This window comes from Lygodium microphyllum, chromosome 26 (assembly GCF_053477565.2).
Source record: "Lygodium microphyllum isolate KBCC chromosome 26, Lygodium_microphyllum_v1.1.10, whole genome shotgun sequence".
NCBI classification, from domain to species: domain Eukaryota; kingdom Viridiplantae; phylum Streptophyta; class Polypodiopsida; order Schizaeales; family Lygodiaceae; genus Lygodium; species Lygodium microphyllum.
The window spans coordinates 97,375,726-97,519,904 of NC_141160.1; the positions used below are offsets into that span (position 1 = coordinate 97,375,726).

Genomic DNA, 144,179 nt, shown 5'->3' on the forward strand with positions numbered 1-144,179 from the left:
TCCCACTATAACATCATTGATATTACTTGCAAGTGGTTGATTTTTACCAATTTGCATACTTTGACATCTCTCTGTGTGTCTCCAACAACTTTGTCCTTTGTGTAGAGCAACAATAACCTTACCACATAAATTCACACTCTATTTTTCAACATCACCAAACCCCCCCTGTAAGGGCTTTGTAGCTATACCATGCCGTTGCTACCGATTGCACCTATATAGGGAGTAGTAGTGACTCAAAGCCCTGCCTTGTTTCCACTCTACATGTGATTCCCTATGCCCAGTGGTGAATCCTCTTATGTGCGGCGTCACGAGGATGTAGTCCTGGGATGTGTCTATGTTGTCCCGCTTTTTGGATTGAATAATACAAGAGTATACCTTGAGCTCATATCGTGTTACCTTTCTGTGCCGTGTTGAGTGCGTAACGAGTGTAGGTTTACCACACTTGGTATCAGAGCAACTCTTGCTCGGAGTGAAGGAGTGCTCACGGAAGCAAGAGGAAAGATCCAGTGCCCCGAAGAGATCGAAGTCGTAATGACCCACAGCGCGACGCCCCACGTCGTGTCGCCCCACATCGCGATGCCCCCCATCGCGTCGCCCCACGTCGCATCACCCCGGCGTGATGCCCCAACCTCGACATCCCACCGTCTGAAGACGTGACGCGGCTTTCCCGCGGCATGACCCATACCACCACAGGCGAAACGCGGCTTCCCCGCGTCGACACCACCACCAACCACATGGAGGACGAAAGGGAGAACATCACCCTCCCAACACTAGAGGAGAGGAAGAAGAGTAGGGGACAAGAATGGAGAGTGGCCCAAGAGGAGAAGGTGGCTGGACTAGAAAGACAATTAGATGGTATGTCAGGCATGCTAGAATCAATATGGAGGAACATGCAGATGAAAGAAGAAGAGGAAGAAATGAGGAAAAAACTAGAAGTAGAGCAGGGCTATAGAGAATGGGTAAGTCAACAATAAGAAGAGGAGAAGAGACACCGAATGCAAGAGGAGATGGATAGAACAGGTAGAGAGAAGTCATCTAGGAGGGTGCAAGATACAAGGAAGGAGAAGGAGAAAGTAGTAGAATTAGGAAGCAAAAAGAAAGACAAGAAGAAGGAGAAGAAGCACCATCGCAAAGAAGAGGAAGATAGCAGTAGTTCAGAAGATGATTATGGGAAATTCAAGATGCCCCAACCCGCCAAGTACAAGGGAGAGAGAGATGGGTTGGTTCTGAAGAAATGGATTGCAGAGGTGGATAGGTACTTAAAGTATTCAAGAATTACCGAAGACAGGAAGGTGGAGGTGGCAACCATTTACTTGGAGGAGGACGCTGCCAGTTGGTACCTGTTAGAACAAGAGCAGGGCCACACAATCTGTTCGTGGGAAGAACTCCAGGAAGAACTGAAGGACTACTTTATTCCAAAGCTGGAGAAATTCAAAGTGAGAGATGAATGGAGGAACCTCAAGCAAGCACAGGGAAAGATGAAAGAGTATGTCAGCAAATATAGGCAAATCATGTTGCAGCTACCAAACATGGATACAGACACTAAGCTACATGGATTTTTGTTTGGGATGCAAGAATGGGCTAGAAGAGATGTGGAGAGGCAGGAGCCAACAAGCTTAGCAGAAGCCATGAGAATGGCCGAACGACTGGTGGACCTGGAAGGCAGAAGAACATCACAAGGGAATCAAAGCAGGTTCAACAACAACTTCAACAACAACAACTCCTGGAACCAGAGGTCCAATGCTCCTAGAGGGGCATTCACAGATACAAGGAGTCAAAACACCACTAACACCACGGCCGTATCCCAAACCGCATTAGTACCAAGAGGAGCAGCAGGGAGATGGGGAAACAATCACTACAGGCCAACCCCTAGCACATCATATGGGCCCGCAGGAACAAATACATCGTGGTGGAGACCCCCAGGCCCTTCCACCAGCATCAGATGCTTCAAATGCGGGGGTCCAGACTACCAAAACAGATGCCCAATAGAAGACACAACTTCATCAAGTGGATCAAGGGTGAATGCAACTTGTGCATATGGAGGAGAAGAACCACAACCACCACGTATCCAGGAAATTCCAAATGGGAGTGAAGAGAGCATGGACCACCCAAGGGTAGGGTCAATTAGTGCCTGACCCCAATGCATGGTAGCCAGGGTAGCGGTAGTCCACCATCTATACATCAAAGGCCGAATGGGCGAAGGAAACCAACCTATCATGGTGGACACAGGAGCAACACACAACTTCATGACACCACAGTGTGCAGCAAAACATGGATTGAAGCTATCAAAAGCCCCAGAAGGATTAACAGTAACATTCGCACAAGGAGAAGCCAAGGAAGTAAAACAAGTCTTTGCAGTCCAAGTGGAAGTCGACAAGTGGAAAGCGAAACTCAACTTCTTAGTAATCCCCATGGATGATTTTGAAGTGATATTAGGCTTAGAATTCTATGACAAGTATGTCATTGCAATGTTTGGTAAGGGTGTGAATGAAATGATGCTAGATATGCAAGGAGAAGGCGTCAGAGTGCCATGCGAAAGAATGCAGCTACCTGGTAGGATCCCAATCAAGGTGGAAATGAAGGAGAATAAGCCAGGAGTATCATGCCAAACAGTAAAACCAACTGCAAACCAACCAAAGGGCCAGACCCAAAAAGCACTGGTCCAAGGGACCGTTATCAGGCCACGTATCATGACATGCAGTGCAAAGCAAGTCGAGAAATCAGTCAAGGAAGGAGATATGGTCTATCTGTGTATGATCCGACCAATTGAAGAAGAGGAAAATGGCAAGGAACCCAAACAATAGAAGAGGAACACAGAAGTGGCAGAAATACTTGAAGAATTTAAAGATGTAATGCCAGCCGAACTATCCAAGGGTCTACCACCCAGACGAGATGTGGATCACAAGATTGAGCTGATTCCAGGGTCTGCCCCACCGGCCCGAGCTCCCTATCGCATGAACCACACTGAGCTCATGGAATTGAAGAAGCAACTACATGAACTAGAAGAATAAGGATTCATCCGCCCTAGCAAATCCCCCTTTGGTGCTCCAGTGTTGTTTGTAAAGAAGAAGGATGGGGGACTTAGACTCTGTGTAGATTATAGGGCTCTTAACAAAATCACCATAAAGAACAAATACCCTATGCCCCTAGTGGAAGACCTCTTAGATAGACTGCATGGGGCCAAGCACTTCAGTCGAATCGATCTTAGATCAGGATACCACCAAATCCGCATAGCCGAAGAAGATATCCCAAAAACAGCCTTCCGTACCCGATATGGTAGTTTTGAGTGGTTAGTATTAGGGTTCGGCCTAAGCAATGGGCCAGGCACATTTTGTGGCCTCATGGATGGAATTTTTAGACCGGAGATAGATATCTTTGTCATTATCTACATAGATGACCTCCTAGTCTACAGCAAGACCTTAGAAGAGCACAAGCAACATTTATGCCAAGTTTTTGAGGAATTGCGGCAGCATCAGTTATACGCCAAGCCGGAAAATGTGAGTTCGCAGTGAGAGAGTTGGAGTTCTTAGGCTTTATTATAGGAGCAGATGGAATCAAAGTGGACCCTAAGAAAGTGGAAGCTGTCCAAAGATGGCCTATACTGAAAACTGTAAGAGAAGTGCGGGAGTTCCTAGGCTTCACAGTATTTTGTCGAAGATTCATCAAAGATTACAGCCTTATCATTGCCCCCCTCTCCCACCTCACCAAAGAAGATCACTCTTTTACATGGGGAAACGCGCAACAGGAAGCCTTTGAGCAGATGAAGAAGTGCATGAGCCAAACTCCCGTCCTAAGGGTGTCGAACTTCACCAAACCCTTTGAAATCTCTACAGATGCATCTGACTATGGCATAGGGGGTGTACTGGTCCAAGAGGGTCACCCCATTGCGTATGAGTCAAAGAAATTTACCGATGCTGAAACAAGGTGGAGCACACATGAGAAGGAAATGTTGGCAGTCATACACTGCCTTAGAAAATGGAAGCACTATGTTCAAGACAAGCGTACAATAGTCTTCACCGACAATATCTCCCTCAAATACTTCCAATCCCAACCCAAGTTATCAGCAAAGCAAGCCCACTGGCTAGACTTCCTAGCCGAATTTAACCTGGAGATTAAGCACAAACCTGGCTCTACTAACAAAATAGCAAATGCCTTGAGCTGGAAAGCTGACCTGAAAGCTGTTAGTGTGGTCAGCACAGCTTCATAGAACTTGTCAAAGAGGCCCTAGAACAAGATCAAGGAATGTACAAGATAATCAAAGATGTGGAAGCAGAGAAGACACCACATGGAATGTACACCTTAGAAGAGGGTATTCTATTTTTAGGCAAGAGATTGTATATCCCCAACAATGTGGAATTAAAGAAACTCATCCTGCATGAGATACACGACGGCAAGATTGGAGGCCACAAAGGGCAAAGCAAAACCTTGGAGGCCCTTAGGAAGCAGTTCTTTTGGCCGAACATGAAGGAAGAAGTGATAGACTACATCAAAACTTGCCCCACTTGCCAAATGGTCAAAGCACCAAGATCAAGAAAAGCCGGACTACTACAACCATTACCAGTACCTAACCGCCCATGGGATGTCATCAGCATGGGCTTCATTGTGGAACTATCGGAGTCCCATGGGTACACAATCATCTTTGTAGTGGTGGACTATTTCTCCAAACAGGCCCACTTCATCCCGGCCAAACCAGCACTAAATGCCAAGGAGGTAGCACACCTCTTCTTCACACATGTATTCAAACTGCATGGCTTACCACTGGCCATTGTATCAGATAGAGATGGAAGATTCATGAGCGACATGTGGAAGGAACTCTTCAAGACTCTGGAAACCCAACTGAGATTCTCATCATCCTTCCACCCCGAGACAGATGGACATACAGAACGAGTCAACCAAGGCATCGAAGATTACCTCCGCAGCTATGCTAGAGTGGATCAGAAAGATTGGGCCTTGTACCTTGATGTCTTGGAATTCCACTATAATAGCTCCATCCACTCAGCTACGAGGTACACTCCCTTTGAGTTAGCCATAGGAAAAGAAGTCATTACACCACTGGCCTTAGCATCCGGAGCGGCCAAAGCGGAGGATCAAGATGTAGAAGAATTCTTGAAGAAATGGAGAGATCGCAATGCAGCAGCTAAGCAAAGTCTCGAGCAGAGCAAGATAACAATGACAGAGCAAGCAAATAAGAAGAGAAAGGCTGTACTATTCGCCAAAGGAGACATGGTCCTAGTGAGCTCTAAGAATATGTCACTTCCCAAAAACATGACCCCCAAGTTCAATCACCGCTACTATGGACCCTACCGAATCACTCAAGTGCTGAACGAAGTCACCTACAAGCTGGACCTGCCAGACAGTGTTTGTGTTCATAATGCATTTTATGCTCGTCTTCTGCGTAGGTTCTATCTCGACGACCAATGGGGACGGCGTGTACCAATACTCTAATCCAACGGTCCCTTCGAAGTAGAAGCATTCCTCCGACGCCGAGAACAAAGAGGCTTCCCCGAATATCTCACCAAGTGGCGCGGGCGTCCACTCAAGGAGGCCACTTGGATCTCAGAAGCGGAGGCCCGTGAACACGGAAAGGATGCCTTCGCCCTTTGGCTTGAGGAGAACCCCCTGCTCCTTCTACCAACCCTTGAGCCGCCCCAACACTCCAACAAATAATGTGGTTCTCAATCATAGACCCCAAATGTGCCTCCACTCCTCAAATGTAATCGAGTCGAGGGTGGACTCGCATGGTAGCAAGCATCACAAATAACTCCATCAAACGAAAAAAGCCCCAACGTCTTAGTGCGGCAGACACTGGCCAGTCTGATAGTATAGACTGTGTTAAGACCCCGCGGTCCCCTTAGACCGGCAGACACTGACCAGCTTGCTAGGAAAAGCTGCGTTAAGACCTCGGATGAGTCAAATAACAAACGCTACCCTTAGATTGCTGAGGTCAGCAATCCAGTAAGCGGGGATGAGTGTAAGGGCTTTGTAGCTATACCATGCCGTTGCTACCGATTGCACCTATATAGGGAGTAGTAGTGACTCAAAGACCTGCCTTGTTTCCACTCTACGTGTGATTCCCTATGCCTAGTGTGGTGAACCCTCTTATGTGCGGCATCACGAGGGTGTAGTCCTGGGATGTGTCTATGTTGTCCCGCTTTTTGGATTGAATAATATAAGAGTATACCTTGAGCTCATATCGTGTTACCTTTCTGTGCCGTGTTGAGTGTGTAACGAGTGCAAGTTTACCACCCCCCCCCCCCCCCCACACACACACTCTCTCTCTCTCTCTCTCTCTCTCTCTCTGTCTCTGTCACTCTCTCTCCACTTGCTACCTTCGGCTTTTCCTAACTATTAGTAATTCTAGAACAACAACCAACCATCTACTTCATATGAGGTAAAAGCCTATGGATGAGGTGAAAACGATCTCCAAAGTTCTTGGATAATCTCTCTCTTCATGCATCCTAATTGTTAGTAACATTGATGTGAAGCACTGGTGTGGTGTTGCACTTTGATGGTCTAGGCGCAAAGCACAGCTTTTAAGCTCTTTTGACACACATTATGCTAGTGATCTTATGATCAACTATATATAACTTTAAAACTCTTTTAACACACATTATGTAAGTGATCTTATGATGAGAGTACCTATACATAGGGCGTCTAAGTTTTTTAATTACAAATAATTGGAGCAAAGCTTTGGGGTCCCTCAAGGTTGGTTTCTTTGTGCCTCTGCCACCCATTGATCTCATGAACTCTCATTTAGTAATATTGAATGGTTTTGTGGTGACCAAGAGGCATATGGTATGATTTTGTATGTGAGCCATAGAACTAAAATACAATACCCTTGTGTGAACCCTCTTGCCACATGAAGTAGGCCTTAGAACGTGAAGTACCATAACAGTTACTAACATCAATGCGAAGCATTGGGAGAATGTAGACATGGAGCGCTTAGTAGTTTTGCTATTAAAAACTTTTTTGTAACTCACTTGGAAAAAAATTAGACAGAGGGCCAATAGTAGATGACACTTTATTGAACCCTTTATCCTCATTAAAAAGAGAAATATCCAAGGGTATGAATGTGTTGAGAATAAGATTTTTAGTTTGTTGTTTGCAAAGAGGCCTAACAAGATTCCGTGATAGACTAGTCGCACACCGCGTGTCAAGAATGATTCCTAGCTTATATTGACTTGCCCCAAAGCAAGGGCCGAGTACCGAAGGCACCAGGTTTGGTAAGTTGTCATAAGGTCTTGTTGATAAAAATATCAAAATAACCTTTAAAAAATTTTAATTGCATTTCGTGTGATGTATTTAGTTCAACCATTAATTTTTTCTGATATATTTGTATCAAAAGATACTATTTACATTGCATCTCTAGGATGAAAATATCAATAATATTTCTATCAAAGGGCAATGTATTTTCTAATGCAATATCAATGACTTTAACTCACTCCCCCCCCCCCCCTCAGCACTATCTCCCACAGGGTCTTTATGACCTCGGGGAGTTGGGATCAACGGCTCCTCTTGACCCCGAAAAAAGGCTCGCATCAGAGCCGCTACTTTATGCAGAAGTAAACCCAACCAGCTTAACAAAACCCAACCAGCCGGAAACTTGGATCTGACGGAGCAAGGGCGTCTCGAAATTCGGGGATGTTCACTGCCACATGCAAAAGTAAACCCATCCAGGACTATAAATGCACCACCAGTCGTTGAAATTGATTGCATGGGCTGGCAGTAAGAGATAGTAGATTCTGCGGGGCCCACTATCTCTAATACGTATTTTTGAATCGTGGACTACAAGTAAACCCAGCCATTAAAGTAAACCCAGCCATTGAAGTAAACTGTGTTGACCTGGTACCGAAAGCCGAAAAGCTCTCGGTATTACCCATAGGAAAATCCTGCATGCAGGGCGCATTCGTGTGCTGTTGTGAACGGAGGTTGGATGCCCATATTCCAAGCGCATACAAGCTCACGAGATCATTGGAACAAAGGTTTGAGGTTCATATTATGATTTCTTGGTCATGACTTCCACTACAAGGTGCATATCTCTCTCTCTTTCTTCCTCTCATATTTGCATTGGATGCATTGTGACATTGGAATGATGTTTTGGTGATATATACGTATCTAGTCAACATGCATGGATTATGGAAAGTGACATTGAGATCGATGATCTCGACACGGATGAAGAGACATTAGATGAATCATCAAGCGACGAGGTTGAGATGCTTGATTTCTTAAGTGGAGACAATGATTCGGCACCACAAGAAATCACTATCAATGCACCAAGCCCAACTACCTATACCTCATCGAAGTACTTCTCTTTTAATAGAGAGACTTACAGCTTGATGGTCAGTGATTTGAGCGGGCAGAAGGCCATCACATTGGAGGTGCTCGAGCAACTCCACAGGAGGGAGTTGCTCGACTTGAAGAAGTGGAGAAGAATCAGAGAAGGTCTTTGCATTGGTAGAAATGGCGATGGACACATTACATTGGCCTTGAAATCGGAGCCATCATTGCGCATTGCATGTATAGAGGAGTGGGAGAGCATATTCCTTGAAAATCACATAAACAAGGTTACAGGTGCTCACGAGGGTATCAATGTCACAATTGATTCCATCAAATCCACGTGGTGTACTGACTTGAGAAGGCATGGCATTCCTCTTGTGTATGTGAGAGATCTCATCAGTGGGTGTACTTGCAAGGTGTTCACAAGGCCCCATGGTTATAAAGGCCCATTAATCGTTCATGGGAAGGTTCAAGAAAGAAGAGCACCCATCTTGGAGTTTACTGTAGATAGATCTCTTGTTGAGCAGAGGCTTCAAGAAATCATGCTTGAACACAATGTTAGGTTGGGCAAGGTCCGCTCAACCAAAAAGCATGGTTTAGGGAAGACAATAGTGGAATATGCATGTCATAGCAGTGGTAGAGCAACTCGAAAGGGCTCCCAAATCCGCAGGTTGCGAACATCGAAGAAATGTGGTTGCCCTTTCAAGGTGCAAATCGAGTACAAAGACGATCTCCATGATGTCACTATACGAGTCCATGGACCACACGAGGGACATGTACCTGGATCTCGTGCCGACTTGTATCACTTGCCGGTGCATCCAACTGTGATTGATTGTTGCAAGGATGACCTGTTTGACGTTGGGACATGTCAGCACGTCGCGAAAATGAGCCTTAGCAAGGAGCGATTTCATTTGAAAAATGCCTCTCCATTGGATCGTGTCATTTATAGGTTCTTCATGATACCAAGGGAGGTACAGACACTATCATATCAAATTCGAACTGAAGGTATGCTACCTTCTAAGCCTTTGTCTATGGTATTAGGTTGCTTTGAGCGTCAATGTTCTACGTGTCGTCCTGCTGCAGGCAAACTTTCGAAGGATGATTGGATGGCAATGTATTTGGAGGCTCTCCGTCTACGAGATCAAAACAAGGTATTTGACATATTCTCATAAATGTTTATAAGGTGAGAAAATTAGTACATCTATTTGATACTATCATCTACATGGTCTTTTAGGTACTCTATTGCCAACCATACAATCCTCATGCCATAGAGAACAAGGACAAACCATTCGTACTGATAGTCCAGGACGAATGGATGTTGCAAATGAGTAAGAGGTTCTCAAAGAACAATGCTTGGGCAATCGACAGCACATTCAAGACCAATGTGTTTGGTCTTCCGCTTTATGCGGCGGTTTTACCAAACCAACATGGGGTGGGTATCCCTATTTGGTTTATGCTATGCACTAGTGACAATGGGTCAAACCAAGAGATTATGGCTTTGCAAATCACCATGAGACTAGTCCTCTCTAGGATGGGAGATATTCCCCCTGCTGCCCTAGTGATTGATAAGTCCCAGCCAGAGCTGGAGGCGCTCTCGAAGGTTGTTCTGGAAGACCCTCATTGTTGGACCACTGACTACCTTGGTGGCAACAAACGTCAACGAGCATGCCATATTATTCTATGCTGGTTCCACACAAAGAAAGCATGGGTTGAAAATCTCTTGCCACAGGTACACCTTTTCAATACCATTTTACTTTTAAGCATTGCCTTTTTGTGAGTTCCATGAGCTTGACAGTGAGTACTTTACATGTTCTTGCGTGAATCAAGGTCCCTACAGATGAGCGCGATCATGTGTATGTCTCTTTGTCCAATCTTATGCATTGCCCTACAGAGTCGCAGTTTGATGATATGTTTGAGCAATTGCTTCATCATTATTCCGCTCATCCAAACGTGCAAGATGGCCCAAGTTTGGTCGCATGTTTCCACATGGCAATGTCGACACAACAAACCTCATCGAGAGACTTTGGCAATATATCAAGTACACTCTACTTGATGCTAGGATCAACAGGTCCATTTTGGATCTGCTGCACGCTCTTGTTGGTGACTCATCGTTGGGTTCTAGAATGGGTGGATCGGCTTTGGAGTTTTTCAAGCAAAAGCAAGAGATAGGTAATGTGGTCAATTTCCTTTCTATTTGCACATTTGACCTTTCCTTGAAACGCATTGTTGTCTTATACCTGCTTTTTATGCCAGCTGATTCTGAGCGCTTCAAAGTGTATGGGTCAAGCAAGAGTCATACGGCTAGATTGGCAGCAGGGGAGAAGATTCTTCAGCGGTATGAGCAAGATCCCCCCTCTCTTCAAGTCATTAACGAGGGGACCATGTTGTATAAAATAGCGAGCACCACCCAACATGCAAAATGGTATCATGTAAGTGTACAATCAAACTACTGTGATTGCCCTGATTGGTCGACTGACTGTAAACATCTTCATGGTTTGAGGCTCATCTTGAAGAGCTATTTTCCTCACCTTCATGAGGTTCTCCCCATCATCGATAGTGCGCATGTCTTTGATGACATAAAGGAAAGACCAAGTGGCGATGAAATAACAGGATTGGAGAGATCAGCTTCCGATGGTGGCGTGCAGGAAGGGGAACTCGTGTCCTCCATCACAGACTTTAGAGGCCTCCTTCAAAGGATCGAGGATGGGATTCCATCCTACACAACGGCACAGATGGATGCTTGTATGCGCCAACTAGAAAGTGCTAAAGAGTCTCTTGTTCACATGTTCACACCACAGGAGATTGACATGCCTAAAAAGGGCGGGATCTATCAGATCCAAGAAAATGTCACACAGACGCGCCTAGGGCATGGCAAGGATCATCGTCATCGTCCAAATGAGAGGGGGGAGTCCTCGTCACAACCCAAGCGTCCATCTATTACAGGCGTGTTAAGGCACAAGCATCAACGAGGGAGGGGTCGTGTAAGGTTTAGCCCAAAACCGCGGATATATTGTCCTCATTGCTGCACCAAAACATTTTTGGTGGACCCTCTCGCAGTGTATTCATGCAATACTTGCCATGCACTGCTCCCTCTATCCCTGCGGTATGCTCCTCGTCTAGCGAATTCTATCGTGATCGGCAAGGCGGTGCGATTGTATGGTGAGTCTTACATTGGCACTTGTCGTATCTTGTATTACACCTACAACAGTGAGAATGAGGAGCGGCAATTTTCTCTCTCGTTCCTTGATGGGTCCACGATCACAGAAGTCTTGGCATCTAGGTTCAGAATGTTTCTAGTGTACACATGATTGTCCATCTAATGGATAATGTTCTCCTGGATTTTATCTTGCTCTATTTGCAGGAATTAGCTAGTTTTTATGGTGGTGTCTTGGATTTTATGGTAGTGTCATATTGGATAATTATCTGATTGTATTATTTAGAAATTAGTGTGAATATTTGGCAACACATCCAACAGGTTATTTCTTATCACTACATGTTCATGTAATCCAAATGTGACATGCTTTCATATTTAAAGAGTTGTGCAAATATTGATAGCTTAAGTTAGTAATTGATGGGTGCATTGTTGGGAAGCATAGTTGACACATGTGATAAAGCAAGTTGAAGCTATGTTATATTTTGCTATTCATGTGTGTAGCACCAACTAAGAGAGAGGTGTGTGTGTGTGTGTGTGTAGTAACTCTATTGAAAGGGCTACTATGAATTAATGAGATGAAACACTTACTGGATATATGCCAAAAAGATGCACTCCAAAATGAAAAGTATCTAGATGGAATAATGATTTCTAAACCACACATCCTATGGAATAATGTAACCGCAATACTATGGTGCAATGAAATCGTGAGATTAGTAACATTAAATCGTGAGATTAGTAACATTGAATCATTGGTGACTACACAACCAAATAAGCAAATGTTTATGAGTTCAATTCATGTTTCAAAGGTCAATTTGAGAGAGAGAGAGATAAGATCAATTAATGATTTCTAAACCACACAAGGAATCAGAATAATGTAACGACCATAAGTTCAAAAAGATGCATGAGTTCAAAAAGATGCATGAGTTCAATTCTTAGTACATGTCTGCCGCAAACCAAGTACATGACCATAAGTGAGACCATAAGTCCATGACTGCCACAATCTAGCTAAATGTCACAAATCAAGTAAAACCACACAAGATCACCTCTCCAACACTCCAAGTGCCCACTGATAAAGGTCCTCCTTCAAAGTGGTAACGTAGGTGGCATTGAACCATTTTCTAGTTAACTGCAATACAAAAAGTTGATTATGGATTGACGTATGCACACAAGACCATTCAAAGTCGCATAGCAAAAGCACTTATACCAGTATAGGCTTACCTAGTTTTTGGTTGGTTTCCCAACCACACCACCCTCGATGAGTAGTCTTATGAAAGCCATCACATAAAATCCATAATCCACTGCATTTGTCTGTTGAGGGGCCTACGAAAAGGGATTATAGTCATCTTTATGTTAACTTCTCTATGTTACATCTCTAAGTGACAGTATTATTGTCACATTCTTAGTACATACCTTAATGTGGATGAGCTTCATTTTCTCCACGTCCGATAAAAACCTTGCGCATATTGGGTCAGTACAAAGCCTCGATAGTGCAAACACGGCCCTGAAACATAGACACAAAAGAGATGAACATAATACATATGTGACACAATGTAAAGCATGGATGCATATAGAATGTTAGGATACCTGTGCACATAAGGTAGACATGCCATGAAATCAGTGCATTCCAAGGAGTCAAGGCATAGGATGGCTCCATGATCACTAGGTAATTTTTCAACCCTTCTTAGCAAAGGGTTGAAGACCACAAAAAGACACCAATGTGACCTGCACATCAAAGAATGCTATTAAAACTAGCGCATCAAAGGGCTATGATAAAGCATTTACAATAAGTATGCATAAAGGGACTACAAACCTCACAAGCATAGGCAAAAAGATAAATGTGGACATCGTGGGATCACAACTATCAAAGTAATTCCTCAACGAAACACTATCGTCTTGTGGCTCAACCATATTGATGTATGGAAACCACAGACTATCCACAAAGCATACATCATGGACGTGCTCTCTCGGCATCAAATACTCCATCCAACTATGAATAAAAGCACAAATTAGTTCAGTAGAATAACAAAACCCCTAGTCCTAATCATCAGGCAACAACCAATAGAGCTATAACTAGTTTAACAAACTTACATGGCGAACAAATTCATGGTACGGGTGGATGCCTCCTCCACGCACCGCAATGCATCCAACAAAGCCCGGTCGACATCCACACGGAGCTTTGAGCATAGAGACACGAACTCGATATTTGCAGAAGTCTCTAACCTAAAATAATACCAAAAAACAACCACACACAATGCAACCAATCACAAGTATAAGAAATACAACACAATGAAAGCATTGCATTTAAAAAAAATGCACCTTGAGGTGGCACTTTTTTGCCCCTTCATCTTGGCAGGAGAGCCATTCACCTTGGTGTCAACCGAATTGCATCCAATGGTGAATATGCAATGGGGAGCGTCACTTGGATACTCAAGAGGGGAGGAGATGGTGATAGGGGTGGGTCGAGGTGATAGGAGGAGCGACGTGAAGCGCTTACTCCCCTCGCCCTACAATGCCATAACAATAACCATAAACAATGCCATAAACATAATATACATAACAATAACCATAACCATAATACACATAAACAATAACCATAACCATAAAATACACATAACAATAACCATAATATACATAACAATAACCATAAAACACATAACAATAACCATAAACAATGCCCATAACAATAACCATAAAATACATAACCCTAAAGCATAAACAATGCCCATAACAATAAACATAAAATACATAACAATAACCATAACCATAAAATACATAACAATAACCATAACCATAAAATACATAACCATAACCATAAAATACATAACAATAACAATAACCATAATATACATAACAATAACCATAAACTACACAATGCCCATAGCCATAAACATAACCATAATCATAAACAATGCAATAACCTTGCCCATAAACAATAACAATAACCATAATATACATAACAATAACCATAACCATAAAATACATAACAATAACCATAATATACATAATAATAACCATAAACAATGCCCATAGCCATAAACATAACCATAACCATAAACAATACAACAACATAGCCCATAAACAATAACCATAACCACAATATACATAACAATAACCATAACCATAAAATACATAACAATAACCATAAACAATGCCCATAAACTACACAATGCCCATAGCCATAAACATAACCATAACCATAAAGAATGCAATGACCTTGCCCATAAACAATAACCATAAACATAGCCATAAACACAACAAACATGCCCATAAACATAACCATAACCATAAACATAGCCATAAACACAACAAACATGCCCATAAACATAACCATAACCATAAACAATGCCATAACCATAAGCATAAACATAACCATAACCATAAACAATGCCTATAGCCACAAACATAACCATAACCATAAACAATGTCAAAGTCGGTAAGCATAAACAATAACCATAACCATAATCCTAACTACACAATGCCCATAGCCATAAACATAAACAATGCCATAACCATAATCTTAAACAATAACCATAATAAACTACACAACAAACAATGCCATGACCAGAACCATAAGCATAAACAATAACCATAACCATAACCTAACTACACAATGCCCATGAACTATACAATGCCCATAAACAATAACCATAAACATAATCCTAACTACACAATGCCCATAAACTAACCTGAACCATAACCATAACCAAAAGCCATAAAATTGTGATAAACTAACCTGGGAGTCCATAACATCGCCAGTGGATGGAGGACCAGCCTGCAATAAGCTATCCAGGTCCATCTGGAAGTTACGCTCCACTGTTTGCAACTCTGCATGGTGGTCTAGGACTTGACCCTCATCATCAATCTGAGGCACATCCTCCTCATCTCGTGTGCGAGGTCGTTTCTAAACAAGGCAACGTGTGAGTGTATTTACATATAAAAAAAATGATAAACTTAAGGCCAAGGTAATAAAATTGCATTTGCATATGACACTACAGAAGAATAAACAATATCAGGTAAGAGACTTACATGTTTTTGGTAGCCATCCGCTATTCGACTCTGCGTTCTCCGCACACGCTCATCTCTTTTGGAGTCATATTTGCCCATTTGTCTATTCACAAATGCCTCCACATACTCCTGCCTGTCCATGGTACGCTCAGCATCTTCGAGTAAGTCCCATAATGAGCTCGCTCTCGCATGCTGAGTCTTCTCGTACTTACTTCGGGCCAAACTCAATTTTCGCTCAAGGTTAGAGAACCGAGACTCTGCCTGGCGGTGCCAAGCACCAACAGGATGACAAGCATGTTGTGCGCCTATGGGACGGCCGGTCTTTCGACATGGAATATCATAATGGATACCATGCTCATCCTTCAAATGCTGTATCATCCTTGCCCGTCTCTTAATGTTGACATGTCTTTTCGGACAAAGAATGTCAACACGGCATTGACGGGCAAGAGACCCATCAGCTAGTGTGATCTCAATGTATGGTGGGTTTTCCTATGTAAAGTGACATTCTATTTATAAGTATCACATCTTAGGAGTATGCTTACTAACAACGGAAAGTAGGATAAACACTTACCTGAGAGTAGCTCGGCACTTCTCTTTCAATGGATATCTGAGATGCGCCTGCCGCCCGAGCCCCTCTACGAGTACGTCGAGGAGATGATGCAACCTAAAAAAAAAGAAACGGAACTACACAATATGTGAGAAATCAATAATGAATGTCAAGAAAACCCTAAACAAATATTAAAAAGGGCATCTTACTCTGGTATTTTTTCGCGAATGGACATCCGACGAAGAATGGCTGCGAGTGCGTGGAGCCATTTGCCAGAGGTGAAAGCGTGCGCACCTACTCATAACCATTGGATAATCCATGTCACAAAACAACAAAAAGTGAGAAGTTGATAACCATTGGATAATCCATAAAAAAATATAGAATATGCTCGATGAAAAAATATAGAAGTTGATAACCTACTAAACTTTTATGGACATGCTTGATGAAAGACCAAATATAGAATATGTCATGATTTATGACCAATGGTGGATGCCACATCCAATCTAACGATTAGATGTGTTCAATTTAGTAACAATAAAAAAGCTTTATTCAAAAAATTGGTAGGCTATCAATAGTAGGTCAGAAACCTCTAATGTTACAATTCTTCACCAAGCTATCACCTCACTACAACACTTCCAAGTACTAGTGCCTTGCCTTATTATTCCTAGTGCAAATATATATTTTGACATTGTAACATGGTTATTGGGCTTCTTATAGGATTCCAATCAATAATTTTTGCAAGGATTGAGACTCAACACATTCATATAATTCCCAATACTCGCCAAATTTGACCTATATAGATGATCTATAGGTAGATCTGTGCTTTGCACATGTATTAATTGCCAAATTTGACCATTAAGTAGATTTTGGGGCATGGAAAAAGCTAAAAGTGATGATTGGTGGGCTTGCAACTACATCAAGGATAGTCTCATTAATGTGGCTGGAACCAAGATTGAGGTTCTACAACCACATGTAATTGGCAAGGGTATTCTCTCTTGCCCAAACTTTAGAGAAGTAGAGCTAATTTATTGTGGTGTACCAATAGCTACTTAAATCTAAGACCATTAATTTTCTTAGAAAAACAAAAAGGAAAGTAGTGCTTGAATAATTAAAATATGAAAACATGTAGTTGTGACCTCCTCAAAGCTTGAGCCCAAAACCACTTTCACAATTTGCACATGCATCATAGTTTATCTTAGAAACTTGAATTTGATTTAGCTTTCCTTTTTGGTTATCTTAAATTTTTTACGCAACCCATTCTCCACAAAGTGGCATGGTTCAAAAGAGGTTGAATGCTAAGTGATGATTGTAAGCTTAGTGACATAAATAGAGTTGTAACTCCTTTTGTTATTCTCACATTCATTTATTGGGTTCATGTATATGTTAGCCACAGTATAACATTATATATCAATCGAATATAAAAGCTTAAAGGAAATGCATGCATGATTATCACACTTAGGCGCGGACACGTATCAGACAAAGCACATATGGTTATTGCAAATTGATTGTGACGTAAGCAACATAGATAATAATTAACAAACTCTTCCAACAGGAGTTATGCTTGCATCCAAAGAGAGCATTATTTTGAGATTGTTGTGAAAGTTTACAAAAGGACACGTGTCACGCTGATGAAGACGATTGGGCCTCCCGAGATGTTGCAACCTCTTGAGTCACGGTCACACTGCAGCCTCCTGAGTCACGGTCCCACCGACTGTGGGAGGGATGAAGACGGAGGCGCATACAAAACTGGAGACGCTGAACTGTCTCACCGAGCAAAAAACGCGGACTTGGGAGATGCTATTGTGGATAAAGACCAGCACGCATTCGAATGGGCATGGGATGCGCACTCTGGGAGACACAATCGTGGACTTGGGAGATGCTGACGTGGATGAAGACCAGCTCGCGTCCGAATGGGTCCGTGGGTGGGTCTCGAAACTCTGGAACCAACCGCCGAGTTGGTATGAAGCCACCGAGTTGGGAGGGATGAAGCCGTAGAGAGCTGAGGGATGAAGTCGTCGGCGAGTGCTGGTTGGGAGCTCACAAGGCCGCAGAGTGCTGATGGATGTGAGCTCGCTGGGAGGGATGAGCCGCAGGGTGCTGGGAGGGATGTGCGCTCGCTGGGAGGGATGAGCAAGCGACGAGGTTGAGCCGTAGGGTACGTGAGCTCGTTGGGAGGGATGAGCCGCAGGGTGCTGGGAGGGATGTGCGCTCGCTGGGAGGGATGAGCCGCAGGGTACGAGAGAGAGAGAGAGAGCTCACGAATCGTTTAAGACGGTGTAAATGGGAGGGATGAAGTTGAAATCTGGGACTTCGCATGTTCCCAGGGGTTGATAACGCCCTGTTCAACGGCGACGGCACATTCTGCGGGGCCCTTCCAATAATGAGGAGTTAAGGTGCTCCAGTTCGCATGCCGGACACGTAGGAGATTGCAAATCAACGGCGCACTTTTCCGGGGGGCCTGGTTTATGATCTCGGGCGGGATGACCAAAGGAGGATGGGTTTAATCATTCGTGAGATCGACGATGGCGCCGTGGTCGTGAGGAGGGGGATCAACGTGAGCCGTTGATCCCAACTCCCCGAGATCATAATGACCCCGTGGGAGTTAGTGCGAAGGGCCCCCCCCTCCCAGTCGATAGATGACAGTTTATTGATGCCGTTAGCCTCCATAAATAAGAGAAGAATATCCGTGGGTAGACTGGCGGACAACAGGATTGTCCGTCCCTGGTTTTTGAATACGCCTAATAAGGTTTCATGTCAAACCGCACACCGCGGTCCGCGCGTCAAGAGCGACTGCTAGCTTATCCAGACCTGCTCCGAAGCAAGTTCCGAACCGAAAGTACCAAGCCAGTTTCCGAACCGAAGGCACGAGGTTTGGTTAGCCGTCTTCCCGAGAGGGACTGACATGCTAATACTGTATGTGGTGTGCAGCGGGCAAAGACTAGAACTTAGAAGCGCCATTTCGGCGGATCGGCGACATAAAATCAGGCTTTCTTTCTGATATCGTTCCTTTTCATGGACTTTCCGTGCCTCCCTGCTGTTGATCACCAGCGTTTCCTGCTGTAGCCGTTCGTTCAGTAAGACATGGTGGGGGTGGCCTTCCCCAGACCTTTCTCCATTGTTTCGGACTTGGAGCAAATCAAGTTGCGGCAGGCGTCGTCCTCTTGCAGCACAAGTTCTTCCTCTGCATTTACCAGCGTCGGTGCGGTCCGGCCTGGTTCCAGGAGAGGAACTGGCAGAAGAAGGGAAGGGCTTTCATCGGGCCTCAGCTTTTTGGAACAGCAGGATTTGTCTGGATTCTTCAGGGAGCATTCTTCTGAAGGCAACATGGATGGACTAGTCTGCTTAATGCGTGATGTCGGTGGCGGCTTTTGGCAAGCAGCTGACGGAGAGGGCCAAGCGAATAGCCAATACGTCTCAAAGAAGAAGAAGAAGAAGGTTTGGCATTTACGGTTGCGTCTCTCTCCATGTTGTTTCTTGCTTGTTAGTCTCTTTTAATCTACAGCCTGCTTTCTTGTTTTAGGAACCTTCGCTCCTCTTGAGCTTGGTCCGTGAGATTCAGCCTCTTGACGTAAGTCACATAAGCAGGGAGGTCTCTCCTGACAGCACAGATGCCATGAAGCGAACCATCTCAGGCATGCTAGGTTTGCTCCCGTCTGATCAATTTAAAGTGTCTGTCGAGACATCCAGAGAGCCCCTGGCTAAGCTGCTGGTATCCTCCATGATGACTGGGTACGCTGAAGATAGAAGATTTTTACTAAAGTCTTTTTTATTTCCATGAGTGAGTATCCGAAACTAAGGAGATGTTTTCCTCTTCTTCAACAGCTACACTTTAAGGAATGCAGAGTATAGATTGTGTCTACAGAGGAGCCTTGATTGTTCTGAGGCCAATGATGAAGAAAAAGGTCACCATAGAGAAACAATCTGTGGGAAAGAGCATCAAAAGGGAGAGCAAAGCATACTGGAGTTTTCAGCAGACCAGAAGATGGGGGTTCCTAGCATTGATGAGGATATGGGAGCAGGTGGACAGCAGCTTATTGTAGATGATATTGATGGAATTGAATTCTCTGGGCATCTGAGTGAAGAATTAAAAGGGTACATTCAGTACTTAAAGCAAAAGCTTGAAGCTGTGTCCAAGGTATGATTTCTTGAGTAATTGGAAACTGTCTGGTGCTGGACAATATAAGTTTCACAAGTACCTTTACCTTGACATGTTATAATATGGAAGGGGGGTTGAATTGTTTTTCTGCCCTTAATGTGTCTGTGCACAGCAGCTAGTCTGTGATTTCAAGAAAATGTAATCTCGAAGTGCCTCCCATTTAACACATGTTGTAGTACATAGATCATATTATTTGTTTGTTTCACATGCATGTGTGTAAACATTTAATAGGATGGCAGTGCTTCAGTCTTGTCCCATTGGTACATACTCCCTTTGTGCAACTTTGTATTCTAAACTAGCCCAAGCTGTCCCTAATGTGGACAAGAGAACAATGGCCTAGGATTGATAGGATCCCAGCTTGATTTTCATGTAAGCAGGAAAATGAATGGCATTGTTTAGGGCTTCCATCAAGCATGGAAGAGATCTTACATGTCATTAGTAAGGCAGCTTTAGTCTGCAAGAATGTTATGAATTCCCAAGCAGTGTATGCGATGTTGTCTAAGACTTCACAAAAAGTTAAGATTGCTCACTATAGCTTGACTTCTTTGTGGTGAGTGGGGATTTTAAGTGCCAATTATCATTGATAATTGGGGCAACAACTAATGATATGGTAATAGGCATGATTTGTAAGTGTGCTTTTATAGTTCAATGCATAAATAAGGATCAACAAGCAAGATGCCTAGATGTAGAGAGATATTGATAAGTATAATGATATGTATACTTGTTAAGAAGGAAAAAAAAAGGTTAGACCAAACCAAATCTTAATCGTTAAAACAAGAGCAATTACAACTCCAAAACATCTTGATTGTCTTTGCTCGTTAGTCCTCTCCTTGAGATTGTGAGGGCTTGGCTGCCTAGCAAAACTTGTTGAACATAGGATCGCCCACTACAAGACTATGGATGTTATTGTGCCCTATCAAACGGACCCATGACTTTGAGAACACAAAGTACTTGGACTTGATCAACAAGGTTGGCTAAGTAAATTATGATTTTTTAGGGAGTTGTCATTACAATCTCCATTATCATGGAGTTTGTTGTTCTTGTCCAAGTTGAAGTAGATTGCAAAGTAGATGAATGGAGTAGCAACAAATTATTGTAGGCTAGGCCATGAGCCATTTGTGATTGTTAGGACTCGATTTTGAAAGCATTTTAGCACCTAATGCATATAATTCCCCCAACCAACATTTCATCATCCCTTTGCTAAGAAAGTGCTAGGGTAATGTGGGATTTACCATCACACTAAAGCACGATTTCATGAATGTTAAAGGGGCGAAGGATATATGAAGGTACTAGTCTCCATGTCTTTGTTGAGAAACCCATTCATTAAGCTCATTTCTTTTCCTTAATCCCTTTTGGATTCACACTTACAAACCCAAAAAGGACTGGTGCCCCATAGAAACAAAGAATGCCTGTTCCAGGCCTTAGGAACGGATTAACGTGTTCCAGCATGTGTCTACCAGCGAAACGTCCATGGAATGTTCTTGCCTGTTCCCAGCCCCGTTCCTGCCCGTTCCAACCCTGTTCCGAGCCGTTCCAGCAGCCGTTCCCTGTTTGGAACGGCCGTTCCTTGGAATCAGACTGCACTGTCCCCAAATTTGGGGCATTTCAGATCAGGGATTGCCCCAAATTTGGGGCTTTTTCAGCAAGGATTTTGGGGCATTGGTCTTGGTTGCAATGCCCCCAATTTTAGGGCATTTGAGATCGAACTTTGCCCCAAATTTGGGGCTTTTTGAGCAAGGATTTGGGGCATGGAATTGGCTGCAATGTCCCCAAATTTGGGGTATTTCAGATCAAGCATCGCCCCAAATTTGGGGCTTTTTCAGCAAGGATTTGGGGCATGGCATTGGCTGCAATGTCCCCAAATTTGGGGCATTTCCAATGTGTTGATATATAATATGCCATTCCCGTTCCCCAATCCTAAGCGTTCCCCCCCTTCCAAGGGGTCCCGTTCCTGTCCCCGTTCCCGTTCCTGTTCCCTATTCTTGGTAACTATGGGGTGCCCACATTTTGGGGCACCACTCGAGACACTGCAGTGCCTATAAATAGGGCTCACACTATCTCCATCAAACACATTCACTGACACATTCATTCTCTTATCATCTATCATTCCTCTCCGCTCCTTAGCCACTCCATTGCTGTTGACACCCCTACCAAGGAGGACATTGCAGTTCATGGATTGTCCTTCCCTGTTGCTAGGGGCGTTGTCTCCACTCCATCAGGCTGTGGTTTGGGGCAGATCAGGTCACCCAGCTGTCTACTCTCCCCAGGCTGGCTGGTAACTGTTCTATCTTGTTGGTGACTGCTTCCCTCTGCCAGGTGACCAGTTTGTGGGCTGTTTCTACCTGCATCTTACTGCACAACTCATCTCCGATGATGTTCGCGGCTCTCTGATATTTTTGACCTGCATTTTACTGCAGGTCATCATCTTGTAGCCGTGTTTCGGTTTGCTGCAGGCCGCCCTACTATCCTATTTGATCCAGAGCCGATGTTACTGATTTTCTTTTTCTTGGACTTTGGTGGCACCTTAGAACTGTGTTTTACTCCCTCTATAGCTGTTCTTCACCATTCAGCATTTACTTTGATACTCTACTACTTGGATGAGTGCATTTTCGTCCCTTCATTGTGTAGATTTCCTACTAGTGTTGGCGCTTAATCAACCAAAATAGTGTAGTCATCTTAGAGCTTTGCTCCATTGTATCATCATGATTTATTTAGCATAATTTAGTATTCATTATTCTTTACTCTTCTTTTGTGTTTTTGAGTTTCTTAGTACACTCTGTGTTTCTCCCTCCAAACCCTATCGGTTCTTTACATGGTATCAAAGTAGAGGTGCTTAGAGAGCTAACAATTCTCTTCATTAGTGAAGATGAAGGAAGGTTGCAGGGTCAGCAATACTTAGATTCCCTCCTATATCCATTGCGTCATTGGGAGGATGACATTATTTTCTTCATCCTGTCCTCCCTTTATAGGTTTGAGACATTGGTGCTATGGCTTCTCTTGTAAGTGTGAAACCATAAGGAATCAAGGAAAAGAAATGAGCTTAATGAAAGGGTTTCTCATATACTTCGGTGGAGTAGGAAGCAAAGGTCGATGATGACAATCTTTAGCGGTATGACTGTTCTTGCCAAAAGAGAAGCACGTAGTGGTTTGTCCTATATGTGCCTTAAAAAGGGTGGGGTGCCCACATTCTGGGGCACCACCCGAGACAATCCGGTGCTTATAAATAGTGTATAGGTTCTCTTCATCAAATATATTCATTGATACACATTCATTCTCTCATCATTTGTCATTCCTCTCATTCTCTTCTTAGCCTCTCTGCTATTGCTCAAGCCCCACACCCCTATTGAGGAGGACATTACAACTCATGGATCATTCTTCCTTGTTGCTAGGCTCTTTGTTTAGGTTTTGTTTTGGGGTAGATTAGGTCGTCTAGTTGTCTATTCTTCTCAGGCTAGTTGGCGATTGTCATCTCCCACTAGCGATTGCTTCCCTTTGCCAAGTGACTAGTTGGTGGGTAGTTTCTACTTGCGGTTTATTGCATAATCCATTGTTGGCAACGACGTGGATTTGGGACATTGTGTCAACCTGCGTTTTATTGCAAGCCATCATTTTGTACTTGCTTTTCAGTTTTTTGCAAGCTGCCCTATTGTCCTACTTCATTTGGAGCTGGTAGATGCTGGTTTTCTTCTTCCTCCACTCACATGGCTCTTGAGGATTGCATTCTACTCCCTTTGTAGTCGTCCTTCACTATTTAGCATTTACCTCGATATCTTACTATTTGAAGGATTGTGTTTTGCTCTCTTCATTGTGGAGAGATTTTATATAAGTTGTGCAACTTGATCAGCCAGGATAGTGTAGTCATCGAAGAGCTTTGCTTCATTGTATCAATGTGAATTATTTAGCATGATTCTTTGTTCATTATTCTTCACTCATCTTTGTGTGTTTCCTAGTTTCTTTTGTCATATTTTGCCGTGCACTTTGTGTTTCTGCCGAGCAAAACCTAATGTTTCTTCAAAGTCTTGAGGATGGAGGCTGGTAGTGAGCTAGAAGAGTCAGAGACACTAAAACAGTGCGAAGAGTGGTTGCATACAACTAGGTGGATGACCATCCATCAAAATAGATGATTGTTTGCCTTATGGTTACACACATATACCATTTATCCTTGGCATAATTACTGATTAATTTTTCAAATCTTGTCAACTACGAAAGTTTGTGTGGTTGGTAGACATGAGCCTCTCTACTTGCGGGTCATCAATTTTACTCCCACATCTTGCGGATGGGTACTCCTTTGAGTTGGATGGCCGTGAGAGTCCATTCCAACATTTTTGCACTTACTTTGGTTTTGTCACGTATTCCTTTGTTTTTATTTTTTGCGCTCGTCCACCTTGTGTGTAAGTAGCTTCTATCAAGCTTGTGAAGTATTTCACATCCAATAGTAGTTTACCTACTAAAGCACGATGATGATGTGGCAGCATGTGAAGTGCATTAATGATAGTGTTCATACAAGAGAGAAAATATGACAAATGTAGGCTTTGGGGGCTATGAACTAGCAACACATCAATCTGGATAGCAATCATGGGCTATAGACTTGTAGGCATTGCAAGCCATCTTTGTTTATCCATTAAGAAATTGACCATTAATTAATTATATCTTCTCGTGGTATTTTTTGAGGGCTTAAAGTAGTCCCAAAAAGAATTATATGAGAATCTAGAATATCTAGTAGAACAATTGACTCAAAAAGTTTTATATAAGGGTCTCACTTTGGATTACCCTTATACTCACCTTCTTGTACCTACTATCCTTTGCCACAATTTTCTCTCCTTTGTTCATCGTTGTCGTTATCATTATCATCATCTTTACTTCATCTTTAATTAGTCCATGCCATCACAATGGTATCTTGCTATATGTAGGTGCTCTTGCATATTGGCCCAACCTTTCCAGAAGCAAATCTATCAATTGCTAAGGTATTATTAAGGAACAATGAATTCATTAATTTGTAAGTTTGTGTGCACATTCAATTAAATTGTCTTACATAAACCCTAATGTAAAAGTCTCATTAAGTTATCAAATTTGGGTATTGTCCAAAGTCTCGAGGTGCGAGACCTAAATTTAATAAATTAATGGTCAAACAATTAAATTTAAATGACAGATTTAGTTAAAATATTGGAAAGTAGCAAAGCACTAGCTTGTCAATACATGTGGGTCTTTTTTGGAGGGATTGTGGTTTACTTTTTTGCTGTTTATACTTGACAATGTAGGGTGTGCTCCTTTTGTAGTAATCTTAGAAGACTTGTGGTATGGCTAAGTAAGAGTTGGTGACATAGTTTAGGTGGCTAGTGATTTTCCTTGGACACGGATGTTTGGTCTCATTGAGAGTGTGAGCACTTGGGTATGTTGTGCTTGGGTCAATGTTCCTCTTGGCAATGATTCGTGACACGTGAGAGATCCATCTCGATAGATCTTGTTGAAGGGGATCTTCTACACTAGTTGTGAAGGATGTGTATTTTTCTAATTGCTGGTATGTTAGCTTCTTTTTAAATGGCAAAGGTGATGTATCTCCATCCTTATGCTTTGGTTCTTGTTTATCTGACTTCTTTTGGTCAAACGTCTTGGTTTTCTTCCTTTGTGGTTCTTTTTTTAAGGCTTTACCAGGCATCCATTGCATATTTAGTTCTTTAACTTTTGAGGCCGTATCTTGGGCTGCTTCCAAAGTATGAGGCTTTGTCATCTTGACAGCTTGCCATATTGTTGAATCTAATCAATAGATAAACTTTATCATCTCGATATTGAAAGGAACTTCATTAAGAGATGTAAATATAAGAGAAACAATTACAAACCTGTTGATATATGTTTCAACATTGTCTCTGGACCAACCTTCCTTCCGTGGATGGGTGTAAGTCCTTGATTACAACTTAATTACAGCAGCAAACAATAAATACAAATATATAAATACAAATTTACCTATTGATCTTGGACAATGCATATCGCAAATTTGACGCCCCTTTCGGTATTTCTTTAGCTTTATTGAAGAAGAAGTTGATTTACAATGGGATACTCGCGATCCCCTTTGCAATCCAAACTCCCCTTGTTGTCCAAAGTGACCAGCAAGTCTTCAATCTGTTTTGCCTCTTAATTCGGGTACTTTATTGGCCTTCACCCACTTTATAGACGATGGAGTGCCCCAAATTCAATGGCTGGCTAGTCCTCCACATGAATTTAGTTGAAATTTACCTTCAATCCTAAAAAGTCCAAGTCTTGGAGCTTTCAATTTTTGGCATGCTTCACTAGGCTGTTGCTAAACCCTAATTTTTGCTATAAATTAGGGTTTACAACAAAGAAATTTGCAATTTCTTAGTCTCCCAAGGGTCTAAATGTTGAAATCTTCAGAGTAAGGCTATGAAATGGTTGGGAGATGAGAGAGAAAACTATAGAGAGAGAAAATTCAAAGTTTTGTCGCGAAGAATGATTGAAAATCTCAAATGCAGCTATTGCCCTACCACAATAGCATTAAATGCTGTCGCCTACAAGTGAGACATCCAAATCAGTTGACACCTTATACTTGGATGCAATCGCCCAGCTGTGGAGAGTGTGAATTTGCAATCGCCTTCTCAAAACTCACTCGTGGTTGGTTGCAATGGTTGAAAATAGGCCGGCTATGGTTGCTCACAGCTCTCCCATATTTGCTTCAACAAGAGTGATCTCGTTTTTCCTCTGCTTCAGCCTCTTACTAGCTTGTATAGGCAAGTTTACCGAGTTTTTTCAACATTATCCATCATTATGTATTATTTTTTAGTCTTTAATTATTAAAAATTAATTTAATAATTATTTCGATGGCAAGAAAAATGATCTGACTGGCCAATAATTAAATTGGCTAGACATCTTCCACTCTCGAGTCTCTCTATGCCATCTTTGACCATTAGATTGACGTAAGGTATCATTAAACGCCACATCTCTAGTGTCACCAATTGACACTCATGGCCAAATGAATAACCTAGGTCAACAATTGACACCAGATACCACCAAGTACTTGTGCAATATAACTTATAGTAACTTTTGCCTTTGACATCTCGTGATTTTCTCGGGTCTTGGGCTTGTAAATTTACTCTAACCCCAATTGCACCTCATATGTGGAACATTTACTTAATCATATGATTAAAAATTAATCCACATGTTAAGTGAGATTTCAAAAATACATGTTCTCATGACAGGCTCTATGGATTTGCTTCAGCTCATTTGGTTAAATGATAAAGGCGAAAACTTCTTGTTGAACATCTCCTTAGATTCTTTCCAAGACTTGGATTCCTTTTCCTCTTGAACAACTTTGAGCTACCAATTCAAAGTGGCATCCTTCAGATGCATGTAAACCATTTCTAATTATTGATTTTTTTGTATAACCTTCACCACCAAAAGCGAGAGAGAGAGAGAGAGAGAGAGAGAGAGAGAGAGAGAGAGAGAGGTTGACATCACGTTGAGAGGGAGACAAACCGTTCTCCCTTTACAAGAATTTATTGAAACAAACCATGAGTATCGAGTGCTTAAACCATATAAAAAAGGGCTGATTTGTTGTAATTCTGAAAATTAGAAATTTTGAAACCCTAATTTTTGCAAACTCTGGGTAGTAAACTGATTTACTTATTTAGTGTTTCGATTAGATGAAGATAAATAGAAAGTGTTTCTTAGGTGAGAAATAAATAGGAGAGTACAAAGCATGTGGCTGAAATTTTAGCATGAGAGCTTATTCTTAATGAAGAGAGAGACCCCTAATATATAGGTGTGTGTCTTGGGTGCTCAAAAGTGGAAAGTAGAGGCTACAAATGATGGGTGTTTGGATTAGATCAAGCTAAATAGAAAGTGCTTCTTAGATGAGAGATAGATAGGAGAGTACAATACATGTGGCTGAAATTTTAGCACGGGAGCTTATTTCCAATGAAGAGAGAGATCTCCAATATATAGGTGTGGGGCTTGGGTGCTCCAAAGTAGAAAGTAGAGGCTACAAATGACAAGTATTTGTTGAAAGTGACAAGTGTAGGGACACTTGTCTCTTCAGAATGACATGCCCTATTCCAGATACCACGTGTGACTTTTCTAGAGAAAGAAGTTTCAAGACTTTCTACTCTAAAAATTCTTCAAATGGTTAAGAATTTGAGATAGTTGCTAAAGATAAAATTGTTCTTGTGAAATTTCAGAGCCTTTGGTGCAAACAAAATTTCCATTTGAGCAACTTTCAAAAATAGTAACCTCCTAAGTTTTAGGAGTTGCCAAATTTAGCTTTTGGAGAGTTTCATTATATAAGTTCAATGTCTCATGGTTTGTTTCTTCAATCATGAGTATCAAGTTTCACTTTTTGAAACCACTCATTATATGGGCTTCTAGTCAATGTGACGATCTGAGTGTAAAAGTCTCAGAATCTGAGTTTTCTGGTCAATTTAACCGCTCGACTAAACTTTAAATTTCTCTTGGGCAATTGGTTAATGATGACCCAAGTATAATTATAGGGCGTTTTGGCCATTGCCCACCCTTAGAAAGATGAACATTTAATCATATTTTGAAACACTTAAATAATATGAATTGCCTTTCAAAGTACATGAGCATTAAGTTACTTTGGAATGATTGAGCCAATATATCGCGGTAACAATTGACATACAAAAGGTTTGTTACCTATGTCGATAGAATGAAGATGAGGAAGCAGAGGACAATTATCACAATGAGTGAGAGGAGGTATAAAGACAATCATCTCTATAAATAGTGGGCAGGAAACTAGCCGACATGTTGCTGATTGCTAGAATGGGCTGATTATTACTCTTGCACACACTTGACCAATCAACTTGCTAGGAAAAAGTGTTGCCCTACTCTACATGTGAAAATGCACCTAAATCTTGATAGAAAAGAGACTAGAAATATTGTTGGAATGAAGAAAAAACAAGACATGGCAAATGCATGACATGAATATAATTTTAGAGCTCAATTATAGTTGTTATACTGTAAGAGATGACAACATGAATTCAATGAATGCTAATGTATAAGAGTGCACAACAGAAGAGGAAACATGAATATGGAGAGACTAAACAAAGCTGTCTCTTTTGTCAAAACACATGACAAACTAAATTTCAAAGCTCGTGATCTTTCCGCTTGACTTATGTTGAGGCTCACAAGTAGGAGATGACTGTGCAAGGCAAAGAAGACGGAATGGAGATAAGGGTGGCAGAAAAAGTGCCAATGGTGATGAAGTCTATGAAGAAGCTCCTTATGATCTTGGGAATTCCCCTTTGAAACACAAGGGACCAGGGGATCCATAATCACATTACTAATAATGTTCCCCTGTTAAAGGGATGGGAGGTACAAGGCAACCACCAAAGGAGATGGTGATGGATGGGATGGAACCTGTGGAATAGAAAGTGCATAAGTGTGAAGGGGTGCGGCTATGGAAGATTGATGTGGAGGACTTGGTACACAATCAATAAAGAAGGCTCCTCTATCTCATGGATGTGGAGGAACACTGACGCCTATAACAACTAGTGAAGAAGCAGAGGAAGGCTTAGATGTTTTAACTCTATCTTTCACTCCTCAATGAACATGTGAGTATTTCTTTCAATACTTATCCTCAAGATGAGTGCCCTTTTCACAATGTGGGCATTTAGGCTTATTTAAATGTGTGTTAAAGCTAGAGGGAGACTCCAAATGTTAAATCTGCTTCCTTTTCTTGTGCTTGGCCTTTTTGTCCTTCTTGTTATCCCTTGGAACTTGTAGCAAAAGCCTTATTAAGGTTGGACTCACTAGTACCAATCTCCTTGAGTCACTTTTCATGCTTAAAAACAAGTAGAGGTAGCTCTTCGTATAGAAGAGTTTGTTGAACCTTGGAGTTTAGCAAGTTGGTGTAGAAGACATTATACTTGGAAGATGGCAATTGAATAATGAGAATTGTAGCCATGTCTTGATGAAATCCTCGTGCCAATGGGTGCAAGCTCATCCTATATGCTCTTAATCTTTTTGATTTGATATTGCTTTAGAAGGTGAATCATCAATAGAAAGCATCTAAAAATTTCTTTTGTATGGTAATATGGTGGGCAAAGGTCCTTTGATAGTACAGAGAGGAGAGCTTCATCCACACCTTCGCTGCAATTTTATGTCTGTGCACATGCACAAGGATAAAATCCTATAGACTCACGAAGAGAAAAGATCACACTCTAGAATTGAGTTAATCTCAAAAGGTTGCTTGGTCTATCGTAGAACAAATGTGGGATCCTCTATTGAAGTAACAAACTTTCACAAGTTAAAGGTGTCAAGAATATACTTCAATTTGTAGGTCCAAAGGAATAGTTTGCACCATCAAGTCGATGATCTTTGGGGAGAGAAGGAAGCACAGACACTTGAACAGGAGTCATCATGGCTAGGTAAGGACCTATAGTACGAGCCTTGTGAGAAACATGTAAAGAAGTAGGGGGGGAAGGGGGATTTGATATTCTCGATCTATTAGAGCAAGAACGAGGCTCTAAATGTCAATCTTGGCGTAGCTTTTCGTGACGGTTTGATTAATGGGATTGCCTATTCAAGGTGTTAGTAGTCATGTTTATCATGTACTATCGTGTTGTGCTTGTGAGCCTCAGTCCAAGTTAGATAGGGACATTAGAAGCTTTGACATGTTTGTCATGTGTTTTGGGCACTTTAGGTCGTCCTAGGTGTCTATATTTTGGGCCTAGCCACTTTATTATCAGCTATGGCCTTAGTTTGTCTATGTATAGGTAGCGTGCGAAACCCCATAGCCTCCCCTCCCTCCCTCTTTCTCTCTCTCTCTCTCATTATTCATGATTGATATTTCATTATTAGCCAATCCCCCTCATTCTCTCATATCCTTGTGCAATTGTTTGGCACCCACATTGATGTGTAGAGTTGCGTGTTGGGATTGGTTGTTGTAGCCTTGTAGCCTTTAATCATTGTAGTCAGATTGTTTCTTCTCTTACCTCTCCAAGTTTACTTTTCTTTTGTTTTTGTGATGAATAGCAAGAGGAGAGTGTTTTGCAGCCATCTTGAGGCTAGACAACTTGAATCAATTTCTTTCTTCTCCTTTCTCTCTCTTGGGCTGTGTAACTCTGTTTTATAATAGATTAGAATTAGGATTTGCTATTTATAGCAGATTTGTGGCTAGGGTTTGCAAAAATTAGTCATTTTGAGTGTGGAATTGCTTGATGAAAAACCCCCAATTTTCCCTTTGATTTGGGTTGCCAAATCATTTGAGGATTTGGGTTGAGATCTGTTCCAAATGATTGAGAGATGTTGAGAATAGCTGAGCACAAGTTGGAGAAGGTGAGAGAATGCTAGAAGAGAGAGAAATTTTTGATTTCCACACGAAAAAAGTTTGAAATTTGATTGCTGCTTGTACTAGATAACATTTAATGCTGTTGCTAGTTGCTCAAGAGGTCCCAAATTGTTGTCACTAGTCCCAATCTACTCCAATTTGGTCTTCTTCTGCCCTTGGCTACCTCAAATGGTCTTCCAATGGCTGATGATCAAACCAGTAGCATTTGCTTCCTTGCTCTTGCAGGTTGAATCAGTTGAAACTCTCTCTCTAGCCTCAAAAACGTTTTTGAGCTTGCATGGGCATTTTTGCCAAGTGGCAGTCTTCGAAACCCATTTTTAGCATTATCGAGGTATTTAATTAATTTTGAGAATTAAATAATTTTGAAAATTAATTTCAACCCTTTTGATCTTGCCTAAAATTAAATGTGCCCATCCATAATTAAATTAGCTAGGCCATTTGCAACTTGGAGTAGTCCTCAATCTCTATTGACCCTTAGATTGGTATTTAATTAATGCTAGTCTGTAGTGTCTCCACTGACACTTATTGGCCAAACAATTGTCTTGGGGTCAAAACTGACACCAATTGATCACCAAAATGTTAGAAGTAGATGCAATGATGGAAGCGTGGAAAACTGCTTTAATAAATTGTTGAACACAAGAGACAAAGGAAAGAGAAAGAGAAACATTGCAAAAGAAAAGGACACTGCACAAGGAACTCAGAAGTAGAGAGATACTCGGAAAATTGAATCCACATACCAAGATATGAGATAGTATAGAACAAATGTGAAGGTACGAACACCTGCTCCTCTCCCTCCATTAGAACTAGTTAGGTGATAAATGATCATAATGTGGAGGAGAAGCCTAAATAAATAGGCAAAAATAATACCATAAATCATGTCAAGTCGGCCAACAATAAATACTACAATGACCATTGTAAAATGCTAGGGAAAATGCCTAAATAATTAGGATAATATCTTGGTGCCCCAGCTCATTGAATCTCATGCACAAACTCAGCCACGAATTGACATATTTGCTAACACAAAACCCAATTGGCATAACTTATCTTAACTTTTGCCATTGACACACACAGTGATTAATAACTTAATCAAATGTTATTGGCAAGATTAAAGCATGTTAAAATTTCACGTTTTCGTGACGTTATATGTTTGAATTGCGCCAATTTGATAGTGAATTGAAGGTGCATTGTTTAGGTAAAAGCTCTAAGATTGTTGGATAATCAAGGTTGAGGCCTCAGTTAATGAACTGGATTAGTCTAGGACTATAAAGTTTCGTGCGAATTCTTGATTGATTGTAGTGTAGTAGTTGTGAGAGACCATGGATGCATTTCTCAATGTCATGTTGGTCAATATTGGAGTGATTGCCAACTCTTTATGCTTGAGAACACATTAGTTTGAGTATGTAATTGAGATAGATTCAAAGCTTGTTGGTCAAGGTTGGTGAGAATTATTGAGAGCACAGCAATTGGATTGAATCTAGTCCATTGAAGAGCCAGGCATACGTGGGATCATCAGGCAAAAGAGTGTTGGTCTATGACAATTGCGTTGATCATATGGCCAAGTCACAAGTGGTTCTTGTAAAGGCTCATCTTCAATATTGAAGAAATATCGTAAGGGTGCTCGGTTTCATGGTTTTGTTGTTGGGACATCAGCATCTTTTCCAAGGGGGTGAGCTTTGGTTGTCTTGAGGTGCACGTACAAGTTTTGGCTTGTTGTGATTCAGTGTACAATAATGAATTTCTAGAACTTCAGCAAAGATGCAAGGGATGCAACTCAATTTCCTGTGTTCAAGAGCATCGTTGAATAGCACACGTTTGTTGAACAGGAGCACACTTGTGCAATTTGTACTATACAAGTGAATGTATCTCCTTCTAATGGAACTTGTGAGTCAGTGAAGGAAGATGACATAAATTCGATGATTCGAGTGCAATTGATGAATGTAGTGAATGCATTGGCACAGGTTTCTCAATACGCAAATTATTGAATAGCACGCCTTTGTTGAACAGGAGAACACTTGTGCAATTGGTACTATACAAGTGAATGTATCTCCTTCTAATGGAACTTGTGAGTCAGCGAAGGAAGATGACATAAATTTGATGATTCGAGTGCAATTGATGAATGTAGTGAATGCATTGGCACAGGTTTCTCAATACGCAAATTTTTTCGATATAATGCTTGGACCTCAAAAGTCAAAGCACAAGAAGAGGCATTCACATTCTAGACATGCTAGAAAAGCATATGGGCGGCAGCCTTAGTCTATGCCATTTAATGGGCAGCAGGCCAATGCGTATGGGGCACAAGTTCAACAATCTATATGTGGGCATGGTGCCAGTATGCATTTACAAGGGGATGTTTTTTAGCATGCATTTGGGTAGCCAACTATGCAACAACTATCTATACATCTAGTTTTAGAGGTGGTTCAATGTTCCAAGCCATGGATGACAATGCATGAGGTGGTCCTAGTGTCAAAAGATGACGTACCAGCGAGATAGTAGGGTTTGCGGGGAGGAACGCGGAGTGAACTCGGCAAACATGGAGAACAGAAGAGAAGAGAGAAGAAACTCTGATGAATGGAATGATGAAGATCTGAATCATGGAGTGAATGTGATACAAGGAAACAAGGGTGCTGTAGCACAAGGAAGACGATGAAGACAGCCACAAACCACGAACCGCAATGTCCTCCTGAAGGGGTGTGAGGGTAGTGGAGAGGTTGGAGAGAAGAGGTGACAGATTGAATGAATCAGCCATAAGGAATGAATGAGAGAGTGGCCTATAAATAGGTATAGTTAGTCTAGGATGGCACCCCTTTTTGGGGTTGCAAACCCTAAACACAAAATGCAGAAGTGCAAAAACGCAAACTGTGGGTGAAGGGTTTCTCAACACCCCCTCTCAGGCCCAAAAAGGGGAACAAGAGAAGAGTGAGTTGGAGATGCAATGCTACATACTGAAGAATGCTCATGCAGCAGGTGCCACTTGGACAGTGTCCCTCGTGGGGAAATAGTTCACTTGCCCAAGCGCCCTAGTACAAAGATGATGAAAACATGCAATGCATAGGAGGAATGTCGGACTTTGTGTGGTGCCAAGAACCATAAGGATATACTCGTACTCAATCTCGGCAGGTGGCTCCATATTGACCAAGTGACCAAGGCAAGAAGAGAAGACGAGGAAGAAGATGTAGGGGATCCTGAAGATCGAAGATTTCCACTTGAAAGGTAACATGTAGTAAAGAACAGTAGACAGAGTGAACTGGAGAACCCAAAACTCAATCTCGGGAGGGAAGCCACTAGCTCCGTGCATCCATGCTGGAAGGAATACGAAGGTCTCGTCACCAAGTCGCGGCTAAACCTCCGAGGTCCCAATCTAGGTGGTACTTGAAGATCCTGGGTATCAGTAGAAGAGATGACTGGTCGAAGACAACCACCCCAAGAAAGTAGAGAATGGGTGAAGAACTTCATGTGGAGTAGGTTCCTCCTTTGAGGTGGGAGGTGAAGGGGCCCCCGTTGAAGTCAAAGAAGAAGTAGATGCCCCCTTTGAGAGCAAAGAAATAACATCCCCCTCTGAAGTAGATAGGAAATCCAAAAACTCATGGATCATGGACTCCGAAATGTCTGATGACCAAGGAAGTGCCGCCGGTCGTGCTAAAGAAGGTATCTGGGGTACTGAAGAGAAAGCCAAAAAGCACCCAGAAGTGGCCTCTCGAACCTGAGTGGAAGAGGGTGGAGAAGAGAGAGGCTTAGAATGAGCAAGAGGTGGTCAGCAGTCGCCGTCTCTCAATGGAGCAAATTGGGTAGCTGAAGAAGAGGAAGGAGTCGAGCAGCCACTGTCTCTCGAAGGAGCAGCCTGACGAGGAGACGGTAGCAAATAATCACTGTCTCTCGATAGAGCAGATTGCAGATCCGTAGGTCGTGGAAGAGACTGTACCTGAAAATAAGTGGGAGAAGACGGCTGTTGGCATTGCGACGATCTCTAGGAGATCGTAGCACTAATCGATCCTCCATGTGCTCGAAAGGACTTAGTGCGCATCGGATGCATCTTAGTGCCTTGAGCATAGTACTTTGATAGTTGATGCAAAACAATCTTTGTGGCCTAGAAAGGAGAGGTGGCACAAGGAGTGCTTGGTGGAAGACGCATATACTCCGGGGGGGGGGGGGGAGGGGTGTGGGGGGGTGGGGAGCAAGGGTCGAAGTTGGCAAGCATCGGTGGTGTGTATGGTGATGCCACAGTAGAAGCACCCAGTAGTCTGGTCATCTATTGGTAAAGAAGCCATGGATACCAGTGTGCGCCTTGTTGAAGAAGGAAGAGGTCAGCCACCATGAACCACGAACCGCAATGTCCACCTCAAGGGGTGTGAGGGCAGTGTGAAGCACAAACCGCAATGTCCGCCTCAAGGGGTGGGAGGGTAGTGGAAGGGCTGGAAGTGAGCTGCGAGTGGGAGGAGGATGTGACTAGTAGTAAGAGGTTGCAACAAGTAGAAAAATGCAGGCGAGGAGAGAGAGACTAAAAACGCAGGCAGGATAGGCGGTAGGAGAGAGAGAGACTAAAAACCCAAGAAAAAACAACAGCAGCAGTCAATATGCTGAAATCAGCTCAGAGTAGTGTGTGATAGGTTGGAAACAAACATCAAACTGTTGTAGACAGCAATGGCCAACTTGGACCGCGATGTCCTCCGCGTCTGGGGTGTAGGCAACAAGCTGAAATACTTGAAAATTGCATACATGAGATTGTTTTTTGAATGGAGAGTGATCAGCAACAGTCACTTTGTTGTAAACAGCTGCAAACTGCGGGTGGAAGGCTGGAAACAGGTGCTAGATTGTAGATGACAGCAAGGGACATCTAAGATTGCGATGTCCTCCGCGAAAGGGGTGTGGGCAGCAAGCTGAAAACACCTGAAATCTGCAAAAACGAGATTTTGATGCAGCGGAAGAAGAAGAGAAGGGGAAGCCGAACTCGCCACCGGTCTTTGCCTTCACTGGAGTGGAGGATCTTCGTTGCTAGGTGAGCAGATCCAGCTCTGATACCATATCAAAAGATGACGTACCAGCGAGACAGTAGGGTTTGCGGGGAGGAACACGGAGTGAACTTGGCAAACATAGAGAAGAGAAGAGAAGAGAGAAGAAACTTTGATGAATGGAATGATGAAGATCTGAATCATGGAGTGAATGTGATACAAGGGAACAAGGGTGCCGTAGCACAAGGAAGACGACGAAGACAGCCACGAACCATGAACCGCAATGTCCTCCTGAAGGGGTGTGAGGGTAGTGGAGAGGTTGGAGAGAAGAGGTGACAGACTGAATGAATCAGCCGTAAGGAATGAATGAGAGAGTGGGCTATAAATAGGCATAGTTAGTCTAGGATGACGCCCCTTTTTGGGGCTGCAAACCCTAAATGCAAAACGCAAAAACGCAAACTGCGGGTGAAGTGTTTCTCAACATCTAGTATGCGAGGAACTTATGTTGCTGGTTTACAGCTTGGTTTGCAGCAATTACATGGTAATATTTTTGTGGTAATATTTTTGGTTGTGCTTATCCAGGAATGCAACATGGCATGTATAGAAATATTGGCATATAACAAGGGATTAATCAGGCTTGTATGGACATGTGGAAGGCCTTGCAAGGCAGTATGGAATGCAAAGTCTAGAGGGTGGTCCTAATAACCCAAGCATGGATGTGGTTGATGCAAATGTAGGGGTAGTATCTCATATGCCTTCATATTTGCAGCCACTAGTTTACGACAATTTGATGCCTAAGAAAAAGACTAAAGATTATAGGGTTGAAGGTAAAGTTTTCCTATAGTTGTCAGGTATGAAATGTATAATACGATATGGTACGATAAAATACAGTACTAAATGGTACCTTATGATTTTATAAGGTATGGTACAATATTAGTACAACAAAGAACTTGATTAAAAAAACCATAAATCAGTAAATGATAGAATACATGTTTAAAGGAAAAATAGCCATGTAATTACAAATAAGATGAATGTATTAGGGTGACCCTTGCGATCTCATGTGCTATGCGCAACATGTGATACAGCTAGAGTTTAGTACATACATGGATGATGGATCATAGTGGCATGTGGAATCTAGATACAATGATAGTAGATACAAAAAAGAGAGAGACATATAATCTATGATGAGGCACCACTATCATCATCATCAACATCATTAGAACCATTTGAGTGCTCATCAAGAGAGTTTGAAGATGTCTCCTTAGTATCGGATGATGAGACACTCTCATACTCATCCTTACTAATGAGGTTACCATCATCATCAAATGATGGCTCCCTAGGCACTGATTGTGTAGGCAAGGGGGGTTTATCACAAGGCATGGGACGGGAGCTATGGAGCCAAACCACTCCAACCACCCCTCCTTGATGTTGGAGGGCGTTGAATGACCATGCCCTTGCTACCATCTACTAAAACTCCTTATCCACAAGCACGTTGACTATGAGTATCATGAGTATCTATTGCTATAAGCCCTCTATAGAGCTTTGCAAAGATCTTCTCCTCCTTATCCGCTTGCTAATGCACACTTGAAAAAGTGTCACGTGTCAACTTGAATGTATCAACATTCATCTACACAATGCACATATGATTGTAAATGCTAAAGTCTAAATTGCAAAGTATAAACTTTAAAGTTTAAAACAACAAATTCTAAATTTTATGGTTAAGTGTTTACTTGCTTTGGACTACCATGCTCATCATAGCTCTCGTCATGTGTAAGTGTGGCTGTCGGCAATAGACTAGCTGCTCTAATTGTCGTGTGTTAAGCGGATTTTGTACCTTTGTGTGAATGAGAGAATAGACACTGCAATTTTTATCACATGTACTCAAAGAGAATTCTGAGTATGGACTGTCATGGCCAAAGTTTTGCCACCTAAATAGAGGCTTCATAATTGACTCTCTCCTTCAACAAGTGAGAGAAGCAAAAGCCACATGCTCTCTTTGATTTGCATGGCATCCCAACTCTTTTAGCTTTGCATTGTGGCCATCCATAAGGACCACATGAGTCAAATAAGGAAGATGGTCCAAACAAAGCTCTCTAGTATCCATGACCATTGGTGACTTGTAGGTTGGATGTATCAATGTTGCAAAACCATGGATGGGCTTATGCATGCATGCCCATTTTCTCTCTTCTATCTCTAGAACATGTGCACGCTATGTCTTTGCAATCATCGTGCGAGCACGTGCCTCCACCAATGCCGCTCTACAGAAGTGAACGGAAAGGCTCTTGGTGAACCCCTCGCAATCACTCATACATAACAAAAGGAAGTCATGGCAATGGCAATGACAATAGTATAGACTTTCTACCAAAACTGCTCATTGAGGCACAAGTGATGCATGGCTTTGGCTTCCTTTGTCTCATGCTCATCCCACTCATTTCATAGTGTACACTATTGTCTGGCACAAGGCGGATTGCATCTCATAAAAGTGCTCGAGCAACAACCACATGCAAGTAAACCGAGTTGAAGAAGGCTTTTTTAGATCGAGTGTGCTATGCTTGCAATATATCACAAGAACCTTTATCTTTATCGTAAAAAATGTGACAATTGATGTAGCTTTGCAGATCACTCTCTTTACCCACTTGAGCTTCTTGATGTTCTCAATAATCTAGTCCAAACAATGACTTGCATATGGAGTCCACATAATTATGGAAAACTCAACCTTGAGCAAATGACTGATGTGTCGACAATTCGATGCATTGTTTGTAAGATGTACCACATTTGAGGGGCCCACCTATAACTACAAACTACAAGCAAGTTAATAACATTACTTAGAAGTTAGAGAGAGAAAGAGTTAAGGCTCGAATGATTCAACTTTAAAGATTCAAGAATTGAGAGAGAGAGAGAGAGAGGTTTGGAGGAAGAGAATCGAGGTAGATATTAGAGAGAATAGGGAGATAGATAGTTATGAATAAATTATAATAAAAGAAAGTGAAACAATTATAATAGACAATGTATAGCTCAATGATAGCTTGCCGAATGTGGCAGTAGATGAATGCGGCCATCGTTTTTCTCTCTCTTGTTGGTTTTTACGGCCGGCAAAATGTAAGTGCCCAGTGGATATGAGACGAGTATGCTATTGATACTCCGTTTCTTATGATCACTCCATCTACTAGTGAGAATGAAGTAACCATATTTTATCCATGCGGCTCGAATGGGATCAAGGGCTCTATCAATTCTCTCCTTTTTATTAATCTTTTTCATTCTTATGTCATTGTATGTGACACTGGTCTATCCTTCACATAGATCCACATTGGCAATGGCTTTTACTGTCTTCTTTTTCATTGCTCTTACTTTAGGATATTCAATGTAAGATTGCACTTAATTACGGTGCATGTAATTTCAATATCCATAAGTCATTGCCTTTCTCTAAGAAAGGCAACTGACCCACACACGACTAGGAGCTTATGAGAGAGAGAGAATTGCCTCTATGGTGCCACATGAGTCTCCATTCTTTGACTTTTACTAGAGCGTGATGTGGATGTAGAGCCCCCACCACCAATGGTGGAGCCCCCTTTCATCTTGGCGAGAATCTTGTCCACGATGTTTTGAGGGGTTTTCTTGAATGGAGCAACTTGCCTCCTCGTCTTGAAAAGATGTTGAAGAAGCCGGGTTGTACCATTTGTATAGTGCTTCTCGCAATGCTTGCATGTCTAATGGTGGGAGTTGGACTTCTTTGCGTTTCTCCCCACATGGATGATGTACAAATTGAAGGCCTCATGCTTCTCACGAGTCATGATGCCAATGTCGATTGAAGAGGTGAAGTTTAATAACTATGCACCATTGGATGCGAAGTGGATGGAAGATGGCGATTTAGTAGATTCACCTCGATTGTTGCAAATTTACTGTGAGGTATTTCAATTGGAGCCAATCTTGGTTATAGCTCCATCAGGCTAAACAGAGTGCGGACTTGGAGCATTGCTTGATGTTCAAGAGGAAGATAGCACTTCGACTCCTTTTGCTCAAATATTCTCAAATATCTAGTGGTCGTTTGGTGTTCTTTATGTTCATCATTTGAGATAGTGTACATTGACAATATATTTGCTTTGGATCTACTATGATTGGTGTTTTAGACACTATGTATGTTGTCATGCAATGATGTATAGATGCTTACTGTGGCATTGAGTATCATACTTTTGGGTTGATTGTGATTTGGACCACACTTGTGGATATGTATATATCAGCAACAATGCACATGTTGCTCTAGGTCATTTTGTGTTACGTGTCAATGTATTTTGATTGGTATGTAGAGTGCGGGGCACTAAATGCATGTTTGTTTACTTTGAATGGAATGCTTTTATGCTTGAGATGTGTCACTAGCGTGGATCTCTTTGGACGGTTGTGATTGTAAGTCTTGTGAAGTTGCATGGATCTTGAGAAATGGCTATGGGTGTAAATCTTGTGAAGCATCCATAGCTATGAATATAAGTTTTGTAAAGTAGCCATTATGGATGACTAAGGTATATAGTGGATCATTGCTATGCTTTTTGGAATGTGCTCAAGGATATTGTTTCCATTTGCGTTGTTGGAAAATATTGTTTTCACAAAGTATGTCTTTGGGATGGCCATAGGACAGAGCAATGGCTTGATATTAATTGTTGTTTTGCTATTGATTACAGCTTGCCAGAGCCTTTGTGTTTGTGATCTTGTAGGCTTTAATCATGGATTTGTGTTGAGGGATGCGGTTGATCTTTGCTGCATTTGATAAGTGAATGGGATTGATTCTTGAAAATGTATGGTCATCTTTGGTGTCAAAGAAGTTGTGCTTTATAGCTACAGAGCATGGATGCAATGATGCTATTGAGAAAGTAGTTAAGGCCTTCTTTGGCTAAATTTGAGATGAGATGGATGCTTTAGTAAGGGATTTGCATTGCATGAATGAAGCTATTGGGTTTGCTGCATCCTTTTGTCTTAGTACACAAGGAGCTTTGAGACTTAGTATGATCCGTGTGATAGATATATGTGTGTTTTTGTAGCTTTGCTTGATTATTCACTAGTGCAATGAGTATCATTTGAATAGCCATGGATTTGTATAATTATGATTGGTTGTTTACGAGTGTAGTGACTACCATCTTGCACAGTCGTACTTTGCCAGTATGTGGAGTAACATCGGTATGCTCGGTTACTTGGAAACATGCATGGACAACTGTACATTGAGAATACATGCAATAATTATAGTATGCTTTGTTATTAGGAAACATGTATTGTTCATTTTTTATGTCATATTGGATCTTAATTGTGTGAAATTGGGGTTGCTTGCAATGTTTCAAGAGGGGGATATTTCACTAGAATGAGAAATAGACCTAATGATATAATCAAAATAAACTCTAATTTTGGTACCCTTAGCTCTTGGCATAGTGACCATTGCATTAGTAGTGAAAGGTTTCACATCAGGGCATGCGATGGACAAGTATGCAAGCTATGTGATACAAGGATAGGGCAAAAGGAACAAGGTACAATGCAAAAGTTTGTACCTTAGAATTGAGCTATAGTGAGGGTTTCACCTAGTAAGGAGCTCACTTAGGGCACTTAAAAGTTTTTAAGTAGGCCTTGAGCTTAAGTTTGGTCCTGTGAGTAGCTCACTTATGATTAATGATCAAGTCATTAATTAGCCCTTAATAAAAAACGTGAAGTGATTAAGGAGGACGTGGTTATTCATTTGGAAACTTGATCTTGGTTCTTTGGTGCTCTCTCTCTCACATTTTTGGAGCAGCCCAAGTTTGGAGAGTTGTAGCAACAAAAGGGGATGAACCCTTGTTGACTTTTTGTGATGAACAATAAATTAATTGACGGCTGGAATTTAACGATTCTCTTAGCCATTAATTTACCATTGCCCATCCACATTTAATGTGTAGAAAGTTATTCTATCATTAGCCTTAGTCTAGTGTTAAATATTTAATTTTTATCTAGCCCAAACGACACAAGGCATTTTTCTTTTTCACATGATACATGGGGTTTGATATACATGTCTAGATAAATATTGGATCCATAGGGGATTTACACAATTTGGGCTTTGTATGGATTTATATTGGATCCATTAGGAGATTGATATATTATGGGTGTAGTCCTCATATATGGCTTTCATATACATTTCTTGGACATAGCTTGATACATATTTTTTTTCTGACATGCAATTGTAAGTTGCATTCATCTTCGACATACATGGCTAGATAGGTCGTTTTGGCCATTGGCCATTGACGACCCAAGTATAATTTAGGGCGTTTTGGCCATTGGACACCCTTGAATAAAAAGATGAACATTTAACTATATTTTGAAACACTCAAATAATACAAATTGCCTTTCAAGGTCTATGAGCATCAAATTAATTTGAATCATTGATCCAATACATCTTGATAATAGTTGATAGGCAAAAGATTGGTTAAGTAAACTCACACTTTCTTTGCTCACTTGGTGTCTTGTATATAGGAAAATTAGTCTATGTAAAGCATCATTTGCTTATGTGATACAGCACCTGTTTCTGGATCTCGTCACATACATCCTCACATGGTATTAGTCTAAGGGCACCATAATATCTAACATCCTACCATTTTGTAGGCATTTTCATAGCATGTCTTGGAGACCATATGCAAATGCACTACAAAAATGTTTAAAGTTTCGGAGCAAATGCTTCTCCACTGCAGTAGCACAGGTTTCTGTGATTTGTGGCTGCTGTTTTCATCCCCTTCTTTCATTTTCATGGAAAGAATGAGATTGTGCAAGTCATTGAAACTTATGCTATTTTGACACTAGTGGCTCCGGAGGGGAACAGTAATCTTTGTGCACAATTTTTCTCTAAGGTGGTTGCAATTCCAGTTCAGGTCCGCATGGTTTACATGTTTCCTTTCTCTGTAGGAGCTGGAAGAACGCATTCGAATCAGTACAGGACTTCAGATGCAAAATATAGTGGGGGAAGAGAAAAATGATCTTCTAGATTATTTAAGAGGGCTGGCTCCTGATAAGGTCTTTTCTACTACTTTGTGTTTTACTTCTATGGATCTTCAGTCTTGAAAGCACTCTCGTGATTCAGGAATCTGTACATGATTCGAAACAGACTGTCTCATCATCAAAATTTCTTTCAGGTGGCAGAATTATCACAACCTACCTCACCTGATGTGGAAGATGTTATTCAACAAGTAATTAGTGATATTCTTGATAATTCTCTGACAAGGCTTCAATGTAAAAGTGCACAGTTTGGAAACGGAACAAATTCGACTATACATGGCACATGGCAAGATGGCTCCCAGAAGCTGAGTACCTCATCTTTGCAGTCTCAATCTGTGATTGTGGTCAATCGAGACTATCTTGCACGATTACTTTTCTGGTGTGTGTGCCTGGAAATTCAAGACTTTGTTGCTTGCATATTTCTTGGTTTTACTGTTGGATGTAGTTTCTTTGTAGCCAATTAACATTTTGGACTTGTTAGGTGCATGCTTATGGGGCATCATATGAGGGGTCTGGAGTATCGACTAGAACTTAGCCGGACACTAAGCTTGTCTGGAGATCTGGAAGCTGGTTCCTCAGAAAAACAGTAGTCAGGATTGCTTTGAAGAATGTCAATCCATTAATGGGAGATTGTTGCCTTTTCAATTTAAACACTGTGCAGTTGATCTTCCTTTGAGGTGGATTCAGCTGTTGGTATCTTTTGTTCCCTTGTTTTTAGCAATGAGAGGAAGTTTTTTAAAAAAAAGATGTCCCTTTCATGCTTATGGGATTGGAGGTGTATATTAAATGATTTGGTTGCTTGTATTTCTTGGTAAAGTTTAGAACTGAATAATTATTTACCATTGTGGAGGCTACATTCAAGCGCCTTTCAGTTGATATTTTGAACTGCTTTTGTATATTTCAGGGTTGTACATGCTGTTTTTTAGCCCTTCAAAGGAATTGACTCTGACCCAGACTTTGTAGTGGCTTGTTTGATGTGAAGTCTTGCAAAGATGAACTTCAAAGTTTGCAGTAGCGTAGTTGGTAGGATATGGGACATGTCTCTTCATTATTTCTGGTATTGTAAAGCTGGTTACATTTAAAGCCTTTGGATCAGAAATAGTATATGACACAAGACTGGGAATGTTACAATGTTCAAACAGATGGTGTACACAGTTGCTATAGTAAAGGTTTACTTGGAACTACAGTGGTATACAGAAATAGCTGATTAGTGATCTTTGCGCATTCTGTGTAGAGGTGAAGTGAACAGAAAAGGTTGGCAATGGTAGTGGCAGCTTAGCATGCTGGATGCAACTGTCAGAATTGGCACCTTGTAAGATTGTGTGGTGCATGCATTCAGTTTACATTGCAATTGCTTGGAAACATTTCTGCCAATATTGCACTTTACAGTTCCTCAGAAATGCTTTTGCCAACAGACTGCAGTAGAAATACATTTTAATGTGTTTGAGTATATTTTTAATGCTGGTGGCGACAACTTCAAGAAGTGCCACTACAAGAAGTTTACTTGGTGGTTGTAGTCAATAATATGTTTACAGGTTTCTGTTTGACTGTGTTCATCTCCTTGCTGAAGATAGATTCTCCTTTCGACCAGGTGCCTGCCTCATTCATTCATGACATGCAATTAATGTCTTTTCTTTTTCTCTCGGGGGGGGGGGGGCGGGGGGGGGATGCTTGCGTGTGTGTGTGTGATACTATACATCTACTGAGAAGTCAAAATGACCTATGAGAAAAATTGGCCATTACAATTAATCAATGTAAGTCTCTTAATGGATAAAACAAATAAACTGCAAAATAGTGGAACAATATGTGTACAAGAGCTCTGCACTCCCCTCTTATTTTAAATATCTAGCATAGATTCCTAGGAGGGGATCTCGATGCACATCTATGATGGCATCTTCAATCCAAGTGAGACACTCCCAAGGGAAACATTATCTTACCTCGACATTAGTGGTTTGGCTTCACACGTGTGTGTAGATAGTGTGTGTGTGCTTTCTTTTTACATGCCTCAAGGGTGTACCTTTGTGTGTGTGTATTCTTTTTAGGTGCCTTTAGGGTGTATAGAGCGAAGCGATGCAAATTAAAGTTGTGTTATGATCCAATTTGGAAAGCTATAGGCACGAAAAATAACCTATGTCAAGATGCCATTAGCACCATAAAGAAAACCATCTACCAAGGCCATTAAAGTTCATAATATATTGTGACTCAAAAGTAACTTGATGATTCGGTTTTTTGAACACCTCTATGGTGACTTTGCCACCTTGATAGATTGCACATTTGCTCCAAAAAGTAATTGTCCTTGAGCTTTTTGAACTCCTTTATGATGACTTCGCTGCCTTGATATTTTGCCCATTTGTTTGTCTTCCTAGTTACCTTCATATTTGCAATTCTAGTTGTTTGGGCTTTGAGTGGTGTTGGTGTAAGTTTATATCCATAGTTTGGTTTCTTTGAAACATTTTGATTCCTTTGATACTTCAGTTTAATCTTTCTATTTTCAAACTCCCAAGTTGCTTGATTCTTTTATTACTTCATGACTTTCCATTTACTTGTATCCACTTGTAACCCTTTTTAACATTGGCCTTGGTTTGGTCTCTAGCATGCATGTCTCAAAACATCTATGGTGCTCTTTGTAAGTTGGTTTCTCTTGTGTTTCTTCATGCCATCCCTCAAGGAGGTTTTCTAAATGTGCATAGATAATCTTCTTTTGCAATAGAAGCTTGTAGTATCTTATTGATCTAGTTTATTGAAAATATGGTGTTTGTAGTATCTTATTGGTCTAGTTTATTGTTTTGATTTTCTTTTGTACTTTGGTTGTTTGCTATTTCATTTTTGAATTGGTTGTAGTTACTTTTGTTGTAGCTTTTCCTCTACTTACGCAAAGAGCATAAGCACTTTGGCATTTGAGTCTTCTAAAGTCACTCTCTACTTTAAAGTCACAAAATTGTTGATGCAAATATTTCTTCCATGGGCTTGTCTCTTGATTTGGCTTGGGCATGGGTGGTAAGATTGTTGCGAAGTACATGTGTGCACTTTTTCTTTTAGGGTAAGAGCTCAAGTCTAACCCTCATGCTCAAGTGTTGTGCTTGCATCTTAGGGGGAGGTGACGAGGGAGATTAAACATCACTCAACTTGAGTGCAAACAAATCTTTAGGTATATATATGATTAGAGAGAGAGAGAGAGAGAGAGAGAGAGAGAGAGAGAGAGAGAGAGAGAGAGAGAGAGAGAGAGAGAGAGAGAGAGAGAGAGAATGCTATGTTCTATGACGAAAGATGCTAACTATAAGATGGAATGGCAATAAAAGATGCATAGAGGTGCTCGACACATCTTCCAACCATGGCAAACTTGAATTGCATTATTTGTTCCTGTCAAGTGTAATGAGTTTGTTTGCTTCTCTTGTTGCACTTGCTAATTGCACAACTCTGTGTGTGTGTGTGTGGATACTCATAATACTAGATTTTGAATATGATCAATGAACTTATGGTCTCAACTTTGTGTGATGCCACCTATAAGGTAAAGTTGGTGAAAGCAACTTGTCACCTTGTGGGTGCTTATCCATCAGTGTGATTTTAACCCATTTCTCCATTTGCTTACTATACTTGTAAGACTCACCAAGTCTCTAATATTGTCTTAGTGTGATTAGCACACAAACTTGCACTTATTACATGATTTGCATATTATTATAGCGAGTCTTGGTTAACATTCCCAACCTTTCAACCTACTATATTAATGCTCCCCATGCTTTCCTAAGTTACATTCATGCACATATACGATTGCACTTAACTACTCGAGTGATGCCATGTTTTATGTTTTGACTAAGAACACCTTATCTTACTAGGTGTGACAATCACTCACATTTACACTTTAATTGAGTGACACTTCTCTCACTTTAAGAACAATTGTCGTCCTTGATAGTTAGGTTCTCTATGGTGGATTGTGTTGGCAATATTTTCATAGTATCTTAATAACTAGGCATCCTCTTAATATCATGTGTCCCAATCTATGCTTCTAAAAATATATGATTGCTGATTCATATGGTTGAATAGGGGAGTGTACAATATATTGAGGCTTCATGAGATTATTGTCAATATTGAACTATTTTTTTAGTCCATGAATATTGAATGTACTTTGTGAGTTTCAATTAACTTCAACTTGTAAGCCCTTGAAATCTATATTTCTTTTTACAGGTAATGGATCATAACACCTAGTGGACAACTTTGGGTATTTTTTCTCTTTGTTGCTTAAATTTTTTTGAAGCTTTTAGATAAACTTTCTTTGCTTCTTGAAAGGAGATTTACTACCATAATGCTAACCCCATATAATAAATTGATTGGAAATATTGGTCTTCCCTTTCGAGTTAATAGTGTTTGCTATGAAATTACTAGTGCTTAGATTAAGATTACTAGTGTTTGTCTCTACATCTCACTAATTTGTGTGTACTACATGGATAACTAGAGGAGTTGCTAAAGTGATTTTGTGGTAATCTAAAATTTTGTTAGATTGATATGTGGTAAACTTCTATGCATTTTTATTTTTAGCAATTGCAATCCCTCATCAAAGAGACCACATACTCATAGTTAGTTGGTTCTTAAATCAAAGTATAGTTTATGAAGTTGTTTGAACTACTACCCTCAATTATTATATTTGTTATTTGGCCATCTATGAATCTTATGAATACCATAAGGCCTTTGGGAAATAACACATTTAGTAAACTATTATTCATATTTGTAATCATTAAGACCCAAAACTCGAATAGAGTGTGCCTCATTTACTTTTTCTTTTTCTTCGCACTTTCTTTTATCTACCTCTTCTTTGATTAACGATCCTTTGTATGAGCTGGTTTTTATATGTTAAAGACAATTTGTCTCCTTTTAAAGGGTTTATTGACATCCTCTTTATTGAAGAAATGTCATAGAGAAAACATTGTTATTTTCTAGAATACAAAGTTGCCCCAATATCTTGTGTCTATTTGATGGCCAACTTTATTTGAGGAGTACAAAAGCATGCTATTTGGAAGAGGTGATAAAGCTTGAGCTCATTCAAATAATATTTGAGTACTTGATTGGAAACATGTGGCCTTTGATGCAAAGTGTGTGGAGAGAGAGAGAGAGAGAGAGAGAGAGAGAGAGAGAGAGAGAGAGAGAGAGAGAGAGAGAGAGAGAGAGAGAGAGAGAGAGAGAGAGAGAGAGAGAGAGAGAGAGAGAGAGAGAGAAGACCAAAATAATAAGCACAATTCATCTCCGGTATGCCTTATCAAGGATAACCAAGATGAACTAATTTTGCCCATAATGGCCACCATTGCGGCTTCTAGCTTAACAACCTCTACCTCTACCTGTATGAGAGTAGAGCACATGTTCTAAATTGTTCTTGATTTTGTCTTTGGTATTTGTACCAAACAACTTCACTAGATTTTTCCATGCTTTTGTAGGATTTTTTACATCCTATATATGCCCAATTATGTTGTTTGAAACATAGATGATATAAAGCCAATATATGACTTTTTGAGCACCTTGGTTCCAACTTCTCCTACTTGAAACCCTTAGCAACCAAATTGACCTTATATATAAGCTTAGGGCAACTGGGGGTACTCTGCAACTTGTATACTCATTTGCATGGCGATGCATGTTTCCCATTGGGCAAAGGAACCAAATCCCATGTATGATTTTTTTGCAACAACGAATCATACTTAGAGTGCATAGCCCTCTCCAAAAGTGACTATCACCTCTATGCATAGCCTCCTCATAAGTGAGTGGCTCACCATAATTTGTCACTATGGTATAATACATAGAGGGTTCAAAATGATCAAGAAGACGAGAGGCTCTAGAGGAGCATCTCAAGACTGGTTGTGGGGCATATACTACCTATCCTCTTTGTCCAACATCATGATCTTGCGTAATAGGTGGATCTTGGGCCATTGCACCATCAATAATTGCAGTAGAGTGTCTAACCTAGGTAAGTTGTATTGTAATAGGAGGCTCCTCTTGAAAGATCACCTTGTGTATTTGAACTACTTGCTTTGATTTCATATTTATCTTTTCCTCAATGAATATGACATCATGGCTGCAAATAACCTTTTGAGTCTAATCATATGAAAACATGTTTTTTATGAAATAGTCTTTTATATGAAAGATTAGTGAAAATGCAATAATTAAGATATTATATATGCTTTATAAGGTTGCATTAAATGTATAAAATATATTTAAATAATGTGACTACATAAATGCAACTTAGATGATCATCTAGTGTTTGTTGGACCATCTCAAATATTGTAGGGTACTTATATTGAGGTTGGATACCTTTATCGAGGTAGGGTACCTATCTTGATGTTGGGTACTTTTATGAAGGTGGGGTATTTCTATGATATGTAAGATTCATGGGCTAGCTCGACCAAGACCTCAATTGAAATATGGTACCTCTATCAAGAGACATGTCATCTATCAAGTCAAGCCCCCTTTTGATTGTCTCTTTGACAATGTGCAATTATCGTGTAGGTGAAATCCGTGTGTATGCAAGTCCATATGCTTGTTGACTTGGACATAACATCATTTGCAAATCTTGATTGAAGAAGAGATGTACGATATGGGGATGATATGTGACTATTGTTTGATGGATGCTTAGGCTTTCAATCAAATGATGAGGTTTTGAGGTCAATTGATTATAAACACCCATGTTCTTAGCCAAACAATACATAAAGCTTGTCACCTTGACCGCACTCTGATATGATGTGTGTGGAGTTCCCTTCGTATTCTTGAGGGTCTTTTGAGTAGTTGATTGAAACCTCTAAAACCACAAGAAATACTATCTACTACCCTTCTAGGGACAGTGGGCTTACTTGCTCATAGGGGTTCTAGTTATACTTCACAAAGAAAATGCCAAATGGATCATCCTAACAACAATATAACCCATCCAAGATAGTCAATTGGAAACAAATAAAACACGAGTAAAGAAAACAAAACTTATCAAAGACTGTGGGTGCACGCATGTATGCACGCGCACACACACACACACACACATTCATGTGCGTGTGTATGTATGTATGTATGCATGTCATGGTAAATGAATTTTCTCATCTCCTCTCTCTCTCTCTCTCCATATATATATATATGGAGAGAGAGAGAGAGAGAGAGAGAGAGAGAGAGAGAGAGAGAGAGAGAGAGAGAGAGAGAGAGAGAGAGAGAGAGAGAGAGAGAGAGAGAGAGAGAGAGAGAGAGAGAGAGAGAGAGAGAGAGAGAGAGAGAGAGAGAGAGAGAGAGAGAGAGAGAGAGAGAGAGAGAGAGATGTATAAATGTACATAGACACGCTTCAACAATTATAGTACACAACACTCGTAAGCATGATTACTCTTTATTGGCACATTTTCAACCCATAGATCTCAGGTCACACATAGCTTGTTTACTTGGATTTTTTACCAAATGTACATTCACCTTAGAGAGAGAGAGAGAGAGAGAGAGAGAGAGAGAGAGAGAGAGAGAGAGAGAGAGAGAGAGAGAGAGAGAGAGAGAGAGAGAGAGAGAGAGAGAGAGAGAGAGAGAGAGAGAGAGAGAGAGAGAGAGAGAGAGAGAGAGAGAGAGAGATGTATAAATGTACATAGACACGCTTCAACAATTATAGTACACAACACTCGTAAGCATGATTACTCTTTATTGGCACATTTTCAACCCATAGATCTCAGGTCACACATAGCTTGTTTACTTGGATTTTTTTACCAAATGTACATTCACCTTTAGATAAGATTATGATACCACAAAATAAGGAGGAATATATGGCCTTCAATGGGGTAAGCATTGTGTTAATACTCATGCTCCTCGAATATAGGCTCTAATTTGGAGCTACTTGCATGATTGTGCCCATAAGAAAGTTTACATGTAGAGTACTCTTCTCATTATTATCCTATTTTAGATGTACATGTCGATGGTGAATAGTGTAGATCTTATTGTCAGTACAAAGACAATCTGACTCTTAATCCTCTGTACTAGTATAGTCTGCCTTGTACATATTGGAAATATAACATATCCATGATAATGGTAATGGTATGTACTTTACTTTTTCTATGGGCGCCATATATCAATGACTCTTTAAGAGGGCTAAAAATTGCTCATACCCTTCATAAAGTTTAAGTAGGAAATTTAAGCTGCATGATAATGGTATGCAATGTGCTCTTACCACGGGCCGTGTACATCAATGACTCTTTAAAATGGCTTAAAATTGGTCATATCCTTCATAATGTCCAAGTAGGAGATCTAATTGTGATATGCATAATTCCTTGTTTTCATACTAACTTCATAGTCATAGAAAATTAGTAATCATGGCTAGTCAACAAAGGACTAAAAGAAAATGATTCCCTAGCTAATGGTCATTATGGTACTTGATCAAAATGAACCCAAAAGTAATGCCACAGAAGAAGGATCCCTTGAATTGAGTATAGGATATTTTTTTCAAGGGTTATGATTATGAGTATAATTGATTGGTATAAATCTTATAACTATGGTGCACACACACACCCAAGCACACGCATGCACGCACGTAAACATTTTTACTATTTGATATTTTCTTTGATATGGTAACCCTGTATTACATTATTGCATTTGATGTCTTCCAAGCATTGCAATAAAAGTTGATGAATTTCATAGCTGGCATAAATATTTACATATGGACCTAGGACAAAAAAAACCACATTGCTAAGATGCTTTTTGTTGACTCTGAGAATATATGGGTCAGTGTAGATACACATAAAGAGTTTACTTGACCCCTTGATATTCCATAATTAGGGTGTACACTGACACATGCAACTACTTCATGATATTACTTTTTACATTAGCCACTACATGCACACACACATACACACTCAAATGCATGATTACTGCATATTTTGACATACACCTAACATTTGAGGGATGAGTATGAATATTCCCTATTGTATTTCTTTTCAATTGATGGTGAGTTTTTGTAGTTTATGAGAATATTTGTTAAGGTTGCATAGATGTCTAGGTATATAAGGATCTACTTTGGCTTCTTTGAGAGGGCGGTTTTGGAAATTAAAGCATAACTATATTGGTGGTATTAAAAGTGTCCTAAGAGTTTTGTAGTGAACTTTTCTTGATGAGGTGACACAAAGGTATTTTGAAGGGTGCACATGCATACATTTAGCATGAGTTAGAGCTCAAAAGAAAAATTAGAAATATAATGTTAACTAACCCATTTATATATCTATTAATGACTTTTTCAAGTTGTCTTTTTGAATCTAACCCATTTGTATATTTTTAAATTAGTTCTTATTTGTGTAGATAGATGCCTAGTTAAGTTCCTATTAGAGCTAACTAAATATTTCAGGCTTTTTATTCAGGCATATAACAAGGTTATCACAATGGTATGCTTGAAATCTTGATTCTTTAGTATTTTATGTTTGATAGCAATGTTAACATAGTCCTTAGGATTTGGTTTTCTCTAGTGTCTTTGTAAGTGTGATCGAGATGACGATTGGGTCTTAAGATGACACTTGTAATGCAAATTAGGTGGTAAGGTTCTTACTTTCATCTTTTACATGGATGTAGGTAATAGCTAGACCCTTCAACCACTCAGGCCTGGAAAAGACTACTCCTAGGGACTACCATTGACAAAAAATAATAATTTTATATGGTTATATGATAATTTATTCTTTAAAATTATACCCAAAAGGGTTTCTTTGAGATTGCACTCTTAATAAAATTTTAGTATGTTTATTACATATACTTATATTTAAGTAGTATTGAGATAATTTGGATTTATTTTCATTCATAAATGCTCTTCACTAGTATAACTTTGTAAGCCTAAAGACACACGCTTGGTTAGTACTTTATGTGTTTATAATTCTTGATCACATGGTCCTTTGAAGTATCCATCACTAATTTTTCTCCTTCACTTAGTAATGATGACACTATGTAATTTATAACTTCTCAAAGCCACACGGGCTTGTGCTTTTTTGATCACTCCATATACAAGTTAACTTACACTTGCTATCTATTAAAATTGTAGCACAATATATCACACACACACACACACACACACACACACACACACACACACACACACACACACACTTATACATAGATACACAAGATGTGGAAACTCCAACCATCACAATGTGTGACCAACCTTCTCTCATTCAAATGCCATTGAAAGAGTAAAGAATGAAGTGATAATGATGGGTGCCCACCACTTGTAGTGTATAGCTATGTGCATGTACTGTTAGTGTAACTAATACATGGGTGGCTAGACATAGGTGCCTTTACCCTCAATAATCTCCAACTTAAAGGCGAATGTGCCCCTAGAGAATGAGAAAAAAGTAACAAAGTACAAATGTATATAAAGTACAACATGATGATGAAAAATGTCATCTCATCCAACATCCATCAACTTCCTAAGGAAAGCAAAATGCTTTGTTGAGAGACTTTTGGTGAGTAGATTTGTAGGATTTTGGTCAATTGAGATCTTAACAAACTCAATGGAATTGTCCTCAACGACCTATGGGATAAAGTAGTGATGTACCTCAATGTGCTTTGCCTTTGCATGGAAGATCAAATTCTTGGCCAATTAAATAGCATTCATAGAATCCAAATGCAGTATAGGAGCCACATCAGTAATAGTAAAGTTTGCTACTAGACAGTCTTAACCAGAGAGTCTCCTTGCAAGCCTTAATGGCTGCAACATAATTGGCCTTGGTAGTAGAGAGGATTGTGCATTTTTGCACCCTGGACATCCAAGAAACAACATCTCCAGCAAAGGTGAAAATATAGCTAGAGGTGAACTTCCTACTATCTGCATGTCTTGCATAATAAGAGTTAGTGTACCCCATAACTCCTATATCTTGGCCATCACAAGATATACACATATCTACATTGTGGCTTTCAGATATCTCATGATGCCCTTCATATCATTCCAATGCTGTTTGCTAGGTGTAGTCATATAGTGTGCCACAACTTTCACTACAAATGCTATGTTAGGATGAGTGGCTATCATGGCATACATCAAATTTTTCCACTATGGATACATAAAGGATCTTATCCATCTTGGCCTTCTCCACTCAACATAGATTACGGACAATCAACTTGACTAACCTTCAGATGAGAAGGAAGAGGATAATCAATAGGCTTACCATCTTGCATATGAAACCACTCAAGGACTTTCTGTATATACTCCTTTTGTGACAGATAAAAGAGCCCCTTAGAACAATCGCGTGTGATGTGCATCCCAAGAATATGTGAGGCTTATCCCATGTCCTCCATCTCAAAGCTCTCCTAGAGTTGAGTTTTCAAGGCATCTAGCTCATCATGAGCTCTCTTAGCAATAAGTATATCATCCACATAGAGTACCAAAATCATAAGGCTACCATCACGAACCATCTTTGTGTATCGACATGGATCCACAACACTATGGCTATATCCCTATAAATGCATAAAAGTATCAAACTTATGGTACCATTCCCTAGGTGCTTGCTTAAGGCCATAAAGGCTCTTTCTCAGCTTGGACACTAGGTGTTCCCTACCTTTTTCCTCAAAGCCCTTAGGTTGTTGTATATGAATCTTATCATGCAAGTCTCCATATAGAAAAACAATCTCGCCATTCATATGATAAAGGTTCAGGTTTAGTTGAGAAACCAATGCTAGTACCAAGCATAGGGTTACCATTTTGACCACATGATAAAAGAATTTATCAAAGTCAAATACCATATTCCTACTTAAAACCCTTAACTACCAATCTGGCCTTATAAGTAGGCTTGGGCATCCAAGGAGCCTTTTCAACTTGTATACCTACTTGCATGGCAATGCCTTCTTGCCACTAGGAAAAGGAACGAAATCCCACGTATGGTTTTGTCTTTAAGGAGCCAAAATCCGACTTCATAGCCCTATCCCATGAGTGACTATAATCTTTGTGCATGGCCTCATCATAAGAGAGATGCTTACCTACATCTTTCACCATAACATAATACATGGAGGGTGGTGTAAAGCACTCAGGTTGACATCTAGCTCTAGTAGAACGTCTCAAAATAGGCTGATTCTGCACAACATGTGGATCTTGGGCCACTGGAGCATCAACTGATGTAGGCTATACAAGAGTAGGAGGCTCCTCTCGAAAGATCACTAGGAGTACCTCAACTACCTGTTCATGCTGCTTATGCATCTTTTCCTCATGAAAAACTATACCATGGCTGTGGATAGCCATGGCGAGCTTGCGGATCCCATAGGTGACAACCCATCTCAACTGCATCCCCATAACCAAGAAAGATGCATTTCACAGACTTAGGATTCGGCTTATTGTGCTTGTCCTTAAAAACTTGGCAAAATGCCTCACAACCAAAGATACACAAATGAGCATATGATGGAGGTTTCCTAGTCCACATCTCCCATGCATCCTGGGAATCAATACTAGTGTAAAGGGATATGTTAATAAAGCATATGATAGTAGTAACTACCTTAGCCTAAAAGTATTGCAGTAAGCCTACTTGGCTAAGAGAGTGTGGACTCTCTCTCCTGAATCATCATGTTCAAGCATTTGGTAATACCATTTTGGGGAGGATTCTAAGGAGTAGTCAACTAATTCTTAATACCCCACTATCGCAAAACTAAGCTCAATAGCTTTTGAGACATACTCACTCCCATTATGTGACCTTAAGTATTTCAGTCTATACCTAGATTGGTTCTCAAGAGAAAGCCAACGCTGCAAGGTAGATAAGACATTTGATTTTTGCTTAATAGGGTACGTTTAGACCTTATGTGAGTAATCAGCAATGAAGATGACAAAGTACTTCACACCACCTAGCGATTGATAGGGCATGGGATCACATATGTCTGAGTGAACAAGAGCCAAAGGCTCGTTTATGCACTTCATACTAGACTTCTTATGCATACTACAAATCTACTTACCATGTAAACAATGATCACAAGACTCAAAAAGTTTAGGGGCAAAAGATATTGCATTCTGGTAAGCATTTTCATTTCTTTCAAAGAAATGTGCTCGCAGTGATGATGCCAAAGAGATACATGTGGAACTGTAGCCATTGTACCAAAACATAGTCAATTGGCCTAGATATAAGCAAGGGATAGAGGGTACTAGACCTAGCACCACATGCAAGAACAAGATTCCCACGAGTAATCTTCCATGAGGAATCACCAAAAGATACAAAATAATTCACATCTTCTAAGGTGCCAGTAGAGATAAGGCTCTTCGTGAGAGCCAGTACATGATGTACATCATGAAGAGTGAACATGCTACTTGAATCACTACAATTGGACATCACCAATATCAACTATCTCCCATGCCAGGTCATTACCCAAATGGACATATCCAATCATACTATGATAGGAGTGAAACCACTCTCTATGAGGGGTCACATGAAAGAAAGCCCCTAAATATATCAACAAATACTAAGTATAGCCTAACAAAGCATCAGTTATCTATGACGCATCCAAGGAAGAGGCTGTAAATATGAGATCATCATACACATTAAGTTGCTAAACTATCTCCAATGCTAGGTGATTACCCAAACAAACACATCTAGTTATACTATGATAGGAGTGAAACCACTCTCTATGAGGGGTCACATGAAAGGAAGCCCTTGAATATATGAACCAATACTGAGTATATCCTAACAAAGCATCAGTTATCTGTGAAGCATCTAAGAAAGAGGATGATAAAATGAGATCATTAGACACATCAAGCTACACCACATTACTCTTCTCAATCTTGATGCTAGACTTGCCAGGTACAATGTTGTGATCATCATTTTTTTCTTGTACTTTACCATTTTTCTTTTCCTTGTACTTGTCTTTGTGCATCTTATGGCATTGTGGTTGAATATGACCTACTTTTCCACAATAATGACAAGTAAGACTAGACTTATGACCACATGAATTATTGCGAGACAGTCCACACGTCCTAAACTAAGACCTTTGAGAGTCTCTACCATGGCTATTTCCATCTTCTTGGCCTCTCATAGTCAATGCATGTGATGTATAGGAAGCATCTACATTCTTTTTGTTCACCTCTTTTGTCAAGAGGGTACTCTCAACATCCTACAACTTAAGCCCATCCATTGAGCTATTAGCACATAGAGCCATACAGAAAGTGTCCAATGGCTCAGGTAGAGTGCCAAGCAAAAATAAAGGATGCAAAGGATCCTTGAACTTAATCTCCTTGGAAGCTAGATGGTTAATGATGGAGCAAAACTCATTCAAATTTGCATATATAAAAATCCCTTCCTTCATGCGAAGGTCCATAAAATGTTTCAACCAATACATTTGAGATGTAGGACTCTGCTTGTCATAAAGATTCTTAATCTGTGTTGAAAGGTCATATGTGGTCCTATTGTTAGTTACAACATTGTAGTGAACTTTCTTAGAGAGTGATAAAATGATTGTGGACTTGCATACCTCATCTAGTGTTTTGATCCCAATGTTTTTAGGTTTGGCACCCTCATTTTTCAATGGTCTAACTTGCAATTTCTACATTAAAACTTGCCATATCTATGTCTTTCAATAGCTATAGTTGGCCCCATCTATTTTTTCAATATTGAAGATATTACTATCATGAGAACCACTGGCCATAATGAGACCAAGCAAGTGCACAAAAGGGAAAAACATGATGTTGTAATTTCCTACAAATCAGCCCCAAAACAACTACCAAATCAAGTAGGAGACAAGAGATACTGCCAAAATAATGAGATGTTCTCACAAACTGCAAGCAAAATATTGTCAAGAGGGGGTGGTTGCTCTCATAAACAGTGTAGTAAATTGCAATTACAACATATTGAAAATAGAATATATCAATAAGACATCCAAGCCAAGTAGTATAAGCTATCTTTGATAAAATACAAATTGCAAGTGCTAGGAAAGAGCTACAAGTAGTAATGAGTGAATATGCAACCAACATCGAGAATTGTCAAAGGTCAATGTGTTAGATTGAGATACATCCCATAAGCATAATTTTCATGCATATAATAGGTGTCATAGATAATGGAAGAGACTTGCCAAAGGCACAATTGTTTGAGAAATGACAATATAAGCTCAATACCTAGACATGTAAGATGAATACATCATTAATAATAGTGTGACAGAGATACGTGTTGGCCCAAAACAAAAGCTAGATTAGCCCACTATAGGCATCAACTGCATACATATAGCATGAAGAGATTATGCACATATTACACTAAATTCAACTATCACACCATAACATCAACTGCATAAACCAAATGCTCTGTAGTATATCTAAGTGTCAAATGTGGCTCGATATATAAAGGCGAACAACTTCCATTCGAATAAAAGTCGAGTGCCAAATGAGCAATGCAAGCCCAAGACACTAAGTTCGTGACATCACAGCATCCAAGGTACATGAAGCATAAGCCAAAAGCATAAAACCCATTATATTCTTCAAACCCATTGGCAATGATGGAAGCAATTGAAGCATAAAAGCAAAGTTCCAAAGCATTTAATGTGGCTCAAAACGGAGTCTTAAATGTCACCATAGGCATGTCTAAGTCCACAAATCAGTGCTAAGTATGTACATTAGCATATGTCGTACTCGAGAAGCATGCAAGCCTTCAATGCATAAGGCTTTCAAGTGAAATACTTACGGCTACCCATTGTATATACAACAAAGAACCCTGCTTCAAACTGAGCAAAGAAAGCTCAAACTTATCCAATAAGCATCTCAAGACATGTACAAGCATCTCAGCATCAATGTATAGGTGCATGAGCATTAATGGAGCTCAAACAATGAAGTAACAGTTGTCGTTATTTTATGATAGCACTGTAAAACTGAAGGGAAGAGCATCTCGATCTCAGCTTTGATACCAATTGAAGGGATTGAGCCCTAAGTGGAAGTACATAAGCAAAAGCAAGAGCTATGGTGAAAGGAGCAAGAGAGCAAGAATAAGAGACACAAGATGTGGGAACTCCAACCATCACAATGTGTGACCGACCTTTCTTTATTTAAATGTCATTGAAAGAATAAAGAATAAAGTGATAATGATGGGTGATCGCCACCTGTAGCGTACAGGTATGTAGTACTGTGAGTGTAATACATGGGCGGTTAGGCATAGGCACCTTTAGCCCCAACACCTTTGACAACCAGTATGCCACCACAGATCCATCATAGCCAGACATGATCACCACTGCATCAAAGCCACCAACAACGACAATAACACCACCACCAGGCGGAGTTGGACGAGTAGCAACACCACAATGCAGAGTTGGGTGGACTAAGCGAGGCTTCGGTGCTAGCGAGGCCGAGGCAGAGTTTGCGGGGGGCTCAAGGGTTGTTAGTTAGTAATTAGTTAGTTTTTAGTTAATTTAAACTAAAAAAAACTAAGTTAATTTTAACTAAACTAATCTAAATATTCATTTTAAAAATAAAGTTTAATTAAACTAGTTTAATTAGTTAGTTAATCAAAAAATAATTAGTTATATTTACTTACTTTATTTAAATTAAAATTAATATATTAAGTTAATTAGTGTTAGCTTTTCAATTAGTATAAAAATAGTTAGCAAGTATAAAAAATTAGTTACTTTTAATTTCAAATAAAAATAATATATTAAGTTAATTTAACTAAAATAATTTATATATTTATTTTCAAAATAATTTTTAACTAAACTAAATTAATTAATTGGTCGACGTAAAAAATGATTATTTATTTTAATAAATTAATTCATTAATTTAATTAGTTTGAGCTTATTAATCAGTAGAAAAATAGTTAGTTGATACAAAAATGATTACTTTGTTTTATTTAGCTAATTTAGACTTAAAATAATATATTATATTAGTTTTAACTAAAATAATTTGATTAATTATCACAAAAATAAATTTAAACTAAATTAATTTAATTATTTAGTTAGTATAAAAATAAATGATTAGTTTGATTTAGTTAATTTAAACTATAACTAATACATTAAGTTTATTAGTTTTAGGTTTTAGATAATTAGTTATTAAAATAATAATTTTAGCTAAACTAATTTTTAAGTTAATTTTAGATAATTTAATAAATAAAAAAATAATTACTTAGTTTCATTTAGTTAATTTAAAATAAAACTAATATATTAAGCAAATAAGTCTTATGCATATAGTTACATAGTGGTTTTATGTTAATATTAGTGTAAAACCTAAAATTAAAATGGTAGTATGGTAGTGTTATTTTTAAGTAAATGTAAATTTGAAACAATAGTGTTAGTTCTAAATAAGGGTGCTAGTTAGGTGGTATAATAGTTAAGGTAGTTAGTAATAATATTATTAACATTTATATAAAATGTAATTGCAAGCTTCGTCATTAGTTAATACATAAATTAGTAATTAGTGGTTAAGTATGACAATGCTGGTTTGAAATAAGGGGATTAGCTAGGTGTTATACTAGCTAAGTCCACATTACGCATTATACTGATTAAGATAGTCATGGTTAGCTTTAATTATTTTAAATAAGAGGCTTAGCTAGCAATTCAAGCAATTAGTGTCAGTTTTAATTAGACTAATTCAATTATAAGGATGTTACTTAGGTGTTAGGCTTAAGAGATTATCTTAATGTAGAAATTAGTATCAGTTTAGTTTTAGTAGCTAGCATTAAATTTAATAGCCAACATTAGTTTTAGTAGTTACTATTTACCAATAGTTTTAGTAGTTATACTTTTACTTTTAATAGTTAATAGTTATTGGTCGTTTATTGCTTATACTTTCAGCTATATTTATTAATCATTTTAGTAGTTATACTTTTAGTTAAATAGTGATATATGGAACTTTTAAAGAAGTAGAATAGTTAGTATTATGCTTAAGGGGTTCATTTTAAATAAGGGTGTTAGTCAAAGGTAGCTAGGTGTTAGGTTTGACAAGTTAGTTTTAAATAAGTAGTTGGTTATCATTAAATATTGCATGATTGATTGTTGTTATTTTCCATCATGAAACTAATAACTATTAGTGTTCTATATTTCTCATTTTTTTCCACCTAATCATTTCAAGCTTCAATTTAGCAAAGGCAACTACAATATTTCACAAGCTTAGAATCTACATTTATTATCAACAATAAAGAAAAGTACATATATTCTCAAAAGGCAAGTGAATGATACCTTTCCTCATTATTATAAAACAATGAAGAGACTTGTGCTAGCTCATTGGCATACTACTTATTTAGCATGTCTATGTGTTTTTTTTTGGGCACTACTTTGCTTTTATGAAGTTATAAGTTAATTCTTAAACAAAACATCATAAAAAAAGTAAAATGTAAAAAGCACCATATCTTAGACTTTGATCAAGATTTTTTTTAATTTTTAATTTTATGTTTTACAAGATGCTCTTCATAAACACAACATGTTAAGCTTTACGATAGATTTCTAACTAAACTTGATTAGCTCCAAAAACTCATAAGTATTGTTATGTAATGCACAATAAAAAAGGGATGATTTTTTGTTTTGCTTAGATATGGTTAAAGATATTTTGTGGGTTCTTAAAGATATAAAATTATATTCAATCGTAGAATGGTACTATTGTGAGTGATGAATATATATGTATATTCTTATACTAATAGGATGCATAACACTCGCATAACAATAATGCACTCCATGTAGATGCCAACTTGTAGGATCTCACTAAGGTCTTATAGGAAAAGGAAAACAATAACTTCCATAAAAACATCACTATTCTTGCATCACAAGTTTGTGTGATATATACAAAAATGAATTATCTTGGGCAATAAAATATGCAAGCATCATTGGTGTACTAATAATGTGTTCAACTTATGGAGTAGTCACAATGCAGCATCAAATCATTGTCTCACAAATGAGTAATAGATATATAGAGAAAATGCAAGTTTGGATGATTTTTTCAAGCATTGTTCTTATTCTTATATATACCATCAATACAGGGTTGACATCATAATAACAAAAGGTAAACCGCCAAGCAAACAAAGAATAGAATAAGCATGCAGCGGCCCTATGATTAGACGATAAAAAATGATTCTTAATGATAAAAAATTATAACTATAACTTTTGAGCATCATTGATGTGTCAATCTTAGTCTCCAAAATGATAATAGTTTGATTCTCAATAATAATTTTTGGTCTTGGAATGATCCACTAGTTGCTCATTTGTTTGCCATCTTTAACTTGACAATATCTACTATGGTTGATGTGTTCACTTTAATATGATACATAATCTAGTGATCCAAAAATACATGACAGTAGTAAAACATCACATCCCAAGGTAGATCTTTGTGCTCTCAACAAGCAACCAATTGAAAGAATTCTAGAAGTCCACGATAAAAGATCCCCATTTGACCCAATGTTAGTAATAGAACATGAAGTAGGTTATACTTTGCACAATAACATAGTCAAGGCCAATCACTAAAAGGCATTTGAAAGGGCTAAACAACACGAGTTTGTATACCTAATCTTGTGGGACAATAGTTGGCTTCTATGAATAACAACAACATTCAAAGTGTATGGCTTATGCAGCACACTCATCTCCTGCCTAGATATTACCTTAGAAAACACATTGTTTCCATTCCTCTTTCCACTTGATCATGGTGCATATAAAAATAAAATGTATCTCAATGAATACATCAAGATGTGTAAATAAACCCAATTCTATTTATATACCTTGTATAAGGTTTACATTCTAATATTATAGCATCTAAAACAACTTGTGTTGATTTCAAACAACATGAACATAACTTGCTTACAAAAAGACATTGAGAACTATAAGTGAGAAAATAAGAATATTTCCAATGAGTAAGTGGTGAGGCATATACTCTGCTATAGCATACTTGTATCAATACTAGGCTCGTCTTATTAGTACCACTGTAAAGTGAAGGACCTTATCATAATGACATTTGGGGTATGCCTCACTTCTTTCTTATGTTGGAACAATGAACAATGCAATTCAACACAAAAACTAAGAGCCGGTATCTTAGTAAAACAAAAAAAAAAAAGTATTGTTGTGTCTGCTATATATAATTGGTAATAACACCCATAGAAAATGCAAGTATGAATTTTCATTTACCACACATAATAATCCAGAATAAAAAACAAACCCTAAAACCAAACAAACATCTACTACCATCTTGAAGATGAGTATTACAATGTTATATCATATCACCTAATATTATAAGTCTTGTTGGGAGAGCCCACATGAACATTCAACTAGTAACAACCTCATCCATCTCATCCATCTCATCCATCTCATTCTACCTACTTAAGTTTGCAATAGAGGTCGAGTCAATGGATAAATTAAATATTCAAAGAGAAGATGCTAAAAGATTGGGTCTACAAAACTTGGATTTGAACAAGAAAAAACTACATTTTCTCTATTTCACAAGTTAATCTACATTTTCTCATTTTCATCATTATTAGCAATAAAGAAAAGTAAAGAAAAGCAAACACAAGTGTATATATTCTCAAAAGAAGAAGGAATGATATCTTCTCCCATAATTATAAAATAATGAAGAGCCTTGTACTAGTTCTTTGGCATGCTACTTATATAGAATGTTTGTGTATTCTTTTTGTTACTGTTTTGCTTTTATAAAGTTATAAGATAAATCTTAAACAAAACATGTGTTTAAAAAAGGAGGAAATATAACAAGCACTATGTCTCAGACTTTGATAAAGCAAAATTTTGATTTTCCATTCTATATTCCACAAGGTTCTCTTCATCAACATAACATGTCAAGCTTTAGGATAAATTTCTAACCAAATTTAATTAGCTCCAAATTCACATAATTATTGTTTATATAATGCATAGTCTAAAAAGGGATAACGTTTTATTTTTCTTAGATATGGTTGAAGACATTTTGTGGTTTTTTAAAAGATATGAAACTATATTTAATCATAGAATTGTAGTATTGTGGTGAATAGATATACACTCTTATCCTAATAGGATATACAAAAACAATGCACTTCATGTAGATGGCAAATATAGGACCTCATTAAGGTCTTTTCGGAAAAGGAAAGCTTTGGCTTTCAAAAAAACTTCACTAATAATGCACCACAAGTTGATATGATATACACAAATTTGAATGATATTGGGCAACAAAATATGTAACTATCATTGGCATACTGACAATATATTCAACTTATAGAGTAGCCATAACGCAACATCAAAGCACTATCTCACAAACAAGTAATAGATATATCGAACAAATGCAAGTTCTGATGGCTTTGTCAAGCACTATCCTCATTCTTGTATATTGACAACATACGATTGACATCATAATAACAAAACATAGACCATGTCATGCAAACAAAGACTAGAACAAGCACATGGTGGCCCTATTACTAGACTATACAAAAAGGATTCTTCACATTGAACTATTACAACTATAGCTTTTAAGCATCATTGATGTGTCGATCTCAATCTCCAAAGCAATAACAACAATTGCAAAATGAAACATTGGATTGACAATTGATTTTCCATAATGTTTTGATGTCTTGGAACAATCTATTGGTTGGACATCAATCCAGCAGCCTTAACTTGATAATTTCTACCATGGCTAATGTGTTTGCTTTTAACATGATGCATAATCTAGTGATCTAAAAACACATCACAATAATAGAACATCACATTGCAAGGAAGCTCTTTCTTTCCTAGTAAGCAATCAATTGAAAGGATTCTAGAAGTCCACTATGAAAGTTTCTCGTTTGGCCCAATGTTAGGGAAAAAAAAAGTAAGTGAATGTGCTTGATAACATAGTTGAGTCCAACTAACTACAATAGGCATTCAAAAGGGTCAACCAACATGGGTTTCCATGCATAATCTTGTGGGATAACAACTAGCTTCTACAAAGAACAACAACATTTTAAACAAATGGCTTACCTACATCAGGCTCATCCTACCTAGATATTACCTTAGAAAACACACTATTTCCAATCCTCTTCCTAGTGGTGCATAAGATGGTCATTGAATACATCAAGATGCATACATCAACCCTATTATTTGTCTATACCTTGTACAAGCCTTACATCCTATTTTTATAGCAACCAAAACAAGTTTTGTTGATCACGAACAATATGAGCATAACTTGCTTACAAAAGAAATTGATAACTATAAGCGAAAAGAAAAAGAATGTTTACAATGAGGAAGTGATTAGGCATATAGTCCATTATAGCATGCTCACATCAATACCAATCTCTCCTTCTTGGTGTCGGCTTAACTTGAAGGACCTTATCATAATGGTTGACGTACTGTGGTTGTTATGCCTCCCTTCTTTCCTATGTTCATTGCACATGAGGTGACTAGTATAAGGCAGACTGGGATCAACCCATTGGAAGCCATTACAAAGGAGTGTAATCTAGAATTCTCATGGAAAGATTGCCCTATCGAGTATGTTATCCTCTTTTACACCAAGTTGTAGTACCTATTTTTCAATTAGTATATCATTGGGAAAGCTTCTTGCATGGGATACATCTAGCATCATGTGATTAGGCATAAGATTTTACATAGAGGCTCCATTGCATGCACATGTTATCCTAAGTTGCATGAGGCAAACATCGAAAATACAACAATTGGTGTTTACACATATGTTTTGTCAACAAACAATGAGTGATGTAGTTCAATATAGAAACTAAGAGCCCTCATGTTAGTAAATAGCCTCATAAGTGTCGTTGTGCTTGCTATACAACACATAGTAATGGACATTGAAAACACAAGTACATATTTTCATTTTTCATGCACAATAAATCAGAATAACAAATAAACCTTAAAACCCAACATTACATCTATTACCATCTTGAAGATCAGCATAGCAATGTTGTGATGTATCACCCAACATTACAAGTCTTATGGAGAGCCTACATGAACATTCAAATAATAACTAACTCATCCATCTTATTCGATCTACTCAAATTCTATGAGGGGATTGTGTACTTAATGAAAGCTGAGCCACTGGGTAAATTAAATATTTAGACAGAAGAATATAAAAGAATATGTCTACAAGACTTGGATTTGATCAAGCAGAAAATTATATTGCACCCAACTATTAAGCTAAGACAACCCAACATTCTATAACTACTACAAAAACTACAACATCACCAAAGCCACATCAAGATCTAATCTCAAAGCCATTCTATGAGATGCTTATGAAAACATCACTCAGCAAGACAAAAGACTAGCATAATTCATCGATTTTCATTTGAGATATCAAATTGAAGGTTTCTTCTTTGACACATAATTGCAACGAGTAATATTTAAATATAAGAGCATGTTAATAAATGAAAAAAGTACAAAACAATCATAGTATATCTTTCCAACTCCATAATCTCGTGATTGACGAGCAAGATCTCAAAATATACATAATCAAGTATACATAAAGATATTTATTTACCTCAAATTAGACCCATTAGCTAATAAATACAATCATGCAAAAAATCCCATTCATGAAAGACAACCCACTAATATTTGTAATATCTCTTAACATCAACTGAGCATGAGAACAATGTTATATCAATGCAAACTAAGATGTTGCAATTCATAAAAGAGCTTAGAATAATAGCTAATAGTACATTGATAACAAAATAGTAAGTGATTTGTAAGCAACTCATCAATGCAACATCATCAATGCAACACCTAGCCTACACATCATCAAGAACACACTAGGTAGTGGAAAAAGCTTTATCATATGCTACTATAGTTATAATATCATCACCAGGAATTCAAGTATCCTACTAACAATAAGTACATCAGTAGTCATAGCTAGATTATCTAGCCTCTATAGTACCACATTCCATTACTAATTTAAGATATTAGTGCATGCACGACAATATCTAGTATAATTACAAGAGATAGATTAGTGACTCATCACAATAAGAGAAACAAATGCAATAATCATTGATGGGATGCCCATATTGACCCAAATAACTTTTGATATAAGAGTACCCTAGATAGTCAATGTTTGCCAAGGATCTATGTGCAATCCATTTAACAAAAAGCTTGCGATATTATTTGGTGACCTTGCATAGTTGCCATTGACTTGAAACCATCAAATCAACTTATTCTAACACTATCACATTACCTTGTCAGCTTATTGGATATATGGACATCACTACACCCTCCACATTTTAGCCTGACATGCTCCTATAATTCCTACAACTGATTAGGCATCAGTATCCAACCAAGAAAAATATATAAGAATGCCTACATGAGTGCATTATCGAAACAAGAAGTACATCCTAGATTTCATAGTTCAAAGACAATAAATCATATGTAGACATAAGGAATATGTCTAGAAATATAATAAGCATCTTTTGTACAAATACTACACATTCAAAGAGATCCACATTGTCAAAATCCAAACAAATGCAAACCGAAGAGCCAAAATTACAGAATTGGTTACAAGATAAAAATCTCCATGAGATAGAAGTCAGGCCGATTGCAATAATAACAAAGAACATCGATCTCACCATAGGTACCGTGAATGGTGCAACACAAAAAATTGATCATATTAGGAGAATAAATGATGAACTTATATTTGGAATTGATCTAGTCTACCAACCAACAACTCATACTATGGCATAACACAAGATATCAAACAACAACTAATACCCCAAATTGACATTCTCACTAACACTTGTGTATGCAATTATTGGTCATAAATCACAAGGAGCTTTAGTTGCCCAAAAAAGACTTTTGCACATAAGGAGAACATTCATGTCCAACGTGGTCTATGTAGTGCTTTCTTGGCTAACCAAAACAAGAAACTTGCGTATGATTGAGCTTCCAAATCCATCTACCATTATACAGATACCATACACAACACTATGATTCACAAACACAAATAAGATATTTTAGCACAATTCAACATAGACAATTGACGTGTCATAGCAACACCTCATGAACTTCTTCCAATTGGAGTAAAAAACTTTCATTTTTTCAATCCAAACATTCACTTGTATTAAAATCCTTTTCAACATACTAACACAATTTATTTTCCTTCATTTTTATAGATAAAAGGAATCCATCTCATATCCACAAAGGTAAAGATGACCCTGGATGCACACGACTGTATACATAGTACTCCTAATATCTAAAAAATCCAACAAGGTAAATTCATGTAATCATATTAAACTATGGACATAGATGTTCAAGCTATATATTCAAAGCTATAAGAATATATAACATCAAATTGAGCATTGTTATGTTGATCCCAAACATCTTAGATACCTAATAACAAACTAGATGAGAATTGCAAATGTTGCCGAGCAAAGATTACTATTGACGGCTTCACAAAATACAATGATATTCAAAATTTATGGTACTTCCAAGTGTATACCCAACAACAATACTCTTGAAGAGCAAAACAAAATCACAAATAGTACAAAACTTGCTATGCCATTCAACATATTTTTTGCTTAGATTCTAATCCCACTAATACAAACACATGTCTTATGTAGGAATCCTAAAAGATATATTGATAGATTCGAACTCCAGTCTAAAGATATGCATGAGAATCCACTACAAACATGTGTTGCTCAAGTTATACTAGACACTAAAACAAATAACATGTCCACATACACAATCAAGTTTCTACATTATGGATTTAACATCTTGCTTGAGGCCTTAATAGAAGTGATGAAAGGAAAAGCCAATAAAACACTAAAAATGTACATGGAAAAGAACCACTATACTCATGCTTGTGAGAAGCCTATCAGGACCACAAAAAATGTCACATATTTACTCAATAGAGAGGTCTATAATTGAATCCATGATGGTGCCCAAAGTAATTATATATTCATTGCTATCATATAGTACATAATATATACGTGCTAAAATATACATTTCACTACAAGGGATTAGGCCTACAGGGGCCTGTAAATACTTTCTATTACAAGGGATTAGACCTACAGGCACCCATATTGATGTATTTTTTGAGCTATGAAAAAAACTTATGGGTGCATCTAATTTAATGCTAATGTTCACATTATGAGACTGTATGGAAATTTGTACTTATTTTACACAAAATAAATGGGATTTATTGTGCTTGTATTGATGTGCTTGCATATAATTTTTATGGATATGTTCACATAATAATAAATGTGTAAAATAAGGGGAATAAAACTAAGGAGATACTAGTTACAAAACTATAGCTAAAGCCACACTTTTGCATCTAGCAATTCCCTAGCTTACTTTTGCCCTCCCTTACATGTACATTACATATTGTTTGTATGAAGTTAACCCATATTGTATTAAAAAATACATACAATACCATTGCTTGATATAGCAACATGTTGAAGGACAATAAAAGAAATGGAAAAAATTGTACTCTTGTTTGTATTGTAACTAAAATATGAGTTCACAAAAAGGTCAAGTTTAGCTTACATATAATACAATGAAAATTGAAAGTTACTCAAGCTTATCTTTGACCTTTTCCGTACAAATTCTTAAAAATCCTAATGAGCATATCTTATTGGTACACATTGGGCTCACTCACATGGGAAATGCTTGTTGTGAATGAGCATTTGGATCTCTACGTGATGGTGTACATATTGTGCATGGAGTGAGTGCAATGTTTTGCTCATTGTCATATGCCTCCACATTCCCTTACAATGCTTTATTGAATAAGCAAGCCATTGCACTAGAAAGGAGTATGGCACCTACAACTATGTACATGAGGATATATACCTCTATATGTAAAAAAAAAACCAAGGAAAATGAAATTAAGCATAGTAATATTAAAATAAAAAGATATTGATTAAAAAGTATAATCTAAGATCAAATAAAATGATAGACTCTTCTATATTTAAGAAAGAGAAAACAAATACTAAATTGTGAAAAACCTTATTTGTCGTTATTCTCTTACTTTCTCCTCTCTAATTATTGTCCTTTGTGTGCCTACATACATAAATAAAATGATATAATTAAATGTTTAAAAAAGAAAAATTAGAGCTCAAACTTCATGCAAACTCTTTCAAAATATATCTAGTTATATTTGAAATTAGCTAAACAAATATCCACAAAGCTTGTAGCAGTTTTGTTTTCAAAGACTTGGCGCGTGAACAAATGTGTGTATATTCATGTTTTACTTGCAATTTATCCGCTCTCGTGTATATGCTCTGTGATACTCTCCTTGTTTTCGCTATACAAAGAGTTGTTCTTACCTAGAGGTGATTTGCACTATATAGAGAGCTGTTTAAGAATAGAGCCAAAAACTGTATATATGGACTCATGAAACGAGTGTTTGACTATATCTCTACAGATTTCATACGTTTTTTCATGCTTTAGGATATACAATTCTTGCTTCATAATTCTAGCATAGATGTCTTTTAAGCTTATGCTAATTAAAAAATGATTAAAACAAGTATAAGAGTAACACATAAAGAAAACATATCTAATAGAGAGACTAAAGAAAAAGGAGGAGCTTATACCTTGATGAACTCACCTTGTTTGAAACCGATCTTACCTTACATTCTTTCAAAAATATAGGGATTATCTCCTTTAACAAATAAGAGAAACAAGAAGAAGAAAAATAAGAATACAATGAAGAGAGATGAAGAAGGAAGGAAAGGAATTAGAAAAATGAACTCACCTTCATGTATATGGAGAAAAGAATAGGAGGTGAGGAGTCAAATATCCTCTCTCTATGAAACCTCTCAACCATGATATCTCTCAAATGAGATCTTATGGTCTTTTCTTGTGTCTCGTCTATCACAGAATGCTCTCCCAGCCCTTCTCTTGCCATGTTTCACTCAAAAGAAAGGATTAAATTGAAATGAAAAGAAGGCGACACATTTTATATTAGTTTTTGGTGTTGTGTTAAATGATGTGTTTGTGAAACCATTTAATATGCAAAGTAATGTGTGTGAAAATGTGTATTTTAAATGCCTAATTTTGGCTTTCTATTCACGTAAAGTTAAATGCAAACACAACTTATCGTGGCTATATGTGCATTTTTTTGGTTATCAAGGCCTTGACTAGCCCTACAAAGTTAAACTCGCTTTTCTACATGAATGCTGATGTGCTCATAAACCTACATCAAGTTCTTACAACTTTGCTTCAAATTTGTTGTAGTGTTATTTTAAAGTTGTGATATATTTAAGTGAAAAGAAAAAACTATCTCTAACAACACTAAGATTCCTTGTTGTAGAAGTGCAGTCATGTAAACCAACAAGAAACCAAACTTCTACCATTACTAGAACATCCACCTCAATCACAATGAATGCTACTACTAGCTCAATCACAACTACATCATCCAATATAAACTCTAAGCAACACCTACTATGAGCCAATTAAAAAGTGATAACATAGAGAAACAATACCAGACACTTCATCTACAATATTAGATGCAAAAAAAATAGAAAGATATACATAAGCTACACGTTGAACATTTAAAAAAGAATCCAACAATAAAAAAACTTGTCAAAAAAATGAAAAAAGACATCCAAACCTACAAACCATTCGAAGAAAATTTTTATGTCAACATAGAGGCAATAGTTAATAGCATAGACAAGGCCATGAACTTGGAGGACAATATGAGCTTGTAAAAGAATGCAACTGCTGTAAGCTATACCAACCTACACAAACAACTAGCAAGATATAAAAAACATAACTTCATCTAGCATAGGAATACCTTGACGAATATATAAGTATAGTTCTTCCAGTTTTTGTATGATCCATAGCTTTCAAAAATTTGCACTTTAAGTAGATTTGTTGTTTCTTAAACTATAGTTAGGTATTCAATAACCTTCAACAAAATTGCTAATTTGTAGGCATCCATAAAGAAAATATCTTACCTTCACTTAATGTTGGCTGCTTGATAAAAAAAAAGTCACAATTTTATAAAAAAATATATTTTACGTTCAACTTTCATTTTTGAGCAAGGAAAAATAAAGGAAAAAATACTACTTTAGTTATGAGAATGGTTCCAATTTACCAAAATTATACTCGCAGGTATGCAAAGAGCAGTGTTACTAACTAAAATATTTCAAAATATTTCAAACTTTACTATATCTTATTAGAGGCGGCCTTGAAGTTGTTCCTTGACGTGCTAATATTATTGATTTTGTGAGACTAGTAACGCGGTCAGATGGAGAGCCGGCGGGGTTCAGAGCCCGCCGCCGGTGGAGTTCAGAGCCCGCCGCCGCCTCGTAGCTTTTCAGATGCACATGCAACTTGTAGAAATGTTGCTTAAAACAAGAGAATTCCGGACTCCGGAGGTTAAAATCTCTCAGCGCATGGCCGAATCGGGGAATTAAACAAACCCACCCTCTCAACATGAATATAGCTATAATGAGTGCACAACCGTGCATAATTTGTATCGGCTGCCGCAGTGCCGCTGCTGCGCAGTGCTGCCCGATGTTCACCATCATGCTAGCCATAAACGGGAAGAAAGGGATTCGCTCGACTATCATATACTACTACTAAAAAGATGATCGCTGTGCAAGACTCAGGAGTCAGGACTATATACTACTAAAACATGATCCCTGTGTAAAGTCTGCAGACTTCAAGAAAAAGTTAGTGATGGTCTCACGACACGCGAGATATTCCGTTCTGTAAGTACTGATCATGCTGCATGGCGGGCGGGCCGACTGATCATGATTAGTCACGTTCACCCTTTTGATGGCCAGCAATGATGAAGATCGATCCGTCGCCTTTACGATGAAGATTGAAAGATAATATAAGTAGGTTTTGCGGTGCAGGCTCATCATGATTACTCATGATTACAGTCCGAGAGTTGTAGCTTCAAGAAGGAAGAAAAGAGAGAGAGAGAGAGAGAGATCAGAGGGACGGGCCGGGAGGGGCGGAAAGAAAGACTAGAGAGAGAAGGGGGCGGGGGGGCGATGCAGGCTCAGCATGAGAAGCACCGCCGAAGCTTCAGCGACAGTGATCTGCCAGCGGCCATTGCAGTTGCAACACATAACATTGACCCACGAACGAAGGCTGCAGCATGGGCTTGGTATATGCGTGGTAATCCCGTATTCTCTTTTGATCGCAGCAGGTGTGATAGTAGTGCGCATATTAATCACAAACATTCAAGCTGCTGCAGCAGCAGTTATGGCGGCGGCTCCTCGTCCTCTTCTGCATCAATAAGATCAGCTGTGCCTGCTGCAGCTGCAGCACGTCCCCAAGCAGAGACTGCACCTCGTAAAAGCTCACGATTTAGAGGAGAAGCAGAATATCATCGACAGAAAACGATCGTGGTAGCTGGCGCGCCCCATCAATTATGCGCGGGCTGCCACACAACCACTCATAGTCATCGTCGAGAGAGTTCTCGTCGCAGGCTGTGGGACTATATTAACAGTGAAGCTGATAGCGCTGCTGCTGCTAATGTGCAATCTCACAATGCCCCTACCTTCGCCGCTCCGCCTGGCAGCACTAGTTCTGAAGCCATGGAAGGTCGCTCCTCTACTTATAATGGAGCTGCGGCCATTGAAGTTTCTAATCAATCTCATCGTCATCAAGCACGTTCTGTGGAGCCGCAGTCATGCAGTCATGGCAGCTTTAACCGTAGCTGCAGCCAGGCCCGTAATCGTAACAGTAGCTGCGGCCATGGCTGTACCAGTAGCAGTAGCTGCAGTGATGACTGTAATCGTGACAGTAGCGGCTGCTATGGCTGTAAGAATAGTTGCACTCATGGCTGTAATTGTAGCAGTAGCTGCAGCCTGCATGGCAGCTGTAATGGTAGCAGTAGCACCGGCTGCACCAGTACTCTCCTGGACTCGTTCGAGCTCGGACAACTCCGTCGCTATATGGTCGACATACATGGCTGGCACGATCCAATTAGCCTAAATTGTAAAACTGATATTGCTGTGCAGCGAGGAGTTTGTGAGGCATCTCATTACGTTAGACCTTATCATCACCATACGTCCATCCAGGTGATGAAGAGAAGCCTATCCGCAGGTAATATCATACGTGAGCACAATCGGAGTCCTGTACATTCAAACTCTGTTGATCGTGGGCAGGCGGCTTCTACAGCTAGTAGTTGCAGATGGCCCTGCTGGACTTTCGCCAAACTAGTTAAGAAAGTCGCGAGATTTAGCACAAAGTGTTTAAGTACTTATTATCTGGGGTAAATGTGACATTTTATTTGGGAGGATCTTCTGTTTGGATGATGCAGTCTTTCATTTAAGGCTGTTTTCTTGAGCCAAATCAGTTGTGAGAAGTAATACAAAAGGGTCCCTTCTAAATCAATCATCCATACTATCAAATAAAGTGTTTGGCTAAGTAATAATGCCATAAAAGTTCACCAAACAAGCCTATCTCTTTATCATCTCGCACAAGACAACGAGATTAGCACCGGCAAAAAAATCTCAATGCTTTATGGGAAAAAAACACTCGATTGCTACCTTCCCATGATATATTTTTGTTCTTGTGACGTTGTAATATTGTTGCTCCTAGATATAGCCCTCACGATTTGTGCATACATCTATATTGCCTAGTATGTTTGTGCTTATAGATTATCTCCGACGATGGTGGAAGTTCTTGTAAAATTAAAGCATCACAAGAATTAGAGAAAATCGATCAAAACATAGAAAAAATATAAAAAGAGATTAGATGTTTGCAAAAAGTAGACCTTCAATGATTTGACACATTGATTCAAAATGCGATAATCAACATTGCTCCATTTAAATTCATTGCACCCCTTCTCAATGGATTGATTCCTTCCATCACTAACTTTTGCTTCCCTCCACTTGCCTTGGTGATAGCATTCCTTGAGAAGATTAGGGAATCTCCTATGCATATACTTGATGCAACATTAACTTTTGGTCTTTCAAATATACATAAAGATTCCTATAATTTACATAGATAGTAAAATAGATTTAGCTTGAATGAGGTTGTTGAAGAGGTGGTGGTCACTTTGAAAATCTATCCCCCTCCTTAAAGGAGCCTCCCATATTGCATCCTCTATCTATTCAAGCCTCCTTGTTGTCACACTTCCTAATCTTATGAAGTCCAAGAGTGGTGCCACTGATCTCTTAGGATTGTTGCACTGATGGGGATTGTTGATCAGGTGAAATAGGAGTGAGGCTACTAGAGTAGATTGTGCCAATTGTGTGAATGAGAAGGATACAAAAGGATGTGGTTGTAGACTTTATGATACACAAGGGCTTGCCATTAGAATTTATGTAGTGTATCATTTGAGAAGGTTGACAACTAGTGATGTTCTCTTGTAGCTCATCTAGGGTAGGGGCCTACCCAAAGAAGGCTTATGACTTTACCATATACTAGTCATGGCTTGCTATATACCTTTGAATATCAAAGCCTAGATTTTGAGAGGAGAATCTTGGCCATTATAAAAATATATATAAAAATACAAATAAAATGGTGCGCAGATCGGATGTTGTACGCTCGCGTAGTGAATGCCGGAAGGTTCCCAAGAACAATAGAACTCCACTTTGTGTATGAGCCCCGGTCATCAAAGTTTACGGAATCCACCGTGGTACGGAATCCACCGTGGAATATGCCTCCTGGCATCATACCCCCGGGGTGGGATAGCAATTGACCTCAATTGCTATTAGCTCAATGTGGAGCTAATAGAGTGGGGAAAGCATTTAAGTCTCTAGCGTGCATCCATTGTGCTTCCTCTACAGGATGGTTCTTAAATTTAACTAGATATCTAGAATTTCTTCGGCCAGTTCTAGTGGTCATAAAGTCAGTGTCTATGATAGCTTCTGGTTCAAGTATTTCAGTCTCTTCCTCTAATAAAGGTGGGTTTTCATAAACAGGGTGTATAGGTAATTGGCCTCTAAATGGTCTTCCTCTAACAAAGGTGGGTTTTCATAAACAGTGTGTACAGGTAATTGGCCTCTAAATGGTCTTAATAAACTAATGTGAAATGTGTTGTGAATTTTCCAATGAGGTGGTAATTCTAACTTGAATGCATTGTCATTAATTTTATGAATGATCCTAAATGGTCCATAGAATTTGGGGGCTAATTTGACAACTGGATGTCTATCTACACTTTGTAGTCTACGTTTTTCTATTATCAACCAAACATAGTCATCAACTTTGAAATTCATTGCTTGTCTTTTTTTGTTGGCTTGTTTGGTATATGATTGCTGGGCTTTAGCAATCATGTCTTTAACCTCATCAAAAATAGTATTATACATACTAGCAATATCATCAGCACTCTGAATTCTATTTGACAAAGATGCAACAGGTGTAGATAATCTATAACCATAAATCACTTCAAATGGTGCTTTCTTTGTAGATGTGTGTGGTGTATTGTTATATGCAAACTGTAATAAATGCAAATGTGTCTCATGTCTGAGGTTTAGAAATAGTATAAGCACGTAAAAGATCTAGAATAGTGCTATTAGTGGCTTCTGTTTGTCCATTAGTTTCAGGATGAAATGCATATGAGAAATCAATCTTTGTGCCTAGGTTAGCAAACAGAGTAATCCAAAAGTTGTTACAAAATCTAGAATCACGATCAGAAATAATAACTTTTGGTAGTCCATGGTTAGTGAAAACAATTTTCAAAAACAATTGTGCTGCTTGTGATGCTGTTAAAGTTTTCTTACATGGAATGAAATATGCTTGTTTACTAAATCTATCTACTACTGTCCAAATCATATCATGGTTAGATTTAGTATTAGGTAAACCAGTAATAAAATCCATAGAAATTTGTTCCCATGGTCTAGATGGAATAGACAAAGGCATAAGTAATCCATACTGTTTACCATGATGTCTCTTAACTCTTTGACAAATCAAACATTCAGAAACAAAGTTAGATACATCAGTGTTCATATGCAGCTAATAAAAATCTTCAGTTAATGTACACAAAGTAGATATGATACCTCTATGACCTTGATATGGGGGACAATGAATCTCATTCAAAACAAAAGATCTGAATGGAACTGTAACACACAATCTCTTTTCATAAAACATAAATCCATCATTATAAGATAATGAATCAATAGGAATCAAGTTATTTTGAACTAATTTATTCCAATCAGCATGAAAAGTAATATCCTGATCATAAGTATCTTTTATAGCAATCAAAGAATCAAAAGATATAACAGAAATATTATGAATGGCAGGTCTTCTACTTAATGCATCAGCTACTACATTTTCTTTACCGGGTTGATATTGAATGATAGGATGAAAACTCTGGATAAAGGATGCCCATTTGATATGTCGGTCAGATATTTGGGGTTGACTAAGTAAATGTCTTATACTTTGCTGATTGGTCTTAATCATAAATTCTGAACCCATTAAGTAGTGTTTCCATTGTCTTAATGCTTGTACAACAGCTAATAGTTCTTTGTTATATGTGGAATATTTTAGTTCAAAGGGTTTCAGCTTACAACTAGAATAGGCTATAGGATGATTATCCTACATAAGTACAACTCCTATTCCTGATCCACTAGCATCGGTCACTACTAAAAAGAATGAAAATCAGGCAACTGTAAGACAGGGGCATGGGTTAATGCATGTTTCAATAAGTCAAAGGATTTCCGTTGATTTTCAGACCAATGATAGACAATTCCTTTCTTCAGAAGTTTGGTTAATGGTAAAGCAAGTAAGGAAAAATTACGCACAAACTTCCTATAGAAACTAGCAAGACCTAGGAATGATCGTAACTCATGCACATTTTTAGGTACAGGCCAATTCAATATTGCATCTATTTTCTTAGGGTCAACTTTAATTCCATCAGATGATACAATATGACCTAAATACTTAATTTTTGTTTTAAAGAATTCACTATTTTCAGGATTTGCATATAGTTGATTATCTTTTAGTAACTGGAAAACCAATGACAAATGCTCATAATGTTCTTTCTCATTTTGACTAAACACCAAAATATAATCAAAGAAGACAATTACACAATACTGATATTTTAAAAATATACGGTTCATCATTCTACTAAATGTAGCAGGTGCATTAGTCAATCCAAATGGCATCACTAAAAATTCATAATGACCAAACTATGTCCTAAATGCAGTCTTGAATATGTCAAACTTATCTAGTCTCACCTAATGATAACCAGACTTAAGGTCTATTTTACTAAATATAGCAGATCCTTGCAGTTTGTCCATAAGGTCATCAACTCTAGGAATTGGATACCTATTCTTTACAGTGATCTTATTTAAAGCTCGATAGTCAATGCACATACGATAGGTATTATTATTTTTCTTGACTAACAGAATAGGTGCACCAAATGGAGAACTACTAGGTCTAATCAATCCTCTATTTAGTAATTCCTCAACTTGACTCTGAATTTCTTTTTTCTCTATCTGGTTATGCCTATATGGTGCTTTGCAAGGTGGTTGTGTACCAGGAATCAAATCTATTTTATGGTCTTCTGGACGTGAAGGAGGTAAACTAGGTGGTAGATCTTCGGCAAAAGAGTCTTGAAAATGTGCAAGAAATTCTTTATGCCTAGGATGCATATGATTTTCTTTTACTTGCAGTTCATTCACCCAAATGAGATAAGATTTACTACTCTTGCGTAATGCACGTTTAGCTTTAGTATGCGAAAGCAGTGGAAAAGCATTAGATGCATGCATACCATACAATGTAATATGTTTTCCTTGAAAATTAATATTCATTGAATGTGTGAAATAATCTATATCTAGGTTGTACCATTATACCTAGTGCCTAAGAATGCTGCTTTGATGCGATAGTGCGTAGGTACAGTCTGTAATTTCAATTCTTTTACTAGCTTTGCTGAAATAAAATCATGAGTGCTACCGTCATCATGCAAAATAATCTTTTCCTTTCCATGCACTAAACATTTCATAGTCAATAAAGAATGTGGAGTTGGCATACCTGGTAAAGTATCCGAAGGAGTAGTAATGTCGTGCTCATCTTCTGTAAAATCAGGTATATCGTCATGTTCTTCATCGTCCATTGCTCCAAGGTAGTTGATATGGGCAGGTGGCTTCTTTGAATGGCAATTTACTGCTAGATGTCTAGGCTGGTGGCATTTATAGCATACTATAGGTTTGGCTTTGGTTACATTGTTTGGAATGGCAGGAAGTCTAGGAACATTAGGATTTGACTGTGGAATAGGCTTGGAATTTTGATTGACATTGGATGGTAAAGCAGGTGGTTTTGCCCAATTTTTACGAAAAGATGATGAAGTGAAACGACCTTGATTAAATCTTCTAAAGTTTGAGTTGAATTGTTTAGATCCATAGTTACCATTGGCTTGGAATTGCTGTGGATGTTTGTCTCTACCTCGCAGCTTGTCTTCAGTGTCGTGAGCTAGTGAAATTGCGTCTTCAAGAGTAGCAGGCTTGAACATGTTAACTTCAGCATAGTAATGCCCAAGGAGTCCAGACATATACTTGCGCTTGTGTGTCGCTTCAGGTACGTCTTCAAGCATGCGACTGGAGTAGGGCATTCCAAAAACGCTCTGTATATTGAGGAATAGGCTCACGATCCCGTTGCTGAAGAAGATCCCATTGCTTAATGGCTTTCTCATGAAATTGTGGAGGAAGGAAATTCTGCATGAACTTCTTCTTGAAATTCTCCCAAGTAGTGGGACAATCTATACTCTTGCATACTACAGTCCACCAAAGAGATGCTCTATCCACTAAATGATTAGTAACACACTTGATTTTATCTTTTTTTGCATAGGTTTCCTCATGAAAGTAGTCGTCAAACTGACTAATGAATGCAAGAACAATTTTTCCCTCTCGAGTGCCATTGAAAGTACGGAATTTGAAACTTCTTTTACTTATCTTTGATTCCTTGCGGATGGTTTCAGCTTCGAGAGTTGCGTCGATGGTACGTCGGATAAGATCTTCAGATTGAGGTTCTTCTTTGTCGGTAGACGATCTTTGTAAATTTGCCAATTGAATTTGCAATGCTTGCCTAGCCCTTCGTTCTTCATCCAATTGCATCATGATTAAATCCAGCTTTTGCTCCATCGTAGGTTCAGGTAGGTCGCCTTCAGCCATTAAATCATCCATATGTGGTTCCGTCATCCTGCAAAACTCAAAAGACCTTTCTCACTCAAAATCAAGTTAGCAGGATGAGCGTAGCTCAAGTTCGAGAATACAAGGCTTATGTATTTTTGGGTGTAGCTTTCACAATCTTCGAAAAATCTACGTTTTATCCTTCTTTGTATGCTGAAAATGCTTCAGCAAACCTGCGTATGGGTAGAGTACCTTCCAATGAACAACTTTGCAGTTCGGAGTTTCTGCGCAGGAATAGCCCTTCTATGAGTTTTGGATAGAAGTCAGTTTTGACTCCAGTTGACTTGTCTGACTTGCAGAGTACCAAACTAATGTGACTTGCAGAGTTTGTAGACTTGCAGAACTTGGTTGCTTTATGGAACTTGCAGAACTTTGACTTGATAGACTTGCTGAGTTGAGAACTTTGCAGACTTGCAAGATTGAAGAGCTTAAGTGACTTGTTGCTTAAGTGATTAAGCTTGGAGCTTAATGTAACTGTCAACGGCGAAAATCGTGGGGGGAGGGGGGGGGGGTTTTTCTGACGCCATAAATTTCGGGATGCTGCCGCCTTTTTTTGACAAGTTGAATTGCTTGAAGCTTTTTAATGATTCTAACTAAGCTTTTGACTTAAGCTTTTAAGCTTATGAAGATATGGAGCTTACTGTAACTCAGAAAATAAAATGACTTGTATGAGAGGATGTAGGAGTGGTCCTCCACCTGTACAGACCGGTCCTTCGCGATCCGATGATGGAAACAGGGGTTCTTGATCGCCAGGAATCTGCCTGTATCGACCATTCACGACGAGATTGACCGTAGAGCTCGATTGTTCCAGGAGCTCCGCCTTCACACGAGATGGGTAGCGATTGGAAGCTCTTGATCTCAGCTATGCTCTGATACAACTGGTGTGCAGATCGGATGCTGTACGCTCGCGTAGTGAATGCCGGAAGGTCCCCAAGAACAATAGAACTCCACTTTGTGTATGAGCCCCGGTCATCAAAGTTTACGGAATCCACTGTAAAACCTCACAGAATCCACCGTGGCACGGAATCCACCGTGAAATATGCCTCCTGGCATCATAAAAGCATCTACAAAAGTATACAACATTAAGATTAGTGACATATGATGAACAACAATATACAACATACAACCATTTAACAATGTACAACTTATAATAATCTAAACCTACATCTAGCATAGTATGTGCCTATATTTAGTCTACACCTACACTAGGCTAGGAACATAGGCTAGGCTAGGTAGGAGTATATAAGTAAGCATACAAATTAGCTAGACTAAGGGTATGCTATAGGGTAGCTATGATTAGTCTACATTTGACATATGCCTAGCGTACATAGCCCTATGTGTATTTTATGCATGCACTAGGTTAGGTGTAGATGTATGCCAGGCTAGGCCTATGTAGACCTTAATGTAGTCACTGCATGCTTGTATATGTGGCTAATCCACATCTAGCCTAGGTGCCTATGCCTACATCTAGCTTGACATATGGCTAAATCTAATGTCTCCCTCTTATGCCAGCCATTCCCAACATCTTGCTCTATCTTGTGAAGAGGTTTGGGACATAGACTAAAGATACATTCAATGATTTACCATCCCTTTCTAGGAAAATGCCCAAGATATTACCTTGGTCACATTGCACATAAAAGAGGTTTGGGACATAGACTAAAGATACATTCAATGATTTACCATCCCTTTCTAGGAAAATGCCCAAGATATTACCTTGGTCACATTGCACATAAAAGTAGGATTAAGGCTAGCACTCCAATGCACCCTCTATTCTACACATGGTCAAAGATAGTATATTTCCATTATTGAAGCTTGATGTCAACACCCCCTTTCAACTTTTTTTACTACAAATACAAAAGCTTTAATTTACATATTTTGATTAAGCCTATGCATGCATTCCTTATTTTGTTCAAGCATATACTTGGATATTCAAGGGCTTTGAAGGTAGGTTTCTTGATGATCTCTCCATAGTATGTTGCAAGTTATGTCTAGCAATACAAGATATCCGTGAATGCTTGCACCTTTTGGAAAGCTCCTTAAGAGAGGTTTAATCATCCTAGCTTCAGCATCAAGCCCTTACCCCCTTTATTGGTGTTGTCCAAAGCTTTGTTAAGGCTGGCATTCTCCTTGTTACTTTGTATATCCTTCCTTTTGCTCTTGGAATCTTTAGTAGTTACTTCCTTGAATCTCATTCTTATCTCCACTTTCAACTGTTTACAGCTTTACTTTGGCCTTTAATAGGGAATATTTGCATGTGACAAGGCGGCACAATACTACCAATTTTTTGGGTGGGAGGTATCGACACTTATCATCATGGAGACTAGAAAGAGAAAAACACCTTCAAGAAATATGATACTATCAAGCATACAACAAAGTAGACAACAAAGGAAGATATGGAAATAGGATTTAGTCTCAAAGAAGGGTCAAGGCAAGCTCATAAGTAGGCAAAAGACCCCATGAAGCTGCAAGGTTTGGTCTATAAGCTTGTCACCTCTTTAGAAGATTTGACCCCTTCTCTATCAATCCAACAATCTGAAGCAAGCACACCAACTTTTGTAAAGAAGATGTCTATATGGTAGCCTCCATATGTTGTCTTTAAGAGAAAGAGTGTTTTTTACATGCAAAAGGAGCAAGCCCATGGGATCTACAACCTCAACAACATTGGATGCTTAATGATGATGATTTTAGCAATGAACATGAGATGACTTCCTTTGTTGAGATGTGTAGCAGAGGCAACAAAGTAAAATACAAGTTAGAAAAGGAGGAATTTGGCCAAAATCCTATACATTGTTCATGTTGGTCTACCTAGAACCTATTGGGAATAATTATATGGAGGAAAAAAAGGAATTTTCTAGAGGGTTCTTCTATGAACACATGATAGGCTTGATTAACTAGGCAACATTTGTAGAGAGCATTGTGGAAAAAATGGAGTTAGGAAAGCTTCTACAAAAAAGAAGAGAGATAGGTAGCGTTCCACTCAACTAATGCACCTCAAAGTTCTCTATGATTGATGATGGTCATAGAAGTTGGACCTTGATACAAGAAAGGGATATATTTTGAAGCCATTAACACAAATGCTTTTCAATCCATCGCCACTTGCTCATTTGGACACTCTCTTAGAGTTGTTGGAAAGCAAACATCACATGGCTATGTTAGAACTTACTAAATTTGTAAAGCAACTAGATGACTAAGTTCATCATAATGAGGGTGCCATAGACCTAATTGGAAGTTTGACAAAAGAACTTGAAGATCCCAAAACTTGTTTGCAAGAGTTTAAATTGGTTGGGCTTTTGATACTACCAAGATTGAAGAACTTAGGATTAAAGTGATTGTAATTTAAGTAATTTTAGTAAGCATTGGGATTCTTTAGGCTGAATTTCAATATACAAGTTTTGTTGATTATCTAATTGTTGTTCATGATTGATGACATGAAAGAATTGAGTGCAAATTTCAAAAGTTCTCAAGTGGAAATTATTAGAAAAATGCAAGAAAGAAACTAATATGTGATGCTGAAAATCCCACCTCCAAGGATTCGTACTAGAGACATAGATTTTGTTTGTGTACCATTGATTTTTACAACTTGTGGATTGTCAATGTCCGATGATTAGGCCTTTAGCATATTCATGCTTTTGGGTAAGCGCACATACTCGTTATAATTTTTTCAGGGGCCGGGGTGCAACTAAGGCATTTCTAATCACATTAAGACTTTGATGGTTTTTGGTATAACTGTCCATTGTCAAACGAGTACACTAAGAGAAGTACGCCTTAAAATTTGTGTTTTTACCTTAGCTTATTGTTATACCAAGGAGATTGACATGTAAGATTTATCTAAGTTAAGATTGAGGTTATTTTCATTATGGTAGGTAGATTTGGTAGCTAGTTATTGTAGTAGTAGCTAATGGGTAGCTACTAGAGTATATCGGCACCACTAAAGTGTGTATAGCTATATTAATATTATTACCAAAATGCATTGCTACCTGAATGTACACTATGTGATAGGTACTAATATAATTTATAGCTAACAATATAATTGATAACTACAAATGGAAGTATATTGGTAGTTGTTTGTACAAGGGGGCTTTAAAATAAGAAGTCTTTCATTTGAATTTTTTGAGACCACCTTTGGAGTTTCAGTGCGAAGGTAAAAAAAGTTGGAGTATTTTGGAGCTTTCAAAATGCATGGGAGTATCATGAGATTAGTTGTGTTGGGTATAGACAATACTATGGAATTAGTAGAGCTTCTAAATTCTACTATGAATGTTATGACTTGTTTGAGGAAGCAAGCTCACCTATCATTGGATCGACCTATAGGTGTATCCTAGGTGGAGGTAGAATAAGTTTATCTTTATGTTGCACGATTGTCCATAGTGAAACCAGTAGCGGCGAATGATCTAGGCCAATTCCTATTGCATCAATTGAGCAATCATAGAGCACGGAAAGTTTACATGCATAAGGAAGTTTAGCAACTCCGCCTATATGATATGGTCCTAAACTAGTGGTGTTGGCTCAATCACGTGCTCAAGATTGGTCACCTCTCCACCCAATTCTTCTTTTGGAACCTTTCCCACTATGGAGATCATAATTCATAAGCCCTTTTAAGCTTAAGGCCAACCTTATCAACTTAATATTTTCCATACCATTGTGACAAACTACCTGGGGTGAATTTGGAACAAAATCAGGCTATGTTTGTAATCCGTTAGACCAATATTAGTACTTAAACCTCAACAACTGATGTAATAGCACAAATTGAATCATGAACACTCACATGCACAAACACAAATATTAGTACCTAAACCTCAATACACTACAAGATACATGCCTCATATCGATGTTCAAAGCGATGCAAATGTTCATGAAAAAAATTAACCCCATTATCACTAAAAGCATCGGTATAAACGCCTCTATAAAAGCGTCGTAGAAACTGTCGCTATTTGTGTTGTATAGTGACGCTTAGTGACATGCATAGTGATGGCAATAGCAACACGTGTAGAGAAATCAGCGACACTAATAGCGACAATTATAGATGATTTTTTTTGTGGCAAGATAGTGTGATGTATAATATTTTGCAAAGCAATGATATTACACGAAACCATGGAGAAAGAGGAGAGCCAAAACAAACATGAAATTCTATCTATAATTATCACAACATGCGATTTTATACAAACGATGATAAGTACATCTAAGAAATAGTACATTGAAGATGCCTACACAAATCATAGGACCAAAAAAGAAGAGGGTGTGTGCTCCACGAATCCAAGCACGAGCTACAAATCCTCATCATTAGAAAGCTCGTCCTGATGCAAAGGAGCATCGAATGGACTCTGCATAATGAACAACTATACATCAGTCCACTATACATAATTCATTTTTAAAAAAAGTGACTATGGATAAGAAATATAATTGACTTATTGAGCCATTGCGCACGTACAATTTATTGATGAGTGTAATGAGACATGTCCTATAATCTATAGAGTATCCATACCCCTCTGGGGTATGGCTAAGGTGTGTCTTTTGCCACCATTGACCATGCTCTTGGGCATAATTGGGAGACCCCTATATATTTTGCGTACCCATGGGGGTAGTATCTCTTGGAGTAGCACCCATAGGGGTGCCACTTGTGGACACGATTGAGCAAAACCCAGAGTCACTGAAGTAGATGTCCCTACGTGTGTGACAAATCTTGGAGGTGACATGTATCCGCCAAAATGACGAGATAGAGACATTGCATTGATGCCTCCACAACATCCACTGGAGCCACCCTCTTTGAAACTTATATGAGATCGAAGAGTTGCACCCCTATCTAGAACTGACCATGGGCTCACAACATCCACATCTCCGCAACACCCCCCAGAACCACTCCCTGTGTTTAGGCCCAGTCTAGAGCCTTGACCTCGTCTACTGGAAATTGAAGTATCAGAGCGTGTCGAAGTAGATCTCAGAAAACGGCCCGATGGTATCCGAGGCAGCTCCTGGTCTGCCATATCTCTAAATTGGACCATCTGATCCGAAGACATACGTGTGAATATCTCCTACAACTCCTCATCGCTCATCCCTTGACTCATCTTGCTCTCCAAGTATCATCAAAGGTAACTTGCACAGACAAAAAATGATGTTAGCATAAACAATATAAAGTTTTAGGTAAAGCATGATAATATAACTCTGAAAAAAATGATGCTAATTAAAATGCATATTCTAAAGTGCCATTAAAAGCAAATTATCAACGAATTGAGTAGAACGATGCAAATATGATCCAGTCTATGGCCCCATGTCAATCTCGTGGCGCAACTCCGCGTACACTGGAAGGTCTATAGATAGGTCACCACAGAAGGAGTCTACTTCATTCTCAAAGAGCTCCTGACCTCCTATCTCTACATCATCGTTACTCATGTCTGCCTTGTGTTTCTCTAACACTTTAGCATGTGTGAGAAAGTATCTAAGTGTTTGATGATCCGTTTGCACTACAAAATCTGCACCAAGCAAATGGTGCTTCCAACTAGAGAGTGCATGGATCATAGCCAATAATTCTTTCTCATAAATTTGGCAAGTCCTTTCAATGACAGAAAGTACTCTACTCTTGTATGCCACAACTCGGCCATTCTACATTAATACAATACCAATGCTATTTCCACATGCATCACACTGCACTACAAATGGCTTAGACAGATCTGGCAAAATAAGTACTGGATTTTAGTCATTTTTCCCTTCAAACATCTAAATGCTGATTTCTCTTTGTTAGTCCATTGCCATTTGATATTTGGCTTTCACCCAGGCGACTCAGGTTCAAATCTGGACAATGGAACCATAAAACTGGTCTATGACTCACAGAAATTACACGCACACACATAAGCAGAGACCTCACTCCCTCGCTCAACACCAGATTGGCCCTGAAGACCGGCGCTCCTCTTGGTATTTCTTTATCAATTAAAAGATGGAAAATTACAAAAATGATAATGTTACAAAATACATAACCTATGAACAGTTGGTTTTCATCTCTTCTAAGTAAATCCCAGCTGCATAAGAACAGTACAGCATGTCCAGATCAACATCCCCTTTAGGAAAGCATTTTGTGTGACCAAAACTCAATGATTCCTGTGCAAAATTGCAATCTACAGATCTTTGAATTCACTGTTCTTACTATCCAGCATGTCCAGAGTTCAGTGTTCTTACTATCCAGTACGCTGTTCTAACTGTCCAGCATGTGCAAAATTCGGTGTTCTTACTTTTCAGCATGTGACCAAAACTCAATGATTCGTGTGCAGAATTACAGTCTACAGATCTCTAAATTCACTATTCTTACTGTCCAGCATGTCCCGCATTTTCTATGACCAATACTCAATGATTCACGTGCAGAATTTTAGAGAAAACACGAAATTGTACCTTCGATGGAATCAACCCATCATGCGAATCATTTTCTCTCAGAATAGAGAGAGAATTGATCAGAGGGAGCAAGCTCTACCTCTGTACTTGTGTCAGAGACGTAGAAGTACTCTCCATGGGGGCTGAATTTCTTGCAGCAATTTGCCCTCAGCTCCTCAAAGCTTCACTCTCCCATCTGCCCCTTATGCCTATTACGTTTTTTTTAATGCTCTCTCTCTCTCTCTCTCTCTCTCTCTCTCTCTCTCTCTCTCTCTCTCTCTCTCTCTATCGGGAATTTGTGCCACATGGCATACATGTAACAATTTTTCCGTTTAAACTTTCTTGTCTAAAATTCTCCATGATCGGCACAGACCAGAGAATTAATCCTCATGCAAAAACGAAGATAATGACGCGAACAGATTCTGGGGTCCAAAAATAGTAGCTCCCTAAATTTTAGGGATGGTGATCCTTGCATTTCTCGAGTTTTTTTGAGCAACTTTTATCATTGTGACCACATCAAAAAGTGTAATGTGGCTTAGTTACGGTGACTTTTATTCAGTGAGCATTCTCACATGTGCATCTTCTGTCTTGGCCAGGCTCATTGTCTTGCACCATCTCCAGTGGCTAAGCACACAGTCCCAAACCACTGGCATTCTATTCTTCAGTGTCCATTCAATATGGAACCAGTCCTAAGGCTCAAAGAAACCATTAGTCCAATTTGTCCCAATGGTTGCCTCTTCTGGCCATGCAAAGATCCTGGCTTATTCCAAGAGAACTCTGGGGGTAAGAAGCAACAACAACAAAAGAAAAGAAAAATAAAATATTTATATAAGTAAATAAAAAAAGTAACTGTAAAAAGTATCACCACCTGGAGACACACTGATTCATCTCTTCATTTCTTGCCCTCTAGTGAGACAAATTTGGAGCTTTGCATCCTATGTGTGGACCTCAATGACTAGGTAGTAGATGCCTATCTATTCTTGGGTATTGGGCAAGTTGCCTTCCTCGTTCACTTTGCGATCGGATTATCCTTGCCTCTTCCACTTTCTTAGATGGACAGCTCTTTGGTTTATTTGGCTTACCATAATGTCTCTATTTTTTGTTCGGCCGTAGGTATCCTTGGACATGTGGCCGTGTTCGAGGACTACTCTTGTGGCAGATCTCTTCTATGATTTCAGCGGACTTGGTCCTCCCTAATGTGGTTACTTCTTGGCTAGATAAAGTTTGCTCTACTCCGATTGTGTTGTATGTATGATACTTGTATGTTATGTTTTGGTAGCCTTTTGGCTTGGCTTGTGATTGACTGGATCTTCATGGTTGCCAAGAAGGCCTGAAGAGAGAGTTTTTGCTCATGTAGTAGGTTGTTTTGATAGCCTGACGGCTTCATTACAGTTGTTTCCATTTTGTTGGGTTGGCTTGAAGGCTTGGTGAAAATATTTCCATACATTAATATACACTTATTTACGGAGAGAGAGAGAGAGAGAGAGAGAGAGAGAGAGAGAGAGAGAGAGAGAGAGAGAGAGAGAGAGAGAGAGAGAGAGAGAGAGAGAGAGAGAGAGAGAGAGAGAGAGAAAGAAAGAAAGAAAGAAAAGAAAGAAAGAAAGTTATATTAACGTCTTCTAAAGACCAAAACTGGCCTATGAGACAAACTGTGATACAACTGATGAGGTCCAGCTATCCAAAATAAAAGTGCTGAATGAAAAGCTAAAAACTGGAAACTGAAAATACGGTGCTGAGAGAGAGAGAGAGTGTGTGTGTGTGTTGGCTAATCACCTCTATAAGCATCTCCCTGGCATTATCAAGGGTAGGATTTAGGAATATCCTACATAATGCGTTGAACATTTAGATGGGCATTTGATTATGCTAAGCACTCTTAAGCAAGAAGTTATGCTAGTTCAGTTGGATCTTGAAAAGGCTTTTGATTACTTAGATTGGTCTTCTGTGGTAGAACTTATGTATGTTATGGGTTTTGGTCCGTGAATGTCTTGCTTGATATATACATTGTTAGTGCAAATGCCTCTTCATGAGCAATGTTGAATGGTAAGATCTGTGAGCCATTCACTCTTGCACGCTTGATCACACAAGCTTGCCCTTTGAGTCCCTTGTTCTTGGCCTTGGCAACACATCCAATCCTCTCTATGTTATCTCATTTGGTGGACACGAGAAAACTGACTAGTCTTTCTCTTCCTTTTGGCCAACATTTTGTTGGCCAATCATTAACTGATGACACTTTCATGATTCTCAAAGCAAAAGAGATAACCTCCACATGGCATTGGACATTTGAAATATTTTTAGATATGCTTTGGTCTTCATATTAATGCTACCAAATCCTCCCTTATTAGTTGTATTGAATCAGATTTGTAGTCCTTATAATGGTGAGATACAGTGATTTTGAAACTGGTCTATGACTCACATAAAGCAATAGTCCCTTCAATTGATACCTAGTCTTTTCACATACACACACAAACAGAGACCTCACTTCCTTGCTCAACACCAAATTGGCCCCGAAGTCCGGCACCCCTTTCAGTATTTCTTTATCAATTAAAAGATGGAAAGTTACAAAGGAAAAAAAAAGAAATGTTCCAAAGTATAAAGCCTGTGAACAATTGGCTTTCATATTTTCTGAGTAAATTTTAGTTTCATGAGGACAGTACAACATATCTAGAACAACATCCCAAGTAGGAAAACGCTTTCTGTGACCATAACTCAATAATTCAAGTGTAGAATTGCAATCTACAGAACTCTGTATTTACTGTTTTTCATTTGTTTCTTGACCTGTACTCAGCCTTATTCCATTCCAGATCTATTCCATACCAGTTGGACTGCAAACCCTTTGAGCCTCAGCAGAAGAGCAAAGAAAACATAGAACTGTACATTCGATTGAATCAACCCATCATGCAGAGCAATTCCTTTGAGAATAGAGAGAGAGTTGACCAGAGGGAGCAAGCTCTACCTTTGTACGTGAGTCAGAGATGAAGAAGTACTCTCCACAGCTAATGTACTTGCAACAATCTGCCCTCAACCTCCAAAAGAAAAAAATTCACGCCCAGATCTGCCCCTCCTACATTCAACGTTGCTGCTTTCTCTCTTTTGGGAATTTGTGCCCAAATTGTGACACATGGCATACACGTAACAGTTTTCCCGTTTAAACCTTTTGGTCTAAAATTCTCCACGATCGGTGTAAAATTTGACCTCAACACAGACCGGAGAATTAATTCTCGTGCAAAAACGAAGATAATGACGTGAACAGATTTTGGGGGGTCTAAAAATAATTACTCCCTAAATTTTAGGGATGGTGACCCTTGCATTCCTCAAGTTGTTCTAAGCAACTTTTATCATTGCAACCACATCAAAAAGTGTAATGTGGCTCAGTTATACGGTGACTTTTATTTCGTGGGCATTCTCACGTGTGCATCTTCTGTCTTGGCCAGGCTCATTGTCTTGCACCATCTCCAATGGCTAAGCACACAGTCCCTTACCATTGGCATTCTATTCTTCAGTGCCCATTCAATCTAGTCCCAAGGCTCAAACAACAAACCATTAGTTCAATTTGTCCCAATGGTTTCCTCTTCTGGCCATGCAAAGATCCTGGCTTAATCCAAGAGAACTCTGGAGGTAAAAAGGAACAACAACTAAAGAAAAGAAAAATAAAATATTTATATAAGTAAATAAGGAAAGCAATTGCAAAAAGTATCACCACCAGCCTGGTGACAAATTCTCCTTTGGTAATATTGCAAGGCATCTCAATTTGCTCTTGGATGGCCTTTATCTTGAAGAATCTTACTAGACATATCCATTTTATTTCATGCAAAAAGATCTCTTTGTACGTTGGTATCTCTTGAATCTCTTGGAGCCATGTTTGCATCATAGAAGTATGGGTGTTAGGGCTATTCTAAATACACAAATGCACATGGTTGCTCTTCATTGGTCTCTCTTTTGTGCCATGTGCAATGATCAACACCCTTGGGTCTTTATCACTCATTTCTTCCAAAAAGACTAGGTGATGCATGGTAATACAAGTATTCAAGACTCTTGATGGCATGTTCTGAATGCCAATGCTCCTTTCTTGTCATCTTCCTCTTTCTTGGTCACTTATTTGTGGTATGCTCATGTAGGTAGGTTCTTCAAAAGGTGCAGTAGCATCCTACATAGGATTGCTTGGTCACTAGTTCTTTTTATACGGAATTGTTGGCTATGTAAAAGTTACTCTCTTGGGATGGGAAAACAAGAGGACTGTCCTAAATTTAATTGTATGGCATGCATGGGCTTATCTTATTTTCTTTATGCCACTTTGGTGAGTTGTAGTGGGTTGATGTCTTTCTACACTGCAAGGAGGCTTTTATTTCCCAAGGATATTGGGACTTGTGGGACTAGCTTTTGATGATAGTGCAACTAAGAGAGCCCTTCCCTACCCTTGATTTTAGATCGGGATTGGGAATGACTTCATCTTGAAAAGGATTTGGCTAGCCAAGTGTATCACCTTATGATTAAGGACGACCATTGGCTAACTCCTAGGCCAATACTATTTGGGACTTGGATAAATCTCAAGTTTGGTGGAAAATGATTGGCATCGAGGATTGACACATGATGGTTGGTGGGCTTTCCCTTACCTTGGCGCTTCAAATTGAAGATCCTTCAAGTCAAGGAAGCCTCGCAAGTCTTATCTCAATGCCTGGCAATCCCATTCTTGATGCTATGGCCATTGAAGCCCCAATGATCCAAAATACCTAGAGATTAAGAAGATTATCTCTCTAGAAAAGAAGACCTCGAAGGATAAGAGCAAGTTCAAGAACTATCTTCTTCAATATTAATTTGTTTATTATCAACAAAGACTATATGTAACCAAAAGTTAGGAGTTGAAGAAGATCTTGTGGGAAGGTAACATAAGCACAATATTTGAAGTTGACTTATCCCTTAGCTCCTCAAATGCTGAAATTTTCACCGTTGTCCACTTAAAAGACACCCTTCTTCTGCAAAGCATATAATGGAGATGCAATTTTAGCAAAACTATGCATCTACTTTCTATAATAGAAATGTAGATTTCCTCAACCTTTGTAGGGTCCATACAAATGCAATCAGTTGATACAATGTGCCCCAAAAAAGTGGATCTTATGCAAGAAAAGTTTACTCTTCTTGCCATTTATAACCAGCCTATGTGTATGCAACTCATTCAACACATTCTCCAAATGCTTTCTATGCTCTACCTCATTCTTTGAGTAGACTATCATGTCATCAAAGAATGTCCACAAATGCCCTATGTGGCGTGAAGATGTGATCTATCATCCAATTAAATATGGAAGGAGCATTCGTAAGCCCAAAACACATGACAACAAACTCTTACAATCCAAAAGATCTCCTAGAAGCTATCTTGGGCATATCCTCTAGTCTAATGTGAATCTAATGATACCCACTTTTTAAATTAATATGGTTGAATATGGCTGCCCCCCTGCAATCTATATTATCATCGATCGAAGGAATAAAAAACCGATCCTTTATTTTGATTTTATTTAAAGCATGATAGTTAATGCACATATTCCATGAACCATCCTTTTTTTGGAATCTACACCAAGAGCATTGGAGAACAAAAGGGAGATGAGTTAGGCTAAATCAGTTCTTTTTAGAACAACTCATTTACCACACTCACTATCTCCTCCTACAAGGCTGCACTTACCCTCTAGGGTGTCTTATTAGGAGGGTTACTTGCAAGTATAAGATCTATGCCATGTCGTTTGGCCCTTTAAGCGGTAGCTACCCTAGAAGTGAGTGAGAGAAGCAATTAGCATACATTTTTAAAAACGAAATGCAATCCTTTTCTAATATAGATATGCTCCCAACATTTTCATTATCAATCTTATACTTGGTGAAAACCAAGTATACTAAAATGTGATTTTTCATTACTTTAGAAAATGGCAGTAATTGATAAACCAAGGAGAGATTTTCCCTTTCAACTTTACATCCAAAGTACAGGCTTTGCCCTTATGTTAAATAGTGATCATTTTAGCATGTGAATCAATCACTTGATGCATATGATGGCACCAAGCCATATCAAGTAAGATATCACAACCCTCAAGAGGTGCAATGAAAAATTCTTTACTGTCCATATATCCCTAAATGTCAAAGATAAGCTTCCCAATGAGCAATGTGGGAGGCTTTGTATGGGCCTTACATACCATACCAACTTCTCCCATGGGTCCCATCTCATCCTCTCATATGCCTAGACGACGTGCCATGTTTGTGGAAATAAAGTTGGCTCATACCCTATTATCAAAGAAGATTTATACATGCTGATCTCTGATTTTTCCCTATACTCTGCATAATTCTTTAGCATCACCATTGGGTTGATCACTAACAACATCTGACACCAATCCAAGTGATGTTTTGGGCTTCTTTTCCTTAGGATCTCCTAGATTTTTTGATTTTCTAGTTTGCTGGCTTGTTGGGACAATCCTTAGTCATACAATCCTTCTATTCACAAACAAAGCATTTATTTGCAACCCTTAATTCCCTATGTTGTGCAACTGATTTTGCCTCTTTTTAGCTTGATTTTCAGTTTTTTCCCTTTTCTCAAGGCTTGAAACTTCTTATTTGGCTACTCAGCACTGTCTTGGAAGCTAGAATCTTTCCCATACAACAATGCATCAATGGTAGCAATAGTTTCTATGAGGTGAGACATACTAGGTACAATGGAATAAATGCAAAAATCCTTGATTCCTTTAGGTAGTCCACATACATACTTTTCCACTTGCTCATGAAGAAGAACTAGACAATAAGAAGTCACTGGCAACAAGGCATCCCAAAACTTCTTAGTAACTGCTCCAAATTATTGCATTTGGTTACATCAAGCTTATTTCAAGATGTTATGATGTCCACATCAAATGTACCAATCAACCAATCCGATATAAGCATTTGCTTAAATTGTATCCATATTGACAATGCTTTACATTGCATTAAGAGTGTGGACCACCACTACAATGCATTCCCCTTTAATAAAGTGACTACCTTCAGAATCTTAGAGGATTCTCCAATTGTTGCAATTAATGTGGGTACTTACTGTAGCAATGAGTATCATAGTGGAAACTATATGTATGAGAAAAAATATTTCTTTGGAATAGATGGATGAGGCTTGTAGTGGCAATGAGAATTAGAAATATTTTGGGGATAATGATGCTGCATGTATTACAAACGTATGGCTGTTAGGTTTCAATCACACTTGGATGCAATTGATGAAACTTTCCATCTTTCAAGAGATGGGTATATCATAGGGACCTCATTTATCTCTTGCTCTTTGGGTGCATCCATAACATTGCATAAGTTGTGTTGGACAAGACCATTAGATTTAAGCATTGTGAAGAAATAATGAATTAACTACCATGTAAGATTGTGCATGCATTAAATATATCAATTCAAATGGACCTTAAATTGAAAGTTTCATTTGATTTATTAAATTTGTGCATTCGCCAAAGTTTTGGGCAGGACACTTAAATTTTATAAATTCATGGCCAAATAATCAAATTCTGTATGTAAATTCGAGCCTTTAACTAAAAAATTAGCAAAACATAGGGAAAGAAGAAAAACACTAGGAATAGGATGATTCCTTGGGAATGATTTTAAGGTCAAATTTACTGCTATTATTATCCAAGCTTGGAGATAAAAGTATCTATAGGACCACCAAATTGACCCAACATTAGTGAAGAGAAGATGAGGCAGTCTCTTGTCTTCAACCAACTACTTAGTCAAACACCATTGGAGAGAGGACACAAAATTCGTGGCATTAAAAGACATAGAGACATGATGGAGAGCATTTGAGAGGTGGTACCCCCAAAGTGGAGGACTAACACAAACAACTCTCAAATTTGGAACGGGCTCTTTACTAAAGGAGACATTCTTGCAATGGTGGCTACTAGTAGAGCTTCTTAGTATATGAGGATGATAGACTCGAGAGAGAATATACGTCAATCGAAGTTCACAAGATACTCTCGACAGAGAATTAGGGTTATGGCTCACTGTGACAAGACTTCATATTTAGACTCGAACCTTGAGACATGCATGATGGATGCCTTGGTATACTTGGCATATAGGAGGCCTCCTCAAAGACTACAATGGGACCCTAGGAAATGGGTTTGGATAGATCTATTTGCAAATACACCTAAGGAAGAAGTCCCCTTCTTTGGATACACCACTAGATTGAGGAGGAGAACCCAAATGAGCAAGATCAAATTGAAGCCATCAACAACTTGGATGTAATTGCAACGAGTATCTCATTGCCTTTCCTAGTTGACTTCTAGAGGAGATTGGAGGATAGCTTTAGAGGATCCTAGCCCTTGTGTTAGATGTGAAAGCTAGAGGAGACACAAAGACATTGTAATGCATATTGTGCTAGGGCTCAAGAGGTCGGAAGGAGTGCCCTTAAGATGGTATTTCATGCCACAATAGAGTCTATGATTGTAACATGGGGAATAGTTGTGTGGATCATGGATAGAGGCCCAACTTGTAAATATGAGGACGGACATGGGGATCATGGTTATCTCATCTCAAGGCAACTCTTGAGTAGGATTGCTGTGCCAAATTTTTCATAGATAGTGTGGACTCAAGGGCGTTGTCAAAGATGGGAGCTCATAGCTAGCATCATTGCTTGGTATATTTGGGCTGCCAAATGTGGCCATGCTCTAGATCTATTGAACATATTTTGACTACAAAGAAACTCTCTAGGATTTGGAAAGAGATTGCCATACTCTACACAGGAGATGGGAGAGGATCTGCAGTCCTTTGGAAATTATGAGGAGGGGAGATGTTTTTCTCATCAAGGACTCAAAGTTTGGCACTTTTTTTCATTGCCAACCACATGGTTTGACACTATAGACCTCCTTATTGGTTGTTCACTTAGGCCCTGTAATAAACTTCCCCTTTGTTGGCCGTTTCTTGTTTTTGAAGTCCCTTACAAGGCTGTCTTTGTATGTTACCTTGGATACTTGGGATTTATGTAGAATCTTTCTTTTCGCTCTCCAAAACAGGGACAGGAAAACATAGATTTTCTACCATTCATGGGGTTTACCTAGACAGGATGTAGCTATACCAGGGCAGATTGTGGCTTCCTCCATTACTATATCACTTGGGTTGCTGATCATGTGATTTTGGATCTTGTGAAGTTGTTTTGATGCTAAGAGTGGTTGTTCTACATCGGGTGATGGTGGATCTGGGCAAGTAATGGCTAATATGATTATGGTAATCATGTCCAAGGCTGATTGATGCTATTTTGGGCCTATTCATGTGGTATTGGAGTTGATTTGAGCACTTTTTCTGGGGCTTATGTTCCTTGTGTTGTGTTTTGTGGCATCTAGGAGAGAGATAATGTTGCATATTTTGTTATACGGGTTCTAACTATTCATGGAGGATATGGGCAGGACTGTGATTTCATATGCAAAGACCTTGAGCGTTGGGTGCATAGTGTTGAAGATCTTCTCTAGTTCAGGCATGGCAGTGCACAGGGAGAATCAAACAAGATCCAGGGTTCAGGTGGATTGGTTTCTTTTGTTTTTCTGGATTCATCACTTGATATAGCAGTTATGTTCAGATCTGGTATACTATATCTTGGCTAGTGAGGGCAGCTGGAGACATGTTGTAGACCATTGTAGATTTGCTAAGCAAAAGTACTGAATTAACTTATTCAAGGCCGACATTGGAGATCCACTAAGTAGAAATTTCCAAACTGTTATATCAGAAATTTAGTAATGATAAAGAAATACCACAAGGGGCACCAAGCTTTGGGGCCAATCTTTCTTTGTCTTGGTATGTGGGATCATTTTAGCTTGATCACAATGTCTAAGATTAAGTGCTTGCAAGCAGTTCAAGTGAAGTGCAAGTATCTTGGCCAACTGAGTTATTGAGCTATTGAGTCAAATTGCTGGCACGCAATCTGTCAAACCTGTCATGCCACCCCACACCTCCCCCACTACTGCTTTTCTTGCCTACATTGCTACAGCGCCAATTGCCACCTACCCCTTCCTGCCGCGCCTGTCCATAGAGCCTACCGCCACCTATACTGGACCTTTTGTATATCAATTGTTACCAAGACATATTGGCTCAATAAATCCAAATTAATTTGATGCTCATGTACTTTGAAAGGCAATCTGTATTATTTAAGTGTTTCAAAATATGATTAAATGTTCATATTTCTATTGAAGGGTAGCCAATGGCCAGAACGCCCTATAATTATACTTGGGTCATCATTGACGAGATGCCCAAGAGAAATTAAAAGTTTAGCCGAGTGGTCAGATTGATCAGAAAGCTCAGATGACTGAGACTTTTACACTCAGAGTCACATTGACTAGAAGCCCATATAATGAGTGCTTTCAAAAAGTGAAACCAAATGCTCATGATCGAAGAAACAAACCATGAAATGATGAACCTTTATAATGAATCTCTCCAAAAGCTAAATTTGGCAACTCCTAAAATTTAGGAGGCTACTATTTTTGGAAGTTTGCTCAAATGGAAATTATGTTCGTGTCAAAGGCTCTAGAATTTCACGAGAAACAATTTTGTCTCCCTGCAGCTATCTCAAATTCTTAACCTTTTGAGAGATTTTTAGAGTAGAAGGTTTGGAAGCTTCTTTATCTAGAAAAGTGACATGTGCCATCTAAAAGAGAGCATGTGTCATTTTGAAGAGACAAGTGTCCTTACACTTATCATTTTCAACAAACACATGTCATTTGTAGCCCTACTTTCCACTTTTGAGTACCCAAGCTCACACCTATATATTGGAGATCTCTCTCTTCATTTGGAATAAGCTCTAATGTTGAAATTTCGGCCGCATGCTTTGTATTCTTTTATCTATCTCTCATCAAAGAAGCATTTTCTACTTTGTTTGATTTGAGCAAGCACTAAAGAAGAAAACCAGCTTGCTATCCAAGTTTGCAAAAATTGGGGTTTTAAACCCTAATTTTCAAAATTGCAACAAATCAGTCTTTTTTGTATATAGTTCAGGCACTCGGTTCCTGTGGTTTTGTTTCAATTAATTCCTATGAAAGGGGAGGGATTGGTTTCCCTCTCAATGTGGTGTCAAAGCTTCTCTCTCTCTCTCTCCTAATTTTCATGGTGATAATTGATCGAGTTGGTTAAGTTCAAAGTATTATCATTCTCATGTTCTTTCCCGCGCTTAGACCACCTACCACATCAATGTCTCTTTCTCGTGTCTGTTGTGCTACCAACACCTGGCTATCCTCCCTAATCCATTGCTGCTCTCCCACTTGACCCATACCTGAGTCCACCACATGGCCTTCTATCCTCAAATAGTGCAGAGGTTGCTTCATGCCACCTCAACTTGCTAATTGCCACTTTGCCGCTTACCTCATACATGCCTCGTTCCTTTTTATTAGCTTCTCCCTTTCTCTACAACAACTTTCACCCCAATAGAACAACAATAAGCTCAGAGTTTCATCAACGATGACTCGCAAAGGAAACCTCAAGTTATCAAACATCTTACACATCACTCACATTGAGGTGGAGCTCTAATCCATTTGTACTATAGAAAAGAAATTGGAGGAGATTGTGAACTTCGGATAGGTCATTGGATGCTCCATCCAAGGCTCAACTTCGCGACTGGGTTTACTCTACCTTGCACATTGGCACCTTACAAATAGTGGAGGCAATGCTGATGAGGCAAGGCATCTTTGTAGTACATCTCACTTCTGTAGATACATCACAAAAGATGGTCAACATTTTCCTGATTGTCCCCATGAAGAGTGTTCCTGATTGTCCCTGTGAAGAGTGTTATTTATCTAGTCCCTTGATACAACAGCTTCATAGTTGAGGTCTTTCGCACTCCCTAATAAAATCCCCTATCATCCTGTTTGTCTTTTTCCTTTGACTGGAACAAGTTCTTTTCTATCAGCTAGTCCCTCCCTCCACAACAACTTTCACCTAGGGTGAACAATAGTAAGCTTGAAATTTCATCAATGATGACTCACAAAGGAAACCTCTAGTTTGACACCCAAGCACTCCTCCTAATCAAACACCTTGCTGTGATCGTTGAACAGGCCATTGGATACCATCCACGCCTCAACTTCATGACTGGCTTCACTCCAACTTGCATAGTGGCACCTCGCAGATAGTGGAGGCGTTGCAAGTGGTTCAAGGCATCTTCATCATACATCTCGCTTCTGAGCATATGGCATAACTGAGTTGTTCATATTGTCATCTATATTATGAATAGAACACCTATAGCTACAGTTCATGGAATGCCCTTCCAAGAATGCTTTATAAACAAGAAGCCCGGTGTGTTGCACTTGAAAGTATATGGTTGTATTGCATATGTTTATGTGCCAGGTGAGCTACGAAAGAAGCTTGATCCTTCAAAGGTTGAGAAGCATGCCCATAGCTCCTTGATTCTCTCCAAGAAGGGTATTTTTCAATCTAGTCCCTTTGTATAGTAACTTCATAGTTGACGCCTTTGTGCTCCATAATAGATTCCATGTTATCTAGTTACACTTCTCTTCCCTTATTCTGTTTGCTGGAGCAAGTTGTTTTCTATCAACTGCTCGCTCCCTCTACAACGGCTTTCACCTTAGTCCAACAATAGTAAGGTTAGAGTTTCATCAATGATGACTCACAAAGGAAACCTTTGGTTTGACACCGGAGTACTCCTTGGGTGCCCCCCAATCAAACACCTTGCACATAACTCACATTGAGGAACAGCTCTAGTCCATTCATACCATAAAGAAGGAATTGGAGGAGATTGTGATCTTTGGATAAGTCATTGGATGCTCCATCCAAGGCTAAACTTTGTGACTGGCTTTACACTACCTTGCATATCAGGAGAAGGAAGTGGCTTATCGGCACCAACTCCTATGCCTACTAACGAGGAAGCATCCAATGTGGGCGTATCTTCAATTGATGCGAGAGAGGCCTCTACCATTGGTGGTAGGGGCTCCACATCTGCATCCAGCTCCGGTGAAAGACAAAGAGTGGAGGCTCGTGTGGTGCTAGAGAGGCAATCATCCCTCTCTCAAGCTCTCGGTCATGTGCGTGGATCGGTTGCCTTCTTCAACTCGCTTTGCTTACATGTGGTTATTGCTGGAGCGCCTTTATGAAGTGCGGCCCCTTGCGCTAGACAGTGGTGTCCACTCTATGGAATGAGTCTGATGAGCATGACACAGAGGAGGCATAGCCATGCAACGCTTGTGCCTTAATGAGTAGTTTTGGCAAAACGTCCGTGGCGTTGTCATTTTCGTGACTCCCTTTTATAGGGTGTTACGTATCAGTGATTGCGAGGGGTCCACCATGGGCCTTCTCGTTCACTTCTTTAGAGCGGGATTGGCCGAGGTACGTGCTTGTATAGTGATCACAAAGACACATTGTGCACATGCTTTAGAGATAGTAGAGAGGAGATGGCATGGATGCATAAGCCCATCCATGGTTTTTCCACATTGGTACATCTGGCTTACAAGTCACCAGCGGTCATGGATGATAGAGAGTTTCGTTCAAACCATCTTGCTTATTTGACTCATGTGGTCCTTGTGGATGACCACAATGCAGTGCTAGAGGAGCTAGGATGCTATGCAGATCAGAGAGGGCATGTGGCTTTTGCTTCACCCACTTGTTAGAGAAGAGAGTCACTTGTCAAGCCTTTATTTTGGTGGCAAAACTTTGGATATGCATTGGAGACCCTTCAGTCCTTAGCCATGAGGGTCCTTGCCCAGGATTGCTCTTCGGGTGCATGTGAGAGAAACTGGAGTGCCTATTCTCTCATTCACACAAAGATTCGTAATTGGCTTAGCTCATGACAACTAGAGCGGCTAGTCTATTGCCGCACTAACTTATGCATGATGAGGGCTATGATGAGCATGGATAGTCTGAAGCAGGTAAAGTTTAAACACTTAACTTTTAAACTTTGAACTTTGAAGTTTAACTTTATACTTTACAATTTAGACTTTAGCATTTACAATGATCAATCTTACGTGCATCACTACATTGTGTAGGTGAATGTTGATACATTCAAGTTGACGGGCGACACTCTTCCAAGTATACATAAGGAGGTGGACGAGGAGGAGGAGATGATTTTCGCAAAGATCTATAGAGAGCTCATAGTAGCAAATACTCATGACACTCGCAGTCAGCGTGCTCGTGGACGAGGAGTTCGAGTAGGTGGTAGCAGGGGCATGGTCATTCGACGACCTCCATCATCAAGGAGGGGTGGTTTGAGTGGCTTGCAGACATATGTAAGGCGGGGCTCTAGTAGCTCACATCCTGTGCCTCTCATGATGACATCCCCCCCTTGCCTACACAGCCGCCACCTAGGGAGCCATCATTTGATGATGATGGTAACCTCATCAGTGAGGATGAGTATGAGTGTGTCTCATCATTGGATGCCGAGGAGTCATCTTCAGACTCTCTTGATGAGCACTTAGATGGTTCTGATGATGATGATGATGATAGTGATCCCTCATCATAGATTCATCTAACATAGGTCTCTCTCTTTTTTTTGTATTAGATATACTATATTGTAGTTGTATCGCATGTTTTGCGTAGCAGCTAGCCCATGCAACCACGATGGTCACCCTCATGTATTCATCTTATTCTGTAATGAAATGGCTATTTCCACTTTAAACATGTATTCTATGATCTATCATTTAATGATTTATGATTTTTGTTATTTAAAAAATCATCTTAATTTTTTTTCGTACTAATATTGTACCGTACCTTATAAAATCATAAGGTACCAAGTCGTACCATACCGTTTGTACCTGCCAACTATGACTAAAGGACGGTTTCACCCAAGATCGGACTATTGCTCCACAATACCATAGAAATACCGACTCTTTTATATGCAAGTACAAATATGGGAACCAAGCTATTATTCTTGGATACAATGACACTGACTCTTCTATATGGAGTACATGTATGGGGATGTATCCTTGGTTACAATGAGTGCACAAGAGTGTCTTATGATGGTTGGACACTTATAAGTTTGTGAAAGTTGGATATCAGACCACTAAGGCTATTCTCAAATAAAATGATAAATGCCTCAATGCTTGGACTTGTCCTCCTCTCCAGGCTGATAGCAGCAATTCCATTGCCTGCCAGAACATGATGAATATCAAAGGTCTTATGGGCCTTGAAAAAAGCTATCCTTATTTCCATAGATTGACTTTCTAGCAGGATACCAATAGTTTTGAAGGCATGCACATTTTTGTTGTAAGCTTGCATGATGTTGTCAAATTTATCCAATAGTTCTGGTTGAAGGTTGGTCACAACAGATATGTTTAGTATGATGATTAATAAATACGACTATATGAAGTTGGCCTAGCTTGATAAGGCAACCACTAGTACAATAGGGTGGTTAAAATGTCTACCTATTTACATTAGTAACAAGCAATGACTCATCAGTTTCAACTCCCAAGAATATGAAAGCCAAGGCAACATCATAGGCACATGCATTTTTCTTAAACTCCCCATAAAGGTTCTGGCAGTTGTAGAAGGGGAGGCAAAGAAATCCTCCCATTTCTACATCAATGTTTTCCCATTTTGTTTCATTTTTAGAGTTTTGATGACACTAGTAGCTATGAGCAAAATACACCAGCTGTCCCACGTGATATCATATGAGATCGATGCAGCATCTATAAGAGTGGAGACTTGACTAAGTCAGTGCCATTTCTACATGGCCTACAAGATCTACCACAGCACAATTGGCCACACTAGCCATGGAATCCTTTAAACAGCTAGCAGAGAACACTATGGAAGATGCTGGTATGCACAATTATCTCAACGGTTCAAACTCATGACTTCTCTATGGGCTCATTGCCCCCTTTAGAATACTCTCTCAATGCCCCATATTGAGACTAGAGCATATACCATGAAGACATCACCAAGATCATTAGGCTGGACCTCACCAGCCTCAATGTTCAGAGGACATGGTTTATACATACAAGAGTTTTGCACACATGGCCCTCTAAAGGGACCATCTTCCCCAAACTAGACAGGATGGCTTCATCATACACCCAAGATACATGGACACATGTTTATAACATGGTCTGAGGTGTGCTATTTGATGGATCTACAACTCTTCTCATCAACTGAGGATTGAAACCAGGATACGGTCCACAAATATTTCCAGCAGAGCAGCACACATGTTTACTATGCCGTATGCAGCTTGAGACAAAGGAGAATTCCATATGCCATTGTTCAGATACTTTGAGAAGAGGAGAAGGTTTCACTCTCTTCCATGAGAGTTTTGTAGCTCTTTCTAAAGTTGACTATTCAAACCAGTGACATTTGGGACTTTCAAAACATGAGATTCACAAGCATAGGTAGAGATTACATAGGAGCAGCAGACCAGCCCCTCTAGGACCGCTTTTGACTCTAGGTTCCAACAGACCAAAATGCACATAGATTGGTCAAGCCAGAAGACCCATGTTTAGGGGTTTCACCTGACAATCCAACCTAAATAGGAGGATCCAAGAGACATTAGAGAGGTCCTCCAGATATTCTGCTCCACAGGAGATTGATTACATGTTGGAAAGGCCTATGTGGGGAGTTCATCAGTTTAAGGCTATTACTACCACTTGCCCTGTTTTCTTCTCACCCCTTTAATCACACCATTTGTCACACCTATTTGATAACACACCCTATAGATGGTTGTATTTCATAAGACATTTCATATGCCTTTGGTTCTCATAGCTCATATTAGCATTTTAGTAGACATTAATATAACCTTTCATTCCTCCCATGCACACATTCTAATAAAGTTGAATGTAGCTGCTAGCACCATCCTGCTTTGAATCTCAACAAAAGAAAATGGTAGCAAATCCAACAGAGTTACTATATGTTTTCAATTATTCATATTGGAAATATAATTTAAAATTATCATCATACTAGTGCAAAACTTACCTCGTGTATATTCGCCTGAAGTAAGTTATAGCAGTTGCAACAACTCTGCAACATTTTCACACAAGATCTTGAGCTGAAGGGAGCATCATTTGCTTGATAGAAAGAACATAGAAAAATTATACACAAAGTAAAATCTACCAAAAGAAATCACGTTCAAGATGTTGAGGATTCTTTATAAATGTCCAACACACACACACATACATCTCCTTAGAAGACAGACATCTCATTGATGCAGAGTTTCCTTTTTCTATTCTTACATTTAGATCATCGACATGTTTTATTTTTATAGGACACTATTCACTTTCTAGTCTTATAGGTATGTTTTTAATCTTCTGTCATTCTAAATGAGTAACACACCATCATTGTATGTATTGCTTTGGTCTCATAGGCCACATTGGCCTTTTAGATACATTAATACTCTCTCTCTCTATCTCTCTCTAACTCTCGTGCATAATCTAAGTGGCTACCCTTGTGGTAAGCCACTCATTTTATCAACCCACTACCCCAGGTCCAAATCTTCTTCTTTTTAAATTCCTCTACTAGATGAACCTATGGATGTAGAAATTGAGCTCAAGACCATTTGGTCACCATGTGTTCAGCTTAACCTCTCTCTCTCTCTCTTTTTTTGTGAAGAAGTTTGCATTAATGTGTAGAAATATTTGCATTAGGCCTTCTGGCCAACTCTCTCTCTCTTTCCCAGACATTTTGTATGTAACATTTTGGTCTCATGGGCCAACTTGGCCTTTCATAGACGTTAATCTCCCTCTCTCTCTCTCTCTCTCTCTCTATGTGCACACAATTTTTGTTAAATAACATTGCATTAACAATCCATTTAAAAAGAGACTGATAACTATAAATGTGTGTTGCCTAAGAAGACCAAAAGCACCCATTGAGAATAATCTTTCTTGGCTCTTCTGTGACCTTATCCTCCTAGTACCTCATAGGCTCTCTTCTTCATAATGTGGGATTTCTAGCCGTCTTATTGAGCCACTGCTTCCCTATCCTCTTTGTGTCCCAGATGGCTCCTTCAACCATTGGAGGGGGTAGCACTTGATTCAAGGCAAAAGGGTAGAAGAATTCAAATTCAAACAGTGTGCATTTGTTCTTCCACGGCTCCCAATGGTTTAATTCCAGTGCCCAATTGATAGGTAGTTGTTCCTCGGTTTGTGGCATATGGACATTGGGCATGTCTTATGGTCTAGCATTAAACTTTCTCCTCATGAAGTTAGCCAATTCTCTACATTTCCTTTTGGCCTTGACGATTCTTTTTGTGGTGGTAGAATCTTCTTCTTCTTGGCCTTTTGCTTTCATTGTCAGAGGTGAAGGATGTTGCGATATCGAGCTCCACTTGTGATACGCCAGGGTGACCGTTGTGCATTTATGTCATCGACGTGTTAGTTGCAGATGCGGTTGGTACAGCGCCCATGAATAATAGCTACATGATAGCTATCCTTATCTACTCTAGTTTGTGGCTCAGTTAGTATGCAACCTTAGTTAGTTGAGTTTGGTTTGAGACCCATATAGAGGGTTCTTCTATTTCTTTGTACTAGAGTTCTTTTGGCTTACACAACTAAGAAGAGGAAAACTGTTTTCAGCCTCCACCCTTGTGTGTCTTCCCCCATTGTGCAAGCAAGAAAGCTTCAAGCGAGACTCCTTCCTTCTCTCCCACAATCTTGACATGGTATCAGAGCCTTGTTCGTGGTAAGGAGCTCAAGAAAGCAAGCCAAGCTCGCGGTGTTCTGGTAAGAGGAGCAGTGTTGCTTTCATTTTCTGTTTTGGGAGCTGATCTTTGCAGGTAGCACAGCCGGAAATTGCAGGAGTGCATTGTCTCAGGTTGAGACGCCCTTCGTGCTGAAGCAAGAGGGCAGTATATGCTGCGGGCAAGAGCTTTAGCTCTTGGCGACCCTGTTTTTTTGATTTGAGGCCATTTCGGGGCCTGTTTTGGAGGCGGAAGTTTTCTGCACGCACTCAGAAAAAAGCCCTGTTTTATGCTGTGCGACCACTGTTCTACAGGACGGTGAAAAGTTACCACAGAAATTGCATCGTATGCTTGTGCGCAGAGACATTGGGAGTTACAGAATCATCCTTGGTTTCTGTTTATGCAAAATCGTCACTAGGAAGTGACTGTGTGGTCAAATACCACTTTCGCCAGTTTTGCAGATTTGCCCTTGTGAGGCTGAAGCTGTGTTCTTTGCAGTGACAGAACTTTTTGCAGTATTCTGTAATGGCGTCTGATTCTCTCTCACAGATTGTCACTGAAAAGCTTGACAAGAACAACTTCCAAGCATGGAAGTTTAGAATGACGAATTTCCTTATGGGAAAAGGATATTGGGAATTTGTTGCAGGAAATGAAGAAGAACCAGTTCTTCCTGATGTTCCCAATCAACAACAAATGCAGGCATTCAAAGCATGGCATGAGAGAGCCAGGAAAGTTATGTACTGGCTGTCTATCAGTATTTCAGACTCTATGATTGTGCATATTCAGGATGCAAGTACGCCAAAGGAGGCATGGGATACTTTGTCAAAAATGTATAGCACAAATACGCAAGCCAGGAAAATGCAGCTCAAGCAAGAGTTGCATAATGTGCAAAGAGAAAGTATGAGCATCAATGACTACCACATGAAGGTGAAGAAGATTGCAGATGCACTTGCTTCCATTGGGTCGCCAGTGGAAGATGATGATTTAGTTTCTGTGACCTTGAATGGTCTAGGAAAGGATTATGCGCAGTTTCGGACATCCATTTCAGTTCGTGAAAGATTTCCTGATTTTGAGGAGTTGATTGCTCTTCTAATTTCTGAGGAGCAGAGAAATGGTGGTGCATCTTCTTCAGGAGGAACTTCAAAAGAAGCTGTCTTCTACTCAAATGCTGGAAGAGGTACAGGCAGAGGTAGAGGAGGCCGATTTGGAGGCCGTGGTAGAAATCAGAATATGCAGCAAACTCAAGAAAACCAGTCCTATGGAGGAGGACGTGGTAACTCTAGAGGCAGGGGGAGCCAAAGAGGTCGTGGTGGATGGCAAAGAGGCCAAAATGCAAACAGTAATGTTGAATGCTACTACTGTGGTAAAATGGGTCATATGGCTAAAGACTGCTATAAAAAGCAGAATGACATCATGAATGGAAAACTGCAACAAGGGAATTATGCATCTTCTAGTAGACAAGGTGATGACAGAAATGAGCACTTGTTTATGGTGCAGCACATGAACAATTCTGTGACAAGTGCAGAAGAAAGCAATGATGTATGGTATGTTGACTCAGGTGCATCAAACCACATGACAGGTCATGCAGAATGGATAGAGGATGCAAGGAAAATGGAAAAACCAGGATTTGTGGAGACTGGTGATGATACTGCACATCCTATTGTGCAGATTGGAAAAATTCCCTTGTCTATGCAGGATGGGAAAAAGAAATACCTGTCCGATGTATTTCATGTCCCGAATATCACCAAGAATCTGGTTTCTGTTGGTCAAATGGTTGAACAGGGCTTGCAGGTCAGATTTAATCCTCATGGATGCTTTGTTGAGGATATGAAAAATAAAGGTCGCTTGATAGCAAAAGGAAAGAAGAAGGGCAGAATGTTTACATTGGATGCAGACATGTCTGAATTGAGTGCAGCAATGTTTGCACATGGGACCGGTGTAGTTGCAGATATTGATATCTGGCATAAACGCATTGGTCATGTTAATGTACAGCGACTTAAATCAATGCAGGCCCAAAACATTGTTGCAGGATTGCCTAAATTCAAGGTTGCAGAAATGCATAAGGTATGTGAAGCCTGTCAGTTTGGAAAACAGGCAAGGAAACCATTTCCTAGACATGTTCAAGAGAGTAAGAAGCCATTGGAATTAATCCACTCTGATGTGTGGACTACTAAAGCTGCATCTCTTGGAGGCTGTCATTATTTTGTCAGTTTTATTGATGACTATAGCAGAAAAGTTTGGGTGTATTTTATGAAAAAGAAAAGTGAAGTTTTTGGGCATTTTAAAACTCTTAAAGCTATGGTTGAAAAAGAAACAGGCCTGCAAGTAAAATGCCTAAGGTCAGATGGAGGGGGAGAGTACCTCTCAAATGAGTTTGCAAGGTTCTTGCAGGAGCATGGCATAAAGCAGCAATATTCATGCAGTCATACCCCACAGCAAAATGGAATTGCAGAAAGAAAAAACAGACATATTGGAGAGGTGTCTCGTGCCATGCTCAATGAAAAAGACCTGCCAGATTTTTATTGGGCTGAAGCAGTTGCTACAGCAGTCTACATAATGAATAGGACTCCCACTGCAGCAATACATGGAATGACTCCAGAGGAGAGGTATACTGGTAGGAAACCAGATATTTCTCATTTGAAAATTTTTGGTTGCATTGCCTATGTACATGTGCCAGATGAGTTGAGATCCAAGTTGGATCCAAAAGCTGAGAAGTGCATCTTTATTGGTTACTCTCTGCAGCAAAAAGGGTATAGATGCTATAACCCTTCTACTCGTAAGTTTACAGTGAGCAGAGATGTTGTTTTTGATGAGATGAGTAGCTGGTATAAACTAGTAAATGTGATTGATGATGTAGATGCACAAAATGGTAATGCTGCACAGAATTCACAGCAGCAGTCACAAAATATTAGTGGACCTGGAGCGTCCTCTAGTAGTGGTTCACATTCTTCGCCATGGACAGGCAGATTGAGATCAGGAGAATCTTCTGAAGGCAGCGCAAATAGTGGTATGCAGGTATCATGAAAAGGAAAAGAGAAGGTAGATCAGCCCATGTTTGATGTGAATGCAGGTCACTCTTATGTGGATGGTGAATCCAGTGGCTCAGAACAGAGCATTGATGATGAGTTGGGTATTCCTTCTATTGTTACACCTGGAGTAAGGAAGACCAGGGATGTTTTGAGAGCACCTGGGAGTGAACCCACTTTGCGCAGGTCTACCAGAGTTAGGTATCCTGTGGATAGGCTGAAATATGATGGATTTACAGCCATTCACTATGCATATATGGTCAAGGTGATACAGGAACCAGAACCCACTTCTTTTGAGCAAGCCATGGGAAAAGAAAAATGGGAGAAAGCCATGGATGAAGAAATGGAGCAAATGCTACATGGGAATTGGTACCTTTGCCTAAAGGTAAGAATGCAATTGGCTGTAAGTGGGTTTATAAGGTGAAGCACAATGCAGATGGTTCTGTGAACAGATACAAGGCAAGATTAGTAGTCAAGGGATATGCACAAACATATGGCATTGACTATGAAAAAACATTCAGTCCGGTTGCAAGGATGGCAACCGTAAGAGCAGTCATTGCTATGGCTGCATCAAAGGAATGGTCTTTACATCAGATGGATGTAAAGAATGCCTTCTTGCATGGTGACTTGCAAGAAGAGGTCTATATGGAGCAGCCACCAGGTTATGTGCATGATGTTCATCCTGAGTTTGTTTGCAGGTTGAAGAAAGCCTTGTATGGCTTGAAGCAAGCACCTAGAGCATGGTCTGACAAGATAGGACAGTATCTTGTCACTATTGGCTTTCAGATTTCCAAGGCAGATTTCTCACTTTATGTGAGAAAAACAGAGAAAGGTATTATGCTACTTGTCATTTATGTTGATGATTTGATTATGACAGGTGACAGTGATGAAGATATCCTTTATGTGAAAATGCTATTGAAGTAGAAGTTTGAGATGAAGGATTTGGGAGAGTTGCGTTATTTCTTGGGCATTGAGGTGATTAGATCACCAAGTGGGATACAGCTCTTGCAGAGGCAGTATGGATTGGACATGTTGTCCAAATATGGGATGACAGGCTGTAAGCCTATTTCAGTTCCTTTGGAGCAGAATGTGAAGCTGAGCGCAGATGCAGGTGAGCTTCTGGAAGACCCTACTATGTACAGACGCATAGTAGGAAGCTTGATTTATATGACTATTACCAGGCCAGATTTGAGCTATGCTGTTGGATTGGTAAGTCAGTTTATGCAGGCTCCAAGGAAACCGCATTTGGATGCAGCTAGACGCATACTCAGGTATGTGAAGTCCACATTGCAGTATGGACTATTTTATGAGACTGGGGTTCAGATACAGTTGCATGGATACACTGATGCTGATTGGGCTGGTAGCATTTCTGATAGACGATCTACCAGTGGATATGTGTTCTCTTTTGGGAGTGCTGCAGTCACTTGGAGCAGCAAGAAACAGCCTACAGTTGCCTTGTCGAGCACTGAGGCTGAGTACAGGGGTGCAGCAATGGCTGCATGTGAGGTAGCTTGGTTGCATAAGCTACTTTATGATATGCATCAGTCTACAGATGGGCCAGTTGTCATTTATTGTGACAACATGAGTAGTATACACTTGGCAAATAACCCAGTCTATCATGCTAGAACAAAGCACATTGAGGTGCATTATCACTATGTGCGAGAGAGGGTTTTACTAGGTCTTATTGATCTAGTTTATGTCAGCACAGAGGATCAGGTAGCTGACATATTCACGAAGGCATTGGGCGCAGAGAAGTTGCGCAAGTTCAGAGACCTGCTTGGTGTGCAGGAATTGGGATTGAGCTCGAGGGGGAGTGTTGAGATATCGAGCTCCACTCGTGATACGCCAGGGTGACCGTTGTGCATTTATGTCATCGACGTGTTAGTTGCAGATGCGGTTGGTACAGCGCCCATGAATAATAGCTACATGATAGCTATCCTTATCTACTCTAGTTTGTGGCTCAGTTAGTATGCAACCTTAGTTAGTTGAGTTTGGTTTGAGACCCATATAGAGGGTTCTTCTATTTCTTTGTACTAGAGTTCTTTTGGCTTACACAACTAAGAAGAGGAAAACTGTTTTCAGCCTCCACCCTTGTGTGTCTTCCCCCATTGTGCAAGCAAGAAAGCTTCAAGCGAGACTCCTTCCTTCTCTCCCACAATCTTGACAAAGGAGGGCTTTGTTCACCAGATTGTGCCTCTATGTCAGCAGGCTGCTCAAAATTAGGCCCTTCGTCCTTGGTGTCTTGCTTGGGCTCTTGTAGTTGGCTGCTCTCGGTGCTCTTGTTCTCCAATTTTGAGTTGCTCTAAGTCCTTTATCGAGAGCCTTGCTTGCAGCAAAAGTTGTCTTTGTTGTGCCAAGCTTGGGCTAGTGTTGGTCCTTGGAGTATGCTCTTGGAGCCCATATTTTATCACTTTCCTTGAGACCTCCAGTTTCCTCTTTAGCCCTTTCACAGGGTCATCATCCCGGCCTGAGTTACATGAAGTACTGTATTGAGGAAGGCATGTTGGCAGACCTCTAGCCTTACTTTCACTGCTTTGGCCCTTTCTTCCAACATGATTCTCCTACTTTCTACTAGGGAAAGTCATTCGGCCATGTCCTTGACTCTTCCAAGGTTCATATGTTCCCAAGCCTTAGCCTTCTCCTCCATCTTGCCTTGGCTCAACCACAAATCTTGTGACAGTGTTGTCACCACCTCTTCTTATTCTTTCCATATTGATAACATCTTCTCCTTGTCGTGTTTGTGGTGATTCAGCTCTTCTTTTAGCCGTTCCTACTCTCGAGGGTCTCGAGGAGTTGGTTCTCCTCCTCCAATAACTTTTTTGTTGACTCCATGTCCCTTTAGGCTCTTAACCTCTTGCAGTTCCTTCAATACTCGTTCCTTTTGCCTCCTCTCCTTTTGAAACTCTACATGGGCTTGTGTCTTTGCCCTCTTTAGCTCCTCGATGAGCTCCTCTCCAAGGTTCTTTAATTGTTTGAATTGCTCCTCCATATCCTTTTGCCCTCATATGAGGTTTGAGAAGTTTGTTTCTAGACCCATTTCTCCCTCTACCTTTTCCACTTGTAGCTCTTTTGCACTTTCTTCTTCCTTCTCCACCTCCATTTTCTTCCTTGCTTCTAATTCCTTCTTTAGGTTGTTCACCTGCCTTTGATAGATGGTTATCTACTTTGTTTTCTCTAGTTGGTAGGCAACAAACACGTCCTTTTCCACCTCCAATTTTTCCATGGTGGCCTTCCTACCTTCCTTTATCTTTTCAAGTTGGCCTAGGAGCTCCTACACATACTCATCGTAATTGGTCATTGCCAGCATGGCCAATGGCATAGACATTGTGGATGCTTCAACCTTGGAATTCTTTGGGTCCTTTCTAGATTATGCATCCATGGTAGCACGTCTCTTTATCCCTATTATTGGTGCTCCGCCACTTGATGCTAGGCCAAGCTGTTTCACTGAGTTCAACAAGTATCGTATCCATGCTACCACATTGCTTTGGTCCACTCCCCCTTTTGAGGTCTCTTGGGTGGTGATTGATGTGGAAATCAAGGCTGGTGATGGTGGATTCATGGGGGGCTTTCCCTTGCCTGTCATAATGGACCCTTAAACTCTTTCTTCTGCTACAGCATTGGAGCTTGGCTCATCACCTAGGCTTCTGCTTGTGAGTTCTTTGAGTCGAAAGGCTTGCTCTACTATCAACAACCACAAGGCTAGGGCCGTTTACTCATCTTCTTCTATTTTTAGCCTTTTCTCATTTTCTATTTGCTTCCTTCTTTGTTCCTCTTCCTTCCTTCTTGATTCCTCTTCCACCTTTCTTACTTGTTTCTCTTCCTCTTCCTGCTTCTTTCTCCATTCATCTTCCAAATCTCTAGGTTCTCTACTTCCTTGTCTTCTTCTATGCCATGGTTTTCTTCCTCTTTCCTAGGATGTTCAGCTTGAGTTTTCTTTTTGCGCCTTGACTTGATGGGACTCAGCTCTCTTTCCCTTCCCCACTAATGGTTCTCTTGCACAAGGCCTCTCGTTGCTTTGCTGGGCTTGGGGTGGAGCTTTCCTCTTTTTTGATGATTGCATGGGTGATTCGTGAGTTGGTCGGTGCTCGGGGGTTTTGGCTACCACTACCTATCTTTCCAAGTCCCCAATGGTCTCTTGGATGATGGCGATGAGCACACCTCTAAAACCTATATTGAAGGCCTTAGTTGCTAGCTTTTTCCGTACTGTCTCCACCATGGAAGCCTGTGAGTCCCCGCCTGCTACTTTGGCTCTTGTGGCTAGTACTTCGCTGACATTTCCATGGCCCTGCACATGTAGCCATTCCAATTGATTTTGTCCAAAGACTTGGCCACAAGGCTCTTGACTAGTGGCACTCCAATCTTGACTGGAGAATAGGGAATGGAGTGTCTTTGCTTGCAGCTTGATGTTGGGTTTGGGGATATCAACTAGGATAATTCCATCATTCATGTACACTTGTGCCTTGTCCATCCCTAGCAGACTATTGTAGATATCTCTTTTGGGCTGCCTCCCAGGCTCAGCCTAGAGTTCTTTCCACCATTTTGGGGCTCAACTCCACTTCTACTCTACAAGTCTCTCCTCCTTGTCTCATTGTCACGGTGCCATGGTTGTTGTTTTCATCAAAAGTTTGTAGGAACTTCACACACTTGCTATAGTCTTGATGGCTTGGCCGACCTTCTCCATATATTTACCAAGTTTACATTGGTCAACCATTTGTTTTACCACTTTCTCTTTCATCACCACACTTTTTAAGTTTTGAATGCTTCTGAATTTAAGTTTTGAACTATTAAGTATGAATTGACTTTTATCAGTCCTTTTTACTTTTTTAAAGTTATGTTTAAGGTTCAAGTCATGTCCACATAGTTCAATCCAAAATTCCATGAACTCTTAAGTATGAATTGACTTTTATCTTAAAAAAAAAAAAGCAAAAAAAGATGTGCAAAGTGAAAAAAATGCAGAATGACTGAAGAAATATGAGGAAAAATGGCCAAAAGCACAAGGATAACCTTAAAAGTTCAAGGCGAGCATAAAAGAGAAAAGGCGCATTTTAAATGCAAAGGCATACCCTAAATTTTGTAAGAGAGCTCCAGGCTCCCTCATGTGCAATTTGTAAATGTAGACGGGCATGATAGGAAGGGATATAGGAAAAGAGGACCTAGGCTAAAATAGTCGGGCATATAAAAAAGGGATGGGTGCCCAAAGGGGATTAGGGTCATGTATAAAAAGTCAAAAAGTGAATGAAGAAGCTCATTCTTGTGTGTGGCCAAACTTTTTCTCTTCTTCTTCTTCTTGTTATTACTTGCTTGAGCTTGTGCTTGAGAGAGGGAGTGTGAGAGAGTGAGTGTGTGAGAGTGAGAGAACATGGTGTAGAAGCTCTTCATCTTGTCCTCTCTCCTTCTTCTATACTGTTCTCTTCTTTTGTCTTGCGTGTGGCAATGGAGCATGGTGCTTGGAGCTTGAGGATCAAGCTTGCTTGAGCTTGCACCTTGGATCGAGGAGCTACTAGAGTGCTTGACGGAGGAGGCAACCTGATCGAGCATGGAGGTAAGCTCAAATAGGTATGAGAGAGCATATGACTATGTGAGAGAGAGCCATTGCACTTGGCTTGAAACAATAAGTGGTCCGTGGGTCTTGGTAGTCGAGCGAGAAGCTCCCACATTTTGGTTTCATTGCCATGACTAACAGATTAAAGCTTTGAGTGCTTGCGCACTCCGAATTGAGCATTGAAGTATGGTTTGCTTAAGATAGGCAAGAAATAAGGGAGTTGAAGAGATATTCGATTCCCTTTACAAGTAAGTTTTTCTATTTTTTAGATTTAGGTAAGTAGATGGGAGTAGTGTAAATGGTTGCTTGTGATTTGGATGCATTTATGTGAGGGAAGAACAAGGAAAACAAAGAAACACACAGTAGGATTTTTGCTGTAATAGTAGGCCCAAAACATGTGAAAAAACAAGGAAAAGAGAGCTTTAAGGCATTTGGATAGTAAAGATAGAGAAGGGGGAAGCAACATCGCAAGAGAGAAAGGGTTTAAGAAGCCAAGAGGGCAGAGAGAGCTCATTTGTGTGCATTCAGTTAAGGGAGAGCTAGAGAGAGAGAGAGAGAGAGAGAGAGAGAGAGAGAGAGAGAGAGAGAGAGAGAGGCAGGAGCATAGATTGGTTCATCGATTCACATTCCCGCATCCCTGAGCCCTATATAGGTATGCTTTGAGTGTCAATTAATGCTTGTTGATCCTAGTTAGGACCCTGGATGCATTGTTAGCACATACCTTGGGAGCATTTGAGGGACTTTTCGTCGTTCTGTAACACAAAACTCTGCACGTGACATTGTTTTACAGCCTTGGACACGGTCTTGACTGACTCAGATAGTGCGAGTCACAAGTCCACTCGGACAACCAAAAAATCATATAAGTCTGAGACTCGAACTCGGACCTTGAACCTAATTTGCCCTTAAATGGACATCCACATGGACTTGGATGGCCAACCGAGCACCAGACCACTCGGGCCGCATGGACTTGGATGGCCGCCCAAGCACTAGACCACTCAGATCGCATGGACTTGGACGACCGCCCGAGCACCAAACCACTCAGACTCGGACAAGTTAGACTCAAACCGGTACCTGACTCACACGTCTGAGTTTGAAACTCGGATGAGCTATGCAGAACCTAGATTCTAGCAAATTGGACCAAGACAGAGGCTAGACAGCACCCTCATAAGCCTCCAAACCGCGTAGAATGGCTCATAGGGCCACTAGACTCATGAATCATGTTCTAATGACCAAGACAACAATCACAGCCATTGACCCTCAGTTGTGTGCCCCGATGGAGACCCAGACTAATTGGCCAAACTTGTTACCCCTTAGACCACATGTTTAGGATGCCATAGAGACCAAAACAAACTTGCTAGAGTAGTTGTTAAATGCTACTTAGACCACTTTGCTCATAGTACCACTTTTCATAATGGCCAAGACCCCTAGCAAACAATGAATACCTATCCCTTTCCACATTCCATCTAACAAACTCGAACTCCAAGGGACCCTTGAATACTTGACAAGACGTCTAGTAGGTAACCCAGCTATACTGGCAATCTCAAACCCCTTAAGGATCTCATGGACGAGGCAAAGTGGCAGTGGACCACAACACACAACTTGAATGTGATTTTGATCATGGACGAGAAGAGGGTTGAGGCTAGAAGCCTAAGAGATGATTAGTAGTCAGAAGATAACAATTTGAACGATGAGTATAAAGACTACTACTCTACAAATGAGGAAAGTGAGGAAGAGGCCAAGACAATAGAGTATGACATGGAAGGCCATGTGACTAATAAAATTGTTGGGGGTAAAGGCGCCTCCGCCTAGCCGCCCGTGTATTACTACATTGATAGTCACCGGCACTGCACACTGCAGGTGGTGGACGCCTGTCACCGTCACTTTATTCGTTATTCTTTTAGTGACAGTTTGAATAAAGGAAGGCCCGATCACACATTGTGACTGTTAGAGTTCCCATTTCTTGTCTCGCTCTTTCTTGCTCTTGCTCTCCCACCATAGCTCTCGAGTCCAAGCTTCGATCCATCTCTCCCTCTCAACTGGTATCAGAGCTCGGCTTCCCTACTCTTGAGCTTGGTTCGTGGCATTCTCAGCTTCCCATCGACTCCTCACTCGCATTGGGTCTCCTTCCCGACAGCCATATCCGACTCCTTCGAGCTCCCGTCACTCCCCGGCTTCCCGGGCACCTTCCCGGCCCCTTTGGGCACCCTCAAGGCATTCACACAGAGGTATTGCTTCACTCTTTATAGGATTTACCTCAATTTTCAGCCCTCTTGAAACAAGGCAGCCATTACACTCCCAGCTCTCATTTCATATGTGGGCTGCTCTCCCCTTGTTGGAGCTTGTTTGAGGCCTTCCTTGGCTTTAACCAGACCCCTCCGAAGCTTGGCCACCATTTTTTGCAGCCCCAGGACCAGCATTTACAATTGGCAGAATCACGCAGCCCTCCCATATGTGTCTTCAGCATTGACAGTCACAACAACAGCTCTCCCCCTCCATTGGCACTTGGAAAGGCTCCATTTCGGGCATATAAACATGCTTTGATGCTTGGTTTTGATGGTTAATGTGTTGGCATAGCATTTGGATTGATTTAACACTGTTTTGGGACTGTCATAACAGTCCACAGGCAGTTTATGACAGTATTACACTGATATTTGATGCTACATCTTGTTTGGCATTGTCATTTGATGCCTGGTTGGTCCTGTTTGATGCCCGAATGTTAGGGGAATGTATGCCTATTGTTTGGCAACCATTTGGAGCTATTTTTGGTGTTGAAATTCTCAGTTTTGAACAGTAAATCACTATTGTACACAGTTGGGCTGAAGTCATTTTACTCATGTATGCTTATGCCTATGCTTTTCGGGCTATGTTTCGGGCATATATGGTGATGTATTGGCACTTGGGGCTCGACATAGAGCTTGGTTTTGATTTGGGATCGTTGGTTGAGCTTGAGCTTGCTTTGCAAAGCATTTGGATGCTCCGTCTTGGATGTACTTATGGCATGTATGTTGCTTATGTCTGACCGGTCTTGACATGCTTAGCCTATGCTATTACTACATGCTAGTTACATTGTTTGGAGCCTATTGCTATTGGAGCTCTTGGCTTGACCTTGGATTCTCGCAGCTTACTTGAGCTATTTATTGGCTTGCCAGAGTTGTATCTTGGGATGTATTTGATATTTTACATGCTTATGGATGCTACATACGGATGCTCTACCGTCTACATGTTCGGGATGTACTATTGATGTATTGTCTTGGACTTATGTCATTGGCATTGTGTCTTGCCTTGGCTTGAGCTCTTGAGCTCGTACATACAACTTTTGTGCCAGTCGGAGCATTCTTGAATGCTTATCAGACATTGAGCATGCGGTACTTTTATGCATTGAGCAGTTACAGACACTTGAGACTTTGGGATTTCTTACCCTTTGGGATGATACATTATATGTATTGGTTCACTGTATGCTTATGAGCTGAGTCTCAGTTTTGGATCCGTATCTTTGTGAACTGACACCTACTTGTGTCAAGTTTTGGTAGTGGTAGGAACACTTTGCCCTGTTGACTGGGGGTGTGTCTACTCACTGGCAGATATTTGTATAACATACTTGGGTGTTGGATTCATGCTTATCGACTGCCATATGCTTATGCTATGCCCGCATGATGCCGGCTTTGGTCTTGCCAGTATCTGATTGCCTTGGGATCCGATTTTGGCACTGTTAGCTCTCTTTTACTGAAATCTGTAATTTATTACAGCAAGCAGTTTTGAACTATCTACAGTCTTCCAGCTTGCATTATGGCAAGTTCATCCACTGATCATGCTATTTTCAACATCACTAAGCTTGATGGTACGAATTACTCTTATTGGAAGAGCCAGATTTGGCAGGTGTTGGTGCAAAAATCGCAGATCAAACCTTTGAGGTTGAGCGGGCATCCGCCTGCAACTATGCCAAATGAGGAATGGCTTGAGCTTGATGAGTTATGCAAGTCCACTATTGGCTTATCTCTCATAGAATAGGTTTACTACAATGTATTTGAGGAAAAACAGAGTGCATGGCAGTTGTGGGATAAAATCAAGAATCTCTATGACAAGAAAAGTCCAGCGAGTCAGATGTATTGGGCTGAAGCAGCTTATGGATCTACGCATGGAGAATGTGACTATGTCTGCTCACTTGAGTCAGTTTCATGCTATACTTAAGAACTTGACTTTGCAAGACATCACTTTTGCTTGGTACTCTTAATGAGTCATGGGATGTATTCTACATTGCATTATGTGCCTCTACTGCTACCTTGAAATTATCTGATCTTGAGAGTGCTCTTCTGCAGGAAGAGGTTAATCATAAGAATTTGGATGCCTCTCGTGTGTCGCATGCTATGACAGTTAGAGGCAGGAATGATGGATATGGAAAGCATGGCAGTGGTAGTGGTCGTGGACAGGATTCTCAGAAATCTCGGTCCAAGTCTCGTGGGAAGTCACGTAGCAAATCCCGTGGTAGGAATGCAGATGTTACTTGTCACCATTGTGGAAAAAAGGGCCATATTAGGCCACAATGCCATGAATTGCGCAATGAAAGGCGCAAAGATAAGGGGAAAGAAAAAGTGCAGGATAAGTCTTCTGATCGCAGCATAATGCCTACAAAGTCTAGTGTTAAAATTGAAGAGATCAATGTTATGCAGCTTGAGGATATTGATGATGATGATTATATCCTAGCAGCTTCGTCTAGTGCTTTGCAGATGACAAAGATACACTCTATGTATGCACAGTGTTGGCTCTTGGACTCAGGTACGTCCTTTCATGTGATACCTTGCCGAGAGTGGTTTCATTCATACCGTACTGTTTCGGATTTTGTGCACTTGGGTGATGACAGCTCTCTTGATATTGTGGGCATTGGTGATGTTAGGCTGTAGTTTCCTTCTAGCAGCAGTTTTGTTATGCAGGATGTACGTCATGTACCTACTTTGACACGCAGTCTCATGTCAACTGGATAGCTTGATGATGCAGGATATCATGTATGTTTTGTAGCCTCTATCCCTTGATTGTATCATCTTCTTCCCTTGATCATATTTTATCTGTGGGTTCTATCCCCCATGTATCTCTTTGGCATACCCGTTTGGGCCATATGTCTTTGAAGGGAATGAAAATGCTTTCTGATTTGTAGTACTTACCGCCCCTTGATTATGCATGTTTTGATTCATGTGAGCATTGTCTTTATGGCAGGTAGACTAGGTCTACGTATAAGAAGTTTGGTAGGCCACGCATGAGGGAGCCCTTGGCATTGGTACATTCGGATGTCTGTGGGCCCATGCCTTGTCAGTTTATGGGTGGTGCCAAGTATTTTGTTACTTTCATAGATGATTTTTCACGAAAAGTTTGGGCTTATCCCATTAAGCTGAAATCCGATGTCTTGGTTGTGTTTTAGAGATGGCTTGCATTGGTTGAGAACTAGTCTGGGTATAGGCTAAAATGCCTAAGGACAGATAATGGGGGTGAGTATGTCTCATGTGCTTTTGAGCAGTTATGTGATGAGAGGGGTATTAAGCGTCAGTTGACTGCCCCCTACACCCCCCCCAAAATGGTTTGGTTGAGCGGATGAATAGAACCATCTAGGAGCGTGTACGTAGTATGCTTAGCCACGGAGGCCTACCACAGAGCTTTTGGGCTGAGGCCGTTAGTATAACTGTGCATATCATAAATAGATCACCTTTTAGGGGTCTGGATTTCCAGGTTGCCGAGGAGGTATGGACTGGAAAACCTCCCTCTTATGCGCATCTCCGTGTCTTTGGATGTGAGGCATTTTGCCATGTGCCCAGGGACAAGAGAAGTAAGCTGGATCCTAAGAGTGTCAAATGCATTTTCCTTGGTTATGGGGATGCAGGCAAGATGGGTTACCGTCTCTGGGATCCGCAGGCACGGAAAGTCATCTGCAGTCATGATGTAGTCTTCCATGAAGACAAGATGCATAGGCAGCCTGAGAGAGTTGTTGAGATCCGCAGGGTCATATTTCAAGAGGAACTGAGAGCTCCCGCACAGCCAGTTGGACAGCCTACAACTGCAGCAGAGATGCTCATGGTTAGGGTGTTGAATAGGGAGCTGGGCAGGCAGCAGAGCTTGCCGTGAGACGGTCTACTAGAGACAGATGTCCACCTGATAGATCTCAGCCCTTGATGCATTATGTCTTGGTTATAGATGCAGGAGAGCCTTTCACTTATGATGAGGCTGTGTGCAGGGGTGATAGTCACTCATGGGAGAGGGCTATGCAATCTGAGATAGACTCCTTGCATAAGAATGAGACTTGGGATTTGGTTTCCTTGCCTACGGGTAAGAAGGCTTTGCCATGCAAGTGGGTGTACAAGCTGAAAAGTACCCCTGGACACCCCAAGCCGGCATACAAGGCTAGATTGGTAGCAAAGGGTTTTAAGCAGAAGCATGGTGTGGACTTTGATGAGTTCTTTTCTCCTGTGGTTAAGATGACCACCTTGCGCTTAGTCTTGGCTTTGGTTGCTTATCTTGACTTGGATTTATACCAGATGGATGCCAAGACAGCTTTCTTACATGGGGACTTGCATGATGAGATTTATATGGAGCAGCCTAAGGGCTTTGTAGAACCTAGCAGGGAGCACCTAGTGTGCAAATTGAAGAAAAGTCTTTGTGGCTTGAAACAGGCACCTAGGGAGTGGTATCATAAGTTTGATGCCTTTATGTAGTCACAGGGCTATAGCAGGAGTGCTATGGATCAGTGTCTTTACATGAAGAAGCCCGTGATAGTTCTTTATTGATTTTGGTACTCTATGTGGATGATATGTTGATGGCAGGGAAAGCTCATGATGAGCTAGATGCTCTTAAGGCTCAGCTCAAGAAGAGCTTTGAGATGAAAAATCTGGGACATGCCGCTCACATACTTGGTATGAGCATTAGACGTGACAGGCATCAGGGACTCCTCTACTTGTCACAGATGGAGTACATTCATAAAGTCCTTGATCGCTTCCGCATGCACGACGTAAAGCCTATTGGCTGTCCATTGCCTTCTTATGTGAAGGTATCACAGGCTAATTGTCCACAGACAGATGAGCAAAGGGCCGAGATGGCCAAGATTCCCTATGCATCCCACAGTGGGCAGTCTTATGTATGCCATGATAGCCACTCGTCCAGATATTGCCTTTGCAGTTAGTGTTGTGGCACGCTATATGGCTACACCTGGCAAGAAGCATTGGGATGCCGTGAAGGGTATCATGAGGTACCTGAAGGGCACTGCAGATATGTGCATATGCTATGGCAGCCAGGATACAGGAGTCGTGTGGTACACCGACTCTGATTATGCAGGACATGTAGATAGTAGGAAGTCCACTTCTGACTACGTATTCACATATGCTGGAGGTGCTATTTCTTGGATGTCCAAGGTGTAGAAATGCACGGCCCTTTCTGCTATAGAGGCCGAGTATGTTGTAGCTGAGGCTTGCAAGGAGGCCATTTGGTTGGGTCGTTTGGTTGTTGACCTTGGTAATGATGCTATCCCTACACTGCATTCAGATTCTATGAGTGCTATTCAATTATCCAAGAACCCGGTCTTCCATGCGAAGATGAAACACATTGAGGTGAGGTATCACTTCATACATGGGGTCGTTGAGGACAAGTCTATTGATCTTGTCAAGATCTCGACTGACCAGAATCCTGCAGATCTGCTCACCAAAAGCCTCTCTACAGAGTGCTTTGCCTTCCTCAGGAGGTTGATGGGCGTGGGATGAGATGACATCTTTCCTCATCATGTTGTACATGTGTACATGTTGTACTGTCTTTTTCTTTTTCTTTTCACTCCTCACTAGGGCAGATTCACCTTTAAGTGGGAGGTTGTTGGGGGTAAAGGCACCTCCGCCTAGCCGCTCGTGTATTACTACATTGACAGTCACCGCCACTGCATAATGCAGGTGGCGGGCGCCCGTCACCGTCACTTTATTCTTTATTCTTTTAGTGACAGTTTGAATAAAGGAAGGCCCGGTCACACATTGTGACTGTTAGAGTTCCCATTTCTTGTCTCTCTCTTTCTTGCTCTTGCTCTCCCGTCATAGCTCTTGAGTCCAAGCTTCGATCTGTCTCTCCCTTTCAAAAATATAAGTAGACTCCAAGCCACAGAAAACCAATGTCTTTAGGGTCGAAAGAGGAGCCTTCAGAATAGAATGTAGCTATATTTGGTTGGATCACCTAGGAGTGATAGACCATGAGCAAGGTAGTTGGATTAGTTCCCGCACCACTCCTTAGAATAGAATAGGCCTAGGAGTTGCAACCACCAAGGGAAACTCCTTCTTCTAGAGAAGGTTGTGAGTTTGACTTCGAGTCGGAAGCGAGCTCTGAGAGCAACCCAGAAATGCCTTCACCACCTCAGGTCAAATGCACCAAAGGGGACCTCCCAATCCACCTAAGGCGCAGGTGATTGAAGGAGGATGAGAGGAAGCAGCCAAAGGGATTGAAAGCCGAAGAACAACAAAAGCCCTAGGACCTACCTAAGTGCTTCATGAAGTTCAAAAAGGATGATAGGGTAGTGATCTTGTTAGGAGCTAAGACGCAAGGACAAGAAAATGAAGCTATAGAAAGGCCTGCTAAGGTCAAGGAAGCCAACTTGTCAAGGGAAGGGAAAAAGCCTCGACCAATGTTCATAGCTGATGACCTAACTAAGCAAGAAGAGGTCGATCTTGTTGCTCTCTTGCAAGAGTTAATAGATGTGTTTGCTTGGTCCTCAGATCAACTCAAAGGAGTCAATTTGAGGATCAAGTCCCATAACATCTCAATGACTCTGGATGCAATACCAATTAAATAGTGGCCATACTTGATGAATCCAAAGCACGCACACATCGTCAAGGAGGAGATAGTTAAGTTGTTGAAGAATAGATTCATCTACGAAATCGAGCACTTGGATTGGGTATCACCCATAGTGATTGTCCTAAAGAAGAAGGGAAAGATTCTAGTGTGTGTGGATTATAAAAAGGTCAATGTTCCAACAAAGAGAGATAATTATCCACTACCTTACATGGAGCACATGCTCAAAAGAGTAGCGGGAAAAGAGACCTATAGTTCCCTGGATGACTACTTAGGTTATAACTAGGTGCAGGTACACCCTGACAATAGTCATAAGACAGCTTTTGTGAGAGAATGGGGCATGTTTGCCTACACAGTCATGCCATTTGGGCTGACAAATACACCAGCTACCTTTCAGCACCTCATGTATGCCATCTTCAAAGACATGCTTTGGCAAGAATTGGAGGTGTTTGTTGATGATCTATGCATTTACTCTAGCTAGAGGGAACAACTAAATAAACTTCGTGTAGTCCTTGAGCGGTGTGGGTTGTATAGCCTCTCCTTGAACACCTTGAAGTGCCGATTTTGGGTGAACCATGGATGTATCCTAGGGCACATGGTGTCTAAGAACGGCATTGCCACCGACTTCTCCAAAGTTAGAGTCATTGTCGATCTACCACCACCCATGAACTATAAGGGAGTTTAGTGCTTCTAGGGACACACAAGGTACTATCAACGATTTGTTTTAAACTATGCATTAATTTCTAGGCCCCTTTACAAATTCTTGATCATATTTAAGTGGATTGAGGAATGCCAACATCCTTACGAGGAACTAAAAAGGGCTCTCATGACAACACCGATTCTACGAGCCCCAAATTCAAACATAACATTCCATGTGCACATTCATGCCTCAAAGTTTGCCATGGGAGCTGTTTTATGCCAATTTGGAGAACAAAATCTCAATTATCCTGTGAGCTATGCTAGTAGACAACTCATAGATATGGAGATGAATTACTCCACAATAGAGAGGGAAAGCCTAGCCATGGTATTCACTGTTGTAAACAGTTTTGTCATCACCTTTTGGCTACACCCTTTATCTTCTTTGTTGACCATCAAGCCTTGCTTTATCTAGTAAACAAACCTTGCGCTACAAAGGATGCATAGCTAGGTGGTTGCTTTTGCTTCTAGAATCTAAATTCTTTGTGGTTGTATGCAAGGATAAGTAGCATTACATGGCAGACCATATGTCCCCATACCCACAAGAGAATCCACTTGTGGATGGGGCATCATAGATGACTTGTTTGATACACACATGTTTAGCATGTCAAAGGAGAGAGACCTTTTCAGGGCCGATATAATGCCATATTGGGCAGATGACATAGTCCAAGTCCTAGAGCATGGATTACTTGAGAGACCTATGGAGAAGGTTAGGCTAAAGTGACTTATCCTTAAGATTCAGCCCTATCAAGCCAGCTCCATAGACTAGGATGGGATGGGTTATTGTGAAGATGTGTGTGTGTGCACGAAATGCATGAGGTGCTTGCTAAAGCACATGGTGGAATTGCTGGAGGACACTTCAGTGGAGACATTATAGCACACAAGGTACTGCAATCTTAGTTGTGGTGGCCCACCCTATTCCGCGATGCTACTAGGTTCGTGAAGCATTGTAACAAATGTCAAAGGACCAAAATACCCATCCTTAAGGACAAGATGGAGTTGACCTTGGTAATAGTGTGACAACCCTTTAAAAAGTGGATGATCGACTTTATTAGGCCAATCAGCCTTGTAATACAATACTCACAAGAAAAGTACATTATTGTAGTGATGAATTATCTCACGAAATGGGTCGATGCTTGGGTCACTAGGAATAATGATGCTAGGACCACAACTAAGTTCCTTTGGGAGTAGGTGATCTCACAATTTGATTGCCCAGTTGAGCTAATTAATGATCAAGGCATGTAGTGAATTAATGAAGTGATTGCCTATTTACTGTCCACATTCTTGATCATCTATAGAAAATCATAATCATATCACCCTCAAGCTAACGATCAGGTGGAATCCATGAACAAAATCCTAGTGAATGTACTGAATAAGATAGTTTTTGCCTCACACAACGACTGGGACAATAAAATCATGGCAATGCTATGGGCCTACAAAATAGCCTATAGGACGTTAGTAGGGCAAACACCATTCAAGATTACCTACAAGACCAAAGCGATCCTGCTAGTGGTGTTTTTCATTCCAGGCTTGAGAGTGGTAGTGCAAGAGAGATGGGATGGCAAGGAGGCACAGATAGAATGCCTGGCAAAGCTAAAATGCATTTTTGAGATCTGATTCCTAGCTACCCATGTGCTAATTTGTGAAAAGGCAAGATGCAAGAGTTGGTCTAACAAACATGTCAAACAACTTGATTTTGAGCATGATGACTTAGTGCTACTATACTTTGTAAGGGGCCATAAGCAAAAGATGAAGTTCTAAGGATTGGGGCCTTTTAGGGTTCGCAACATTAGTTGAATTGGTAATGTAGAGTTGAGACCCTAGAAGGAGAGGGTGTAGGCTTCTTCAATGGTAGTTGCCTCAAGAAGTACTACCCCCCAATGATTCCATTGCATGAGCCTTGAATGCTAGAACCCCCAGTAAACATTAGAGTTGCCACTATTAGGGAGATAGAGGACGGGGATGAGGAAACGATAGAAATTGCCTACCTACGCATATTGGTGACCGCCCAGCAAACACATGTCTTTGATGCACTTATTGACAAGGGAGCTGACTATAATATCCTTACACATGGCCATTGGACCCTCATTGGTCAGCCCCAACTGTAATCTACTAATGCTAAACTCAATCCATTTGGGAGACACTCCTACCCACTACTAGGAAAGTGCAAAATAGTGTTCTCTCTCAAGATTAAAAGCCTACCTATGATCTTCTACGTGATGCCTAACACCAAGGTTGTTGGTAAGAAATCACTTGCTAGGATGCACATTCAAGAAACAAGCACATTGCAATGTTGACCGCGACTTGCAATGCATTCACCTCGCCATTGGCAATGTTTGGATATCATGATAGCTCTCAGCAAGGGTAGTGTAGCTCCATCAAAGACTACAGCATCACACTGATAGAGGAACCAAGTGCAAGGTCTAAGGAGGGGGCTCATTGTTAAGATTCAGAGACAAAGACAAGAGTGAAGAGACAACAGCCAGAGCAGAGTGCTCTCTCTCTTTTATTATCATTCCACACACTACTTAGTGAATGTACAACCTAAGGTCACAAAGGATCATTCACACCAAATCAGTTAAGTCCTAAGCATTGACTTATTTAATGTCTGCATAGTGTGGTACAGCTGGACAACTTAAGTGTCGAGTATGGTCATACCAAAGATAGTAGACATGTCTATTGACTAAAATCAAAACTAGTAACCCCTAGACCAACTCAAACTTACACTCCCAGTATCCCAACTGCTCCACGAGTAGAAAGAAGCACATCATTTGATGTGCAAGACCAATCCATTGCACAAGTAGCCAACAAACACCCCACTGAATAGCCCCCCCAGGAGGCAAACATTAGTAGTGGAATTGCTTCATATCCTCCAGTGAGCATAGATCTATCCTTACCTTGGCCTTAGACCTCACCACAAACACATGGGAGACCTCATCATTGCATCAGACAATTAGATGCCACATTCACCACACTAGCTAGGAGCTATGAATGGTTTGATTTAGAACTCCTCCTTGCCATGCACTTGGGAGGAATATGGGTTTGTGTTTGTCAAGATTTCGAAGGTGGCCAAAGCCTTGATTGATAGTGAGATTTCTCAGGAGGGAGCTCTCAAACAGAGGTTGCTCACATCTTATAATAGGAGTAAATTCTCTACAACAAGCCAAGAGCTAGAGTGGTTAGCCAACTCTAACTCTTCCTTTCTACGAAAATGGTATACTTTGCATCTCCAATGGGAACAAGAGGGCTACCAAATTATGACCAATGTTGAGTAGAGACGTGCAATCAAAATCGTTGAGTACGACCCTATCTATGTGGCTCCTACCTCATTTGGAGTCTTGACCATCATGCAAAAATGAGCTTTAGAGGAACATGTCATGGCCCATCCCTATTTGGATCGACTCCTGACTGAGGAAGAACTACACATTGCTAGCAGGATGAACTTTGGGGACTTCTTAACTGATGTCGACCTACATTACACATGTAGACATTAGACCTCATGACATGGACTATCACACCCACTTGGAGTATAATCCAAATTTCTATGATTGGCTCATAACAAAGTAAAGCACAACAAGCATGTGCTTAATGCCCTGAACCCTTCATCCTCCAATCCTAGGAAGGATTTTCATCATTCTCAGGGGGAAGGGGCTAAGGTGGAAAAGAAAACATGACTTGAACTTCAAATGTTCAAAGCGAATTTCAAAAGCAAAAAGGTTCAAAAGCAAAAAAGGACAAATAAAGGAAACTTATACTCGAAGAAAATCTTTAATGGAATTCGTGCTTGGAAAGTGTGGATTGCTTGAAGTGTAAAAAGTTTCCATTCCTTACTGGAACATTGCACCATTCCATAATGTTCAATCTTAAACTTTTTTCCTTTTTACAAAAAGTACTCTCAAAGGAGCTAATTGTAAACTGTTGTGCCATAATAGGAACTTGAGATGGCATGCCAACTCCCATTCTCAAAGGAAGGGCATAACAAGTACCAATTGGCCACTAAAATGCAAGTCTAGAACCGGCTAAAGTACTACATCATTAGCAATGTGGGAGCTAGTGAACAAGGCAGTACTAGCGGGGTTGGAAATTGAAAAAGAAACATTCTTAGCTTACAAACTTGAGAAAACATGCCAAATAGCCACCCAAAAAAGGAAAATAAGTGACTCGAGGAAAAAGCTAGAAGCCAAACATGAAATATAAAGGAAAATTGAGGAGAAGGTTGCACAAGAGCCCCGTGGCGAGGAAGAAGGAGAATAGGTGATGCTAGAGGGGGACTTCTTGGTCCTCTTGTAGTAGAATGAGCAGATACAAGAGTACCTTGACCAATTAAAGAAGATCCAAGACAAGCTCATTGAGGAGCTAAAAAGGGTTAGGACCCAAGCCTACGTAGAGTGCAACAAAGGAGAATCTACAAAGGGAAGAGTTGCTCAAGGAATTGCATGAGGTTAAGGCACAAAGAGACAAAGTGTCATCCAAAAAATTGTTAGAGGTGGAAAATCAACTTTAGGTGGCCCTTATAGAGTGAGAATGACTAGTAGAGCAGTTGAACCACCTCAAACATTAGAAATAGGAAATGCTAGGAATCTAGAAAGAGCAAGAATAGATGATACTAATGTTGAGTCAATGCCAGAATTAGGGCATAGAGAGGATGAGCGAAAAGACCAGGGCATGGGAGGAATAGACTGCTGGCAGACTCAGAGACCTCGCTGAACACCTCACCTTGGTCAGAGAGTGAATGAATCATGGCACTGGCAAGGGAAAAAGCAATGGAGGTAGGACTTGGGGTCCAACAACATGCCCTTTTGAACATAGCCCTGCATGTGACCCAAGCTAAGGGTGAAGATACAATGGAAGGGCTACATGGAGGAAGTTAGAACTTACAAGACTAGCCTTGAGGTATACCGCCATTGTGAAAGAGTATCAAAAGAGAGCACCAACCTGAGTATAAAGTAACAATAACAATATCTGAGATAGGTTGGATTCTTGATCAAGGAGCTGAAAGAATTAGCATTTGGAGAACTAGAATAAGAAGCTCAACCATCCACTATAGTTCCAATGGAACTGCCAAGTGAAGAGGGACCTGTTTGAATAGGGCCAAGATAAAGAAGATCAACCAAGAGAGTCGAGCCCAGCATAGTACGGTGGGCTACTTTCAGAGTAGACCCTTTCTTACCTAGTCTCTTAGTCCCCCTTGAAATGTAGCTACTAAAGAGCATCGGGATGATGTCTAGCATGCTCACTCCCAATGTTTCTCACAAAAAAAAGGGGAAAATATATAGAAAAAGAAAAAATGAAGAAGAAAAAGAAAAGAGAAAACAAAGAAAAGACCCACACGAAGTAAAAATAAAGGAACAAAGAGCTTCTCATGTAATATGAGAGTGCCACAACCATTGTACCTAGGGGTTCTCAAGTTAGATATGTCCGATGGCCTCGGTTGGCCGGCTTTGTGCCTACTAACCCCCTAGCCCCTGCATGTTCCCACTTCACATTTAGGGCACATCAAGGGTAGGACACACCTAGGGAGTTTGTGCTTGACATGTCTCCCTAAGTCACACCCACAACACCTCCCCTTATGCACAAACTGGGTCCTCAAGTGTGGGACAACACCAGGGGCTCAAGTGTGGGACAACACCAGGGGCTTGTGTCTGAGGTTGGATCCAACTCATAGTTTCACTGGCATAGACACCCCACACTGCATGGTAAGGTATGCACATCCAATTTTGAAGTGAATTTTCATTATCTAGAAAAAAATTATTTTCAAAAGTACATGAAAATTGGTTGAGATAGTACTCATCACTGTTATCTTGAGCTATCAAAAAGGTTGATAGTTTTTATTGAATTGCAATTCTCTTAATGGGAATGGATGTTATACATATCAAAATATTTTTCATGAAATTTTTTTGCCCGATTAAGTCAACAACTACTATTTTGTGTAAGTTAGATTTTCCTAAAACCATTTCTTCTTATTCTTTATTATTAAATAGCTTTTTTGAAGAGGAAACAAATGTTTTTGAGTAATAGTTCAACAAGTCTTAAATCCAAGTCTAAAAAGATACTTCAACCCATTTTGAATTCCTCTACCCTTTGATATCTATTGTATATCTCGTCGCCTCTAATACACCTTTACCTCTCTCTCTAGTGCCCATTGTCATGCACTATGTCCATTGAGGGATTTTTCCATAATCATAGCACCAGTCACAAGTGTTACTTAATTTATTAGAGCGCCATTGGTTCTCACACCACCATAAGGGGGAGCCTTCCTCGCACATTTGATCTCATCATCTAGGTGGCAACCTACACTCTAGATGGAAATATTTGTCAAGATGGAATGCTTATCATGTCAAGACTCAAGGGAGAGAACATGCGTCATGATTCCATAATAACTCTCATCACATCATAACGGCCATGATACATCTCTTCAATCACATCCACAACCAACCATATCCAAGCACGAGCATGAAATAATAATTATTCTTAAAACAACCATCTACTAAACATTTCAAGAAGATATCAATGCATGACCCCTACCTTCAACCTTAACACACCCATACTAGCACAAAGGCACAATTCAAAGTATATATTCCTATTCCAAAAATACAATTGCATAATCCCTGTCTTGATGGCAATTCATCTAGGCATGCATAATTACCATTGCAATCCCCTATAGCAATGCATCTTTGCATATTCCCTATCTTCAAAATCAACACTTCTATGGAACCACAAGGTATGACTTGAAGTGCATAAGATCTTTGCATCTCTTCTTATTTGTACTATCCCTAGTGCTAATATAATTCTATCTTTTTCTCAAATATAACTACATAGCCACCTGGTACTATCCAAGGAATCTAATCCATCTTATACTTCTCTAAATTGTTCCCTCTAACTTATGACTTATGTACAAAACTTGGATATTGTTTGTTGCACACTAATGAATTTTATCCAAGGTCATACTACATTTTTTTCATCTACAAGGGTAGTTATTAATAGTATGGACTCTTTTGTCACTACCATTATTTATCACACTCTTATACACAACCTTCTTCCTAGCACGGATATTAATTTTTATCCTAGTTATACTTAGCTTCTCAAATCCCTCTAAATAAATCTATACTTTGGTGCATTGTTACTTTCTTATGATCTAACAGAGTCCCCTCCTACTTATTTATGAAAATAATATGCTAGAGAAGTCCTAAAAACATTAACGACAAGAGAACCAAGTCTAACCCTCTCTTTGATGAGTGACTAATAAGGATGTTTCTATGAAAATTTCAATAAAATTCTGAATGAATTAATATGAGAGAAACCTGGAGTTTGTGAAGGATGATATGCTATTGTAGTAGTATCATCACATAAAAACGAGAAGGAGAGATGAGTGAGAAGTGATAGCTTTGCATGTGAGTTGAAGCTCAATGTGCCTTCATCCTTTTGCATTCATCTAAGTAGGGCCTTCATTTCGTCTCTCTCCATCTCTCTCTCTCTCTCTCTCCTATTTATTTTTGTATCTTTCTATCTCTCTCGTTCTCTTTCTTTTCTCTTCTCTTATTCTCCTCTCTCATTCTCACCCATTCTCTCTTTTTATTTTCTTCTCTCATTCTCTCCCTATTCTCTTTCTTTATCCCCCCCCCCCTCTCTCTCTCTCTCTCTCTCTCTCTCTCTCTCTCTCTCTCTCTCTCTCTCTCTCTCTCTCTCTCTCTCTCTCTCTCTCTCTCTCTCTCTCTCTCTCTCTCTCTCACAGCACCGTATTTTCAGTTTCGAGTTTTTAGCTTTTCATTCAGCACTTTTATTTTGGATAGCTGGACCTCATCAGTTGTATCACAGTTTGTCTCATAGGCCTGTTTTGGTCTTTAGAAGACGTTAATATAACTTTCTCTCTCTCTCTCTCTCTCTCTCTCTCTCTCTCTCTCTCTCATCTACAAAACAAGATGCTTAGCATCCATGATTGTTTGATGAAAAGTAACCATCCACTCAACATCTTGTCTCGATTAAGGATAGTAGGGGGGTGGGGGTTTGGTTTCCTAATAGCGACTTAAAAAATTTTAACCTCAACCTTGACAAGAAAGTGAAAATATCCAAAAACCGAAATTTAAAGGACACACTTGCATGTATAATTATGTAAAACTTTATGGTCCATCTCTCAAAGTAGCACTCCTCTCCAATCATGGTGAAGGAGCGTTGGATTTTCATAGGGGGTGTCTAGAATGTAGCTCTTGCAACAAGTACACATAGAGTTTCCCCTTCCTACATATCAAAAAATGATGCAAACACATCTTTCTTTGGTGGAATGCCACAAGTACAAGTGCAAACACATATAGGAAAACAAAAGATTTCTACCATACATAAAAAGAATTGATCAATGACTTTTGAATTCCATGTTGATTTATTTTAAGATCTATAGAGCACACAATACTAAATTTTGTGGAGAAAAGAATTGATACAATGCACGTGAAAAAGAGTGAAAAGTGAAGAGACAATGTGCAAATATATAGGAGCAATCACTTGGAATTTCCTTCAAGGTTAATGCACCTATAATTTTATCTTTTACATGAAGGAGATCACTTATCTCAAAGTCTTGCCAATTTCATACCCACAAAATCATGAAGTAATACAAAAAATATCACTTCTAGCAGGGTTTAAGATATAGGAGGGGCTAACTACATGAAATTAAAAGTGCTATCACGAGCTACAAAGGTATCTTCATTGATGTACATTACATTGTATCTGTATCTTCATATTTATCTTAACTGTCTATTGAGAAAATCTTTTTGGGTATCATCACATGTTAGAAATAGAGAATTCAACACAATACAATATTTATTATCACATGCTAGAAATATGAAACACAATACAGTGCAAGATATGTTGATCAATGACAAAAACAAAAGGTATATATGTACTCTATCTTCCCACTCTTCAAGGGCTAAGGGTTGACTCAAGAAAGGAGATGGCAAAACCCCCCCCCCCCCCCCCTCCCAATCTCTCTAACTTCCCTAACTCCATCACTCACATGCAATATGGAGTAGATGTTATGTTCAATCATGCTATACTACCTACTCTACGGATGACTTTAAGAACCTATGTATAGTTTTATGTGATAGAATATGTGGTAAAAGTTCTAGTTTTTATGAATACTTTGTATGAGACATATAAATATTTAGAACCTTGTATATTTTTTATTTGTAAACTTCTTATGCTAAAATAAAATATATAAAACCTTATATAGTTCAACCATGTTGATGAAAATAAAATGTTATGGTTAAAGTCAAGCAGATCATAAAATACGCAAAGATTAAAGCTTAATAGCTTTGCAAGGAAATATCCATGGTATTGATACATTTAACAATAATATTATCTTACATTTTCTATACAAGCCTTGATACAAGAAAACCCAAACATATCAATGATTGCAACCTATGCTTTTTATGATGTCACTATTCGTGCCACTATAAGTATCACTATTAGCTTCTTCTTTTTTTGGATATTATTATTAGCATTTTGGAAACACTAAATTGGGGTGATTTCTTGCACACATACACACACATGCACACATGCATATGTGTGCATGTATGGATATGTATACACATATACACACAAGACAAAGAAGGAGAAATAAGGAGAAGGAAGGAACATATAAGGGAGCACAAGGACAAGACTAAAGGAGCATCAAAGAGTATGAAGGGAGCATGGGCAACATCAAGTTTTGAGGCGAGTCCCATCTTCCTTCCCTCTTTCTTGCTTTGTGCATTTTGTGTTTTGCATGCATGCACACATGCGCACGCGCACGCGCGCGTGCGCAGACACAGAGATGGAGAGGAAGAGAGAGGAAAAGAGAAAGAGGGAGGAAGGAAGAGAGTGTAAAAAAGATAGAGAAAAAAAGAGAGAAAATTATGAATTGTTTTTTATGAAATTAACTCAACCTACTTAGACTTTGACTTTGAGCACAAAATTGAAAATAACCATATTCCTTGGCAGCCATCTTCCTCCCCTTCACCATACTCGTCATTATCATCCAAAAACCCTAGATATTGATCATTGCCTTTTTTTCCAAAGTCCCCCCTCCTTCCTAGTCCTTAGCTCTCCCAAAATTGTGCTTAAGACCTATGTCCCTTCTCCTAAATTGTAAGGAGACTCATCATTCAAGGATCTCAATGTTTGAAAAATCATACCCTATACTAAGATCCTCTTCTCAACAACCATGGCTATCACGTAATGTAGCCATACCTTCCATGTGGGCCTTATCCTCATCCCTTTCTGAGCCCTAGATTAGATGGACACTTTTTTGCAAGACCAATGAGGAGCTTGAGGGAGTGGGATGTGTGAGGAAGTGATGGAGCTCATGTATGATGGCCCCAAAGTGAAGGAACACAAGAGTGGGACAGTAGGTAACATGTGCGAATGGCATTGAATCAAGCCAAGCTAGGTTTTCCTCATTATGCTCACGACATATTAAAAAATCATAGTTAGGAAAACATTTTTGTTCTCTATAAATTGATTATGCATGTAATGCAATCTCTAGGGTTCCAAACACCTAATGGTGCTTTGTAGTTGGGTAGGTGAATCCCAATCAATGATAACTTGGGGGGAATTTTTTGAAAGGGATATTCCTTCCCCTAATGGGATCATATCGATGAATAATAGTATCAAAAAGGATGTGAATATTAGATAATGTGAAGGAATGCTAATCAAAACACTTTCATTAGAGGACTAATAGAGCCCCTACTTCTCCTTGTGCTAGTAGATTATGGTATTCCCAATGATTAATAAGAAGAAAGTCAAGTAGAGTCTAAATTGAGATCCTTTATGAAAGTCAAATCCATGGAGTAGCATGCTCACAATATTAAAGCTAAGCAAATATTGAATTACTTTTAAAGATAGAGACATGAGTTAACTCTATCAAGGTTCCAGTTAAGGAAAAGATGCTATAATTAATCCCATCTATGATGGAGAGAGGCCAATATGAGCTATAAGATTTCCTATTTAGTCATTGAAAATGCTAGCCTTTTCCCTTTAAAAGCTAGGATCAAGTAACTAGACCAATATTGGGGATACATAAAGGAACTAGATATGCACAATGGACTTCATTCCCAAGACTCGTAAGGTAGAAAAGGCCTTTGTAGCCTTAGAAATTGCGAAGGATAAACACCAAGGTTCTTAAAGAAGAATTGTAGCAAAAAAGAACTTTGGTGATCTTGAAATCCTAAGTAATTGAGTTAGAGGACCAAAGTTTCCCAAGAAAAGAAGCTAAAACTAACTTAAGGACACTTGGAATAACCAAAGAACTACAATCCCTTCAAGGCCAGGCTAATAGCTCCCCCACATGTTCATGGTAACTCCATAAGACACTAGAATCTTAGGCTAGAAGGACGATACCTAGGACAAGTTCCAAGTTACATACATTGGATCTCAAGGACTACTTGATAAATTATTGAAAACATTGCTTGTGCTTGTATATCCTAATTAAGATTTATATTAAATCAAGCTAAGCTCAAATACGGGCCAGGTCCCTCCCAAGACTAGTCACATGAACCATTCACCAAGGGGTTATTCTTGTCCATTGTTGATGCTAAGGATGGCTCCAAGCTCTAACTTGAAGGCCTTGTCAAAGATGCTCTATGCTTCCACCATCACCTCAAATGCACACAAGATAATTCTTGTGAAAAAGGAGCTAGTGAAGCATGGTACACACATGCTTGGAAGGGTGCTACAAGTTGTTAGTATAGGAAGAGCCATAGGGGCCAACTAGACAATCATGCAAGAGAGTGTCAATATTGGTTTACTACCAAAGGCCAAGAAGAAACACATTAGGCGCATGAGAAAGTCAAGCGCATGAGAATGGCCTAAAAGTTATACCGAGTCTAAAAACCACTAAGCCTTGTAAAAAAATATTTGTACTCTCTGAGATAATACAAAGATATATGTTTTGTAATCTATCCCTTGAGAATATTTTGTATTTTTTATGTTCAATTGTTGCAAAATATTGACTTCTTTTATGAACCAATGTTATGTGATAGACATGTTGATATTTTCAAATAATGAAATATGGCAAAAATTATATTAAAAATTTGGAGTTAAACAATTGTTGTTTGATAGGCAAGATATGCCAGTTTTGTTTCCAGATGGCAAAAAAGGCAAAAAAAAGTTTTTAAAAAATCCGAATGAGGTGCCCAAGAAGCCCTAGACACTATGACATGTGAAAGGGTAAGACAACAATGTTGTCTTATCCTTTCATGTAGGGGAGTGTCCAATCCTACCCTTTCATGCACAGTAGCATCTAGGGCCTCCTAGGTAGCCCATCTAGCTCCTTTTTTGGCATTTTTGGTCCATTTGGGGAAAAAACTAGCATATCTGGCTTGTCAAACAATATTTTTTTCTCATTTCAAATTTTTATAAATTTCACCTTACTTTTGTTATTTGAAAAAGGAGAAAACCTCATTGGCTAGCCACCTTGATAATCAAGTGCTCATTTGACTTAACCTTCTTGTCTTGAGCACTAATCATTGGATCTCTTGGAAAAGAGGAAGTGTGTTAAACACTGATTACATCATGTACTCTCAATGAGTTTGACACTTGTCCTATGTCCCCTTAGTTGAACCTCATGCCATCGAAATTCTATGACTTCATACAATTTTAGTATAAAAATAACTGTAGTTGAGTCCAATTGCCCTTTTAACTCATCATTTACAAGTTTTTGGTCAAAGGTAAAAAAATCCTTTCAAAGAATACGCTACCAATGCCATAATGATACTTTCCCAAATCATAATGTCTTGCAAAAAAAAAAATTAAATATGTATCCAGCATTAGCCAAGTTCCCATGGCCAAGCTCTAATATTAGATAATAGCACCGCTTCATGAGTTTCCATAATGGTTGCAACAAGATTGTTAATAATTCCAAAAGACCTAACACCTCATAGAGCACCATGAAAGTTTGAGTAACTTCCTTATGAGGAGCAAAGACAATCTTATGAGGTAGAACCCCACTACCTGTTGTATGAAGCAACACTCTAGAAGGTTGAACCAAATTAACTGCAACTATGGGCTCCCTGTGAACTTCTTGACCTGAATCATCATAATTTGGTTGTACCAGTCTCCTTAATCTAAACCCCTTTATTGCTGGCTTAATTATCTCACCGTGCAATGTAGCCAACACATAAGTTCCTTGACCCACATCTTTGACAACCTCATATAGACCAATATACCACAACTTCAACTTTCCAGGATGCTTTCCAAGCTTTGAATTATATACCATGACAAGATCTCCCTCTTAAATATCTTCTTCTTAATGTGTCACTTTACCCATGCATGTCTTCTTGGCACCACCACTGAAAGTTAATGAGCTATAATTTGATTCGCTTCAAGTTGCATTAACTATTGCAACTTGTCGTGCAACAATGAATCCTCATGACATAATCTATGGGTCACTGCCACTCTCAGGCTAGGAACTAAAAACTCCATTGGGACCTCTACTTCAAGTCCACAAACTAACTTAAATGGAGTCAAACTTGTTGAAATCTTATATGTTGTATGAAAAGACCACAATGCTAAATCTAATTTAGCGTCCCAATCCTTACAATTATCAATGACTATCTTCTTAAGAATCTGCAGCAAGATCTTGTTACAACTCTCAGCCTACCCATTTTCTTGAGGGTGATAAGGTGTGGATTTCTTATGCAAAATCATATGTTTAGAAGTCAACTCCTTAATCAATTCATTTAGAAAATGCTTACCATGGTCACTTATCAACTCTATAGGGCAATCAAATCGAGTCATTATATTAGAATAGAGAAACTGTGCCACACTTGTTGCCTTATTGTTCCGCAAAGCTTTAGACTCAACCCACTTAGTGCAATAATCTGTACATACCAAAATATATTGGTTTTTACTTTTACAAGTAGCTGGCTTGATAGGTCCCACAAAATCAATGCCTCACTTTTGAAAAGGCTCTAGAGGTAAAATTGGATGATCCTGCATCTTGTCTCTAGATTGAGATTGACCTTTCCACATACAAATAATGCACTCCTTTGCATATTGATGAGCATCTTTAAGCAACATTGGCCACCACAAACCAGGTTGAATAATCTTCTTGCTCGTAATCTCACCAAAGAAATGACCCCCTGTTAGTCTTGCATGTGTTCATGTAGTACAACAGGTTGTTCTTCAACAATTATACATCTTCTCAACACATTGTCAATGCCCCTCCTATAGAGCACTCCCATGATAACCTAAAAGTGTCTGCTCTATAATTCCAACCTTATATGGTGATCTCTTAACGATTCTGTAGGCACCACTTTGTCAAGTAGAAAATTCAGCATTTGATCATAAAAAGAAATGAATTGATTCACCTAAACACTGAATAGCTCTCCATTAGGCAATTGATCATTTACCCCTAATGTAGGGTCTATTGACTCTAGTCTACTTAGAAAACCAGCTACTACTACTGCATGCTCTTTCCTCGATGTATGCACTATTTTATAATCAAACTTTTGCAAAAGAAACATCCATCTTGCCAATCTTCCTATAAGCTACAGTTTATTGATGAGATACAATAAAGCTTGATGATCCATATGAAAAATTACTTGATTCCTCACCAATAGATAATGTCTAAACTTTTGTAATGCATGTATTCAGAACTCCCATATCCAACAACTATTTCTTTATTTTCTTCTCTAACCTTTTTTCCAAGGAAGTCCTTTCCTCTTTTTCTTTTCCCTTCTTCTTATCCTTCATGGATTTCTTTTTATGCGGCTTTTGACACCGTCTACTCCGATCATCATATGAGTCACTTGATTCAGTATCTGACTCAAAACCTGATGAGGTATCCTATTCATCACTACTATCCCTTGAATTAGAATCATTGGAATTACAGTAGTCTAAGGAGTCCTACTTACTCTTCTTCTTAGATTTTCTCATGCCAAGTCTTTTTTTCTACTGTACAGCTTCAACCAATGCATCTATGGTGTTATTATTTCCAACTTTTACATTAGTAAATGCTCCTACAATAGCTTTATCCAACCCCTTAATGAAGTATGAATATTGTAAATCAAAAGAAGGCCTATCTTGTTGATTCAACTTGTTCACAAGGTTCTTAAATTTTTGTGCATAGTCCTGGATCAACATGATCTATTGCTTGATTTGCTTCAACTTCTTTAACACATCTGTAGAGCTATCTTATATTTTCTAAATTTGCTTAGAAAAGCATTTTTAAGGCCATCATAAGTAGTAAAGTGTCCAACAACATAGGTAGCATACCAATCCATGGCCTTACCTTTAAAGGTTGATGCAAACTACTATAATTTGACTTGATCCCCAAACATATTGTTAAAACCACTAGCAACCCACCTTGTCTGAAACTTCGCCACATGATAGTCCGGGTCCTCTTTCTTCTTACCCAAAAACTTAGATGCCTTGACCTTAGGATTGAGTGGTGGGTTGGGACTCATGGCTCTCAACTTTTTCTTCTTTAATAGAGGCAATGGATCAAAACTACGAGACTTCTTTGTAGCAATTACTTTACTCCTTAACAACACTACACTTCCCCAGCACTAGATGCTGTAATCTTTCTGCTACAGAGTTTGGAGGAGTTGAGGTATCATCCAAATTAGGCACTTCATTTTCACCTTTAGGAGTACTTAGAGGAGTTTCGGTAGATGTAGTAGGGGAATGATACATTATAAGAGTAATAGCAGAGGTATTGACATCCTAAAATTCCCCTTCAAACGATGAAAACTCCTCTTCATCCAAGATGCCAATTCCTCCTACTTCACTGCCATCATTGTGCAACAATCCCTACTGTTGTCTTGTCAATAACTCTCTTAATTCTCTGGATCTACTTCGGGTTAGGATAACATTTGATGGATGCGGATAATTCTTTGACATAAATGCAAAAATACAAAAATTAAATCTTTAAACTGCAACATCCTACTTCAAACAGTTTGCCACTACTTAAGGTCTTGACAAATATTTCAGATTTTTGACATCAAAGAAGAGTATTCTGATTAAGCTTTACGGAAATAGAGAGCAACATAAGAAGGGTTGTATTGTCTTGCTTCCAGTAATGCATTACTACTTCATATAGTACATTCTACAGGATCTCTGCTTCATGCATGAATTTTGTTTCATATAGGAACTACTACTTTACACATGAAATTTGATTCATGCAAAAACCTCTGCTTTATGTAGAAAAATCAAATTTTTGGCCTCAACCTTTGCCATTTTTAATGGCGTTTTAATGCAGGGATATAGGGATGCAATGGTAGGATCACCAAAGTGTTGCTATTCTGATCTATGTAGAATGCATAATAGGACAGATAATGCCTCATAGGAAAAATACCTAATCTTATTTCAAGCAAACCCAAAGATAATCACGTAGAGACATAAGAACACATACTTTAGCACTAATAATCAGAGAATGGGAGGTAGAACACAGAGAACATGCTAATAATAGAATAGGAACACAATGAATGATGGTGCCAACTATCAAATCTGCTATATAATAATGAGAATTCGTCATACATAGGTCATGAACATCAGAGATGATCCAAAAACCAAGAATGATACAAGTTTGCCTCATTAGGATGTGTTGAAAACTACCTATCATAACCATAACTTCATGAGGCATCTAAGGGGGGTTGCCTCACATATAGAACTAACATGACTAAGATATAACCATGCTAAGGGCACAATACATGAAGTGTGAAACCATGGCTAACAATAGAGAAGTGTCATCCTCATTGTCCTCTTGCTAGTTGTTATCACCCTCCTCATACTTGCTTCTTTATCTTTAGAATGATCTTCTTTCTCACAAGCTCTTTTCAAGGTCACCAAGGTTGATCTAGGGGGGTCTTTGAGCCTTTAGATGGATGGTGGTTTGGGGGATAGAGGGGGGGGATACAAGATGACAAAGTTTCATTGTTGTTAGAGTTGTCATGTTGGCTAAAGTTGGGGATCTCTTTGCCTTGCTATAGTGGATAAGTGAATACTTGCCCTTGGCCTTAGCTTGGTAGTAGGTGTCACTTACCCAAGAGATTTGGCCAATATAGTAGCCTTAGCATTCTCCAATGTGATGGAGTGGCCGAAGGTGCATCTATAAAACCAATTGAAATTTTCTACAAGGTAGCTTTTCTTAATGCACAACCTCCATATAGCAAGTGTTCTTGAAATATGTATGACAAGTCTGATAATGAGACTTCTCCATATCTTGGGTGCTCCATATTTCCAAAGACCCATACTTGTCCAAAAAATATGATCCACGAGTATATAATATGTGTTGCAAAATATGAAGCATTGGCATTAGATTTGGAATGTCAAATGATACAACATGTAAGTAATAAAATTGAAGACGTATCATGTAGTGGGTGATGTTGGTTTCTCTCCACGTAAAGAAGGTTCACAATTGCATTGCATACTAAATGCCATTTCATGTATAACATTTGCATCCTCTAACTTAGAAGGAGCAGCATTTGCAATAACCATACTTGTTTCTTTCTTCTTAGTATGTAGATAATTTAAGAAAATACTTAATGACATGATCTTTTGCCTTACAATGCATACAAAACATCCAACTCTCTTTTTTTTTCTCATTCTTATCAACCTTCTTTGTTTGAGCAACATTTGCACATTTCTATTTATAAGCAGAAAAGGGAGATTTTGCTTTACATTTCTAACTAGCCATAAATCCTTAGTCTACAATACACATAAATGGACTTATTCTGCTTAGAATTTTCCTCTTGTAGAAAAATAGAAACAACTTGTCAAATGGCAAAGCATTCAAATTACTTTTCATCATCAAGTGAAGAGTAGTTTTTATAAGAATAAAAAACACCATTGAGAATAACCTACACAAGTGAAATATCTAGCAAAATCTCACTTGTAGCCAATCAACTACTCCTTAAGATCTTTGATCTTTGTCAAATAACTATCCATGGAGTTACCTTCATTCATATGTTCACTCTTCTCTAATTGTTTGCATAGGTAAGCAACACAAGTCTCATTTCTTCCTTAATAAAAATGTGTAAGAGTATCCCAAGAATCCTTAGCTATCTTATATGAGCAAATATGTGGAATCATTGTACATTTAATAGGCAATGCAATCAAATAATATAGCTTTGTATATTTGCCATCCCAATGAATCTACTAGAATAGCTAGTGATAGTGCTCTAGCATTAACTACAACATAACTATAACATCCATCATCCTCAATAGCACATGTTCGTGTTGCTTCTGCTACACTCGTAGCTTCTAATACCTAATAAAACATATTTCAATTCCATGTACAATATTCTAAATCCCCTATTCAAATGCATCATATACATCCACAATAAGTAGCCAGTTCCATCCAAACTTGTTCTCAACAACTAGCATATGGAATGAATCATTGTTGACTGCCATGGCCATTGACTATACTTAAAACAAAAGTCATCTATATAGAGGAAAATATGCACAAAATCAACCTGTACTATGTAGGACAGTACAAAAGAGACTGTAATAACTCTTACATATAGAATTAATTAATGTAAACATTTATTTATAAAAGGAAAAACTAGTCCACACCATATTGATAGTAGTATGAATTGGAGACCAAAATAAACCCAAATAAAAAATCTAAGAACATCAAACCCTTACATGCATTCTTGCAATATTTGTAGCTTACAAATGCTCATCAAATCTCATCCCAATCTAAGGAAATCAAGGAGAGGGTATTGATAGCTGTGCTCAAGAGGTACCCACTCTTATGCTAATTATTGGATTTAGGGTTGCAGGAATGGAAAATTCAGGAGACAGATATACAAGGTCAAGGAAAAAGACCTCTTGAAGAGAGAAAAAAGTGCATTGGTGGTCGTAAGTGTGTGTTAACACATTATTACCAAAATATAGCAATAGTTTGAGCACATGGAGCATCATTGCATATATTGTACTACTAAGGAAGAAGTTGGTTGATCATAACAACTAAAGTAAGAACCAACCACACACTAAGGATAAAAATAAGAAATAACAAAAGACCTTGACCAAACCTATCCAATGGAGAAAAGCTAGACAAAACCAACAAGCAAACCTTGAGAATCAAATCTAGTGTGACCTATTTAGCTCATCAAGAATCTAGATATGTATACATGCGTGTGTGTTTGAGGAGTAGGCTAGAGATCCCATCTCCCACTGAAAGAAAAATCCCTAACCCTAACCAAATGGTAGAACTACCTAATTTAGGGGACACCCCAATTCTAGAGATTATTGATCGAGTCATTGAACCACTTGACATAAAAGTCACAAGGATGAGACCAACATGATGTAAGACCACATGATCAATATTAAGAGGCGATAGCAAGATCTTTTGAAAATTGTAGAAGCCTTGAAGCAGTCATGGCCATATTTCCAAAATGTGCAATGTATCCATTGTGGTGTAGATAATCTCTCCTTAGAATGCTCTAGGTAAGGCCACACTTTCGTGCGCAAATCAGACGCTGTATGCTCGCGTAGTGAATGCCGGAAGGTCCCCAAGAACAATGAACTCTACTTTTTGCACAAGTTACAAGGTAAAAAGCATGAACGACAAGGGCAAGAGACCAATTGGGTGCAATCTCCCCCCATGCCTTGTGTGAGCGCTTCACAAAGCATGTATTTTATGTATATTTCATCTTCATGCTCAATAATAGCCCAATTTACAAAAATATATCAAGCTTTTAGCTTTTGAGTTTGCTTTTACAAAAATAGGAATAAAGCTAATGGACTGTGCCCAAAGAGTCTGGCACACCCAATACAATGTCCAAATAGAAATAACATAACTGTGCGCCCATGCGCATACAAAATAATAATAAATAATCGATGCCTCAATAAATAGGCATGACAAAATATAGGCATGGCGCCTATGAAAATATAATCCATAGATCGAATACTCGCTATCCACCAATGCTTTCCTCCGCCACTGTTGCTATCTCTACACA

General features: G+C 39.5%; 2 protein-coding genes across 4 annotated transcripts; both read left to right on the forward strand.

The window, feature by feature from the left end:
- The first annotated feature begins 18,695 nt into the window (after window positions 1–18,695).
- On the forward strand, window positions 18,696–44,662 carry LOC148013581 (uncharacterized). 3 transcript variants are annotated; one of them, XR_015688874.1, is made up of 7 exons: window positions 18,696–19,418; window positions 19,504–19,712; window positions 19,806–20,118; window positions 43,306–43,413; window positions 43,533–43,774; window positions 43,877–44,088; window positions 44,300–44,662. XR_015688874.1 is itself a non-coding variant. In XM_087668099.1 (6 exons), the coding sequence occupies exons 1-6, from the start codon at window positions 19,065–19,067 to the stop codon at window positions 43,983–43,985; spliced, it is 1,335 nt and encodes a 444-aa protein (XP_087524225.1). In that variant the 5' UTR covers window positions 18,696–19,064; the 3' UTR covers window positions 43,986–44,292. The 3 variants fall into 3 exon arrangements, 1 of the variants encoding a protein (XP_087524225.1); XR_015688875.1 differs by having other exon boundaries at window positions 43,877–44,072; window positions 44,300–44,661; XM_087668099.1 differs by lacking the exon at window positions 44,300–44,662 and having other exon boundaries at window positions 43,877–44,292.
- Window positions 44,663–73,162: 28,500 nt separating this feature from the next.
- On the forward strand, window positions 73,163–74,493 carry LOC148013582 (uncharacterized). Its single transcript, XM_087668421.1, has 2 exons — window positions 73,163–73,290; window positions 73,370–74,493. The coding sequence occupies exons 1-2, from the start codon at window positions 73,271–73,273 to the stop codon at window positions 74,394–74,396; spliced, it is 1,047 nt and encodes a 348-aa protein (XP_087524547.1). The 5' UTR covers window positions 73,163–73,270; the 3' UTR covers window positions 74,397–74,493.
- Window positions 74,494–144,179: the final 69,686 nt, after the last annotated feature.

Excerpts from the sequence above, each read along its gene's own strand:
- LOC148013581 (XM_087668099.1), top strand. The coding sequence starts at position 19,065 with ATGGTGGGGGTGGCCTTCCCCAGACCTTTCTCCATTGTTTCGGACTTG. Across the intron at positions 19,419-19,503 it reads CAAAGAAGAAGAAGAAGAAG|GAACCTTCGCTCCTCTTGAG; the intron begins GTTTGGCATTTA and ends TTCTTGTTTTAG. Across the intron at positions 20,119-43,305 it reads AGCTTGAAGCTGTGTCCAAG|GAGCTGGAAGAACGCATTCG; the intron begins GTATGATTTCTT and ends CTTTCTCTGTAG.
- LOC148013582 (XM_087668421.1), top strand. The coding sequence starts at position 73,271 with ATGGGCTTGGTATATGCGTG. Across the intron at positions 73,291-73,369 it reads ATGGGCTTGGTATATGCGTG|CAGCAGTTATGGCGGCGGCT; the intron begins GTAATCCCGTAT and ends AAGCTGCTGCAG.